Source organism: Dendropsophus ebraccatus, chromosome 9, assembly GCF_027789765.1.
Source record: "Dendropsophus ebraccatus isolate aDenEbr1 chromosome 9, aDenEbr1.pat, whole genome shotgun sequence".
Taxonomy (NCBI): domain Eukaryota; kingdom Metazoa; phylum Chordata; class Amphibia; order Anura; family Hylidae; genus Dendropsophus; species Dendropsophus ebraccatus.
The window spans coordinates 69,340,401-69,484,579 of NC_091462.1; the positions used below are offsets into that span (position 1 = coordinate 69,340,401).

The 144,179-nt window shown below is 45.4% G+C and overlaps 2 protein-coding genes across 3 annotated transcripts; both read left to right on the forward strand.

Moving 5' to 3' along the window:
- The first annotated feature begins 414 nt into the window (after window positions 1–414).
- CALCRL (calcitonin receptor like receptor) lies at window positions 415–74,936 on the forward strand. Of its 2 annotated transcripts, XM_069983582.1 has the most exons (14): window positions 415–571; window positions 24,048–24,138; window positions 27,817–27,916; window positions 31,106–31,253; window positions 33,517–33,627; window positions 37,418–37,530; window positions 42,653–42,744; window positions 45,326–45,452; window positions 60,987–61,140; window positions 64,744–64,804; window positions 64,933–64,999; window positions 66,836–67,054; window positions 69,099–69,140; window positions 71,759–74,936. In XM_069983582.1, the coding sequence occupies exons 3-14, from the start codon at window positions 27,866–27,868 to the stop codon at window positions 71,978–71,980; spliced, it is 1,407 nt and encodes a 468-aa protein (XP_069839683.1). In that variant the 5' UTR covers window positions 415–571; window positions 24,048–24,138; window positions 27,817–27,865; the 3' UTR covers window positions 71,981–74,936. The 2 variants fall into 2 exon arrangements, with proteins under 2 accessions (XP_069839683.1, XP_069839682.1); XM_069983581.1 differs by lacking the exon at window positions 27,817–27,916 and having other exon boundaries at window positions 419–571.
- A 25,002-nt stretch (window positions 74,937–99,938) lies between these two features.
- On the forward strand, window positions 99,939–134,556 carry DNAJB11 (DnaJ heat shock protein family (Hsp40) member B11). Its single transcript, XM_069985342.1, has 10 exons — window positions 99,939–100,138; window positions 102,424–102,580; window positions 104,182–104,279; window positions 104,971–105,103; window positions 120,411–120,553; window positions 122,299–122,381; window positions 124,456–124,513; window positions 127,118–127,229; window positions 129,597–129,756; window positions 134,395–134,556. Exons 1-10 carry the CDS (start codon window positions 100,065–100,067, stop codon window positions 134,457–134,459), a joined length of 1,083 nt encoding a protein of 360 aa, XP_069841443.1. The 5' UTR covers window positions 99,939–100,064; the 3' UTR covers window positions 134,460–134,556.
- The last annotated feature ends 9,623 nt before the right edge of the window (window positions 134,557–144,179 follow it).

Genomic DNA, 144,179 nt, shown 5'->3' on the forward strand with positions numbered 1-144,179 from the left:
TGTTGAATTTTAGTGGATGGCTGGCATTTAATGGCAAATTCTCATCCCAAACCCTATCCTGTATTTTCATAAATCTGCTTAGGGGTCACTAGTGACATGACATCCTCCACATGTAAACAAAACTCCTTGGAAATGGCATTGCAGACAGAGCCACAGGAGGCATCTGTCACTACTACTAGAATGGTGGAGTTCTCATGGCTTCTGCTCTGGGCAGACTGATGTAAGACACAATGTTATCTGGGGGTGTTCAGCGGGAGCCAGGTTTCCTGATCTCAGCAGCCATATCCTGCCTTCTGGGCATAGGAAGTGACCAGGTCCAGCCTGTCCCCGCAGTGCGGAGGGGCTGTATCCCGGGCAGGTCACCGCTCAGGGCAGACACGACTTTCTTTAGTAAGAGAACCTAATGCAGGCGGAGTCCGATGATGTCACAGGAAGCTCTTATGTTTCCTGTTGATGATCAGAGACATTCACTTAGGGCAATAGCGCTTTATACATTGGGGCTTCTTCCTAGGACGGCTGCTTTCCCCTGTGCCTGGCTCCTTGTTCCTGGTGATCGTGCGGCACTGCGGCTGTGAGTACCTACCTGCCTGTGTGTCTCCTGTGTGGGTGGCTGCAGTCACCTCCTGACACCTGATGATCACCCACTCATCACTGTTTCTCTTGCTTGATGGACCGTTATGTCGCGACTTCCTAGGCGACTCTTCAGTGTGTGGCGGAGTGACAGTGATGATACAGAACTTACTGTATGACGATTCTCACCATTCTTATAATGCTGGTGCTTCCACGATGTGGGAACTGTCATGTGTGCTGTAAGATATGACATGTCCCCTAACTACATACAGTATATGTGTAAACCTTTGTTTCATCGGGACAACAAGTACAAGTGTCATCCTCCATCATCATCATCACATCTGTGACTGTACCTACAGTAACCCCAGGGATGTGGGGTATGGCTGTTACAGGACACATACTGTATACTCTTCTTCCTTGCTGCCAGATTTTTGTACTTTAACCTGTTCCCAGCCTTGTGAATTTAGAGGTTTTGCTTCTGAGGGATTTTTTTTGTGGGCCAAGTTGAACTTTTTATTTGCCTCCTTCATTTTACCATATAATGTATTACAAAACCAGAGAATAATTTGTGGGGCGGAATTGAGCTGTATGGTAAAACTGGCATGTTATATATATATATATATAATTTTTTTTACTATACATACACACTTTTTGTTTTACTACTGTTAAATAAAAAACCTGTGCATCGTCATGTTCTCACCACTATATCTGATTTATTTTTCTTTGGAGCTATGTGGTCTATAGTTTTACAATATCATTTTGCTGTAGATATGACTTTTTGTATGTGTTTTATTCTACGTTTTTCCTGTTAACCCTGCAGAGTCAATGATGTTATATTTTATTAGTCCATAAAATTCTGCATTCGGGTATACCAAACATGTAAACTTTTTAGCAGCTTTTTTCTCCTTTTTTTAAAAGAGGATTCTCACTCACTTACTCACTCACTCTCTCTCTCTCTCTCTCTCTCTATACATATATATATATATATATATATATATATATATATATATATATATATATATATATATACACACACACACACACACACTGCCCTGGAAAGTATTTGACCCCCTTAAACATTTCAACCTTTTGTCACATTTCAGGCTTCAAAACATAAAGATATAAAAGTAAATTTTTTTTGTGAAGAATCAACAAGTGGGACACAATTGTGAAATGGAATGAAATTTATTGGATCCTTTAAACTTTTTAAAAAAATAAAAAACTGAAAAATTGAGCGTGCAAAATTATTTGACCCCCTTATATTGATACTTTGTAGCGCCACCTTTCGCTGCGATTTCAGCTGCAAGTCACTTGGGGTATTTCTCTATCAGTTTTGCACTTCGAAAGACTGAAATTCTTGCCCATTCTTCCTGGCATTACAGCTGGAGCTCAGTGGGGGTGGTTGGAGAGTGTTTCTGAACAGCAGTTTTCAGCTCTTTCCACAGATTCTCAATTGGATTCAGGTCTGGACTTGGCCGTTCTAACACCTGGATACGTTTATTTGTGAACCATTCCATTGTAGATTTTGCTTTATGGTTTGGATCATTGTCTTGTTGGAAGATAAATCTCCGGCCCAGTCTCAGGTCTTTTGCAGACTTTCCAGAATGGTCCTGTATTTGGCTCCGTCCATCTTCCCATAAATTTTAACCATCTTCCCTGTCCCTGCTGAAGAAAAGCAGGCCCCAACCATGATGCTGCCACCACCATGTCTGAGAGTGGGGATGGTGTGTTCAGGGCGATGAGCTGTGTTGCTTTTACGCCAAACATCATTTTGCATTGTGGCCAAAAAGTTTGATTTTGGTTTCATCTGAGCAGAGCACCTTCTTTCACATGTTTGGTGTCTCCCAGGTGGCTTGTGGCAAACTTTAAAGTGACTGTACTACCAGGCTCAGGCTGAAGCACTGGAGGTGGGCCGACCCACCCTTAGTGGGAAGAAACTCCAGCCCCTCCATGACGTGACTCCATTAGAATCAATGGAACCCTATCATAGAGGGGCTAGGGTTTCCTCCCACTAAGGGAGGGTTGGCCCAGCTCCAGTGCTTCAGCCTGGGCCTGGTGGTACAGTCACTTTAAACAAGACTTTTTATGCGTATCTTTGAGAAATGGCTTTCTGGCTTTCCATAAAGGCCAGATTTGTGCAGTGTATGACTGATTGATTGTTGTTCTATGGACAGACTCTGCCACCTCAGCTGCAGATCTCTGCCGACATCCAGAGTGATCATGGGCCTCTTGGCAGGGCCGTCTTAACAGCATTATGGGCCCCTGGGCAGAGGTGCGAATTGGGCCCCCCACGGCCGCCGCCATCAAAACCCCCCCATCTTTGCAACCCCTCCCCTAGCCAGTACAATTACTTCTGACCCCCCCTACACACACACTACCCCCATCTGCCCCCCCCTACACACACACTACCCCCATCTGCCCCCCTCTACACACACCCTACCCCCATCTGACCCCCCCTACACACACACACTAACCCATATGACCCCCCCTACACACACACTACCCCCATCTGCCCCCCCTAAAAACACACTACCCCCATCTTCCCCCCTCCTCCCCCTAAACACACACTACCCCATCCTCCTCCCATACCCCCATCCTCCTCCTACACACACTACCCCCATTCTCCTCCCCCTACACACACACACAACCCCCACCTGACCCATACACACACACACTACCCCCATCCTACTCCTCCTTCACACACTACCCCCATCCTCCTCCTCCTCCACACACTACCCCGATCCTCCTACACACACACTACCCCCATCCTCCTACACACACTACCCCATCCTCCCACACACACTACCCCATCCTCCTCCTCCTCCACACACTACCCCAATCATCCTCCTCCTCCTCCACACACTACCCCAATCATCCTCCTCCTCCACACACTACCCCAATCATCCTCCTCCTACACACACTACCCCCATCCTCCTCCTACACACACTACCCCCATCCTCCTCCTCCTCCACACACTACCCCAATCATCCTCCTCCTACACACACTACCCCAATCATCCTCCTCCTACACACACTCCCCCAATCATCCTCCTCCTACACACACTCCCCCATCCTCCTCCTACACACACTACCCCCATCCTCCTCCTACACACACTACCCCCATCCTCCTCCTACACACACTACCCCCATCCTCCTCCTACACACACACTACCCCATCCTCCTCCTACACACATACTACCCCCATCCTCCTCCTCCTACACACACTACCCCCATCCTCCTCCTCCTCCTACACACACTACCCCCATCCTCCTCCTACACACACTACCCCCATCATCCTCCTGCTCACACTACCCCCATCCTCCTCCTCCTCATACACACACTACCCCCATCCTCCTCCTCCTCATACACACACTACCCCCATCCTCCTCCTCCTCATACACACACTACCCCCATCCTCCTCCTCCTCATACACACACTACCCCCATCCTCCTCCTCCTCATACACACACTACCCCCATCCTCCTCATACACACACTACCCCCATCCTCCTCATACACACACTACCCCCATCCTCCTCATACACACACTACCCCCATCCTCCTCATACACACACTACCCCCATCCTCCTCCTCCTCCACACACTACCCCCATCCTCCTCATCCTCCACACACTACCCCCATCCTCCTCATACACACACTACCCCCATCCTCCTCATACACACACTACCCCCATCCTCCTCCTCCTCATACACACACTACCCCCATCCTCCTCCTCCTCATACACACACTACCCCCATCCTCCTCCTCCTCATACACACACTACCCCCCTCCTCCTCCTCCTCATACACACACTACCCCCATCCTCCTCCTCCTCATACACACACTACCCCCATCCTCCTCCTCCTCATACACACACTACCCCCATCCTCCTCCTCCTCATACACACACTACCCCCATCCTCCTCCTCCTCATACACACACTACCCCCATCCTCCTCCTCCTCATACACACACTACCCCCATCCTCCTCCTCCTCATACACACACTACCCCCATCCTCCTCCTCCTCATACACACACTACCCCCATCCTCCTCCTCCTCATACACACACTACCCCCATCCTCCTCCTCCTCCTACACACACTACCCCCATCCTCCTCCTCCTCCTACACACACTACCCCCATCCTCCTCCTCCTCATACACACCCTACCCCCATCCTCCTCCTCCTCCTCATACACACACTACCCCATCCTCCTCCTCCTACACACACTACCCCCATCCTCCTCCTCCTACACACACTACCCCTATCCTCCTCCTCCTACACACTACTACCCCCATCCTCCTCCTCCTACACACACTACTACCCCCATCCTCCTCCACACACACTACTACCCCCATCCTCCTCCTCCTACACACACACACACACTGCCACCCCCCGTCCGCCAACACTATTCCCCACACACTATCCCTGAAGACCGCCATCCCCCCGCCCCAAACACACACAGTAATCCTCCGGGGGTTACAATACTCACCCCCGTAGCCGTGCAGCAGTCTGAGGTAAAGGAGCGCGGCAGGGGGAGAAGCCTCACGCCGCTACAGCTACTTGTGGACAGGAGAGAGGCGGCCGGACGTACGACGGCACTAAGTGATGCCGGCTGATCCCGCTCCCGTGGCCCGCTAGCGCCGAAGTAACAGCAGCATGGGGCCTCTGATAGTGATCTCTCACAGGCCCCGGCTGCTGTTATTTCGGCGCTGGCGGGATCAAAAAGACTTTCGGGGCCCCCTCAGACGCAAGGGCCCCCGGGCAGCCGCCTACCTTGCCCAATGGGTAAGACGGCCCTGCCTCTTGGGTGAATCTCTGATTAGTCTTCTCCTTGTTTGAGATGAAATAGTTTAGAGGGACAGCCGGGTCCTGGTAGATTAGCAGTGGTCTGATACTCTTTCCATTTCAGTATGATTGCTTGCACAGTGCTCCTTGAGATGTTTAACCCTTAGAGGACAGAGCCAATTAAAACTTTTGCGTTTTCATTTTTTTCCTTCTTGTGCTTAAAAGGCCATAGCACTTGCATTTTTTCACCTAGAAACCCCCATGAGCCCTTATTTTTTGCGCCACTAATTGTACTTTGCAATGACAGGCTGAATTTTTTCATAAAGTACACTGCGAAATCAGAAAAAAAATAAATGTGTGGTGAAATTGAAAAAAAAAAACGCATTTCTTTTTTTTGGAGGGTATTTTTTTTTACGCTATTCGCCCTGGGGTAAACCTGATATGTTTTATATGTTCCTCAAGTCGTTACGATTACAACGATATGTATCATGTATAACTTATATATTGTGATGGCTTGTAAAAAATTCAAACCATTGTTAATAAATATATGTTCCTTAAAATCGCTCCATTCCCAGGCTTATAGCACTTTTATCCTTTGGTCTATGGGGCTGTGTGAGGTGTCATTTTTTGTGCCATGATGTGTTCTTTCTATCGGTACCTTCATTGCGCATATGCAACTTTTTGATCCCTTTTTATTATAATTTTTCTGGATTTTATGCGACCAAAAAATGCACAATTTTGCACTTTGAGATTTTTTTGTGCTTACGCCGTTTACTATACGAGATCAGGAATGTGATTAATTAATAGATCGGGCAATTACGCATGCGGCGATCCAAACATGTTGATTTATTTTTTACTAATAATAACACTTTTTTTTTTACTTTCACACTTATACTAGAAGCCCCCCTGGGCATGAGTACACTGATCTCTCATTGAGATCTATGCTGCATAGATATGCAGCATAGATCAATGAGATAGGCACTCGATTGCTTCAGGCTGCTGCAGCCAGAAGCAACCGAATGCCGAGCCGGGATCAGTGCCATTACAGCCGGGACAAGACACGGGGATCGTGGGGGCGATCTCCGCCACTAGAGACCAGGGAACGGCTACATCAGGTAATCGGATGCAGCTGTCATCTTTGACAGCTGCATCCGATTATCTAATTAGCGGGCACGGCGATCGGACCGTGCCCGCTAATAGCCGCAGTCCCAGGCTACATGCGGCACCCGGGACTTCGGCGGTTCAGAGCACGGCCCCGCTCTAAACACCTGTGGGCGGCTCTGGACGTACAGGTAAGTCCAGGGTCGCCTAAGGGTTAAAGCTTGGGAAATCTTTTTCACAACAGTATGTCGGACCTGCCTGGTGTGTTTAACACTAGTTAAATGAGGTGGGCCCCACCTCATCTTTGAACTTGTCTAACGTTCTCTACCAACAATTGGTTGGCTTACTTTGCAACAATATTTTATGTATAAAATGTGTTGAATTTTTGACTAGACTAACAAACATGAAAATAAAAGCAAATGTTGCATCCTTATCTTGTGAGCAACACTGCCCAATGCACCACAGAAACAAATGGTCTGCCTTTTTATTTTCACAATATTTGTGTGCTTCTATGCAGCCATCAATGTTAAGGCTATGTACCCAGACAGTATCCAGGGCAGGCATGAGAGGTGGGGCATTTTACCTTTATGGAGCTATGCTACCACTAGTATTTTCCATTTCATTTTGATGCCTCATTCAACTACAATTAATTGACCTGTAGTTTAATTGCAATTATACAAGGCATAAATAATAATAATAATAATAATTTTTATTTATATAGCGCCAACAGATTCCACTGCATTTTACAATTCTGGGGGTACATACATAAATCAGACATTACAGAGATATACATATAGAGATATGCATGAGGAGTGAGGGCTCTGCTCGCATGCATGAGCTTACAGACTATTAGGAGGGGGTTTGAGACAAAATGGCAGAGGGGCAAAGTCCTTCCTTTTTAGCATGGTCCGGCCATCTTTATAAATAAGGCATTTATAAATAAGGCAGTGCAGTTAAAGGTGGGTAAACCAATCACCAACCAATGCCTGTCTGCTACAGGTCTAAGTGCTTAAATACCTGGCATATGTATTGGGGGGGATCAATTTAGGGAACCTGGTAAGCCTGCTTGAACAGATGTGTTTTAAGGGCACGTTTGAAGCTTTGGGTATTGGAGGTGAGTCTGACAGTCTTGAGTAATGTATTCCATAGGATTGGTGCAGCCCTGGTGAAGTCATGGAGGCGGGAGTAAGAGGTGCGAATCAAGGTGGATGTTAGTCGTAAGTCTTAGAAGAGCATAAGGCACGGGTAGGGCGGTAGACAGAGATGAGGGAGGAGATATGGGAGGTACAGCACTGTGGAGCGCTTTATGGGTGAACAGGAGGAGTTTATATTATGTCCTGTGTTTAATAGGGAGCCAATGTAGTGACTGGCATGGGGGGGGGGGGGGAGGCATCTGTATAACGGCTGGACAGGGAAATGAGCCTGGTCGCTGCATTGAAAACGGACTGGAGAGGGGAGAGTTTAGAGGAAGGAAGGACGATTAATAGGGAATTTCAGTAGTCTAGACAAGAATGAATCAGAGCAACAATGAGAGTTTTAGCAGATTCGACAGTAAGGAAGGGACGGCTTTTAGAGATGTTTTCAAGATGCAGGTGACAGGAACGTGAAAGGGATTCAGTGTTAGCAAGATTGAGTTTTTGGAATTGGGAGGACATGACGTTAGAGATGACAGACAGTTACTGGTGTTCTGTAGTAGATATCACGGGAGGAGGTATAGAGCTGGGTATCATCGGCATAGAGATGGTACCGAAAACCAAACTTGCTGGTGATTTGTCCGATGGGTAAAGTGTAAAGTGAGAAAAGGAGAGGGCACAGGACTGATCCCTGAGGAACTGTGACGTGGAGCCTGAAAATCTCTCGGTCAGAGAGATAGGAGGAAAACCAAGAGAGAGCAGAGTCCTTGAGGTCGATAGAGAGGAGGAGCTGGTGGTCTACAGTGTCAAAAGCTGCAGATAAATCTAGAAGAATGAACAGAGAATGGTAACCTTTAGATTTGGCGGTAAGGAAATCATTAGAGACTTTAGTAAGGGCAGTTTCTGTAGAGTGGTAAGGACAAAAACCAGACTGAGGGGGGTCAAGAAGAGAGTTATCTTAGAGGTAGTAGGTTAGGCGGGAATAGACCAGGCGTTCTAAGGGTCCTATTACACAAAGCGATTTTTAACGACTAACGATAAACGATCGCAAATGATATTGTTTATTGTTAACCTGAAATTGTTCACCATATTGCACAGAGCAATAGTCGTTAGTTACCATCGTTACTATGATCGTTTCTAAGATCGTTTATTGCTTCTGATCCCAGCAAAACAATGGACAAAGTGCTATTACACTGAACGATTTGTGAAAAAATGCAAAACTTGAGCGAACGAATGTGGAATCACAGCAAACGATAAGCAAATGATTAGCGATAATTTTAGGTTCAAATCTAAATCAACAACATATGAACAATTTTTCGATTGTTGTCTGCAATTACACAGAACGATTATCGTTTAAATTCAAATGATATAACGATTTTTTGCACGATAATTGTCCCGTGTAATAGGGCCCTAAGAGTTTACATTTAAAAGTCAGATTGGAGACAGGTCGACAGTTGGCTGTACAGAATGGGTCTAGGGAGGATTTTTTCAGTAATGAAGTGATGACGTGTTTGAAGGTCGAGGGGAAGATGCCAGAGGAAAGGGAGAGGTTGAAGATTTTAGCTAGGTAGTGAGAGCAGGAGAGAGAGACTGGACAAGGTGTAAGGGAATAGGGTCACTAGGGCAGGTGGTGGGACAAGAGGAGTATAATAAGGAAAGTGATTTTTAGGTGATAGGTTCTCTTTAAGTATTAGGGAACCAATAGTGATAGCAAATTTGAACATTTTGGATGTTTATGGAGATCAGATAAGGAGTATATGGAATGCAGTTCCCTTCTGCAGGGGCATAGCTAGGATTCACGGGGCCCCCTTCCCCTACGCACAACACAAAGCACTGCATAGATACTGTATATATATATATATATATATATATATATATATATATATATATATATATATATATTTTGTCTGGAACTTACCTGATGCCTCCCGACATCCTCCCGAGTGACGTCACGGATACTTGACAGCGTCCCTAGTAACCAGGAACGCCGTGGGCTCCGCTCACTCAGCCGCTCAGAGTGAGTGGCAGACACCGCTGCCACTCGCTCTGCAGTGCTACAGCTGCATGTAATGGAGACTCAGGAGTCCGGACCAATCACATTCTGGTCTGGGCTCCTGGTCTAGTATTTAAAGAGCCAGCGGTCATTTACTGATCGCTGTCTATTAGGTTAACTCCCTGGTCCCAGCTTCCCTGTCTACTCCTGCGATCCACGTTCCTAATCCTTCTGTTTTGCTCGACTTGCTATCTGACCTACTGCTTGACAATTTGACTATCCGATTGCTGATTTTGTACCGAGTTGGTTCTTACTTGGCTTGTTCACTATCCTTTATTGTGTTTGTTTGTCTGTCCTGTCGAGTGTTCCACTTATACAGCATTGGGAATGCCTTTGTGGTTGTCCACGGCCGCCTAGGGCCGACTGAGGCAAGTAGGTAGGGACAGTGGGTGGGTTCAGACTCAAGGCCCACTGTCTTGTTGGGTCCGTACCTTCCTGTCCTGATGCTCTAATGTGGCCAGAGGCAGAATCGTGGCTGCAGCCACAAGTGACTGACAGTGACTGGCAGAGCAGAGAGCCAATGTCTGCTTGCTATGACAGTCCACTGCTTTTACCTATAGGGGCCCATTAGGAGCCCTTATGGTTAAATACATAGGTGCAGGAGCAGACTACCTTTAGCTTGAGGCCATGTTCCCACTACATAAGTTCCGTGGTACCTTCTAAGGCAGTGGTGGCTAACCTTGACACTCCAGCTGTTGCAAAACTACAACTCCCATCAAAGCCATATCAACTCCCATCAAAGCCATATCTTTGGTTGTTCAGGCATGATGGGAATTGTAGTTTTGCAACAGCTGGAGTGTCAAGGTTAGCCATCACTGTTCTAAGGGATCCCTGAAGGAATGTACACACATAGTATACACTCCGGCCGGGATCCCTATTCAGTGAAAACCTTGTCAGTTCACACGCACGCTCCATTGTGTGCAGCGGCGAATTCGGATGTGGGCACGCACGGATGCGCCCAAGTCCGAATTCAGCAGCTGTAAGATCATGCGGCCAGTACTGCAGTACCGACTGGGATAATCTTTTCTTACACCGGGCGTTCCGCGGTCGCAGCATTTAAGGGGTTTATAGCAGAAGGCCGCGCGATTGCGGTGGCCCGTCATTAACGGTGGGGGCCCAGCTATTAATTCCCTGCCGATCCCCACCTGCTACAAAGCGAGCTCAGCTCCAGAGCTCGCTTCATAGCGCCCCCCCCCCCCCCGGTCCTTAACGGGTTAAGCAAATACCTAATTTGCATACATTGCCAAAAATACACCTTTAGAAACTAGTAGTTATGGAGTAATGGAGTATATTAAACTCCTTTTAAATATGCTATGGGGACTGGGATATTGGAGTTGCATAGGTTTTCAGGTTTCGAGTCCTGCTTTAATTGCTGTTGGTGTAGTAAAAATTTCAGTGATAAGCTTCTTAGCAGTGGAAGCCAAAGAATTTCATCATTTGTATTATGTATTGAGAAGAGCTCATTTACAATATTATGTACAGTTCAAGTACATAATCTTCCTTTTTTATACAGTATCAACTTTTCTTTTTTGTTATGTTTAAATCTATCTCCTATTCCAAGAAATTGTTTCTACTTAGGGTCTATTAACAAAGACAGATTATCTGCTAAAAATTTGAAGCCAAAGCCAGAAACAGACTATAAACAGAGAACAGGTCATAAAGGAAAGCCTGAGATTTTCCCTCTTTTCAAATCCATTCCTAGCTTTGGCTTCAAATCTTTGGCAGATAATCTGTCAGATAATCTTTCTGTGTAAATGGACCCTTACTTTACAGGGTTGTGCAGCCCTATTCCACGGGCCAACTGGAGGAGCAAATAAGCTCTGTCAGCTCCTCGTTCCCCACTCACTGCCGCTGCTATTCCACGCGTCGGCAGTGAGCGGGGGGCTGCCCGGGTGATCGCTAGATCGTCCGGGAAGCCCATAGCATATAGCAGCGTCTGCTGCCGACGCTCCTATTCCACGTAGCGACAGCAGCAAATCGCTGCTATATGGGTCGTTTGCTTTTCAACAGGTTGAAAATCAAATGACTGCAACGATCAGCCGAGATCTTGAACAATGTCGGCTGATCGTTGCCTTCTATTCCACGGGACGATTATCGGCCGTAGCGGCCGAGGATCGTTCCGTGGAATAGGGCCTTAAAAGTTCCTGGGTTCTGCTGGTCTTTGTACATCCTAATCCCTAATAAAGGGGTACTCCAGCTAATTTTTTTTATTTATTTTTTTTTCTAATCAACTGATGTCAGAAAGTTATATCAGTTTGTAATTTACTTCTGTTTAAAAATCACACATGTTCAAGTTCGTATCAGCTTCAATATTTCCTGCAAGTTATGTATTGTCTTCTAACATGTATTCTGACACAGTGTTCTCTGCCTCTGCTGTGAGAGGAACTGTCCAGAGCAAAAAAAATAAAATCTTGGTGTCAAGCACTGGCCGCTGCGGCAAAAGTTATGTGCTCGCTAGTCATTCTCATTAGAGATGAGTGAATTGCTCATTGAAGCAAAGCACTTCGTTTGATCATCGGTTCCCTGGGTTCTGGGGAAAGGCTGGATCCAATCCTGGGAATTTTTTCCCAGTTTCCCAGGATTGGATCCAGCTTTTCAATGGCACCTGGGGTGGAGCGGCAGGGAGTGGAGGAGTGATGAAAGGCCAGTGGCGCTAATCTGTAATTCTCATGTCTGTATTTGACTAGTGTGAACAGGGTTTGTCTTTGCTTTGGTGTAACTGTACATCCTGGGTCAGGGGCGTAACTAGAAATGGCTGGGCCCCATAGCAAACTTTTGATTGGGGCCCCCCCCCCCCGCCCACCCCCTCTCGATCGACCACTACGCCATCAACACACTCAGCTCTACACAGGTCCTGTACACCATATAAATTACAGTACAGTTATAACAGGTGACTTACAGGGGACGTCTTCTCTGATCGGAGTTCTTCCCTTTTCATTTTCTTCTCCATCTCCTTCTCCGAGCCACAAATCCACAGAATCTGCCAGAAAAACATATTAGTCTCCTCACACTGGCACCATCCTCATCTCTCTATACTGCACATCTGCATTGGCCCCTTTACACCCTCATTTAGTGGGAAGGCTGACTCTATGTGATCCCATTTTATTATATGGCCCTCCTCTCTGTCGCCCCTCCTTATAAATAGCCCCCTTATGTTGCCCCCCTTATAGAAGCCCCCCATGCTGTCCCCCTTATAGATGCCCCCCATGTTGTCCCCTAATAGATGGTCCCCTATGTTGCCCCCCCTATAGATGGCCCCTCCTATGTTGTCCTCTTATAGATGGCCCCCTCTCCCCCTATATTGTCCCTTTATAGATGTTCCCCTCTCCCCCAATGTTGTCCCTTTATAATATCCCTCTCCCCTATGTTGTGCTCCTCTCCCCTATGTTGTCCCCTTATAGATGGCCCCCTCTCCCCCTATGTTGCCCCCCCTATAGATGTCCCTCTCCCCCCCCCTTCCTTATAGATGTCCCCCTCTCCCCCCCCCTTCCTTATAGATGGCCCTCTCTCCCCCCTCCCTTATAGATGCCCTCCTCTCCCCCCTTCCTTATAGATGCCCTCCTCTCCCCCCCTTCCTTATAGATGTCCCCCTCTCCCCCCTTCCTTATAGATGTCCCCCTCTCCCCCCTTCCTTATAGATGTCCCCCTCTCCCCCCCCCCTTCCTTATAGATGTCTCCCTCTCCCCCCCTTCCTTATAGATGTCCCCCTCTCCCCCCCTTCCTTATAGATGCCCTCCTCTCCCCCCCCTTCCTTATAGATGTCCCCCTCTCCCCCCCCTTCCTTATAGATGCCCTCCTATCCCCCCCTTCCTTATAGATGCCCTCCTCTCCCCCCCCTTCCTTATAGATGTCCCCCTCTCCCCCCTTCCTTATAGATGCCCTCCTATCCCCCCTTCCTTATAGATGCCCTCCTCTCCCCCCCTTCCTTATAGATGTCCCCCTCTCCCCCCTTCCTTATAGATGTCCCCCTCTCCCCCCTTCCTTATAGATGTCCCCCTCTCCCCCCTTCCTTATAGATGTCTCCCTCTCCCCCCTTCCTTATAGATGCCCTCCTATCCCCCCTTCCTTATAGATGCCCTCCTCTCCCCCCCTTCCTTATAGATGTCTCCCTCTCCCCAGGGGCGTAGCTAGGATTCATGGGGCCCCATAGCAAAAGACATTATGGGGCCCCCCTACACACTAAAATATATATATATATATATATATATATATATATATATATATATATGTATATATATTCGGTGATGTGGCAAAAAAAAAAAAAAAAAAAAATCTCTTGTGGCCAGCTCCTGCGAGCAGCCACAACAGTGACTGTCAGAGGATAAAGCCAATGTCTGCTTGTCTGCTTGTTCTGTCCATCCACTGTATGTCCAAACAGCCTATTAGGAGCCTCATGGTTATATACATAGGTGCAGGAGCAGACTACCTTTTGCTTAACCCTTTATTTACTGCAGTGTGTAAGTGACCCAGTGTTCTCTTACATGCTGCAACACAAACAAAGGGTTAATACAGAAGACAATTAACTCTCTCTCCTTCACTACTCCTGCACTGATAACCCCTGACCTCTGCAGGAGCTCAGAGAACAAAGGTCAGAGGTTATCAGAGTAGTCAGGCAGAGAGCTAATTGTTAACCCTTTTTTGTGTTGCAGCATGTAAGAGAACACTGGGTCACTTACACACTGCAGTACATAAGGGGTTAAGCAAAAGGACACAGGAGGCTCTTATCTTCCCTGGGCCCCCTCCCTCCACGGGCCCCATAGCAACCGCCTTCCCTGCCTCTATGGTAGCTACGCCACTGTCCTAGGTGTTTGTGCTACTATGAAGCGCACTCCAGAGCGGAGCATGCTTCATAGGAGGTGGAGGCCAGCTGCAGTGAGCAACCGGGCCCTCACAGTTAATGACAGGCTGCAGCGATCACTCTGCAGTTTGCCATTAACTCCTTAAATGCTTAAGTGTAAGTGACAGGGGCAGCCCCTCTCACTTACCGCTCTGGACCCCCGCAGTGTGACTTTGGGGGTCCTGATTGTTTTAAGGGACCGCCGGAGATCTCCTACTTTCCTCCGTGCGGTCCAATTGGCGCTCTGTTGCTTGAGTCTGGCACAGGCAGGCTTAATCAGCAGAGCGCCTATAACACTGATCAATGCTATGCCTATGGCATAGCAATGATCAGCGCACGCAATCTATTGATTGCATGTAAAAGTCCCCCAGGGGGACTTAACCCCTTAACGACCGCAGGCGTATATTTACGCCCTGCGGTCGGTAAGGACGTCCAGAGCGGGGCCGCGCTCTAAACCGCGGCGGTCCCGGGTGCCGCTTGTAGCCCAGGACCGCAGGTATTAGCGGGCACGGTCCAATCGCCGTGCCCGCTAATACAGTAATCGAATGCAGCTGTCAAAGTTGACAGCTGCATCAGATTACCGTTTGCAGCGTCATCCCTGGTGTCTAGTGGGGAGATCGCTCCTCCGGGATGCTATCCCGGAGGAGCGATCTCCGTTTCTGAAGCCGGCCGGGGACCGCTGCAAGATGGCGCCGTCTCCGACTCGGCACTCGTTTACTTCCGGCTGCAGCAGCTAAAAGTAAACGAGTGCCTATCTCATGGATCTCTGCAGCATATCTATGCTGCAGAGATCTCTATGAGAGATCAGTGCACTTATACTAGAAGTCCCCCAGGGGGGCTTCTAGTATAAGTGTAAAAATAAAAAAAAAGTGTTGTTAATAGTAAAAAGCCCCCTCCCCTAATAAAAGTCAGAATCACCCCCCTTTTCCCAGGTTATTAATAAAAGTAAATAAATAAATAAATAAACAAACATGTTTGGTATCGCCGCGTGCGTAATCGCCCGAACTATAAATTAATCACATTACTGATCTCGTACGGTAAACTGCGTAAGCGCAAAAAAATCCCAAATTGCAAAATTGCGCATTTTTGGTTGCATCAAATCCAGAAAAATGTTAATAAAAAGCGATCAAAAAGTGGTAAATGCGCAATCAAGGTACCGATAGAAACAGCATGTCATGGCGCATAAAAATGACACCTGACACAGCCCCATAGACCAAAGGATAAAAGTGCTATAAGCCTGGGAATGGAGCGATTTTAAGGAACGTATATTTGTAAACAATGGTTTTAATTTTTTACAGGCCATCAGATACTAGAAAAGTTATACATGTTATATATCTTTTCAACGGCTTGTGGAACATATATAACAAGTCAGTTTTACCCCAGGGCGAACGGCGTAAAAACACATATCCACTAAAAACACATTGAATTTTTTTCTGGTTTCGCAGTGTACTTTATGCAAAAATTCAGCCTGTCATTGCAAAGTACAATTAGTGGCGCAAAAAATAAGGGCTCATGTGGGTTTTTAGGTGAAAAACTGCAAGTGCTATGGCCTTTTATGCACAAGGAGGAAAAAACGAAAACGCAAAAATCAAAATTGCCCCGGTCATTAAGGGGTTAAAATGTGTTAAAAAAAAGTAAATTTAAAAAAAAAAAATACCCCAAAGCCCCTCCCCCAATAAAAGTTAAAATCACCCCCTTTTCCCATTATATAAATAAAACATATAAAAATATATAAACATATTATATATCGTAGCGTGCATAATTGTCCAGTCTATTAAAGTATAACAATCGTCATCGCGACCAGTGAACGGAGTAAACGAAAAGAGGGGGAAAAAGCGCCAGGATTGCCGAGCTACACAAATATGGTATTAATTAATAGTAGAGATCATGGTGGAAAAAATGACACCCCATACAGCCTCATAGGGGAAAAACTAAAACCGTTATAAGAGTCACAATAGGGCCACTTTATTAATAATTAATTGCAAAAAAAAAAAAGTTGTTCGAGCTGACCTATAGAATAATGGTTTCATGTCGCTTTTACCGTATAGTGCATTACGTAGACACAGGAACCCCCCAAGTAACCATATTGCAGTTTTTTTTTTTTACGATTTCACCAGTTTATATTTTCATAAATGATATTTTGGGGGTTCCTTCATATATGTTATGGTAGAATGAAAGACGCCATTACAAAGTACACCTGTTCCTGAAAAAACAAGCCCTTACATGGCTTGTAGATAGAAAAATGAAAGTGCTAGAGCTCTTAGAAGGGGAGGAGGAAAAAACAAAAACGCAAAAATGAAAATTGATGTGGTCTACTGGGTCATTTTGGGCTTGGTCCTCAAAGGGTTAAAGGAGAAGTCCAGCGAAAATTTTTATTAAAGTATTGTATTGCCGTCCAAAAGTTATACCAACCACCAATATACACTTATTACGGGAAATGCACATAAAGTGCTTTTTTCCCTGCACTTACTACTGCATCAAGGCTTTACTTCCTGGATAAAATGGTGATGTCACGACCTGACTCCCTGAGCTGTGCGGGCTGTGGCTGCTGGAGAGGATGATGGCAGGGGGACACTTAGGGACAAAGGGCACTGGACGGACACTGAGCATCCCTCTGCATCATTCTCTCCAGCAGCCACAGCCCGCACAGCTCTGGGAGTCGGGTCTTGACATCACCATTTTATCCGGGAAGTGAAGCCTTGATGCAGTAGTAAGTGCAGGGAAAAAAAGCACTTTATGTGCATTTCCGGTAATAAGTGTATATTGGTGATTCGTATAACTTTTCTTTTTTTTTGAGAGGGGGGGGGGGGGGGCAATACAATACTTCAATGAAAATGTTCGCTGGACTTCTCCTTTTAAGACCAGTGCTTCTCAATTTCAGTCCTCTGGCCTCACCAACAGGTCATGTTTTGAGGATTTCCTTAGTATTTCACTTGTGATATAATTATACTCAGTGCATCAGGTATTATCACAGGTGTTCTTTGTATGGGAAATCCTCAAAACATGACCTGTTGGTGAGACCTGAGGACTGGAATTGAGAAGCACTGGTTTAGACAGAGATTTTTGAAGCCAAAGCTAGGAACAGACTATAAATAGGAAACAGGTCATAAAGGGAAGACTGAGATATCTCCTCTTCGCAAATCCATTCCTGGCTTTGGCTTTAAAAATCTGTCAGATAAATCTCTCAACAGTCTTCTTCCAGCAAGTATATAGTTAACACCCTGCTTTGCATAGTTATTAATAGAATGAGACACAGCGCTCCATAACGTAATCCAGACAAAAAGGAATAAGGTGAAGGTACAGTTTATATGGAACTCTCACCTTAGTGAGTTGTGCAAGTATAAGGCACAACTCTCACAAAAAGCACATAAAATAACCACAGCCACTCCCTTTTAATCCTCTCAGGGAATAACAAAAAAACTCCTCCACTCCAACAACAGGATGCTGGGCGCAGGTCCTGGTAGCCAGGAATCAATAGCGGATATTAAAATAATTTAATAAAACATATAATACAAGACAACACATTTCGAGACTGGTCCCGTCTATTTCTCAAGTGTCAATAGAACACTTAAGGAAAAACCAGAGCAGTCTTGAAACGCGTTGTGTCTTGTATTATGTTTTATTAAGTTGTTTAATATTTGCTATCAATTCCTTGCATAGCTATTGACAGCCTGTTCCTCATCTCTGGGTTCTTGTTTCTCGGCTCCAATCACCTATGTGACTGGGACCTTATATCCTTAAAACTGCTATTTCCTATGCCTGAAATATGCTATATATCCTATGCTATAGGATTTCACTTGCTGTGCCTATATCTCGCTCCTTATTCCTGCTAGACCTGTACTCCTGTCTTACTTTACCTTAGCTTTTTTCTGACTACTTTTTGACTATGTGATCCACCATTGTGTTTTTCATCTTTGTCCTGTCTTTTGTTTTGTCCTCCGTCCTACCTTATTTTTAGCGCAGGGAACGTCTCCAAGTTTAACGCCATTATTCAGGGCAGTCTTGAGACAAGTAGGCAGGGACACTGGGTGTTGGACAATGTCAGGGCTTCACCTGTCTGTGTGCATGCCCTTTGTGTGCCCTGACCTGTCCTGACACTGTCATTTAACGATCAGGACCCCTGCAGTGTGTTTGCGGGGGTGTTGATCCTTTTCCCTGATAGCCAGATGAGTTCTGCTTATCTCCCTGTGGGGTCCAATTGGTGCCCAAACAGTTGGTCTCCCTGCTGTCCGATTGGAGCCCAAAAAGTCGGCATGTAACGGGCAAGTCCTTTAACCCCTTCCCGCCCCATCATGTACCGTGGACTACAAAGTAAAGTTACATTTTTTTTCATTAATATATAATGTAAGTTTAAATCCCCCCTCTTTTCCCATTTTATAACTAAAAAGATAAACATGTTTGCCATTACAGTGTGTGGAATCGCCTAAACTATTAAATTATTGCATTCCTAATCTCGCATGGTAAGTGGCATAAACACCTGCCAAAGTGCCAAATTGCAAACTTTTGATCATATCACTTCTAGACAAGTCAAAAAGTTGTATATAAGCAAGCAAGCTACCGATAAAAAGCACAGATATTACCAGAGCACTTTAAGATGTGAAAGCTGAGCTGTGATTGTTTGCTGTGAGCAAAACCAGACAGTTTTGGTTTCAAGCTGATTGATAACTCTGGGCCCATGTGTTTCTGGATATGCTTCATTTGATACATCTTTTGGTCCTCTCATGTCTCTTCATCTCTTACCACTTTCTAACTACAGTATGTTGCACTCCTTCCCTAACTAAAAATAAAAATTTGGCTGACCTTTTCCTATTTCTGTATCTGTTTGTCCAATAACAAGAAACATTCAGCTGTGTTTTGGCAATACAGAAGCAGAGCAAACGTATCATTTATATCTAGTTCTAATGCTAAACCTATTATGCACCAGAGAAACAAATAATTTACAAATACAGGGCTTAAATAATAGGAATTTTACCTTTGTCATTAACCTCTCCAGAACCCCAAAAATTTTTTTAGTTTTTGTTCCTTCTCAAATTCTAGGAGTCATAAATCGTTTTTTATGTAAAGAACCATATTAAGGCTTTTCTTTATTTGAAAAAAAAAAAAATAGTTTATAAAAAGAATTATTTGTGGAGGAATCCCAGTGATTTCTCAAATGTGTGTGTGTGTGTGTGGGGGGGAGATACACTGTACAATGAGCGATAAGACTGATATGCTATAAGTATTCCTCAGGTCAGGAAGATTACAGTGATACCCAATTTGTGTACCTTTTTATGTTTTACTATCTTTAGTTTACAGAGCCTGCTGGAGATGTGGAGTGTCCAGAGGTACTATATGTCCCATGTCTAGTGGGGGTGTGATTGCTTACAGGGATGTTGGAAAGAGGTGATCTGTATAATACAGGAAATCATGGGGGCGACACTAACTAATGACCCAGACTCCCTTTTGTTGTTAATGCAACCAGGCCCATCACCAAGGTTGGAAAAGGGCTTATTAAGTTCCTACTCCTGGCAGATTAAACAGTGATAGGAAGTGGAAATCGGAGTCTCTACCTTCCATAATGGATCGTTCGTAAAGGTCTTTAAGTGGATAGAGGAGTTTAGGGCTGAGTTTTTCAATAGACCTGCGCCCACGTCAAAGATGTGCCCTCTTTAGGTTGCTTTCTTGAACACACTTACATATAGGTCCTACACCACTCCACAAACATCTTAAAGAGATAGGAGGTGCGCTCACATTTAGTGCTGTTCTTTTTCTCTTCTGGGCCATGCTGGCAATCCCCCTTTCTTTGATGTATGTAATTCTGGTTGTATATATGCTTTACCATTTCATAATATTTTCATACTCAAATTTTGTATGCTTGTTATTCAATGAAAATGTTTGGCATATTGCCTATCCCTTTTTCTGTATGTCCTCTTCCATTGTTTTTTTTTTTCTATAAAAGCTTTGAATAAGAAAAAAAAAAAACAGAGTGCAGGGAATGGTGGGAACCTAACAATCAAGGTATCCTTGCTCACCAAAACATAGTCTTTCACACTTTTGTGTCTCATTTCCATGTCCGTCTTATGGCCACAAATCCCAGTCCAGCTGCAGGTCTTATGACCTAAACGGCCTGCATCATAGGGAACTATCATAGGAATCTATGATGTTGTCGGTCCTGCAGTCTAGATGGGACCTTGGGTCGAAATATACATTGAGAAATGCACTCATGTGAAACTGGCCAAACTTGAAAAGGGAGATGTAATTTAGTAAATATGTTAAATAATGATTTTTGAACTATGACTGTATCATATGGTGAACTTTGATTAATTTAAAGGAGAAGTATTGTATTGCCCTCCAAAAGTTATACAAATCACCAATATACACTTATTACAGGAAATGCTTATAAAGTGTTTTTTTTCCCTTCACTTACTACTGCATCAAGGCTTCACTTCCTGGATAAGATGGTGATGTCACGACCCGACTCCCAGAGCTGTGCGGGCTGTGGCTGCTGAAGAGGATGATGGCAGAGGGATGCTTAGTGTCCCTTCAGTGCCCTGAGTCCCTCAGTGTCCCCCTGCCATCATCCTCTCCAGCAGCCACAGCCCGCACAGCTCTGGGAGTCGGGTGGTGACATAACCATTTTATCCAGGAAGTGAAGCCTTGATGCAGTAGTAAGTGCATGGAGGAAAGCACTTTATGTGCATTTCCCGTAATAAGTGTATATTGGTGATTTGTGTAACTTTTGATTGGCCATACAATGCTTTAATAAAATTTTCGCCGGACTTCTCCTTTAAGAACTTTTTATTGATTTTGCAAGAGATTGAGTTATTGTCTATATCCCTAGGGCTACATCTACTCACATTTTATAGGGCCAGTGATGTGTTTGTATTTCCCAATCCATTGTGCACATTTGATCTTTTTCAATTCTGCCATTATGATCTGATGTACTGTGAAGATGTTCTTAACTACTAAGAAGCTAGTAACAGAGATGTGTTTTAAATCACCTAAAACGTGATATCATTTTTAAGTATTATTCAATGGTCTCCAACACCTGATGATGCTGGAGGAGGGGATATTTCCAACACTAATAGGGGCACACTTCAACGATACAATAGATGGAAGGCTAATTAATAAACTTACTGCGTTAGCGATAGTTCTCTCTTTTCTCTCTCCGCTGGAAGGGTAGGGGGTGGGGGGTTAGCGGGGTGGTTGGGTTGGGTCGGATATAGTGGACATGGTAAAATATAGTGGAGTATTTGGATGGCACTATTTTGGTGTCATTGGATCATTATGTTTGCTCCTTGGACTGTATATTGTACATTCTTTTTTTAGGCTGGGTTCACACTACGTATATTTTAGTCAGTATTGTGGTCCTCATATTGCAACCAAAACCAGGAGTGGATTAAAAACACAGACAGCTTCTCTACCTTAGTGCATTGAAGCTCGCATGGCAGAGTCTCTAAAATAGATTGTCACTTATACGTGTTCTTTGCTTCCATTCCAAGAGGAAGAGGGAACCTCATATGTTCTCCTTCGCAGGTTTCTGACTACTCACCATAACCAAGCACAGTACTTCTCCTTTCCCTTTGTTCCCCTCCCCCCTATGTTTCTGTCTTTGTCCCTTGTTGTTGCGTGTGTATGTTTGATGTCCAATTGCTAGAGCCTATATTGGTTCCCAAGATTTCCCCATCTGCCGTACAGATGTGCCTTATATAGCGGGCTATCCCCGCAGTTTCCACATTGTTCACAATTACTGGAATATACCCTGTCATACTTTCATCTTAGGATGGGCTGTTTGTATTTGTTTATTGTTTGAAGCATATGCCTTTGTATACGATGCACATTTGACCACTGTGTACTTGTCTTTTGTAATAATTTGAAAAATATAATAAACTCAGAGTAAACATAAATTGTGATGCAGGGAGTCCGGTAGAGTTCAGTCACTGATATACACTGAGCTTATGAACCTTATATCACAGAAGTGTGAATCTGGACTTAGGCTATGTTCACACAGCTGGGTCACAACGGCCGGTCTCTGAAAAGATCATCCCGGTCGATACTGCAGTATCGGCTGGATGATCTTTAGCGCCGCTAAGTTCTGATGCAGGTGCATCAGTGCGCGCCCGCATCAAAACTCCCTACTGCACACAATGGCGGACGCAGAAAACCCTGTCAGTGCACACAGTGGAGCGAGCAGCTCCGGCCGTTCACTTCACTGTGTGCACTGACAGGGTTTTCTGCGTCCGCTATTCAATCAATAGTGGCCCTAGAAAACTGACATGTCAGTTTTCTACGGAGTCGCTAGGGATCCCGGCCGGAGTGTATACTACAGAACTCAGCACTACATAAGTTCCGTGGGATTCCCACAGTACTTACGGTGTGTGAACATAGCCTTAGGTTGTGTTTCACGTTGCAGCACTGTGTAACTTATGTAAAAAAGCTTCAGAAACATAACAGTACTGAAATTAAAAGCAACACAGCATAAATGTAGAGAAGAGAAGAACATGTTATCCAGATGCTGATAGGTAATTATAGAGCGGCAGGCTCTATACATGTCACTGTCACCATCTGACCACAGCATGAAGAAGGGTAATCTACTAAGATCATTCTGACACATGAGCTCCCGTGATCTCTGCGCTGGGACCCGCACCCATCTTATTATAGGCTTATCATAAAAAGATGTCATAAGTACCCTTAACGACCGCCATGAAAAGGCATATTCCAACAGCTCCTGGGGTCTGCCTTTTACCGCTTCCTGTGACACATCGATCCCACAAAAACTCCCTCGGTTCTAAAAGCCCTAACACTTTATTCTTCAATAAACAGAGCCATACGAGGACTACACTTTGGATTGGCACCTTTCTTTCTGGCATTTGATATTTTTTCTAGCCTGCTCCATTATGCCTTTCCCATACCTGTCATGTTAATTACTGTAGGGTATTTGGGAGAGGGTTAAGGTTTTTTTTGTTTAATGTATAATTTGTACCCCACAAACTAATCCTTTAATTTTTTCTGAGCATATCAATGTCAGTTATGTGCAATATAGTGTCTGTAAAGTGCAGAAAAACAAAACCCTGTTTTTAGCTTTAGATATATCTTCCTTAACCACAAGTGCAACCTCTGTATGTAAATAACTATCAGGGCCTCTCACTGCACTCAGGGTGTCAATCAGGCTGGTCTGGAAGGAAGGAAGGCACTTTAAGCGTGACTTGAAGCCACGATGTCTACTCCTTTGTGACTTGATAATACCAATTAGCATACTAAACAAGCCCTGATCAAAGTTGCATTTAATAATGTTTTTTTTTTTTCTTTTTACATCAGCTGTAGCATATAAGAACTGTGTCAGAATGCAGTTCTCCACATTTTCAGTCACTGGGGCCAATGTGTGGGGCCCTAGGGATCTCACAGGTTCTTTTTAACAGGCTCCTGACCATACCATCAGCTCATTAATTCACCATCAATGCAAGGTGGAATTATCATTTATTTTAATCATTTTATGAAAAAGAAATATGTAATTTTAAACAAGATCAATGTTTCTTTTTAGGTCATACATAATACACTATTTAATTTAAGCCTTTATCTTTGATGTTCCAGATAATTTAAGAAGAGGCAACGTCTATGACATATGTCAGCAATGGGCAGATATTTTCTTGTAATCCATATGTTATTTGCTGTTATAACAAGCGTAAGTATTGTTTTATAATATATTAAAGCAGTGTATGAAATCATTTTATGTTAAATCATATCATGTTATTATTTATTATTATTATTATTATTATTATTTATAAAGCACACTTAATTCCAGAGCGCTATACAAGCGATAGGCATAACAAACAGGAACATTTTCAAAACACATTACATGAAGGCAAATGACAGACTGGTACATGGGGGAAAAGGGACCCTGCCCGCGAGGGCTTACAATCTATAAGGTACGGGGAGAGAAACAGGAGGTAAAGTGCAGCCAGTCAAGTGTGATGCAGAATTATTATAGGTTGTAGCCTAGTTTGAAGAGATGGGTTTTCAGGTTACTTTTGAAGGACTTGATGGTGGATGAGAGCCAAATGTGTCGGGGTAGTGAGTTCAAGAGTATGGGGGAGGCTCGGGCAAAGTCTTGGAGGCGGTTGTGCGAGGTACGAATAAGGGGGAAGCGCAGAAGGAGGTCACTGGAGGATCGAAGGTTGCGTGAGGGACGGTAGCGGGATATCAGGTCAGAGATATACGGAGGGGACAGGTTGTGGATGGCCTTGTACGTCATGGTCAGCAATTTAAAGTAAATACGTTAGGCAATGGGTAGCAAGTGAAGGGATTGGCAGAGGGGAGAGGCAGAGGCAAAGCAAGGGGAAAGGTGGATTAGTTCGGCAGCAGAGTTAAGGATAAACTGGAGGGGAGCAAGGGAGTTAGATTAAAGGCCATAGAGGAGGATGTTACAGTAGTCCAAGCGAGAAATAATGAGAGCATGTACCAGCAGTTTTGTGGAGTCATGTTAGAAAAGAGCGAATTCTGGAAATGTTTTTGAGGTGAAGGCGCAGGAGGTGATCAGGGCCTGAATATGTGGTTTAAAAGACAGGGCCAGGGGCGGAACTACCGCCGTAGCAGCCGTAGCGGCTGCTACGGGGCCCCTAGCATCGGGGGGCCCCCGGAGCTTACTGCCTACAACACCCGGTGGCCGAGCGGGCCTCCCAGGTGTTCAGTGTTCTGATTGACAGCGCGAGAAGCCATAGGCTTCCCGCCCTGTCAATCACTCTTGTGACCGCAAGCAGCATTTTGCTTGCGATCACAAGAGTGTTGCCCCCGACAGATCAGCAGCTTCCAGGCGAAGTCCCGGGCAGCGACATCACTAAGGTCAGTGTGCGTTGCGTCGGCTGGGACTTCCGTTACAGGAAGTGACGTGCACCCTGTACCGGAAGTCCCAGCCGCCGCGGCGCATACTGAGCTCAGTGATGTCGCTGCCCGGGACTTCGCCTGGAAGCTGCTGTTCTGTCGGGTGCAGATGAAGAGAGAAGAAGAGACCTGCAACCGTCAGGGGATCGTGTGGTTAGGTGAGTTGTGAGTTTTTTTTATTTTTATCAAAGGGGAACACTGGGGGCTGTATATATATGGGGGATGCACAGCACTAGGGGCTGTATTATATATATATATATATATATATATATATATATATACACATATCTATATATGGGGGATGCAAAGCACTAGGGGCTGTATATATGTGGGGGATGCACAGCACTAGGGGCTGTGTGTATATATATATATATATACCAGAGAAAAAAGTCCAGCACCAGGTCGGCATATACCATTAAAATTCCATACTTTATTAGACAATCTTCACATAGGACAGTAATAAAAGTTTACGCGTTTCAGCGCTTCTCGCGCCTTGTTCACAACTGAAGCATCCTTCAGTTGTGAACAAGGCGCGAGAAGCGCTGAAACGCGTAAACTTTTATTACTGTCCTATGTGAAGATTGTCTAATAAAGTATGGAATTTTAATGGTATATGCCGACCTGGTGCTGGACTTCTTTCTCTGGTATGCTGTGACCCTGGCTCCGGGTCTTACCGTGCACCGACGGCTATACCACAGCAGGTGAGCTGACCAACAAACAGACTTTTGCATATATATATATATATATATATATATATATATATATATATATATGGGGGATGCACAGCACTAGGGGCTGTATATATGTATGTATATATATATATATATATATATATATATATATGGGGGATGCACAATACTGGGGGCTGTATATATATATATATGGGGGAGGCACAGCACTGGGGACTGTATATATGGGGGAGGGACAGCACTGGGGGCTATATATATGGGGGAGGCACAGCACTGGGGGCTGTATATATGGGGGAGGGACAGCACTGGGGGCTGTATATATATGGGGGAGGCACAGCACTGGGGGCTGTATATATATGGGGGAGGCACAGCACTGGAGGCTGTATATATGGGGGAGGGACAGCACTGGGAGCTATATATATGGGGTAGGCACAGCACTGCGGGCTATATATATATGGGGGATGCACAATACTGGGGGCTGTATATATATGGGGAGGCACAGCACTGGGGGTTATATATATGGGGGAGGCACAGCACTGGGGGCTATATATATGGGGGAGGCACAGCACTGGGGGCTTTATATATGGGGCAGGCACAGCACTGGGTGCAATATATATGGGGGAGGCACCGCACTGGGGATTATATATATGGGGGAGGGACAACACTGGGGGCTATATGGGGGAGGCTCAACACTGGGGGCTACATATATGGGGGAGGCACAACACTGGGGGCTATATATAGGGGAGGCACAACACTGGGGGCTATATATATATGGGGAGGCACAACACTTGGGGCTATATATATATGGGGGAGGGACAACACTTGGGGCTATATATATGGGGGAGGGAAAACACTGGGGGCTATATATATGGGGAGGGACAACACTGGGAGCTATATATATGGGGGAGGGACAAAACTGGGGGCTGCCTATGGGGCAGGGAAAACACTGGGGGCTGCCCATGGGGGAGGGACAACACTGGAGACTGCCTATGGGGGAGGGAAAACACTGGGCGCTGCCTATGGGGGAGGGACAACACTGGGCGCTGCCTATGGGGGAGGGACAACACTGGGCGCTGCCTATGGGGGAGGGACAACACTGGGCGCTGCCTATGGGGGAGGGACAACACTGGGTGCTGCCTATGGGGGAGGCAAAACACTGGGTGCTGCCTATGGGGGAGGCACAACACTGGGGGTTGCCTTTGGGGGAGGGACAATATTGGGGGCCATTTGTAAGGGGAACAACACTGGGCGCTGCCTATGGAGGAGGGACAACACTGGGGGCCATTTGTAAGAGGAACAACACAGGGGGAAATCTTTAAGGAGGACGTCACAGAGGAGGCATCTATAAGGGTAACTACACTGCGGGATGTATATAATAGGGCATGCGCAGAGGGGGTGTGTCTATTTTAGTGGACTACACAGAGGGGGCCATATACTACAGGGCAAGGATAGGGAACCTTGGCTCTCCAGCTGTTTAAAAACTACAGCTTTAGCTTTGACTGTCTACACATGATGGAAGTTGTAGTTTTGCAATAGCTGGAGAGCTGAGGTTCCCTACCTCTGGTATAGGGGATGCACAGAGGTTGTCATCTACTATAAACACAGAGGGGCTCTCTACTATATTAGATGCACACAGGGCCATCTATGTGGAAGACTGAACAAGGGACTATCTACTGTATAAGGAGCCAGGGCTACCCACTGAAAGACGGCTTAAAGGGGCCAATACAGATGTGCAGTGTGTATAGAGATGAGCATGGTGCCAGAGTGAGGAGCCTAATATATCTGTCTGGCAGATTCTGTGGATTCGTGGCTCGGAGAAGTTCTCATAATGGCACAGGACAGATGGAGAAGAAGATGAAAAGGGAAGAACTCCGATCAGAGGAGAAGTCCCCTGTGAGTCACTAAATATATTTGCACTGTAATTTATATGTAGTACAGACCCTGTGTAGAGCTGGGTGTGTTGATGGTGTAGTGGTCGGTTGAGGGGGGGGCCCCAATTAAAAGTTTGCTATGGGGCCCAGCCATTTCTAGTTACGCCCCTAGACAGGGCAGAATCAAAGGTGACCTCAAGGCAGCGGACTTGAGGAACAGGGGACAGAGTGCAGCCGTTCATAGTGATTGCCAGATTAGACGGCAGGGTGGAGCGAGGTGGGGGAAAGATGATTAGTTCTGTTTTGTCCATGTTGAGCTTTAGAAAGCAAGAGGAGAAAAAGGAAGATATGGCTGATAGACACTCTGGAATCCTAGATAGCAAAGAGTCATCATGTTCATAACATGCAGCTGCAGGAAAAAAAGAGCAAGCTGTCAGACTTTGTCATCCAGACTTTCTAAAGAGAAGGCAGCGATGGTCTATTAATGTCTTCGCCTTTCTCACTGCAGTAAACACAAAGCAACAGACTGACATAGTGTTCCTGTTTTATGTGTTTACGGGTGCACAGCAGTTGCAGGTGCTGCTGGTTGCAGAACCAGATCAGCTCTGCCGTAGCTGTTAGGAGGCTATATTCTCTTTGTAACAGGCAGCCCCAGTACTCAACTTATTAATAAAGTTATAAAAAAATACTGTTAAAACGCCCACAAAAGATATTTAAAGAACTTATTGAGGGCAGAGCATGTAAAATAAAATAAAAAAGTAAAAACAAAATAAAGTAGAAAAGTAAACAAAATAAAAACCAAACAAATAAAACAAGATAAAAAGCAGACATTTATTTCCTTTCCTTTTTTCACATTGTCATGTGATATTACAAAAACTACTAAATGTATCTGAAAAAAAAAAGATTTACAATTTGCCCTGGGAAACGACACTATATGTGCATCCCCACACACGGGTACATGAAGCTTTTATCTTCCTTGAACCTTCCTATCCTTTCAACAATTGCGTTCACAACCTAATATTGATAAAATGATAATTGACCTCAGGGAGACCAGCTAAACAAAACACTAGACTGCTAGTGCTCAACACAGTGAAAACCTATGTGCATTGCCCCCTGAAATACAAATATGTAAAAAGAGTCTGTGGGGCCTTAGGGTATATGCACACTATGGAATCCCGTCAGATCACCCGCCGCTTGCAGGCGCGCACATCTCCGCTGGTCCGATAGGCTTTATTCTATGGTTTGCCAGATTCCACCGTCTGCTGGAAGACTGAGCAAGTTCATTCTTCGGGTGTATGGCTGAATCTGGCAAACAATAGAATGAAACCTATGGGACCAGCGGAGATGCATGCGTCCGCCAGCAGGGGTGAGCTACGGTGGGTGATCTGCCGGGATTCCGTATTGTGGACATACCCTTATTTTAGAGTCACAAAAATCGGGACCAGCCAGTTATCACTCCAGGGGTAGACACCAAAACCACTATAATAAACGTCCTGTTAGACGGGCCGATGGTGTCCACATCAATAATGTAAATGAGCACCAATATGCTAGATCTGCACTCGTTTACTGAACCTATTACACAACTTGATCGTTTAGCAAGGGCTGTACTGACTGTTCATACATTACCTGTCCACGCTACCGGTCTTTTACTGCCCTCTGTTTTTTTCCTGTCACTGCACACTGCAGCTTCTCTGAGCCAACAAGCCCCTCAGTCAATCACTGGCCGCGGTCGGCAGCCTGTCAGCTCAAAGAAGCTGCAACGTGCATTATCGGGAAGTTAACAGATGGCAGGAGAAGGCCGTGCGCCTGGATAGGTAATGTATAAACAGTTTATTCAATCATTAACTGTCGGCCATGCATCGCTATTACATGTAGTGATGCGTGCCCAATGATCTTCGGTCTGAACCTAAAGAAACATTCAGCCGATGATTGTTTCATAGGCTGATCATTGTCTCTATTACACGGAGTGAGAATCAGCCTGATTTGGCCGATTATTAAATGTGTAAAAGGGCCTTAGAATATGGTAAGGGAAATACCAAAGCCAGATATCAATCCACAGACAGCTGTTTCAAGGTATTGCTAGGCGGGAGCAATGCCTCGTAGACCACCACCATAAAACAATCACTGATACAATAATAAAGAAAAGTATAAACCTGACCAACCACAGATCTAAATCAGCCCAGAAACACTGCTATAACTTCTGATCAGCATTACTATATTCAGTATTTAAAGGGGTTGTCCAGGCAGGAAATTTTTTGATACAATATATAGTAGGTGATATGTAAGGTAAGTCTAGTTCATGATTTTTAATCGCCCCCTTTCCAGGCATATATCAAAGAAGTCCCCTGTCTAGACAACCCCTTTAATTGTTGACTTACTACCTTCATCTAGCCTTTACTTTTAGGGACATAATGTCTTTAATCATAAATATGACACTGCCTAGTTGCCGTCTCCAGAAAGAAATATTGGACCTATTATTTTGTTTAAGGGTAGCATGTCACGTTTTTAACATCAGTTTATAGACCAGGAAGATTCAGTATAATTTGTATTCAGTTTAATTTCTATTAATTTGAACCAGACCTATGGTCAGTCCAAAACAAGTGATTTTTTTTTACCCTTAGAGCCCTGATTCCAACAGTGTTTTTTTTCTGTACCCACCTGTTCCTGAGATATTTGGATTATTTGCAAAAAGGGGGTGAATGCTAAGGGTTTTTGATTAAAATGCTAAAGTATATCCATCCCATTTTGTAATAATGTTCCCACCCAGCTGACTACAGTATTCACTAAACAGATGGCAAAATAGTAAAACCTTATATTGTAGGAACCAGGGAGCATAGCAAGCGAGTTAAAACACTGTTAGGGGCAGATGTAGGATACCATTTTTGTGGACTAACCACGTTTTTCAACTTCTTAGTTGATTTAAAAAACAAAACAAAACGTGTAATAATGATAATAAAATGCCACCAGAGGATGACTATACAGTCTCCTTCAATGAGCCTTCAGTAATTTTTTTGCACACAGTTGCTTAGTTGTGGATTGAACCCTTTAACTTTAGACACACCAAAAATTTTGCCAGATTCTGGCGCATGTTTAACTAACCTAACTAAACTAATATGTTTAACTAATCTACCTAAACTAGTGTGCCTTTACTTTATATCAATATTCATGAATTATTATGTTTTTGTTTACTCAATTTTTCTATTTACTCTAGACCAATACCATACTTGACCCGAAGGAGGAGACTATAGAACTAGTGGCGGAAGATTTTCCATCAGTTGGTGTTACAAGGAACAAGATTATGACAGCACAGTTTGAGTGCTATCAGAAAATAATGCAAGAGCCAACACACACAAAGGAAGGTAACTTTTGCATATAGCTTGAGTTTTTTTTTGTTTTGATAAAAACAATTGTATAATATTCAGTTTACTCATAGGCTGTATCCTCACATGTGCTTAGATTTTTGACAGCTCCAATTTATATAAAGATGTTTTATATATGTATACAATGGTGTTCAAATGCGACAGTCTGCTGCAGACTGTCGCTGACATAATCGTGATCTCTCAGCATGTTAAAAGACCATGCACAATGTCAGCTGATCGTTGCCTTTCAACATGCGCTATTACACTAAACGATTATCGTCCTGAGCGGTCAGTAAGGGCCTTAAGGCCCTGCAATGATTTTACAAGGACTACTCATTGTAAATTTTGCATAGTGTACTGTTGAAAAAAAATTCAAATTTGTACTCTGTTTTTATTGCAATTGAAGTAAATTGGAGTATAGTATGGGTCATAGAGTCAGTACTTTGAGCATCAGTCTCAAAGTCTGTCTTATAATTAGGAGAAAAGATCATTTATAGTAATGCAGAATTATTGATGTAAAAAAAAACCCTGTGTTTATGTCAGAACCATTTAGGGAATAAAAAGTAAAAGTTGAATCAGTAGCAAAAATTAGTTATTGTCCAAAATCAATCTAGCTCACCTAAGGCTGGTGTCACACAGCAATATTCCCACGCGTGAGGCCTTCTTGCTTGTCAATCACCCCACAGATGGCGCTGACAGGACAGAGGGCTGTCACTAGCCACAGCCCAAATGACTAGTTCATGGCTCTCCCCCTGCCTCACAGGATTAAAATTATTTTACCGGACATGAAGACTGGGGGCCCAGAACCCCCGACACCATTAGAGACCCAGCTGCGTGGTGCGTGCAGCCTTTCTTAGAGCCCAATCAGTGTGAATGTGCTGATAGGTTCCCTTTAAGTGCTACATCACCGAACACTACTTTGCTTTCCCTCCTAGTGCTGCAGGGCTCAGAACTGGAAGCCAAACTTTGCATGGCAGTTATTTAGGGAGGACAAGGGGAGTCAGTACTGAAAAAGAGTTTTTTCTACAATAAACTGACAGATTTAGTTTGAGGGTAGAAACACATACCATATCTGCAGCGGATTTCATGCTGCAAGTTTGCAGTGAAATCCGCTGCAGATACCTTCCCTATCAGTTTCAATGTGCCAGCCCCCTTAATCCTCTGCCGCCTGGAGCATACCTTACCGCATCATCCCAGATGACAATCCCGCACAAGTATGTAATCACGTTGAAACTGACAGGGAAGGTATCCGCAGCGGATTTCGCTGCAAACCCGCAGCGTGAAATCTGCTGCGATCTACCCTCAGGGCATGTTCACATGTAGCGGGTTTGCAGTTGATTTCACATTGTTAACTTTTATTTGTATGTAAACATACAAAGGCAGCAAGTAGTGATCCAGAGAGTTAAAGGGAACCTGTCACCCGGCATTCCGGCGCAGTGTGGTGGGCTCGTTGCCGGAATCCCGGGTGACAGGTCCTTTTTTGGTGCTGTGGCATGGTGGGGCTGTAAGAGGCAGTTCTATGCCTCTGGAGTGGGAATTGGAGTTCAGGTGAAGCTCCTGGTCCAGATACTCCACTCCAGCCTTAGAGCTGATGAGGCTCTGAAACCACCTGGTGGATCTATTAGAGACTCCAGAGCTTCCAAGGTGAGGGCTCCCAGGTGAAGACTCCCAGGGTGGGAGAACACAGGCAGCTCTAGGCCTGTGGGAGCTGCAGACAAGAAGTCTGGGTGAGACCAGTGGAGCTGGTGATATTGAGCATTAGGCTCATAAGTGACAGCTAGGGAAGCTGTGGTGTTGGTCAGTGGCTAGACGGCCTAGGTTTTATTTTATTGGCAGTGTTGCCTATGTCTTGTGTTTTTTGAACGGATAAATAAAGCTGACTGAGGTCAGTATAAAGCATACAGCACTGACTGGACTGCAATTTGTGATGTGCCACCTGTCTCAGGCCCAGGAGATGGCGATCCCAGCGAGTGAGTAACCCCCAGATTGTCACAGTGCTTACACTTCTAATGGCTCAATCTAATGATCTGAGGAGGTCTGAACACCTATAGCTCAACCAATGAAAACTTTTGACAAGACTCTAGGACCTTTAAAGGTATATCACTACCATAAAAAGAAGTCTATTTTTGATTGTTTAAATATAATTTGGGAACAGATTTCTAATCCTTAACCACCTTTCTGTATAAATTAGTAATGTATTTGTTATTAGTACTGTGCAACATTCTAACCTTATTTATGATTTTCCTTTTTTGCTTCTACTTAGATCGGTTTTGTAATAGGACATGGGATGGATGGTTATGTTGGGGTGATGCAGCAGCAGGAGACATTTCTGAGCAACACTGCCCAGATTATTTTCAGGACTTTGATCCCTCAGGTAAGTTTTGAGAAATGTCATTTCATTTTTCTTCATGATATGCATATATGAGATGAACTGGCATTGTGTTAGTATGTACATATTTTGTAAATAAAAGTTGAGAGGCGCTTTCTGGTGTAGTACATAAAGTCAAATAGCACTTCAAGGGTAAGGTGAGAAGTAGTGTCCACTCACCTAGTCGAGTTGTGCTAGGATTAGGCACAACTAGAATATGCACTTTGGGTCAGTGTTCACACTGCAGCTCGCTGGAGGGCCACTAAGGATGAACACGAGTGTAGTATTTTAGAAGCCTAGGAGAGCTGGATCCGACCAAGCCAGCAAGCAAAGTTTTCCCCAAAGATCCACAAGTGCAGGTGTTTAGGAGGAGGCATTCAGATGTCCCATTTGTTCTCATAGGAGCGAACCATCAAACCAGCAGGAACTCACAAATATCCAAAAACATATTTGTTAAAAAACAGCTGCATGTTTCAGCTCAGTATTACATGTGAGCCTATCTCAGTGCATAGTACAAAGCACACATTATCACTTTTAAATAGTACATGACTTGGGACCAACCCCTTCCGGGTCATAGTTAACTGGGCGGGGTTGAAAGATAGGCAGGTGAATAATTAGATAGGCAGATCAATAAATAAATATATTTCCATATAAATAAACATACTGTAGACATGTCACAGGTGAAGTGCTCGAGGGGGTGTACATCTCGCCTAGGTTGCTACACACGGTGAGATGGTAAGTCCAGGATGGATCTGTTGCTCAGCAGTGTTATGCTGCTGAGTTGTTATTTATTTTTACCGGGCCTGGATTTACATGGAATGGCAGGTAGGTTTTGGTAGTGGGACTTGCCATTCCCTCCCCCCGATCCACTTTGGGTGTTGTGATCAGGTGTGCTCTGATGAGCCTGGAAAAGGTAAAAGCTCTGCAGAGCTGCAGGTGGTTGCTCTCAGCCAGTGTGTTTGGTGGAAGCTGTGAATACAGACACTGCTGGAGCTTATACATACCCTGCGGTATCCAGGTGAAAGACGCCGTGTTATCTAGTGTCAGATAGGTGAGAAGACCTGTTAGTAAGCGCCCAGACAGGCAAGACCTTTTTGTTTGTTTTATTCTTAAAGCACGGTGCTGCTGTATTTCTGTTTGCTGGACGGTTTATGCTGCAAATAAACGCCAAGCTGATATTTTACAAGTCCAAGTCTGCTGTGAACTGTGTCCAAACACACCATCCCCCGGGAAGATCCCTACAATACGTATAGATGCAAAATGATTATACCCCCATTGTGCTTTTAGAAAGTAGGGAGAATGTACACAATACATACTCCTATGCAACCTAAACAACGGTTACACCCATCTCGTAGACGCTCTATATTGCTGTCATAGCAACCATTCAACCCGAGCACCGCAGAGATATGAACTTCGTTTTTCATCAGCCGTGGTTACACCCACCTTTATAGGCGCTCGATGTTGCTGTCATAGCAACTAGTCAACATGAGCGCCATGAAGGTGTGAGCAGAATTTTCCATCGGCAGTAGTTATACCTACCCCTATAGACACTCAATGTTGCTGTCATAGCAACCATTCACCATTAGCGCTACGGGGATACGAGCAGAGCTTTTCACATCACAGCTATCTCTTGCCTTCCCTCTGTGTAACCCCACCCTGTGAACTAAGACCCGGAAGGGGTTGGTTCCGAGGAGTCATGTACTATATTTAAAGGGGTTGGCACTTGATACTAATACTGTACACTGAACTATTTTACTAAGTGTACTCACTGTATACACTGACAGCAGCTCCCTGTGTACCTCATAGAGCTAAAATCAGACTCCCCTCCTCCAGGCTGTGCTGTCCTGTTCTCCGGTGTTTTGGTCCATAAGATTGCTTACATGGAGGATCATGTGACCATGCCCTGCCCCCCCAGTGTCCACCACTGAGCCTGTATATGTCTATGGAGGACACAGTGGACAGGGCATGGTCACATGCTCCTCCATGTCAGACATTTTATGGACAGAAACAAAACAGAGAGGGGCAGCACAGCCTGGTGAAGGGGAGTCTGATTGTAGCTCTATGAGGTACACAGGAAGCTGCTGTCAGTATATACAGTGAGTACACTTACTAATACTGTATACTGACATATTTTACTATAAAGTGGCCAACCCCTTTAAGGGTGCCTTCACACACACCGGATCCGCAGCAAATTTCACGATGCGGATTCGCAGCAAAATCCGCTGCAGATCCAGTGTCAGTGCATCCCTATGAGAATGCATACTCGCAGCGTGATTGACATCCCGCTACTTGGATGTAAGTTAACCCCCCAGCGTCTGGAGCATACATCACTTACTCTCCGCTTCGGCTTGCTTCGGGGGTTCTCGGCAGCATGTCCCGCTCAGCCAATCAGTGGCTGCAGCAGGGCAGGGCACTGATTGGCTAAGCGGGACGAGCAGATGTCGGCAACCCCCGAACCAAACTGGAGCGGGAAGCAGGTGATGTATGCTTCGGCCTCTGGGGGGGGTTAACTTACATACACGCAGTGGGATGTCAATCCCACTGTGAGTATGTATTCACATAGGGATGCACTGACACTGGATCCGCAGCAGATTTCACAGCGTGAAATCCGCTGCGGATCCGGTGTGTGCGAAGGCACCCTAAAGGAGATTATGTTTGATTAGTAACATGCTTGTGAAAGGCTGAAAAGCCGAAACCCACCGTTGTTCACAGTCTGTTCTCACAATGTATGTTTGTGCTCATGACTGTATATTGTATTGAGGTAAGTGGATAAGTGAATTGCAGTATGAGTCACAGGAACATTTAAAAATGCGCGCTGTGTGTGAACATAGCCTAAATGTATTATGGATGGTTATGGATGGTTTCACCTAATCATAATTTGAATGCAAATCCTGGCTCATTTTACGCTAGTGTAAAATTTGCTTAAAGGTGTCCATACCCCTAATACTACATTTTAAAGGTATAGCACATCGGAGACTAGTTTGTGGAATGCCGACTTCCACATTACACAGTGAATGGAGTTTGTTCACTTGAAAGGAAGCTGAGCTGCAGCTACAGGTCACTACAGCTACACAATGAACAGAGACAAACTGCTTCCTTCCCTGTTCACTGTGTAGTGTGGGCACCAAACAGGTGATTGGCAGGGTGCGGCACCTAGCCAATCATTTACTGATGAGCCATACTGTGGATATCTCATTCGGTCATTTTGCCTGGAAAACCTCTTTATGGGTATGGTGTGCTCCTAACTCTCCACTGACAAATGATGATGTACTCTGAGGAATAAGTCAGTGCCAGAGCAGTCTGGTGGCGGTGGCTTACCTCTCCCCATAGGGAACACGTGAAAATTCAGCTGTGCCGAAGATCTACTTGTGTTGGGAAGTTTGGAGGGATAACAGTCAGCCAAACAAATGTTTGTCTAACAGTTATTGGAAGTGTATAGCCAGCTTAGGGGCCTAATTGCATTCCATTTTGCCCATTATCGTTGACAATGTGTAAAAAAAGGTATGCTGACATATGCTACAGTGTACTTCCAGCACGACTATTGATGATTTTAATACAACAAATGCAGTCTGTTAATTAATATTTATGTCCATTTTATAAATGTACATTTTTTGTGCAGGGATCAAAAGCATGGTCTGCTACACTCTTCTTTCCTCCACAGAAACTGTACATGGAAATAGAGCTATACAAAGGATCAAATTACTAATGTTGTAAGTTAGGAATATGTCATTTTATTCTTTTAAACAAATTTATATTTTTATAATTAACTATCTGAATTTTTTTTCCTGTTTTAAAGAGAAAGTTACAAAGGAGTGTGGTGCAAATGGATACTGGTTCAAGCATCCAGACAGTAATAGAACATGGACAAATTACACACAGTGTAATGCCTTCACTATTGAAAGAGTAAAGGTGGGAATTTTTGAATTTACCTTATCATATAATTTTTTGTTGAAGGAAGTATACACACAGAAAACCAGAGGTTTTAATATAGAAAGTTCATATAAAAACGTACTTGTTCACTTACTTGTAAGAGAGAACATACATGTACAAAACATGTGCCATATAGATCACTATTTGAATAAGCAAGTATGCTCGCTCTGTTAAGGTTAAGTAAGCACCACTCAGCTGTCATTGCCTAAAGACACATCAGGAGGAAATCCTGACATATGTACAAAACACGTGCCATATAGATCACTATTTGAATAAGCAAGTATGCTTGCTCTGAAGAGGTTAAAGTGACACTGTCACCCCCTTTGTTCATTTTGACATCTCTACACAGGTGTAAAGGGTAAATTTAGTGTTTTTCATACCTTATTTCTTATCATACGTCATGGTGCTTGTTCAAGTAAAAAGTGTCCTTTTATCATCTGCAGATTGTATTAAGTGGGCGTGGCCTCGCGGCACTAGCGCCACATAACCCCGCCCACAACGGCACAATTGGCCCCGCCCCCTCGCCGGCCATTGGAACAGGCTGGCCGAAAGGTCTAGACTCCACCCCCTTTACGTTGGTCAACCAATGGGCGGCGAGGGGGCGGGGCCAACCGTGCCGTTGTGGGCGGGGTTATGTGGCGCTAGTGCCGCGAGGCCACGCCCACTTAATACAATCTGCAGTTGATAAAAGGACACTTTTTACTTGAACAAGCACCATGACGTATGATATGAAATAAGATATGAAAAACACTAAATTTACCCTTTACACCTGTGTAGAGATGTCAGAATGCACAAAGGGGGTGACAGTGTCACTTTAAGTGTGAGGAATATGGACAACCTTGTCTTTATTCATCAATATGTAAATGGTATATTCTTACAGTGGATACTTCATATATTCTCTATATATTAATTGTAATCGTATTTGTGTTCAGTCCCAGAGCTAATCCAAGTTGATGATATGGAATTATTGACTAGCATGGAGTCAGACCATCTGTTTACTTTGTGGAAAAGACCAAATGCTCTCTGCAAGGAGCAATAAGAATGAAGTTGCAAAGGAGATTGTGGATGGTGCGTTTACACAGAGAGATTTATCTGACAGATTTTGGAAGACAAAGCCAGGGATGGATTTAAAAAGAGGAGAAATCTTAAACTTTCTTTTATGTTCCCTGGTTATGGTCTGTTCCTGGCTTTGGCTTCAGTGATCTGTCAGATAAATCACATAAGGGTATGTTCACACTGAGTAATATAGGCGGAATTCTGCGGCGGAGCTCTCTACCGCAGAATCGCGCCTGTGTCTGTGTCACACAGTGTGTCTATGGGAGGACATGTCAATTCTTTGAGTGGAGAGCAGCGGAATCAAAGGCGCGCAAGTCCTTCCGTAAAGACACTGTGTGACAGTGAAGCAAGCGAGATTCCACAGCGGAGAGCGCCGCCTATATTACTCAGTGTGAACATAACCTTAGGCAGGCTTACTTCAGAAAAGAAGCAAGAATATAGAATGTTTCATAATTTGCTCCAAATAAAGCGTATAGCCATAGAACCAATTTCATAGTGTTGGGTATGATGGGGACATCGCAGGGAGTCCAAACATGGTCTGTCCACCCGTCCTTGTCATCACATAATTGAGATCTCACATTCTGAATGTCTGGGGCATATGAGGTTAAATATTCTAGGAATTAGAACAGTGAGATATGAATAATAAAGTAGGTCTAGGGCAGGGGTCTCAAACTCAATTTACCCGGGGGCCGCTAGAGGTAGAGTCTGGGTGAGGCTGGGCCGCATCAGGTTTTCCACAAGAAGGGGACTGGGGGGTGACACAGGGGACTGGGGGGAGGAGAGGGTGACACAGGGGACTGGGGGGAGGAGAGGGTGACACAGGGGAGCTGGGGGGTGACACATGGTACTGGGGGGAGCTGGGGGGTGACACAGGGGACTGGGGGGAGGAGAGGGTGACACAGGGGACTGGGGGGGAGCAGGGGGGTGACACAGGGGACTGGGGGGAGGAGAGGGTGACACAGGGGACTGGGGGGAGCAGGGGGTGACAGAGGGGAGCTGGGGGGTGACACAGGGGACTGGGGGGGAGCAGGCGGGTGACACAGGGGACTGGGGGGAGGAGAGGGTGACACAGGGGACTGGGGGGGAGCAGGGGGTGACAGAGGGGAGCTGGGGGGTGACACAGGGGACTAAGGGAGCAGGGAGTAAAAGAGGGGAGCTGGGGGGTGACACAGGGGACTGGAGGGAGCAGGGAGGTTACACAGGGGACTGGGGGTCTCTGAGAGGGGACTGGGGGGAGCATGGGGTGACACAGGGGACTGGGGGGAGCAGGGGGTGACACAGGGGACTGGGGGTCTCTGAGAGGGGACTGGGGGTGACACAGGGGACTGGGGGTGACACAGGGGACTGGGAGTCTCTGAGAAGGGACTGGGGGGTGACACAGGGGACAGGGGGGAGCTGGGGGTCACTGAGAGGGGACTGGGGGGAGCTGGGCACACACACCTCCTCCTCCTCTCACCCCCGGCACCGGCACTCTCCTCTCAGCCGCACATGCAGCTCCTCGATCTCTGGAAGAGGAGGCCGCGGGGACTGCAGGGTGGGGTGATCGCATCGCTGCAAGTCCTGGGGCTGTAAAGCAGGATCGGGGGTCTGCGCTGCATCCCCCGATCCTGCTGAACAGCCCCAGGACTTGCAGCGATGCGATCACCTTGCAGTCCCCGCGGCCTCCTCCTCCAGAGACCGGGGAGCTGCATGTGCGGCAGGGACGCTAGGGGGCGGTGGCTCTGCTAGGCGGTTGTAGGCCCCTGCACCGCTCACCTGCCCCGCACCGCCGCCGCACACCTCCCCTCCCACCACCAGCACCACCGCCGCACACCTCCCCTCCCACCACCAGCACCACCGCCGCCGCCCACCTCTCCGTCGTCTTCCGGAGGCCGGCCGAACAGCTGCAGCTGTCCCTGATGCCGGCCCCCCTCTGCCGCGTCATCAACTGCTCAGCCGCGATTGGCTGAGCTTAACTTTATGCTCAGCCAATCGCGGCTGAGCAGCTGATGACGCGGCAGAGGGGGGCCGGCATCAGGGACGGCTGCAGCAGTTCGGCCGGCCTCCCGAAGACGAGCACAGTGTCAGGGCCGCACTTACAGGAAAGCTACCATTGAGGTGGGGGCCGCAAACTAGTGTCCCGAGGGTGCAGTTGGCCCGCGGGCCGCGAGTTTGAGACCCCTGGTCTAGGGCTTGTACCTTTGCCAGGGCACCTGAGAGTATCTTTTTTTGATATTTTCAGGTGTGTTCCTTTGATGGCTGAGGGGGATGGATGATATTCTGCCCAGAAGACCTGAGTCATAGATGTTGGGTGATGCCTCCAGGACAGCCCTTTCAGGCCTTAAATAAAAATGAGAATGTTTGAGTGCCTTAAAGTTGGGGATTCAATCGAATTGATTTGTACACAATTTTCTAAGCCCAATCCTCTGTAGAGCGAGAACCTGTACATCTCTATGCAGAAATTTATCCTTTTGTTTTTTTTTTGTTTGAAGTGTCTGTATCTTTTGTTAACCATCTTTTTGTAACTAAGCCGAATACTGTACATTTTTAGGCTATGTTCACACTGCGTATGAATCCGTCCGTAGTGCGAACCGCGAATATACGCACATAGTTTTCTGGTTGATGCGTTCCCTTGAAAGTATACGATATACGCCCGCACAGTGCACACTACGTATGAGCTTACGGCCGGATCGTATACGGCGCTGTGAAAATGAACAAGACCATTGTTTGAGGACGGAAATGTTGAAACTCACGGCCATAGATTTCCATGCGGTCCCGTACAAAGTACTTATTTCAGCCAAATTAAACTTGATTTTTCGATCCAAAAGGTTCTGTGTGGTTTACGGGGCTGGGCGAAGATTTCCAAGTAAATGACCTGCCTCAGATCGCTTCGAAACAAGCTAGGGAAGCATAACTGTACTGCGGGCGTATGTTCGCGGTTCGTACGCATCCGGCCGCATGTCGATTTTTCCCTCGCCCGTAGTTTCAGCCGCACATGTACGGCAGCGTAAGACCTGCGTACGGATTCGTACGCAGTGTGAACATAGCCCTAAGTATTAAAACTAAAAGCTGTGCGACCATATCTTGTATGACTAGATGGCTTACTCTACCATGTGCATCCTTCGTGTGTGTGTCTGGCAGCGGTCAGTGGGTCGCGTGTATGACAGTGGCTGGGGGGTCCAGACTAGCGAAATTTCGTGTTTGTGTTTTCTGTTTGTGGGTCTGGCAAGCAGAGCAAGGTTTTGTGTATGCACTTTGGTCTGTGTGTGTGTGGCGACGGCCGGTGGGTCACATGTATGACAGCGGCTGGTGTGTCCAGACACAGGGAACGTTTGTGTTTGTGTAGGCCAGCGAACAGGGAGTATTTGTGGCAAAGGGGGTGTCTGGGTGTGCGAAAAGCTGGCAGATGGCGATTTACGTTCTAATTGAGCCTGGGAGCAGGGCATAAAACTTGATTCGTAAAGTGAATCAACCTGTAGAGCTAGTGCAAACCAGGGGAACCCCAACTCCCTGATTTCTTCTGATCCATCTTTGGTTTGGTTGTCCCCCTAAGGCTCCCCCCTCGTCATGACGGCGAGGCTTGGCATGTGACATGACATTAAGTAAGCACCACTCAGCTATCATTGCTGCATCTAAGCATGCCATTTATAAGAACCACTTGATTAGCTCTCACAGTGGTGCCTATGTCGGGCATGGGTTTACACATCTAAAATGACCCATACTCTTGTGCTTTATATTTTTGGAGACATAAAGGGGGCCCGTGTGTTCAAAAAAAGTTCACTTTTTGCCTTATCAGTCCATAGAACATTATCTCAGTGGTGTTCTTGGAAAATGGGGTTGTCTGGGGTTTTACAAAAAAAGATATATGACACTAAAGCCTTTGTAAAATAGAAAAAAAAAAACTTTACTTTTGTGCTGACTTAAAAAAATAGAAGAAATAAAGTTTTTACTACATGCCAAAAGAACTGATGTATTTTCCTGTACAGTATTGACTGACGTCATTAACTATATTTATGATTACTGTATTCTAAATCTCATATTTTTTTTTTTTTTTTTTTTTTTTTAGACAGCCCTTAATTTGTTTTACTTGACCATTATTGGACATGGATTGTCAGTTGCATCACTTTTGATATCTTTAGGAATTTTCTTCTACTTTAAGTAAGTAATTATTTCCAATAATTTTTCATAACTGTAACAAATATATCTCCTATGGGAACTAGATGACTTGCCACAAATTAATAATTATTTCAGTGTAAGGTTTTCTGGCATTTTACAGCAAATGACAGTCCATAATTGTGCCAAATAACCATACTTTGGATTTTGAAATGACAGACTGATTAAAAAAATATGGTAATGAACATTGTGCTGTTAGAAAATTAGGCACAATTAAATAAAATTACATTGGAAAACAAATCTAGCATAAATGGCACCCGTATGTAAAAGCTGTCTGACAGTCAAGACTATCCACAGGATATGTAATAAGTGTTTGATTGCTGGGAGTTCCATCCTGTGGATAGGTGATGTGTTAATATAAGGAAAACCCCATTTAAAGCGACTATGTACCCACAATCTGACCCCCCCTCCCCCAAACCACTTGTACCTTTGGATAGCTGCTGTTAATCCAAGATCTGTCCTGTGGTCTGTTCGGCAGGTGATGCAGTTATTGTCCTAAAAAAATACTTTTAAACTTGAAGCTCGTGCCAAATGGGAGTATCTGTGCCCCTTTGCACCACCCCTCCGACCCTCCTCTTCACCCTCTTCATCATTAGTTATGGCACTAAAACATTTTCTCCATGCTGAACATTGCACAGGTCCTTAACGATCCAGCCCATGTGCTGGACTGCCACAGGTGGGGAATAGGAGGCAATCTGCCTGGAGCATTCCTAATGATGAAGAGGGTGGGGAGGAGGGACGGAGTGGTGGTGCAAAGTTAGGGCACAGATACTCCCGTAGGGCACAGGGTTTCAGGTTTAAAAGCATTTTTTTAGGACAATAACTGCACCACCTGCCGAACAGATCGCAGGACAGATCTTGGATTAAAAGCAGCTATCCGAAGGTACAAGTGGTTTTGGGGGGGGGGACAGATTGTGGGTACAGAGTCGCTTTAAAAGCTGAGCAACACAATCATATACAATGAACAATACATTTTGTATTTTAAGTGTTCCTCCAAAATGTTAGTAGAATTACATATCCTTCATCTTCAATTAACATGGGTGAAACGTATAAGCAGTCAATAGGTTTGTAGATGTTTGTAAAACACAGTGTAGCTAGTTGAAAATACTATTTAAAGGGCAATGCCATTAAAATATTTTCTCTTTCAAATTAACTGGTGTCAGAAAGTGCCAGAGATGTGTCATTTACTTTTATTAAAAAAATCTTAAGTCTTCCAGTACTTATTAACTGCTGTATGCCATAGACATAGATAAATAGGACATACAGCAGCTGATAAGTACTAGCAGACTTGTGACTTTTTAAATAGAAATAAATTACAAATCTCTGGTACTTTCTTACACCAGTTGATTTAAAAGATACATTTTTTTTCACTGGAGTACCCCTTTAAGCCCAAACCTGAATAAAATAACAAGAGATTATTTTGGGATTATCCTGTGGGGCGGTATAATTTACAGTAGCTGGACCCCTCTGTGTATCATTTCAGGTACACTTAAAGCTTAGCTTTTTATTATTGTGGTTAGTGAAACTATTTTTTCAACACTACAATGCCAGAACAGATGTTGCTCATGCTACTGTGAGCAGCTTGCTTTTCCTAAACATGCTACCATGGACCATCTCTTGCCCATTGGTAGGCAGTTGAAAGGGAAGCAGCCAGCAGTAGATCTTGATGATTCTGTGCCCAAGTGCATTAAATGAGGTTGAACATTCCTCAGATAACCATTAGAGATGAGCGGACCGGGTTCGGGTTCGAGTCGATCCGAACCCAAACGTTCGGCATTTGATTAGTGGTGGCTGCTGAACTTGGATAAAGCTCTAAGGTTGTCTGGAAAACATGGATACAGCCAATGACTATATCCATGTTTTCCACATAGCCTTAGGGCTTTATCCAAGTTCAGCAGCCACCGCTAATCAAATGCCGAAAGTTCGGGTTCGCATCGACTCGAACATGCTTGAGGTTCGCTCATCTCTAATAACCATTAATAACCTCACTGATATTATGCAAAGGCATGTAGGTGTGTGTTTTACTGGGCCTGGTGCTCATAATTGCTGAATAAATTGAGATTTTTCAAATATTCTTAAAACTAGCATTCAGTAGTGGTATGAACACCCAAACCCCAACCGATTAAAACATATCATTGACAGTAATGCTTTAATCGTTACAGAAATCAGCTCAATCTTATTATTCTCAGCAGGGTAGGTGTCAGCAAGTGTTAAATACATAAATATATATAAGTTATCAGTCTGTGATTAGTGGGGTACTGCTTAGGAGCACCAACAATCATAGTTACTAAGGTGATTGATTTGCAACTACCTTTAAATGGTGTCCAGAGTAGCGGGTAAGCCCACAAATAGGTTGTAGAAGCTTTGCTTTGCTTCTCTTGTCTCTTTGGACATGTGCGGCAATCAGTCTTTGTGATGTCACAATGGATCTTTATGACGTCACACTGTGGTGATTTTTGTATTTCTGTACTGCTGATATTTATGAACGTTTTGTACCAGTATTCTGTCAACATGTGTATTATGCTATGCAATATAATTCAACTATATTTCAATCTTTCTGTTTTAGAAATTTGAGCTGCCAGAGAATTACACTCCACAAGAATCTTTTTTTGTCCTTTGTCTGCAATTCAGTTGTCACAATAATCTCATTAACAGCCGTGGCAAACAATCAACCCTTGGTTGCTACCAACCCAGTAAGTCAGAATGAAATGTGTGATTAAATAATTATTCGGTCTTGTCTGTTGCAGTACCAGCTTATCAGCTTGCAAAGACACACATCTCTAACAGTAACTATGCACATTTAAAGTGATATTGTCACCTCTTTTCCATATACAGCTGTGCTCAAAAGTTTACATATGCTGGAAGAATTTTTGCTTTCCTGTCCTTTTTTTCAGAGAATATAAATGATGACATAAAATCATCTAAATGACCCAGATCAAAAGTTTACATACCCCAGTTTTTAATACCCTGTATTGCCCCCTGTAATATTAATGACAGCTTGAAGTCTTTTGTGGTAGTTGTGGATGAGGCTCTTTATTTTCTTAGATGGTAAAGCTGCCCTCTCTTCTTTTCAAAAAGCCTCCAGTATCTGTAAATTCCTGGGCTGTCTTGAGTGAACTGCGCGCTTGCGATCTCCCCAGAGTGTCTCAATGATATTGAGTTCAGGAGACTGAGATGGCCACTCCAGAACCTTAACTTTGTTCTGCTGTACCCAATGACTGGTCGATCATGACAACCAGAAATACTCAAATGACCCTGATCAAAAGATCACATGGTTTTTTTTGCCTGATAACATGCACAGAAGTTGACGCAAATTGACAAAAATTGCAGCCATAACTGCCAGTAAAATTGTTCAGGATGCAAAGAAAAACCCACAAATATCATCAGCTGTAATACAGGACTTTCTGAAAACTAGCAGTTTGGCTTTTTCAGGATGCACAATAAGGAGGACTTGAAGAAAAATGGGCTGCATGGTCGGGTCGTCAGAAGAAAGCCATTACTGCGCAAATGCCACAAAGTATCTTGCCTACAATACACTAAACATTGCAGAGACAAGCCTCAAAACTTCTGGAACAAGGTCATTTGGAGTGATGAGACCAAAATCGAACTGTGTGGCCACAACCATAAAAGTTACAATTGGAGAGTTGTCAACAAGGCCTATGATGAAAGGAACAGCATTCCTGCTGTAAAGCACATAGGTGGATTGCTGAAGTTTTGGGGATGTGTGAGCTACAAAGGCACAGGAAACTTGGTCAAAGTTGAAGGAAAGATGATTGCAGCACTTTATCTGCAAATTTGCACTAATTAGCTCGAAAGCTGCACATGGTACGTACTTGGACGCTCCAACATGACAATGAACCAAAACACAAAGCTAGGTCAACCTGTCATTGGCTACAGCAGAACAAAGTGATGTCTCTCCTGACCTCAATATCATTGAGACACTGGGGAGATCTCAAGCACGCAGTTCGGGCAAGACATGCTAGGAATTTACAGGAACTTGAGGCTTTTTGCTAAAAAGAATGGGCAGCTTTACCATCTGAGAGAATAAAGAGCCTCATCCATAACTACCACAACAGATTTCAAGCTGTCATTGATGTTAGAGGGGACAATGCACGGTATTAAGAACTGGGGTGTATAAACTTTTGACCAGGGTCATTTGGATCTTTTTGGTTGTCATTGCCATTTAATTGGCTTCACCTAACCACTAACCATGAGTGAAAAAAAGTTTTTATGTTATCGTTTCTATTCTCTGAAAAAAGCAAAAGAAAGCAAAAATTCTGCCGGGGTATGTAAACTTATGAGCACAACTGTATATGCAGTTCTCAGCAACATTCAGAAGCATACATGCTGTACATTTCATATCTACCTGTATAAACCCTGTCTTTGTTGTCTTTCTGCTCAAAAATAGTTTTTTATCTTTGGGGGACAGTGTCATCTGGCCGCGGCTTCCCTGCTGTTGTGCCTTCACCTTCCCACCTATTTCAGCGTCGTAGTCTCTGGCCCCTCTGTAATGCCATTAGAATGTTCCACACCAACTGAAGCCAAGCGCCTGGGATCATCTCGCGGGGAATTGGTGGCACAGGCAGAGTCGGGCAATGACATTGCTGTATTTTAAGCTGCCCTTACCGAGCCTGCGCCCACACTTGAGGGCAACAGCCTTCAGTCTTCAGTGATTATGTCACCGCTTAGCAAGAGTACCAAAACATGATATAGCGGGGCAGAAGGAAGATTTCTAGTAAGTTCCCTGCATGTCAGCAAACAACATCATGCCGTCAGCTGAGTATACGGCAACGTCACTATGTCTGAGCCACTGATTTCTCAGCGCTTCACTGCAGTAGGAGTGGCTCATTCTAATGATGTCACGGAGGAGGTCAGAGACCATGACAGAGACATAGGCGGGAAGATGGGAGCACAACGCCTGTGATGCCCTGCCCAGATGACACTGTCCACCTTTGATAAAACAATTTTTGAGTCGAAAGACAACAAAGACCTTGAATAGCATATATTGAAAGGGGGGGGGGGTTGTTACAATTTCAGCTTAAACAACAAGTTATTTCTAGATAGCTAAATAAAATTGATAGGAGGATTTAGATTTTACCTTAACATGAAAATTAGATTTTCCTATATTCATCTTAAGCCCCTATTCCACAGGTCGTTTAGAGGAGCAAACGAGCGCTCTCAGCGCTCGTTTGCTCCTCGTTCCCCGCTCGCTGCGGCAGCAGCGAGCTGGTGAGTGCGGGAGGGGGCGTCGGGGAGCTGCGGGGGGGCTGCCCCGGGGATCGCTGATTGTCCAGGCAGCCCATAGGATATAGCAGCGTCTGCTGCCGATGCTCCTATTCAAGGGAGCGACGGCAGCAGATCGCTGCTATATCAGTCGCTTGTTTTTCAACATGTTGAAAAACAAGCGACTGCAACGATCAGCCGACATGAACGATGTCGGCTGATCGTTGCACTCTATTCCACCGGACGATTATCGTCCGTAGCGGCCGATATCGGCCGAATACGAACGATAATCGTTCCGTGGAATAGGGCCTTTAGGCTAGGTTCACACTGTGTTTTGAAGTCCCTTTAATTGATACATTTTTGGTTACTTTAACATACAGAAAAACGTGGCCAAATTTTTTTTTTTTTAAATGGGTGCCTTTCGATCCATTTTTTTTTCTATAATGTAAATCAATGGAAAAATGAATCAAAATAGATAGCACACGTTTGCATTCGATTTTTTCCATAAACGGATATGTTAAACAGACTGCAAAAACGTGGTGTAAACCTAGCCTTAAAGTAACACTGTCACCCCCTTTGTGCATTCTGACATCTCTACACAGGTGTAAAAGGTAAATTTAGCGGTTTTCATACCTTATTTTATATCATAGGTCATGGTGCTTGTTCAAGTAAAAAGTGATCTTTTATCAACTGCAGATTGTGTTAAGTGGGCGGGGCCTCACCGCATTAGCGCCACTTGGCCCCACCCCTCGTAGGCTGGCCTAAAGGTCTAGGCCCCACCCCCTCTAGGTCGGCCCACCAATGGGTGTCAAGGGGGCGAGACCAACTGTGACACGATGGGCGGGGCTAAGTGGCGCTAATACCGCGAGGCCCCGCCCACTTAACACAATCTGCAGTTGATAAAAGATTACTTTTTACTTGAACGTAAGATATAAAATAAGGTATGAAAACCGCTAAATTTACCCATTACACCTGTGTACAGACGTCAGAATGCAAAAAGGGGGTTACAGTGTCACTTTAAAATGTCACTATCGCCCCCACATGTCTCTGAAGTGAAAGGGCATATCTAGAAAATGTTAAATCTGGGTAAATATGGGACCCCAAGCTATTAAATGGTGGTAACTTCAAATTTTTTGAGGGTAAGCGTCTTCAGATCTATGAGAACTGGTCAGGAGTTACAGAGGCACTGTCATGAAGAAAGGCTTTTGACATGTCAGAGAGATATGTCAAAAGTGTTGATTGGTTGGAGTGTTTAGACTGTGATCAATTGGGAGAACAAGCCAGGAGAAGTCTGCACTCAGCACGGTCAAACACTCAAACCCTGACTGATAAAAACTTTTGACATGTCCCCCTAACATGTCAAAAGCTTTTTTTTCAAGACAGGTTTATTTTAACTTACAGATTAGAAACCAGTTTTACCTGCAGGTCAAGGTTATAATAACTGAATTCTGTGTCACAAGTCACCAGGCTTCATCATCAGCAAAAAAAACAGCATGGCTCTGTATGTGATTCATTTCAGTCCCTGAGGCCAGGGGCTGGGCTGGGCTGGGCCCCATAGAAACTTTTGATTGGGGTCCTTCTTCCTTCCTGACTGACCACTAAGCCATCAAGTCTAGTCATAACTGCTAGTGCTCATCAGGAGTGCTTACAGTTAAAAGGACATTTTCAAAACCTGGGAGGCCCACTTGGCCACATGGTGCTGCAAATGATCACTCAGGGGGCCCAGTGTATTGCAGGAGTGGGCCATGGGGCCCCCTGATGCGGTGGGCCCCATAGCAGCCGCTATGGCTGCTACAGTGGCAGTTACGCCCCTTCCTGAGGCCAAACATTCAGTGGGTGTATGACAGAGCTTAGATTTAGTAAAAATAACAGGTTTGTAAATTTAGGAATTACTGTAAAAACAATAGAATCATAGAAAACAATAATATTTATTAGTTTGTTTTAAACAAAACTGGTGTAATTTGCCCATAACAAAGCTTTCATATGTTAACAAGCACTGGTAAAATTAGTAAAATTAGCTATACAAAAGTTGGTTAGGGTCATTGTCTGGATTTTGTAACAATGGGCCTTAGGAGCTGTGTAAGCGGTACCTTCATGTGACTAATTTATTAAATAGCTGTATGTGGTTAGTAAAAGTAGCATTCTTTGAGTTAAAAGCTTGTGACAGGTTTAATAATGCTTACAATTTCTCGGATTCGCAGATAAACAGGGCAGACAAGCAGGCAAGCTTATTGGTGGAGTTGTTGCAAATACTTTATTATATAATGGAAATAAATAAAACAAAATTGTTGGTAACTTAAAGTATACCTATCACTTTGGGACTGCAGCAAGATATGCTGTAAAAATCGTGCAGGTGCGCGGTCCTCCTCTCTTGCAAGCGAAGCACGGAATTCGGGGAAGTGACGTAAACTGCATTGTAAGTGTATTACACAGCCACTTGCTGAACCAGATAGAAGCATTAATCCAGAGCCACTATAAAGAGCAGAGATGACAAGTGATTCCCCCTGGTTTTATTTTGTTGCTATTCCTTACAATTTAAAAAATAGGGAAAAGATGTCTTCTTGAATTGGTTAAAGCGACTCTGTACCCACAATCTGACCCTCCCAAACCACTTGTACCTTCAGATAGCTGCTTTTAATCAAACATCTGTCCTGAGGTCCGTTCAGCAGGTGATGCAGTTATTGTCCTAAAAAACATATTTTAAACTTGCAGCCCAATGCCAAACGGCCGTGGCCTAGATTGTCTATGCATTAGGCTGGCACAACCTCTCCATTCCTTCTCCCCGCCCTCCTTATCATTAGGAATGCTCCAGGCAGATTGTCTCTTATTCATCAGCTGTGAGAACATGGCACATGGGCTGGATCGTTAAGGCACCTGTGCCGTGTTCACTGCAGAGGAATAAGAAAAATTCTGCCAGTCACATTCCTAATGATGAAGAGGGTGGGGAGGAGAGACGGAGGGGTGGTGCAAAGTTAGGGCACAGATACTCTAGGCCATGGCCGTTTGGCACAGGGCTGCAAGTTTAAAAGTTGTTTTTTAGGACAATAACTGCATCCCCTGCCGAACGGACCCCAGGACAGATCTTGGATAAAAAGCAGCTATCCGTAGGTACAAGTGGTTTGAGGGGGACTGATTGTGGGTACAGAGTCACTTTAAAGACCTGCTTATTAAAATACCTTTCAGAGAATAACTGGTCTAGCCTCTCAGCTAGTTGAGGAAGTTTAGTCTCTATGGTGTGTGCCGTACACAGAATGGGAGATCCTGCCTTTGTATGCCTCCATACACACCCTATGAAACAGCAGCCTGGAGAGCATTATAAAGTACTAGTGAAGTCTAAGCTGTAAATTAATGTGTCACTGTGGTTACAAAAAAAACTTTTGACATGTCATAGAGGCATGTAAATTTTTTTATCGGTTTCAGGTTTGAGTGTTCAGACCTGTACCTATGGGGAGAACAAGTGAGGAAAAGATGCACTGCAGCACGTCCACTCTCTACTCTGCGTTACAAATAAGAGTTAGAACAGGGCCGCTTCTTCCATGAGGCGCAATGAGTAATCGCCTCAGGTGGCAGATTCTGGGGACCCTGAGGGGGCAGCAACTTCGGCCATGTCATTTTAGTTTGTCAGTTTGACAAATCTAAAATGACAAAGCCGTCGGACTGAAACAAATACATGCTTGATGCCTCCTTACGGCTGACTATGAACTGTAACAATACGTGCTGGATGCCTCTTTATGTGCCCTCCAGAGCCTGGCTGACTGTCAAGTGCCCGCTGCGGGGTAGACTTCTTCCTACGTGCCCTCCTCTATCCCTGTCACCGTGGATCCCTGCTGCCTGTTTCCCGCTGCTGTGCCCAATCAGGTTAAGGACTTTATGTGCGTTGACACGCACATTTGTCCTGAACCTGATTAAACAGTACAGCGAGAGATAGGTGGCAGGGACCCACGGTGACAGGGATAGAGGAGGGCACGTAGGGAGGTATCCACCCCGCAGCAGGCACTTGACAGTCAGCCGGGGTCTTGAGAGCAAGTAAGGAGGCATCCAGCTTGTATTGTTTCGGTTCATAGTCAGCCGGGCTCTGGAGGGCAATCCACCCTGCTGCCGGTCGCGCCGTTACAGAGTTGGTGGCTATCCTTGTGACTTCTTGGGTCTGTTTTCTTGGCTCCCCTCCAGCCCTCAGCATATTTGTGCTCTCGTAGGCCGGTCCATGCTCCAGGCCCCAAGACTGCGATGCTGTGGAGAGGTGATTTTTTTTTTTTTTTTTGATAAGGGAGAGCAGCTCTTTATTTACAGGGAGCTCTCATTTATCTCTTGGGTGCAGCCCTGGCTACAAGAGGGAAACTGCTTGGGGAGGAATATACCTACTGGGACCAGCTACATCTGTTAAAGGCAGCTATATTAGGAGCAACTATACCTACTGGGGGCAGCTATACATGCTAGTTACTGGAGGGTGACTATAGGTACTGGAGACTGCCCTAGCTACTAGTCGGCAACTATACCTACTGGCCAATAGCTCTGCCTACTCTACACTTACTGGAATATAACTCTTTACATACTAAGGGGGACTTAACTACTTACTGGGGACACCTACCTACCCTACCTTTTAGGGTCCATTTACACAGAAAGATTATCTGACAGATTATCTGCCAAAGATCTGAAGCCAAAGCCAGGAATGGATTTGAAAAGAGAAAAAATCTCAGGCTTTCCTTTATGTCCTGATCTCTGTTCATAGTCTGTTTCTGGCTTTAGCTTCAAATCTTCGGCAGATAATCTGTCAGATAATCTTTCTGTGTAAATGGACCCTAATGGTGCGTTTACACAGACAGATTTATCTGACAGATCTTTGAAGCTAAAGTCAGGAACAGACTATAAACAGGGAAGAGGTCATAAAGGAAGGACTACGATTTCTCTGTGTAAACGCACCATTAGGCTGCGTTCACACTACGTATATTTCAGTCAGTATATGTATATTTCAGTCAATATATTTCAGTCAGTATTGCAACCAAAACCAGGAGGGGATTAAAAACACAGAAAGGATCTGTTCACACAATGTTGAAATTGAGTGGAAGGCTGCCATTTAATGGCAAATATTTGCTGTTATTTTAAAACAACGGCTGTTATATTGAAATAATGCTGCTCCAGGACACACACTCAGCGTGCACACTTGCACGGAGTGTACTACGGCTCTTTGCTTGCCACTGCAGCAGCCGTTAAGCCCCAGTTACAATTACTTCCAGTATTACACCTTGCCTCCTTGAGAAATCCGGCTATCTGGAGGAAACGCGTCGGAGGGTAAGGGACCAGCGTTACTGCTTTGAGGGCATAACAGGGTGTTGATTCACCAAGGGGTAGACCAGGGTAGGGGTCGCCCTTTTTAGGGCGAGTGCCCCGCTCCCCCCTGTGCGAGAAGGGGTAGTATATACATATCACTCGGTTAGGGCGTAATAGGGTTAGATGGTCCCTATCCCGAGTGTATCCTTCTACCCTGGTGTGAATAGTAACCTATGACCGTAGCTGAAAAAGCACATTGAGAAATTAGGCTATGGCTCTGGTTGCATATTTCTGAGAACAGTGTCTGTATAATCATTAATTTTTGTTGTATGTTGTGTATTGGTCTATTTATGTGGGGTATATTTTTAACATATTAAATAAACGTTAGGTTTTATATAATTTGTGCACCCCTTTCTGTGAATTCTTTTATATTGAAATAATGGCAGTTATTTACTGTTATGGCGGCCATCCACTCAATTTCAACATTGTGTGAACAGATCCTTTCTGTGTTTTTAATCCACTCCTGGTTTTGGTTGCAATACTGACTGAAATATACTCACTGAAATATACGTAGTGTGAACGCAGCCCCAGGGTGCATTTACACAGACAGATTTCACTGACAGATTTTTGAAGCCAAAACCAGGAACAGACTATAAACAGGTAAGAAGTCATAAAGGAAAGATTGAGATTTCTCCTCTTTTAAAATCCATTTCTGGCTTTGGCTTCACAAATCTGTCAGATAAATCTGTCTGTGTAAACGCAGCATTATACAGGCCAATTAACTCTAGATAACATTTACAGAGCTTTTAGATGGGTTGACTATTAAGCGCCAGGTTGCACAAATGATCATTTGACTGTTCGTGCAACCATTTAAATTCATCATTATTTACACATCCCTTTTATGCTGGGTTTACACAGAGCGATTATCGGGCGAATTTTCGCGATAACGATCGAATTCGAACGACAATCATACGTGTAAACGTGGCGAACGATCGAAAAATCGTTCATTTTGATCTTTTAACATGTTCATAAATCGTCGTTCGCCGATGGCAAAAAATTTGCCGATCGTTGCGTGTAAACAGTCGTCGCGCGATAGCCCGGCCCCCCCCCCTCATCCGCATCCCCCTGTGCCGGCTCGATCGCCACCCCCGCTGCTCTGATCGACACCGCCGGCGCTCCGATCGCCCCCACCGCCGCGGCCAAGAACATAAGTTACCTGCTCCGCGCAGCAGGTCTTCGGACATCCCCGGCTCCCATCTTCACCGCACTGATTGGCTGAAGAGATGAGCCGGGAATTTCAAACGGCTCCCCTTCAGCCAATCAAAGCTGCCTTGCATTGATTGGCTGAAGAGATGAGCCGGGAATTTCAAACGGCTCCCCTTCAGCCAATCAGTGCTGAAGAGGAGCACTGATTGGCTGAAATCAGTGCTCCTCTTCAGCACTGATTGGCTGAAGGGGAGCAGTTTGAAATTCCCGGCTCATCTCTTCAGCCAATCAATGCAAGGCAGCTTTTATTGGCTGAAGGGGAGCCGTTTGAAATTCCCGCCTCACCTCTTCAGCCAATCAATGCACGGCAGCACTGATTGGCTGAAGAGGGGAGCCGGGAATTTCAAACGGCTCCCCTTCAGCCAATCAGTGCTTCCGTGCATTGGGGGGGGGGGCGATCGGAGCGGCGGCGGGCGGGGGGGGGGGGGGGGGGGGGGTCGATCGGGTCGGGCTACGGGCGTACGATGGCAAAACGATTTTTCCATACGATATATCGTACCGTCTAAACGCTGATCGTTATAAAAAAAAGACATTACTTCGAAATCGTTAATCGTACGATCGGGCCAATAATCGCCTCGTGTAAACTTAGCATTACACAGGGCAATGCGTAGCCAGTACAGATTATATTCCCCGCATAAAATATGTTTTGAGCTGGTAAAACCATTTTCTTGTTCATTGGCTGGGTAGGCACAACTGTACACAGCCATTTGGGGCCCAGGTGGGGGGGAGGGGGGTTGCTAGAAAATTAAGGTCTGATACTGATTATATTCGCTTGTACTATTGGCTGACTCAAAGAACATGCTCCTAATAAGATGCCCCCTCCATGTTGATTGCTACAAGTATCCCTGTATACAGTCTCACAAAGTTAGGCCATGTTCACACAATGTAAAACACCAGTTGGCTCACAGAACGGCCTGTGTTAGTGAAGATCATCCCGGCTGGTACTGCAGTACTGGCCGGGTGATAGTCATTTGTGCTGAATTGGGATCAGGTGTACCTGTGTGCGCCCGCATCCCAATTCACATTGAGCCGCACTCTCCATTGTGTGACCTGTCAGGCTTGTGCGTCCGCTATTCAATGAATAGTGGCCACACAAAACTGACATGTCAGTTTTTTGTACGGCCACTCGCGATCCTGATGCTTTGTGTATACACTCTGGACGGAATTTCCTCTAACTGCACTGCACATAAGTTGTGTCTTAATCACAGCTGTTGTTGCACATCGGCAACAAAGGCCGTGCTTAATACAAAACTTACGTTGTGTGAACATGGCCTTGCAGCGGATAGCCTAATATAGAAAAGTTGCCATTCCAGGCTACATCTAGATGTCAGGCTTTTCACTGATATCCAGCATGTCTTTTTACTCTTTTGTCTGAACAGCTTGTATGCAGACCAATGTGTCTTCATGATTACAGACTAATAACTGCAGTGGACAGTACTATTTTTTTCTTGTTCAAAGTGCATTTAAATAAATGTTTACAATGCACATAAACAGATGCAGCATAAATCTGCTGCTGGCAGGTGGCATACGTCACTAAAGTGGACGTATATATTATACCGTATATTAAATAATCTTCAAGTTAGACCACGGGTGAAATACTGTGTTGTGAGGGGCAATATTTTAGAAAGACATAGCAGAGCTGAAGATGGCAACCATAGCGGTGAAAGGCAATTGTTATATGGCTAAATAAAAAATATAGGGAAATTAGAATGGGCTTCATTAAAGAGAAACTAGAAGACTCTAACCTGCTATAATGTTTTCATTGTGCAGGGATGCAGAGAATGAAGGTAATTTTCTTACCTCTATCCTCAGCTTTTTTTTAGTTAAATCTTAAGTTTAATGAATATGTAAATTAGGCAATTTTCTGCTCTGGGGGTGGGACTACAGTGCAGTCCACCTCGTCTCCCTGCCCATCCTCTTAATTATTCATCTGGCTCTCTGTAGTGATGATGGCTGGAATGGAAAGACTGCAGGTTGCTGCTTCAGAGGCACCCTGTGGGCTGGACAGATTGGTGCAACAAACCTTCTAATTTACATATTAATTAAACAACTTAACAAAAACAGCGCTGAGGATGAAGGTAAGAAAATGACCTTTATTCTAAGCACAACAGCAGGTTAAAACCTTCTAATGTGTAGTTAGTTTCCCTTTAAAAAAGACCCTATGGGTAACTATGCATAATAAATAAATATATACAAAGAATATACAAAAATCTATCTAATAATCTTTTTATACTGCGGCCATTGAGGATTACAAGGTCCCTACTAAACAGCAACAGACCACATGATGACTTACTGCTGCCGCCTCAGGGTAAGTACTCTGATGGAAGAGCCTCTGGGGCTATATGCTGCTATATAGCATACAGGCTCTATATTATACATAAGCTGTGCAACATCATATAGAAACAGTTTTGATTATTTTCAAAAATCCTGTCTCTTCTTTCTGTTTTTTTTTTTAATGTTCTATTTGACTTTGTAATCGTAATAGAAATATGGTACAAACACATCACAGGCAGTACTATAATATGCTGCACATGTCAGAAGATTGTATCAGTGTAGGAATGTCTCAACAGCTTTCTTGTCAAGTAAGGATGAAACTGCATGAGGCTCTGAAGCCCTATGTTACATCCATCAGTCAAAGCTTTAGCTCCCATAAACACACAAATACTAGCTTCTTAGGGATGGTCCGAACCTGCCGAGGTTCGGGTTCGCATGAACCTGAACTCTCGGCATCAGATTCCCGCTGTCTGCCCGCTCTGTGCAGAGGGTGGATACAGCGAGAGGACTGCCTGGAAAACTGGGACACAGCCTATGGCTATGGCTGTATCCCAGTTTTCCAGGTGGTCCTCCCGCTGTATCCACCCTCTCCACGGAGAGGGCAGACAGCGGGAATCATTGCCGAGAGTTCGGGTTCGTACGAACCCGAACCTCGGCAGGTTCGGACCATCCCAAAGCTGTGTGCAGTTTGAGAGATGCAAATTTACTTATATTCACATGTACATAATGATCATACATACTTCAAAGGGTCAGCAGCAAATCTGTTATAGTGGAGGATTTGCAACTTTGAAGTAAATGAATAGCAAAATCCACCGTGGATCTTCCACAGTATACATGCAGTTTTGCCACACACATGCAGATCTGCTGCAAATCAGTTGCAAATAATGTGCAGCGATTCTGCACCAAAACTAATTAATGTATTTTAAAGGGGTACTCCAGTATCCGAAAATTGTATTAATATTAAACTATCACCCCAAGATATATAACTTGTTAATATAAGGGTATTACCAGTAGTACTTACTTCAGTAGCTTTTCCATGCTCCAACACTTGCAGGAAATGGAACATGGAAGGACTACTAATTTTGTATTGACCCCGGCTTCTCCCACTCTCCTGTGAAAACGCATCATCCTCTGATGTTACAGGAGGTAGGGCTGAATCTTGTCTCCTACCCCCCTGAGGTATTCATTCTGACCAGCCTCTCTAGCCTACACCTCAGCAGACAAGGAGTGAAAGAAGCAGGTGCTGCAACTTCACTGATTGAGCAATAGTCTCCAGTGAAATTAGGGCTATGTTCACACACATTGTAGTTTCACTGCAGTACTGCAGCGTCTTCACAAAAATGATGCAGTACTGCAATGAATTGATGAAGAAACAATGAAATATTGCCAAATGGCACAGAGGATCACAGCTGTCACTGTCAATCTCACTTCGCCAAAAAAAGAGGCATAAACAGTATATCCAGTGTAAGATAATATCGGATCGGGGCTGCTCAACTTCAAAGACAAAATATGCTTGAGTGCATGAAGATAAGTGCATGAAGATGAGAAAAAAAAGTTGCACTGACCAAATAAAATTTTAAAAATTCTTTACTTTCTTCCAATATTAGAGTTAGGCTGGCTTCACACTAGTGGCGGATTAAATGTACCCTGGGCCCTGGGCTGTCCACCCAACCTGGCCCCCCCCCCCCCGGGTCAATCCTCCCAAACCGCCCACATTATGATCCGCTACTGCCCCGCCCCCCCTCTCCACGCTGTCCCCAATAAACACTGCCTGCCTCCCCTCCCTGCTGGCCCCAATAAACATAATGTTTAGTCCCTTGCTGCTACCCACAGTAAGCACAGAGGAGAGTGTCTGGAGAGGAGGGTGCTGATCTTATATGGTAGGTCACAGCAGCACAGAGGATGTCAGGAAAGAAGGGTGCTAATCCTATAGGAGAGGTCCCAGCAGCACAGAGGATGTCAGGAGAGGAGGGTGCTGATCTTATAGAGGAAGTTGCAGGGTCCCAGCAGCACAGAGGATGTCAGGAGAGGAGGGTGATGATCTTACAGGGGAGAACGCAGGGTCCCAGCAGCACAGAGGGTGTCAGGAGAGGAGGGTGCTGATCTATAGGGGAGGTCACAGCAGCACAGAGGATGTCAGCTGTCCCCCTCTTCCCTATTCCCCCCTCATAGATTGTCCCCCTCTGCCTCCCCTCATACATGCTCCCCCTCTGCCCCCCCTCATAGATGGTCCCCCGTCGAGCCTCTCTCCTTCTGCAGCCTCCAGCTAATGTGCTGCTGCCGGGGGAGTTCCGTCCTATCCCCGGCAGCGCGTGCATCAGAGAGCTCCCCGTGCATCGGAAGTCATAGCCACAGGCGCGCACTGCGGGGGATAGGACAGGACACCCCCGGCAGCCGCACATCAGCCGTGGCTGATTATAATGTGGGCAGCGTGGCATTGGCCCCCCAGGAGCCTCGGGCCCCAGGCAACCGCCCACATTATAATCCGCCACTGCTTCACACACAGCTTTTGTGTGACGTTTTTCTGACCTCCAGAAGATTTTCTCTGGGGTTTTTGACTTTAGATGTGACTGGCTTTTTTTTAGCCATTGGCAATTTTGAGCTGAACGGTAGGATTCCATTGAAGAGAGAAACGCCACAGTTTGCAGGAAAAAAGCCAAACCCTCAGCATGCTGCATTTTGGAGAAACTGCCACAGAGCCTAAAAAACACCTGAAAGTAGACAAAACGCAACAGAAAAACAACAGCAAGTATGTAAGGAGTTTCATACAATTCCATTGACTTCCAATTAACATTCGGTTGCTAATGCAGTGTGAAACCAGACCAACCGGTAGAGAATACAGCGTGCTGTGTGGGAGTGGGACCACAATGACATGATGCAAATGATAAAGTACTACAATTGAATAATTTATTGACACAATGAAACGGCAAAGTGTAAACACAGCCTAGATGTTTTGCAACAGCTTTGGGAGTAGGCAGGATTGAAGACTACAACTTTTAATAGTAAGCAACTGCTCAACCAGGAAGTACAACCACAGAATACTGAACCCAATACTGAAGACCCCCAAAACAAATAGATTTTTGGTAGTTTCAGAACTGGGTCAAACAGGCAAGCAAGCTTCTGCAGAAAGTTTTTTTTTTTTCTCATGCTGGAGTACCCCTTTAAGGGGATTGTCTGATCTTCTGTTTCTTGGTGTTAACTTCCTGTCTTTCTATGGGTCCATTTACACAGAAAGATTATTTGACAGATTATCTGCCAAAGATTTGAAGCCAAAGCCAGAAGCAGACTATGAACAGAGATCAGGTCATAAAGGAAAGACTGAGATTTTTCCTCTTTTCAATTCCATACCTGGCTTTGGCTTCAAATCTTTGGCAGATAATCTGTCAGATAATCTTTCTGTGTAAATGGACCCTAATACTGCGTTTACACAGACAGATTTATCTGACAGATCTTTGAAGCCATAGCCAGGAACCGACTATAAACAGAGAATGGGTCATAAAGGAAAGCCTGAGATTTCTCCTCTTTTCAAATCCATTCCTGGCTTTGACTTCCAAAATCTGTCAGATAAATCTCTTTGTGTAAACCCAGCATAAGTCTTAGAAGTACACCTTTTGAGACATGACGAGACAGGTGTAAGTTCTGATCATCTCGTGCGGACACAACATCGTGCAGCTAGTGAATATTGGATATTTCCACCTGGGATGGAATGTCCCTGATGATTATTGTTAATGAGTGTTCCAAGGAGCACACATTCACTATGTGCATTTAATGACCCCACAAATGATACAGCAACTGTTTGTGAGGCCCGGCCACTCAAATGAATGCGTTATGTAAAGGCACTGCAAGCAAGAGCTGAGCAATGAGGCTGATTAGCAAGCGCAACTTGGCAAGCGCAAGACTGATCGGGGCTTGTTTGCGCTTATACACGGCTGCATATCACACCATGTGAAAGAGCCCTTAGCATCAAGGAGCATAAGGCTAGAACTATCCTCTGCTCCCCATACAACCACTTTAAAGTCAGTTGCAGATCTGCTGCAGATCATTTGCAGGAATTTTGCTGCAAATCTGCATATGGGTACGGTATATATTAAAAGGGATATACTTAGAAGTTTGTACTGTAGTAATGCAGCTTTATTGCATGGCTATAAATACATTTTCTAAACATTAACATTTTTGTTTGCATTTTTGACCCATAGGTCAGCTGTAAAATATCTCAGTTCATCCACTTCTATCTCATGGGATGCAATTATTTTTGGATGTTGTGCGAAGGAATATATTTACATACACTGATAGTAGTTGCCGTATTTGCAGAAAAGCAGCACTTGATATGGTACTACTTACTTGGATGGGGTATGTAACGGAATTTAATTATCTGACATTTGTACTTACAGGCACTGTCAATTTCCAGTACATTATTATATTCATAAATATATAGATAGTGAAGCTTTTTACCATATTTAAAGGGGTACTTTTAATTATGACTTTTTTGGCAAATAAATTGCTTTAATAAAGTTCTATTACTTTGTACTATAACTTCATTATAATAAGTGTATTGCTTTTTCTTTACATAGCCACTTGCATTGAGTGGCAGCAGAAAGGGGTGACGCGGACCCCTCTGCTGCCATCAGTGTTTGTGTCAGAAATTGCTGGACTATCTAATCCCAGGCCAGGGCCAGGACAAAGGGTAGGCCAGGGTAGGTGATGGCCTAGGGCGCCATTTAGTGGTAAGTTACAGGGGGCGCAATTTCAATTTCTTAAAAACAAAAAAAAATCATTGACCTGCCAGGACCTACAGAGACTCCGCCCCCTCCTCACCATGTGACCTCTTCCCTGTCTGACTGTTGGAGGCTGTACCGACTGCTGGGCTGCTGTCTGGTGAGTTCACTGACTGACTCTCATCATTCTTTAGGTGTAGGAAGGCTGGGAGAGCTGGGAATGCTGGGAGAGGGAGGTCACCTAGGTCACAGGGCTGCCCCATATAACACTGCCCCATATCTCTGCACTGCTCCTCTATACACAGCACTTCCCATATTGTTCCCTAACCTGTGGGTCACCAGCTGCTCCAAAACTACACAGTCACAGCATGATAGGAGTTGTAGTCCTGCCACAGCTCAGGAGCCACAGGTTGGTGAACACTTATATTCTGTTTATTGTGTACAGGCTAATCCCCCTGACACCAGTGATTTACAGTCAGGGGGTACAGTATACATGGTCCTGTTACAGTCAGGGGGTACAGTATACATGGTCCTGCTACAGTCAGGGGGTACAGTGTACATGTCCTGTTACATTCAGGGGGTACAGTATACATGGCCCCGTTACAGTCAGGGGGTACAGTATACATGGTCCTGATACATTCAGGGGGTACAGTATACATGGCCCTGTTACAGTCAGGGGGTACTGTATACATGGTCCTGTTACAGTCAGGGGGTACAGTATACATGGCCCTGTTATATTTAGTGGGTACAATATACATACTGGACTCTCCCATATAGTCTGCAGTGTGGTAATAATCTGCAGAGCCTGTGATTACCAAGTAGCAGCCCCCACATACAGTATATCCTCCTGGCTGCCCCCACATAGTGTACAGTCTACAAAGGGGGGGCATTTGCCTTCTCTGCCTAGGGCACCAAAACTCCTTGTCCCGGCCCTGGCCCAGGCTCCCATTCCCCCTGTGAACTGTATATGCTATACAGTACCTGGGGGGAAGACTGCCCAACATGATTGCTGAGTGTGGCAGCCTATATACAGCAAGTGGTGATCACTGCTCGCTGTGTAGAGGCTGCCACATACAGTGATTGCGTTGGAAGTAACTATGTAAAGAAAAAAGTAATACATTTAATAATTTTTACTTACTTTTACTTTTTAAAATGTGTTGGCAAAAAAAAAAAAAAAAAAAAAAATTAAGCTAAATTGTGTACCATATATCTATTGCATACGTTTATCTTAATTGCTCATAATATAAATTACAATGGATTGATGTGAGCAGAACTGTTTTTGTTAACTTCCTGTTGATGGTCTAGTGAATACTACATTTTTGGGATCCTAGAGATTGGTCCCCCTCTAATTATAAAGTGATGGAACATCCTAGTGATAGGTCTCTACCTTATTAAAAAGTCATAATTTACTGTTAAAAGGGAAATATAACAATCCGGTATTGTTAAAGATAATTAGGGCTGGGCAATATGGCCAAAAAAATAAAATCTCAATTTTATTATTATTATTTTTTTTTAACATTATGTACCATTCTCAATTTAGATCTCGTTTTTAATTTTTTTTCCTAAATAAACAAAACATTTTTTTTTTTTGCAGGCAGCCTCAGATACAGAGTTTGAGGCAGCAACTGTATTGCTTTGCACAGTAAGGCTATGTTTACACAACGTAAGTTCAGTATTAATCACGGCCGTTGTTGCCCAACTGTTATGATTAATACTGAACTTACATTATGCTGCAGCTGAGGGAATCCCGGCCGGAGTGTATACACATAGTGTACACTATGGCTGGGATCGCTAGCGGCTCCGCAAAAAACTGACACTTCAGTTTTCTGTGGCCGCTCTTCATTGAATAGCGGACGCAGAGAACCTGTCAGTGCACACAATGGAGTATGCGGCTCCGGCAGCACGCTCCATTGTGTGCAGCGGGGAATTGGGTGTGCCCGCATCCGAATTCATTAGTAGTGAAGATCAGTCTGCCAGTACTACAGTACAGTACTGTGAACATGGCCCAACTGTGCCTCTTATAGTAGACAATCCCCCATATAGTTGTTGGGCCCTCTCTGTGCATCTATGTTGGTAGAGGTAGAGTAGATGAGGGGTGTAGTAATAGTAGTACAGGTAGAGTAGATGTAGGATGTAATAGTAGTAGCAGCAGTATTGTAGATGAGGGGAGTTGAAGTAGAAGTATAGTAAATGAGGGCTGTAGTAGCAGTAGATGAGGTGTATAGAAGTAGCCGAGTAGAGTAGTAGTAGCAGCAGCAGCAGCAGTAATGTAGATTAGGGTTGTGGTAGTAGCTGAGGAGAGTAGTAGCAGCAGCAGCAGTAATGTAGATGAGGGGTGTAGTAGTAGAAGTAGCAGTATTGTAGATGAGGGGGGTAGTAGTAGATTATGGGTGTTGTAGTAGCAACAGCAGTATTGTTGATTAGGGGTGTAGTAGTAGTAGTAGCAGCAGCAGTATTGTAGATGAGAGGTGTAGTAGTAGCAGTATAGTAAATGAGGGGAGTAGTAGTACCGGGTCCTCATGCACTCTCCGATGACTCTGGAGTTGCTCCATAAAATTCAAATTGTGAGCTCCCTAAGGGCAAATTAAGCTTAATAATTTTATTAATTGCCCAGCCCTAAGGTGCACTTAAAGGGAACCTGTCATCACTTATATTAATGTACACAATGTGGGGAACGTAGATGCCCCACTGCTATAATAAGGCATCATGTCTCGTTTGAAACTAAAACTGAGGACAACTTCCCTCTACCCATACAGAGACAAATTCCTAGTTAAAGGGAAAAGAGTTTTTTTTGACAGAAATTAGGAAATAGGTTGTACTACTTTGAGGCTGCGTTCACACTACGTATATTTCAGTCAGTATATTTCAGTCAGTATTGCAACCAAAGCCAGGAGTAGATTAAAAACACAGAAAGGATCTGTTCACACAATGTTGAAATTGAGTGGATGGCCGCCATATAACAGTAAATAAGTGCCATTATTTCAATATAACAGCCGTTGTTCTAAAATAACAGCAATATTTGCCATTAAATGGTGGCCATCCACTCAATTTCAACATTGTGTGAACAGATCCTTTCTGTGTTTTTAATCCACTCCTGGTTTTGGTTGCAATACTGACTGAAATATACGTAGTGTGTCGCAGTCTAAGACATCATGGTGCTCTTACCTTAAGACTTAAGATTTCACTGCAGATTGCAACTTTTTGACAGATAATATGAATAATTTAAAATGTTTTTCAGGATTTCCACTGATCCCAGCCTGTATACATGCTGTTGCAAGAAGCTTGTATTATAATGACAAGTAAGCATCTGTTACATCATTGTTAGATTCCTAAATTATTAGGCTGTTTTTACACCAAATCCTCTGCCAGACACCCCAAAAATGTGTTATAATCAGGTATAATTTGTATCATATCAATTTCCTTGCAGCTGCTGGATTAGTTCTGACACCCATTTACTCTACATCATTCATGGACCTATTTGTGCTGCACTGTTGGTATGTACAATTTTTTTCTCTATAGTGGTAGAAGTGTTGGTCGTCTGTTACACAGGATATGAACCACCGACACTACAAGTCCTTGCGCAGAAATAAACACACATAGTGACGTCCACAGTTTTTCAAATTTATCTCAGGTAGTACACGGCTCCAAAAATAGTACATGTGAATCATTCAAAAGAAGAAATTTCTAGCGGCACTCACCATAAAAAGATGACACTTTACTTGGTGCACACTAACAAAGCAGGATCTCTGTGTCCTGCTATGTTACTGTAAACTAAAAAAAAATACCACATTGAGGGCGGCTGGAAATGTCTTTTTTTAGAATGACCACCAACTTTTATCATCTTGACAGCATAATCCAGTAGTAAGCACGTAAAGTCATTTTGGAAAATTGTAAGACAAATATTTTAAAGGGTAACAATAAAGTTTAGTAGGCGGCAGAATATGTTATCAAAAAAATCTTCTGCTGAAATCCAGCCGAGCTACCAATGTGGGCATGCCCCAGATATGCATTCCTTCCAGCAGTTTGGTTGACTACAAGCGCAGCGTCAGGTTTTTTCAATAGCATATCGTGCCGCCTGCTAAACTTTATAGTTACCCTTCAAACTGTACACCTGTTTGGCTAAATATGCCAAAGCCTCCAGTGCAGTCTAAAACTAATGCTGGTTTCACACATGGCAGTTTTTGTGCTAAAGCCAGAAGTGGATCCAACAGGAAAGAGAAGTACACATCTTCCTTATTATTACTTATATTTTATAACCCATTTGAATCCACTTCTGGCTTTGGCACAAAAACTGCATAAGGCCATGTTCTCACAACAATAGCCGTGATTTATGCAGAAGATATGTTGTATGTGCATGAATGTACACATATTATATGCTCCCTCCGGGATTCCAACCAGCCGCACGAAAAACTGACAACTGACAAGCCGCACAGACATTTCAGTTCACACAGTGGAGCATGCGGCTCTGGGCGCACACTCCATTGTGTGCAGTGGTGAATTTGGATGCGGACACTGATGCACCCGCATCCCAATTCAACAGAAATGAAAATCATCCGGACGATACTGGGGTTACAAAACAGCCAGTCTCATACGCCATATGAACATGGCCTAAAGGTGTCTATATGCCTTCAGTAACTGCGGTCAGAAGGTTATCTTTGGTGTCCTACACACACGAGGTGGCAGGTTCAGCCAACTATAGTATAGAGCAGTACTTCTCAAACTGTGAGGTGGGCCTCACCAGTGAGGCGCCCACTAGCCCCCTAGTTGTTGGTGAGGCCAAGCTGAGAAGCCCGTTTTCAAAAAGCAACTATAATCTGCACAGTCCTTTTGCTGTTAGCAAAAATCTAAATTTTAGCAACATTATTAATTTATTTTGTACTTGCTTTATTAGCATATAGAGCTTGGGAGACGGGTAAAAGGTATCCCTAGCATTATTTTCATCTTTTAAATGGACTTTCACCACAGATAGTGAGGCCCAGGCACCCTCTTGGTCAGTCTGGTGAGGCCCAGGCACTGTCTTGGTTGGTTGGGTGAGGCTCCACTAGAAAAAGTTTGAGAATCACTGGTATAGAGTGCATGGGCACCTTTGCTCAGGAAATAATAAAATAAAAATGTGAATTGTATTGCATTCTTTTTGAAGTTATATTCTGCCTCTGTTATTGTTTTCACAAGTGTGAATTATTCTAGTAGTTTTTTAGCAGTTTATTTTTCTTAGTTTCTAAAGCATGTTCAGTAAATGCTGTTAAATACTGTACCTTATATTTGCAGTCATGTTGGGACTCATTTTTGAAAACATATAATTTAGTTATGTATTGTCTTTTTCTTTTAAGGTAAACCTCTTCTTCCTGCTCAATATTGTACGTGTTCTGATAACAAAATTGAAGGTTACCCATCAAGCTGAATCTAACCTCTATATGAAAGCTGTAAGGGCAACTCTAATCCTTGTACCCCTTCTTGGAATTCAGTTTGTATTGCTGCCATGGAGACCAAGTGGACGGATAGCAGAAGAAGTGTTTGATTATATTATGCATATTCTCATGAATTATCAGGTAATAGCAAAATGGTGGTCCCTAAAGTTACAGTACTAATTGGTTTTAGGGCGATCATTGTATGTTGAAAATATTGTATTTTGAGACCAAAACTCTATGGAAAACTGGTAATTGGTTCTGAAGCCTCCAAAATGTCATCCCAAAATGAGAAAAAATTTAAATATAGAAAAATAGGCAAATAGCTAATATGGATAAAATAAGTCTTTGCATAAAGTAGTCAGAAAGAGCTACAGGAAACTATAAATTACTTTTTAAGTAGAAGACCAGAGCGTTTTCAGAGTCCTGTACAGATAACATAAGGTCCCAGAAAAATAAAATGAAGCTCATCCTGGCACAGGTAAAGACTAGTGCTACATGTAATATCACACTGGTGGTTTTGGTGGTTTCCCTACAGGAGCTACCCCTCGGCTGGGTCCTTCCCAGAGGGATATCTGGCTAGTTCGGTGTTTCATAACTCCTAAATGAGGCTCCAAGGGCTCTTCTTTTGCATAATTATGTTTCCCAGGGAGCAATGTACCTAGGATTTCACTGCATTCAGCGCTTTAATCGGCAGCCGGCAGTGTTATCGTTTTGACTGGTCTCCCTGAGATCAGCGATCTGTTTCTCTTATGGCTCTACTAGGCATTGCTCCCTCCTAGCCAGAATCCTGCTCCACACTGATGAGGGGCAACACTCTGAAACAGCTGTCTGTGGATGGATACCTGGCCTAGGCTTTTCCCTTGTCATTACTTATAGGGCCACTTAATATGGTGGTTTCCCTACAGGAGCCACCCCTTGGCTGTTTCGAGACTCTTGAATCAGGCTCCAAGGGCTCTTCTTTTGCATATTATCGTTTTGACTGGTCTCCCTGAGATCAGCGTTCTGTTTCTCATGTAGTATCACACTGTAATGTAGAGAGGTGCTAGACAGCCAATCACTGCATGCACTTCAGTAATACTAGAGTTTTACCAGTAAAATGGACACTTTAATTGGTCGATCATCTTCTTATTCACATGTGCAGCAGATCTGGATTGTCTGTATGTAACGCCTGGAGTAGTGGATCCACTGGACCGTCACCAGCGATGGCACTAACCTCACCAGGGAGCGGAGTCTAAGGGGCCGCTGGTTTTCACCAGAGCCCGCCGCAAGGCTGGATGGACTTGCTGCGGCAGGCGACCCCCAGGTCGCTACCCCTGGCTTGGTTGCTAGCGACGGCAGGCGAGGCGTGGCAGGAGCAGTAGGCAGGAGATGGTGCTGGCAGAGGTCTGTAGACGTAACCGCAGGTGACAGGCTGAACACAGGAGCAATGGAGTGACAGGGGAGCAGGAACCAGGAACAAGGACTAGGTAGCGGATAGGTATCAGGAACAAGGACTTGGGACCAGGTAGCGGATAGGTATCAGGAACAAGGACTTGGGACCAGGTAGCGGATAGGAATCAGGAACAACAGGGGGCTGGGCCAAACGCTATGGGAAGCATGTAGAGGCTCCAACACCTGTAGTGGGGCAGGGCTGGAACTTATAGGGGAGTGATTGACATGTGGACCAATTAGGAGCGCACTGCCCCTTTAAATCTGAGACAGCCGGCGCGCGCGCGCCCTAGGAGGCGGGGACGCGCGCGCCGGCCGGCACAGTGAGAGACAGGAGCGGAGGAGAGGTGAGGCGCCCCCAGGGGCCGAACTAGCAGCAGCGCCGGGTCCCTGCACAAGGACCCCGGCGGCTGCATGGGGCAGGAGGAGGTCGCGGCCCGGAACACGGGCCGCCGCCGCGGCCGTGACACTGTAGCATTGTATGTGTAGTCTGGTCTCCAGTTGAAGTGGTCCAGATAGGACCATTGTAGGTTTAAAATATTGTAACCTAAGGCCATTTTAAGTAGAGGGACAACTGTATTTTGCCAAGCATTGTACCATTACCCGCTTGGTTTTAGTGATGTTTGATGATAAAATGTTCAAAATTCAGGAATCACTTGCTGATTGAATTGCAATGTCATGCCAATGTGCCCATTTATATCTTCCATATTTGTTGTAAACTATTTTATCATTTATATTGTCTTCTTGTCTTTTGCAGGGATTGCTGGTTGCAACAATATTCTGTTTCTTTAATGGAGAGGTATGTTTGATTTACTGAATTGTTGCTGTTCCCTAGATCAAACATTAATGGTGATAATGTGATTTGACTAATGTGACAAAGAAGTTAAACAATTATATTCTTTGCCATTGAGAAGGAATCTTTTTTCTCCTTTCTATAAAAAAGAAAGGTAATCAAAATAACCCCTTAGTGACCGCACCAATTTGGACCTTTGGCCATTTTCTCATCGTCACATTCCAAGAGCACCTTTCTGCCATTGACGAAACCATATGAGGACTTGTTTTTGTGACACCATTTTGGGAGGAGATAATGAAAAAAGTGTAATTTTATTTTAATTCAAAATTATTTAATTTTAATATTGTAGTAAACTTTTTTTTTTTTTTTTTTTTTTACTTTTTAACTAGCCCCATAAGATGCCTTTAACTTGCAATTCTCTGATCACTACTGTATTAGGCTATGTTCGCACTACACACTAAACTACGGCTGTGATTACTACAGTACTTACGTAGTGCTGCAGATAAAGGGGAATCCCGGCTGGAGTGTATACACATAGGGGGATATTTATTAAGTCCGACGTTTTTTACGCTGGACTTATAAATGTCCCCGCATCTCCGGCGCTACGGAGATTTATGTAGAGGCGGACTGCCTCTACATTAATCCCGTGCGCGTCGGTGCGCACAGCCGAAAACCTACGCCACCTGAAAGGTGGAGTAAGTTTTTTTAGCGTATCTTTCAGTTTAAAAAATGATGAATCACGCGGACTATGAGTCCGCGCCCCCCGTCCCGCCCCCTCCACACCCCGTCGCCTCCTCCCCAGCTTACGCAGTGGAATAAAATCATGCGCAAATCGGCACTTTCCGCCGGGAAAAAAACGTACGCCCATTGATACATGTCCCCCATAGTGTACACTCCAGCCGGGATCCCTAGCGGCGCCACAAGAAACTGACGTCAGAAAACCCTGTCAGTTCACACAATGGAGCGTGCTCTGGCCGCATGCTTCATTGTGAGCAGCGGGGAATTTGGATGTGGCTGTGTGCACTGATGCGCCCGCATCTGAATTCAGCGTCAGTAAAGATCATCCGGCCGGTACTGCAACACTGGCCGGGATGATCTTTTCTGACACTGGCCATTCCGATCCGGTCTCTTACAGTGTGGGAACATGGCCGTATTCTGCCAACAGGCAGTCTATACAGTTGTGCCTATACAACTATACCTTGTGATTTGACTGCAGCATGTAACAGGTTAAACTGCCAGAATCTGGTATTCTCTGGGGGGGGGGTCTGGCTGTCATACTGGCAGCTGAGTTCCTGCAATACTGGCTCAAGAGATCCACACTGGGCTGCAGCCATAAAAAGTCGATGGCCTAGCATAAAGCCCCTTAGTGAAATATGTGTGGTGATTAAGTGGTACAAGATATAAAAGATATTGCTTAAATCTGATAGTGAAATGATCCTTTCCCTAAAGGCATCCAAAGATATTGGTGAAAAGTCAGTTTAACCCACTGTTTTTGGTAGGACTGGCTAACTGTCTAATGTTTTTGGAGGCCTCAATCTATTACAGGTACTTAAAATCAGCGCATTTGTCCTCCTTCACATATATGTATGTGATACAACTTTACCAACTTTGCCTAATGGAAAAGCCCCTTCAGGAACAGTTGGAAAGGGGCAAAATGACACTTTAGGACACTGTATACAATCACACACCATATGCTTTGTGATGTAACTTGGAAATTGAACTGAACACAGATTTATGATGTTCAAAGGATGTTGAATAAATCCATATGCACAGAAGGTGCAGGCTAGAAAATGGCTTCAGACTCTTAAAAAATATATATTCTGAAAATAATAAGTCCTACTTAAAGGGGTTGGCCACTTTATAGTAAAATATGTCAGTGTACAGTATTAGTAAGTGTACTCTCTGTATATACTGACAGCAGTTCCCTGTGTGCCTCATAGAGCTAAAATCAGACTCCCCTCCTCCAGACTGTGGTGCCCTGCTCTGTTTTGTTTCTGTCCATAAAATGGCCGACATGGAGGAGCATGTGACCATGCCCCGCCCCCCAGTGTCCACCATAGGCATATACAGGCTCAGTGGTGGACACTGGGGGGCGGGGCATGGTCACATGCTCCTCCATGTCAACCATCTCATGGAAAGAAACACCACAGAGCAGGGCAGCCCAGCATGAAGCAGGGGAGCCTGATAAGCCCTTTCATTTTTTACAAATTCACAAAGTTTGCCACAAGATATCTCTAACACCTTCCCTGATATTTTACATACTGTATAAACATGAGTTTTTTGTGGAGTGAGATATGGAATAGGTTCAGGAGCTGAGACTGCTCCATAAATGAAGGGCGTTGGCTGTTTACTACAAGTGGCAGCAGCTAGTATGGAACAGAATTTAGATCCCTGCTGTTTAGCCACTAAGATAGCCATCACAGTCAGTGGCATATCCTGGAAGGTGGGGATGTTACTAAACTAAACCAGCACAAAGAAAATTCACTGCATTAGGAAAAGGTTATTTAACATGTGCATTACTGTCTGTGCTTTAGTAATGGTAATTAAAAATTACAGAATGTATCTAATCAATTTCCCATAATAGGTCAGTAATAATTTTCTGTATCTGTGATAATTATTTCTAGGTGCAAGCTGTTCTAAAAAGACACTGGAATCAGTACCGGATTCAGTTTGGAAATAGCTTTGCGCATTCTGAAGGTCTCAGATCAGCTTCCTACACAATTTCTTCTATCAGTGAAGCCCAGGGTACCACCTTTACGCACGACTATAGTAGTGAGCATTCAAATGGAAAAAATTACCATGACATGGAAAATATTACTTATAAACCAGAAAAACCTTATATGTGAAATGTGTATTACTGTTTTTGACTGCTGCATTTATTACTGTATATGATTGCTGTCTGAATGCAATGTCTACTTTAAACATATTAAGCGTGTCTCAATATATATATTTATATATATATATATATATATATATATACTTTTTTTGCAAAGTATATTTGCTGTAAACATTTAAATTTGTTTGCACTTGTGTTACACTTATGTAAGAGGTTTGTGAATAATGACTTCTTATGTTTGTTTTTTTAATAAAATATTGTTTTTGTGCCAGCAGAGTAGGTTATGTTTTCCCTTTTGTTTTGTTTTTTGTACACAGAAATATTTATCATAATTATGTATTCTGATGCATAAACATTTAAACTAAAAGCTGTGGCTTATTTTTCAATATTATGTTTGCAAGTTCTCTATGCTGTGTAAGCTCTTAAAAAAGGGAAAAGTAGATAGTATGCTGTTTGTTAAGTTAAAAACACAGTTGAAACTAAACCCACTATATTAAAGCCTTATGTTAAAAGTGTACACATGTGCCTCAATGGTCATTTTTCCTGCAGTCTTTATGGTTAAATAGGCACTGTCCATTAAAAAAAAAAAAAAACCTTTCCTCCCATAGGCAACAAAGGAGGTGCTCAGGCATGACGAACGTTCCTGTGTTTGGGCAGGACGGGCGGCTGGCAGGAGATATAACCGGTCATCAGTTAATGAAGCTGTATGGCTGTTTTTATTCCCTGTCCTCCCCTTAAGGGCTTGTTCGCTTTTCCTTTGGCTATCCTATTAAAACATCTGTTTGAGTATTTATGCATTCAAAAGGATGCATTCAGAGTTTTTTTTCGAGTTTTCAGTGGGGCTTTCGTCATGGTTAAAGGAGTCTGCTTGGGGGGGCGTGGTTTGCTGTTGGAGAAGACTGTCGCATGCCGCTGAGCTCCTGCACATACAGCGGTAATATAGCTACTTCTACAGAGACTTTGCATTTTAAATATCTCCTGGGGGGCTCTCGATTCTCCCAGACCACTTCTCGACATGAGGATGACTTCAAAGAAGGCTTCCGCGGCAGCACAACGGAAGACTCAGAACTCTTTGCCCGCGGATGGAGCGCGACAAGATGGCGCCGGCTCTCTTCCTCACTGGCAGAGGGCCCGGTTCTTCCCCAACGAGGCATCTCCGTGGTGGACTCCCCCGCCTGCAGAGACATACAGCGGGCCTCAGCAAAGCACTCAGGGTAAGCAGATACCCCCTCAGCAACCCAAAAAGAAAAAGAGAAAGAGACGGGGCGCCGCGGCTACAGCAAGACGGCAGACTTCAGATGAATTAACACAGTGACAGCAGTTCACACAGCCGCAGGGACAGTGCTCTTTATCCCTATCTGCTGCCCCGTTCAAGATGCCTCCTTTCTCGCCGATCGCGGCTCCTGACATACAGCGCTCACTTTCTGACCTCTGCCTGCCGGCGCTGTTCTCCGAGGAACGGGATTTATTACCCAGCTCTGTTGTGGTCTCTCTGCCAACTGGCTGCCCTCGGGGACCCCTTCACCCTGCTGCAACACAATTACCACCTATGGCCAAATGTTCATATTTGCCTGCCGACAGTGACCCGCTGTATGTACTTTTATCTGCCACTGACTAACACAGCACCATTAAGAGAGTTACTGCTGGCGCTGCGTAATTCTATCAGAGTGGATCTTGATCGGGCGCTATCAGCCATCAATGACTCAGTTCAATTAGCAATGGGCAGAATACAATGTCTGGAAGACACATTATCAGCTGTTATAACTGAACACAATGCATTACTTGCTTCTCACCACCAATTGGAATCTGAGCTGCGGATTGTAAAAAGGACTGTGGCGACAGTGGATAACCGCACACGGGACCATAACCTCAAGCTAAGGGGTGTCCCAGAAAACATTCAAGTGCCTGAGCTTCCTAAATTTGTTCGGCGGTATATGGCGGCAGTGTTACCGGATCTGCAGAAAGAGGACCTATCTTTGGATTGGACACGTCATGTCCCTAAACCAAGCCATATCCCTCTCGATGCCCCACGAGATGTCATAGTAAGAGTACGACATATTCATGTGAAAAAACTGTTCTTGGCAGCTACAAGGCAACAAACTGCGATTCCACAGCGTTATGCGCATGTCTCAGTATTCCCGGACCTCTCAGCCCATACACTATCTATACGGCGGCAATTCTCCTAGGTCACTTCTACTCTGAGACGCCATGGGATTTTGTACTAGTGGAGCAGGACAGATGGTCTTATAATCAAACGAGACTCCGATTCTACCTTGATCCCAGATTTCAATGCGGGCCTTCAATTCCTAAAAGACTACAATATTGGATAACGTCATACTGTTTGCATACCAGTTTTCCGAAGTGATATTACACTATCCTCAGCTATCTATGGAATTGTGACTCTGTGTACTTTGGATATGTTGTGCAGGACTCATTCTGATGATCTACAGCTATACGTCAGCATCATATTTCTTCTCCAACCTGAACCGGACTATTTCCCCTCCTGTGGTTTGGCTGTGATGTTTAGGTCACTGTTTTTCCGCAGCCCTACTGTTTATGCAAAGTGGTCTATAGCAAATTCTAAATGCTTAAGTTTTGCATAGTTATATTAGCCTACTTTAGCAACAAATTACACTTATTGCAGCATACTCTGGAGCCGGACTAATAAAACAGCACATAGCCTTCTATAAAGCTAGTTCGGATCTCATGAACAACCCACCTGCGGATACACAATTCATGTAGCAATTTTATCAGTAGACCACTTAGGCTTCATACTTTGGTTAGTGTATGCTATAACACTAGTTTTTGTACATTAACCTTTGATGCTAGCTACTTCTCAACGTTTCTTTATGCATGTTTACCAATTCTTTGTATGCTACTTTACATGCCTTGCTACCTTTTATTGTCATTATTTGTATGCAATGAAAATTTTTTAAAACTTTAATAAAAACTATTGAAACATTAAAGGAGTCTGCTTGTGTCTCTTTTTTTGTGTTGTGTTAAGTTAAAGAGAACCAATCACCTCCCTGAGAGACAGTGAGTTGTCCCCAATACCTTACAGCTGCCAGGCACAGCTCTCCAAAGACATGCCTGGCAGTCTCCGGCAGGGTGGTAAAGTCACAATCTTCATCTTTTATCCTCGGTCCTGTTGCCTGGTACTCGGTCCCAAGCTTTGCATTAAAGGGGTACTCCAGCGGGGGGGGGGGCACTTTTTCGCTGGGACCGGGGAGGAGGTGGTTGAGGGAAAAGACGTCCACTCACCTCCTCCCCGGTCCCAGCGAAAAAGTGCCCCCCCCCCCCGCTGGAGTACCCCTTTAAGTTCCCAGCGCTGAGGCGGTCAGTCAAGTGTGTGTGGCTGGGAAGAGGGAGGAGTAAGCATGACTACATGCTACTGCAGCTACGCCCTTATGCCTACTTACTGGGCACCAGGATCGCTCATTAAAGATGGAGGTTTTGAATTTGCCACCCTGACAGACTGCTGGGCACAGCGCCAGGGCCAACTCACTCTGCCTCTGGGAGGGGATTAATTCCCTTTATAAAAACAGGAATATGATTGTGAAGTTGTAACATAGTGCAGCAGGTTAAAGGGGTACTCCGGCGGGGGGCTTTTTTCCGATCTGGCCGGGGAGGAGGTGGCTGAGGGCAACGACGTCCACTCACCACTCCGATTCCAGCGGTGGATCCAGTATCGCTGCGCTCCGATCCCTGCTTCCAGAGACCAGGAAGTAGGGGACCGGAGCACCGCGATACGGGACCCGCCGCTGGAGCCGGGGAGTTGAGTGGTCGTCGCTGCCCTCAGCCACCTCCTCCCCGGCCAGATCGGAAAAAAGCCCCCCCCCCGCCCGAGTACCCCTTTAAGCATCCAGTTGAATCACAATGTTTAACACACACATATATATGTATATCTTAAAAAAATATGCAATTTGATCACCTCTTAACCACTTCGCGTCCCATTATGTACCTGGTACGTCATGCCAGGCGCCATAAAAGTCCAAATCACTCCCCTTTTCCCATTTTATATATATAAAAAAAATGAACAAAAATATTTTGTATCGCCGCATGCGTAATCACACAAACTATTAAATTACCACAGAAAAAAGAATCCAATGAAGGATCAAAAAATGCAGGACAATCACAAGTGAATATTATCATAATCTTTATTTAAATCATATTTGGTAAAATTCATTAAAATGAAGAGTGAAGCAGAACCAAACAAATGGAAAAACAAACAATGAGGGGACATGTAAATACACTTGGGGGCTCGGTTCACACGTTGTAAGAGTGCGGCTGTATTTGCGGCTGTAATTGTGCGGCGGTATTTTTGGTGGTTCGTGTGTATGCTTGGAAGTATAGGATATGCGGCTGCACAGTGCACACTATGTATGAATCTACGGCCCTATCGTAAACGGACCCGTAAAAAATGAACAAGACCATTGTTTGCGGCTGAATATGCGGCCGTGGATTGACAGGCGGTCCGTACGGAGTACTTCAAAAATAGCCGGCAATGATGCCGAATGCCGATGCCTCTAATAGTTAATATATTAAATTAATCAAACACATTTTCTTTGTAATCAAGACACTTTCGTTGATCAATAATTTATTTCTAACGAATCCATCATTTTGCAATTAAATATACTGTTAAAAAAAATAGATATATAAATAAATGTATATTTATCTATATATTTATTTTTTGACAGTATATTGAATTGCACAATGATGGATTCGTTAGAAATAAATTATTGACCAACGAAACTGAATTTATTTCAACGAAAATGTGTTTTTTTAATTAAATATTAATTAGTACAGGAAGCTCTATAAGCCGTTAATTCATATGCCGGCAATAGAGCATTCTGTACTAATCATCACTTTACTTTAATGAAAACATCAAATGTTTCTTCTAATTATGTTATGACAATAGCATTATTAGAAGAAACATTTAGAATTATATGTGCGCTCAGCTGATTGGCTGTTCGGCTGAGCGCACATATAATGAGCCGGTCCGCAGTACAGTGACTTCATTGTGCTGCGGACCAGCGAAGAGGACACATCGGGGTGAGTATAGAGCTCTCCCCACCCCCTCCCCGGCACTGCACCCCTCCCAGCAAGGAAGGGGGGTCACTTAACCCCTTCCTTGCTGGGATGGGTGCAGTCTGACATCAGTCTGGCCCCCAGGGGGTTAAGGGGGATGCAATACATCCTCCCTTAACCCCTTGGGGGCCAGACTGTAAGCAGCGATCTGTAAAGATGCTGCATACTGTAAGGAGCACAACACCGCTCACAATGATGGGTGTTGTGCTCCTGTTTGTGTGTTTTTGTGTGTTTCTCCCTTTTTGTTTTTCAGATATCGGTATCCTGGGGATTACGTCGGATTCCATGGACTACGTCGATGACCAGCGTTTTTTTAATGTTTTTTTTAATAAAATGGTCAATGAGGGGTGTGGGGGTGTTTTTATTTGAATAAAAAAATTTGTAAACTTGTGTCTTGTCTTTATTTCTTTACTTTATAGACTTAGTAGTGGAAGCCGTCTAATAGACGGAATCCATTACTAAGTCGGGGCCTAGTGTTAGCCGGTATAAAATGGCTAACACTAACCCCCTATTATTACCCCAGTACCCAATGCCACCAGGGGTACTGGGAAGAGCCGGGTGCCAGTGGTCCCGGAGCGTCAAAATTGGCGCTCCTGGACCGGGCGGCAGCAGGCTGGTAAGATTTAGGCTGGGGAGGGCCTAAACCAATGGCTCTTCCCACCCTGGTGTTACCAGGCTGCTGTCGCTTGGTTTTTAACCCGGCTGGTTATAAAAATAGGGGGGACCCTATGCGTTTTTTTTTTTTTAAATAAATAAATAAATAAATAATTAAAAAAAAATGCATAGGGTCCCCCCTATTTTTATAACCAGCCGGGTTAAAAACCAAACGACAGCAGCCTGGTAACACCAGGGTGGGAAGAGCCATTGGTTTAGGCCCTCCCCAGCCTAAATCTTACCAGCCTGCTGCCGCCCAGTCCAGGAGCGCCAATTTTGACGCTCCGGGACCACTGGCACCCGGCTCTTCCCAGTACCCCTGGTGGCATTGGGTACTGGGGTAATAATAGGGGGTTAGTGTTAGCCATTTTATACCGGCTAACACTAGGCCCCGACTTAGTAATGGATTCCGTCTATTAGACGGCTTCCACTACTAAGTCTATAAAGTAAAGAAATAAAGACAAGACACAAGTTTACAAATTTTTTTATTCAAATAAAAACACCCCCACACCCCTCATTGACCATTTTATTAAAAAAAACATTAAAAAAACGCTGGTCATCGACGTAGTCCATGGAATCCGACGTAATCCCCAGGATACCGACATCTGAAAAACAAAAAGGGAGAAACACACAAAAAACACACAAACAGGAGCACAACACCCATCATTGTGAGCGGTGTTGTGCTCCTTACAGTATGCAGCATCTTTACAGATCGCTGCTTACAGTCTGACCCCCAAGGGGTTAAGGGAGGATGTATTGCATCCCCCTTAACCCCCTGGGGGCCAGACTGATGTCAGACTGCACCCATCCCAGCAAGGAAGGGGTTAAGTGACCCCCCCTTCCTTGCTGGGAGGGGTGCAGTGCCGGGGAGGGGGTGGGGAGAGCTCTATACTCACCCCGATGTGTCCTCTTCGCTGGTCCGCAGCACAATGAAGTCACTGTACTGCGGACCGGCTCATTATATGTGCGCTCAGCCGAACAGCCAATCAGCTGAGCGCACATATAATTCTAAATGTTTCTTCTAATAATGCTATTGTGATAACATAATTAGAAGAAACATTTGATGTTTTCATTAAAGTTAAGTGATGATTAGTACAGAATGCTCTATTGCCGGCATATGAATTACCGGCTTATGGAGTTTCCTGTACTAATTAATATTTAATTAAAAAAACACATTTTCGTTTAAATAAATTCAGTTTCGTTGGTCAATAATTTAATTCTAACGAATCCATCATTGTGCAATTAAATATACTGTCAAAAAATAAATATATATATAAATATACATTTATTTATATATATATTTATTTTAACAGTATATTTAATGGCAAAATGATGGAATCGTTTACATTTAATTATTGAACAATAAAAGGGACTTTATTAGACAGAAAATGTGTTTTATTAATTCAATATATTAACCATGAGACACATCGGCTATACTGCAGAGGATCGCAAACCCCGGTAATAGCGATTCATGTAAACTGTGTTCCCTGCTTTCCCAGATGCATTCAGAGGTGTTTGCATCACTTTCTTAACATTTTATTTGTTATTTTTAGTTGAACCAGATTTCCAAGTAAATGACCGTATGTTTTGAGCCGCATGTCTATTTTTTCCCACGGCCGGAGTTTCACCCGCACATTTACAGCCGCATAAAAAATACAGCCGCACAGTTACAGCGTGTGAACCCAGCCTATAGGTTTATATATTGCACGTGCATATAAAGTGCTAATAAGAATATGTAGAATTGTTGAAATACAGGCAGCCTCCACTAGGTGCAAACTAAAATAAATGTAAATAACAATGAATGAAAAATATAACCAGGCAAAGCCCTGGGATATACCGAGGATACTGAGTAAGTACCACACGCAAGGTGAAATGTGGTACTTACTCAGTATCCTCACACACACACAGAATGCAGACAGACACTCACACTGCGGGGGTCCCAATCAGTAAGTGACAGGATCTGCGATCGTAGTGTTTTAGGGGTTAATGCTATGGAGCGCGCTTCATAGCACATTAGACACCCAGGGCGTACAGGTACGTCCTGGGTCATCTGTTGACAAGCAGCCAGGGCATACCTGTTATGCCCTAGGTCGTCTAGTGGTTAAAGGGACATGCCCACTTTTCAAGTTTTTAGACCAAAAAATGAGTAAGTGACGGTAAAACAGCAGGGAATATTGGGGGCGGAGCCTAGCTAAGCATGGAGTAGGACACATAAACCTGTGCTCCTAAGCCAGCTCGGATTATACCACCATGGGCAAGATTAGCACAGATCCATGCCAGTACCCCTCAGAGACCATGCAGTCATAGTTGCCAAAGCTCTTATATGGCCCACATCAACACTGCTCTTCTCTCTATAGAAGACCAAGAAAACCGCAGCAGTCAAAAGAACATGCAGATTAGAGGATTGCATGAGTCCTATGCCACTGAAGCTCTGGAACAACATGCCCGAGACATCTTCACCAGTCTGCTGGGCCCAGATAGAGCGGCTACAATTAAAATTGAGTGCATTCACAGGGCCCTGTGAGCTAAACCATCAGCTAAGGGCCCGCCATGTGATATTATCTTCGGGCTACTACAATATCCAGACGCTGCAGATATTTTGCAGGCTTCCCTCTGCATGTCACCCTTGCTCTTTGAATGACATACCAGATGCTCCAAGATATTGCCCCAAGCACACTGGCAAAAAGGTGCTTTTGAAACCACTGCTAGAGGCTTTACATTCTGAGAAACTCCCTTTTAGGTGGCTTTACCCTTTCAGGATTGCTATTGTGAAAAGCATGGAGGGCTCCACTTTAATGGTTTTTACTGTTTACTTAATGTTATGGCTACTTTAACAGCTGGCCCCATGGGCTCCCAGGCCGCAAAACTCCATATTTTTTCCTTGAATGTGAAAGGGATGAATACGCCTTAAGGGTGCCTTCACACCTAGCGGATCTCACTTCTGTGGATTCGAAGCGAGAACCGCTGCGGATCTGGTACCATTCACCCCTATGATAGCACATATTCGCAGCGGGATTAACATCCCGCTGTGAATATGTGCTTTAACCCCTCACTGTCCGCAGCCCAGCCGCCGCATTAGCCCATCCTTGGCCGCATCCCCCATCTCCGGCCGCATCCCCCCATCCCCTGCCGCATCCCACATCCCCTATCCCCGGCCGCATCCTGCAGCCCACCGCCGAGAGCATAAAGTACCTGCTCGGCGGCGCGGCTGCAGTGAGGCTCCCGGCTCCGGTCCCGCTCATTATGCGGCCGGGGATGCGGGCTGCTGGATGAGGCGGGGGATGCGGCCGGAGATGGGGATGCGGCCGAGGATGGGCTAATGCGGCGGCTGGGCTGCGGACAGCGGGGGGTTAAAGCACATATTCACAGCGGGATGTTAATGGTGAATGGTACCGGATCCGCAGCGGTTCTCGCTTTCGAATCCGCAGAAGTGAGACCCGCTGTGGATGCGGTAGGTGTGAAGGCACCCTAAAAGAGGTCTCAAGTACTTTCTGAGTTTAGATCAGTCAAGTCAAACTCTGGCCCGCGGGCCAAATCTGGCAATTATTTTTGGCCTACCATGCTTTTCCATTGCTGTGTTAAATTTGGCCCACCTGACTTTGCAGCAGATTATAATATGGGTGGTCCGTAGATCTGCTTGGACCACCCATATTATAATCTCGTAGGCCGCAGGCAGTTTTTAGCCCGTAGCCTAGAAGTATCTCAGTAGTTCCCCAACGCTGGCAATGTGGTGAAGTCATTGCGCGCATTCTCCGACGGGCGCCTCCTGGGGTGGGCTGGCTACTATATAACAGACTATTTTAGGGACTGACTTCTATATAAAAGGACGCTGGTTGACCTCAGGGAGATCAACTAAAACACCGCAGAGACACCATCACGTGTCTCAACGTCCGTGTATTCTAGAACATTGCCCCCTGGGAAATTGAATATGCAAAAGAACACTGCAGAGACACCATCACATGTCTCGACGTCAGTGAACTAGCCAGACCTTCCCTCCGGGAAGGAACAACCAAGCCAAAGCGTTCTCCAGTCAAGGAAACCACCTCAGCAAGGTATCCATCCACAGACAGCTGTTTCAGGGTTTTAGCTCCTCATCAGTGTGGAGCAGGTTTCTGGCTAGTAGAAGCAATGACTAGTAAGTGCATGCAAAAGGACGCTGGTTGACCTCAGGGAGATCAACCAAAACACCGCAGAGACACCATCACGTGTCTCAACGTCAGTGTATTCTAGAACATTGCCCCCTGGGCATTGACTGGAGAACGCTTTGGCTTGGTTGTTCCTTCCTGGAGGGAAGGTCTGGCTAGTTCACTGACGTCGAGACATGTGATGGTGTCTCTGCAGTGTTCTTTTGCATATTTGACTTCTATATAAGACACAATTTGGCAGGGCTGGCTACTATATAAGAGACTATAGGGGAGGACAGGCTACTATATAAGACACTATTGGGAGGACTGGCTACTATATAAGATATTATTGGAAGGGCTGACTACTATATAAGACACTATTGGGAGGGCTGGCTACTATATAAGACACTTTTGGGAGGGCTGACTACAATATAAGACAATATTGGGGGCTGGTTACTATATGGGACACTATCAGGAGGGCTGGCTACTATGTCGGTCTCTAATAGTAGGCCTGGCTAGTATGTGGGGCACTATTTGGGGTGGCTACTACATGGGGCACAATTATGGTATTACCTACTGTTTGAGGGATATAATGGGTAACTTTCATGTCGGGAAAATTACTTTAGTATAGGCAGTGCCAGGAACGCCTTAAATATCATGGTTGGCCCGCGACTTTGTCCAATTTTTTTATTTTGGCCCACTGTGTATTTGAGTTTGACACCCCTGGTTTAGATGGTTAAAAGCAGATATTGTATTTTGTCAGGAAACGCATTTTAAACCCTCTTACTTGCCTGCTCTATTGAAGGGTAAATTCACTTCCTGGCACCTTAGCACACGTCCTAGCAAGGCCACACGTGAGGTCCGCATTGGCATTGCTAAGAATGTAGTGTTCAGTATGCTAGCTGCGCTAGCAGACTCCGATGGCAGATATTTGTTCCTGAAGATATGTGTTGCCGGTGAGATCTTCTCCCTAGCCAACGTCTATGCTCCTAACATGCCCCAGATTGACTGGCTATGCCAGACTCTGGATGCTTTTTACTCCTTTACCGAAGGTATTTGGATTTGGGGGAGAGATCTCAAAGTTGCACTTGAACCTGCTATAGACTCTTCTAATGATACTGAAGCTCACATACTGGTTACTTAGTAAGCTTAAAGAGCAGGCCCGTATCTGCCATGAGGCGAGGTGAAGTGTTCGCCTCAGGCGGCAGATGACACAGCCCTTGAGGGGGGCGGCATCAGCATCCTGTGTCCTTATCATTACAACTAGTTACGGCTCAGTGCCCGGCTGTGTTTCCTGTCAGTTGCCTCATGAGAAGCGCTGCGGAGGCACTGGAAGCCTCGTATTCACATCACATAAGACATAGATATAGTGTCTCCTGCTGTTAACCCTTTCAATAATGCAGAGTTATTATACTCTACATCACTTACACACTGTAGAAAAAAAAAAGTTAACAGCAGCGGGGACGCTATATTATGTCTTCTCTGCACTGCCAACTCTGAGCTGACCTCAGCATAGTGCAAGAGCAGGAGAAGAAGTCATGTTCTGCTCTGCTGTTAACTCTTTCTGTATTGCAGAATGTAAGTGATGCACAGTAATACTCTACATTCTGCAGTACTGAAAGAGTTAACAGAGCAGCCCGGTTTATGGCTCTTCTCTGGCTCCTGATGTCAGAGGTCAGAGGTTATCTATAGTGCTGTCCCATTCACACTGCAATGCTGCACTGTGCCTGTCCTGGATCTTCTCTCCCTGACTATTGCTCTGAGGTCCCTGCAGTTTAGACTGCTGTAAGGTCACAGGATAGGATACTCAGCTGAGGCTTTAATCATGTTGAATGGGGGGACCTGGGAGTGCTGGAGTTCTTGTATGGGGAATGTGAGGGGCACTATGGGCATGGTGATATTACAGGGAATGTTGTGAGGAGGGCAGGGGGCATGGTAATATTACAGGGAATGTGAGGGGCATTATGGGCATGGTGATATTACAGGGAATGTGAGGAGGGCAGGGGGCAAGATAATCTTGTAGGGGGAATGTGGGGGAACAGGGATATAATGCTAAAATGCTATTTTTCCGCTCATTCAAGTACAGCTGCTAGTACTGCTTCATCTGTGTCTTGGTGTATTTTTTCTGCTTATTTAACATAAAAATAGAAAATCGAGATTTAAAAATTGTCTAAAAATTAAGATTTTATTTTTTGGCCATATCGCCGGGGGGGGGGGGGGGGGGGGGGTGTTAGGGGCTCTTTGTCAGTTCTCACCTCAGGCAGCAGAAAAGCTAGAATCGGCCCTGTTAAAGAGGATGTACCATCAGGTACATCCTCTTTAATGTGACCCAGGGATAGATCGGGTGCCGCGGTTTGTTTTTTGAACTGCGGCCCGTTTCCCGTGTACGGCACCGTTCTATTCACGGGTACCAGGCTGGGGCTGAAGCACAGGAGGCGGGCCGGGCCATCCCCAGTGGGAGTGAATTCCCTCCCCTCTATGGCACGGCTTCATTAGAATCAATGGAGCCAGGGGCGCCGCAATCATGAGGCGACCTGAATCGTCTGCCTCAGGCGGCGCCACTAGCTGTCACCATGGGGGCGGCATTCAGTGGCAGATTATAATATGAGCGGTTCGGCGGCCGCCCACATTATAATCCGCCACTGACTGTACCATGTACTGGAGCCCCCCCGCCCCCGGGCAGTATCTGTAATGAGATGCTGTGAGCGGGGGGGACTGTATTCATAAGCGCCGCGCTGTACTAAATCAGCCGCGCCGTGCTGATACTACAGTGCGGCGCTTATGAATACAGTCCCCCCCGCTCCCAGCATCTCATTACAGATACTGCCCGGGGGCGGGGGGCTCCAGTACATGCATTCCACGTCCGTGATCCGTCAGGATCATGGAACGTGGGAATGCAGCCTTTAGTCCCCCGGGTGATGCGCGGCTGCCGGAGGTGTCCCATCCTGTCCCCGGCAGCGCGCGCATCAGAGAGCTCCCCGTGCGCCGGAAGTCACAGCCGCAGGCGCACGGGGAGATCTGTGATGCGCGCGCTGCCGGGGACAGGACGGGACACCTCCGGCAGCCGCACATCAGCCGGGACAAGACCAGAGAGGCTCGACGGGGGAACGGAGGGCAGGTGAGTTGTGTGCTGTTTTTTGTTTTATCTGCTGTGCAGGGGGGGGGGGGGGAGAGGGGGACCATCTATAAGGGGGGGGGGGAAGGGGACCATCTATAAGGGAGGGGGGAAAGAGGGGGACGATCTATAAGGGAGGGGGGAAAGAGGGGGACCATCTATAAGGGGAAACCATCTATAAGGGAGGGGGAGAGGGAAGAGGGGGACTATCTATAGGGGGGAGAAGGGGACCATCTATAAGGGAGGGGGGAAAGAGGGGGACGATCTATAAGGGAGGGGGGAATAAGGGGGACCATCTATAAGGGGAAACCATCTATAAGGGAGGGGGAGAGGGAAGAGGGGGACTATCTATAGGGGGGGAGAAGGGGACCATCTATAAGGGAGGGGGGAAAGAGGGGGACCATCTATAAGGGAGGGGGACCATCTATAAGGGAGGGGGGAAAGAGGGGGACCATCTATAAGGGAGGGGGACGATCTATAAGGGGGGGGACCATCTATAAGGGAGAGGGAAGAGGGGGACCATCTATAGGGGGGGGAAGGGGACCATCTATAAGGGAGGGGGGAAAGAGGGGGACCATCTATAAGGGGGGGCCATCTATAAGGGAGGGGGGAAAGAGGGGGACCATCTATAAGGGGGGGCCATCTATAAGGGGGGGGCCATCTATAAGGGAGGGGGAGAGGGAAGAGGGGGACTATCTATAGGGGGGGGAAGGGGACCATCTATAAGGGAGGGGGGAAAGAGGGGGACCATCTATAAGGGAGGGGGACGATCTATAAGGGGGGGGGGGACCATCTATAAGGGAGGGGGAGAGGGAAGAGGGGGACCATCTATAAGGGGGGGGGGGGAAGGGGACCATCTATAAGGGAGGGGGGAAAGAGGGGGACCATCTATAAGGGAGGGGGGAAAGAGGGGGACCATCTATAAGGGGGGGCCATCTATAAGGGAGGGGGGAAAGAGGGGGACCATCTATAAGGGGGGGACCATCTATAAGGGAGGGGGACCGTCTATAAGGGGGGGGAAGAGGGGGACCATGTATAAGGGGGGGAGGGTGACCATCTATAAGGGAGGGGGAGAGGGAAGAGGGGGACCATGTATAAGGGGGGGAGGGGGACCATCTATAAGGGGGGGAAGAGGGGGACCATCTATAAGGGGGGAAGAGGGGGACCATCTCCTAAAAGATCAGCACCCTCCTCTCCTGACATCCTCTGTGCTGCTGGGACTTCTCCTATAGGATTAGCACCCTCCTCTCCTGACATCCTCTGTGCTGCTGGGACCTCTCCTATAGGATTAGCACCCTCATCTCCTGACATCCTCTGTGCTGCTGGGACCTCTCCTATAGGATTAGCCCCCTCCTCTCCTGACATCCTCTGTGCTGCTGGGACCTCTCCTATAAAGTCAGCCCCCTCCTCTCCTGACATCCTCTGTGCAGCAAGGGACCAAACATTATGTTTATTGGGGACAGCAGTGGGGGGGGCAGTAGTGGATTATAATGTGGGCGGATTGACGGGGGGGGGGGGGGGCGTCATTCTATAGTTCGCCTCGGGCAGCAGAGAGGCTAGAATCACCCCTGAATGGAGCCGTGTCAAAAAGGGGCGGGGGATTGCGCCCACCGGGGGCGGGCCGCCCCTCCTCCTGTGCTTCAGCCCTGGACCAGTACCTGTGGATAGAACGGCGCCGTAAACAGAAATTGGGCTAAAAGAAACTAGCTAGTAAGGTTGATGCTTTGTATTTCTGAATCTCGGCCCTGGAGACCCTTCACAGTTCAGGCATTGAAGGATCTTTCTGACTGACGTTCTCAGCTGGCCAACTTATTGAATGAGGGGTCTATACTCCAGGTTCAAGCATTATTTACATGGAGGCTCCAAGGTGATGTCCACTTTAGTCAAGGCTCAGCAAGCTAAGTCCTTTATCCCTACGATAACATCCCCTTCCAGACAGGCTCTCTTCTACTGAGGAGACAGCTAAAGAATTTAGCTTATTTTATCCTAACATATAACTTATGTGCTAACCCTGCCTCTTCAACTCCAGGGCCACAGCATTCACAAGTAATTAATGATTTACTTGACTCTTTGCAGCTTCCCTCCCTTACAGAGGAGCAGACGCAAGACCTTGTCTCTCCAATAACGGAAATGGAAGCCTCTCTTCTATACCAACAGGTAAGGCCCCCGGGCCAGATGGCTTTCCCAGCAGGCCAGCAGGATTAGCAAATACCTGCCAATGTTGATTGGCCCAGAGCAGGTTGAATTCATGCCAGGAAGAGAGGGGAAGCACAATATGGCTAGAGTACTTAAAGCAACTCTGTACCCACAATCTGCCCCCCCCCCCAAACCACTTGTACCTTCAGATAGCTGCTTTTAATCCAAGATCTGTCCTGGGGTCCGTTCGGCAGGGGATTCAGTTATTGTCATAAAAACAACTTTTAATCCTACAGCTCTGTGTCTAACGGCTGGGGCTTACATTTGTATATGCATTAGGCTGGCACTACCTCTCCATCCTTCCTTCCTCCCCACCCTCCTCATCATTAGGAATGATCCAGGAACATTTACTGCTGTTTGAGCTTTGCACAGGTGTATTAACGATCCAGCCCATGTTCATTATACACACAGGTGGGGAATAGGAAGAAATCTGACTGGATCATTGCTAATAAGGAGGAGGGTGGGGAGGAAGGACAGAGAGGTGGTGCCAGCCTAATGCATATACAAATGTAAGCCCCGGCCATTAGACACAGCGCTGCCGGATTAAAAGTTGTTTTTATGACAATAACTGCATCCCCTGCTGAACGGACCCCAGGACAGATCTTTGATTAAAAGCAGCTATCTGAAGGTACAAGTGGATTGGGGGGTCAGATTGTGGGTACAGAGTCGCTTTAATGCGATTAGCTTCGCCAGATTATCTTAAACACCACTTGTCCTTCTCAGTACAGATGCCGAGAAGGGTTTTGATAGAGTTAATTGGGCATATATGACTGCTACCCTGCAGAAATTTAATTTCCTCCCTCTCTTTATTTCAGTTATCCTCTCTTTATTTTCCGCACGTTAGTATCAGGGTCAGTGGTATTCTTTCCCGCACTGTCCAGACATCTAATGGGACCCAGCCAAACAAAAAATATATAGTGGGCACCACGAAACCTGAGTGATAGACCAATGCAAATAAAAAACACAATGGAGGAGATTTATCAAGGGGTGTAAAATTTAGAATGGTGCAAACCGGCCACAGCAACCAATCACAGCTCCTTTTTATTTTACCAGAGCTGAAAGCTGAGCTGTGATTGGCTGCTGTGGGCAGTTTACACCAGTCTAAATTTTACACCCTTTGATAAATCTCCCCCAACACCCCAATAGAAAAAGCATATGCACAAAAGAGGTAGCACATCAAGACAATTCTTTATTATAAAAAGTACAGGAGCAATAAGACTATGGAGGCAAGCCCTAAGTACCACTCTACATTAAAAACACTAAAATGTCAACATTGGCAGCCACCAGCTCCTCAGCACAGACGGCCCACTGTTGTTCCCTGAAAGGGCCTACCTAACTCTCTTTGCCTACAGCGTCAACCTCTCCTTACACTAACCATCAGCAAAATTGTGGCAAGACGCATGACCAGTGTTATTATACACAATGGTCACGTGTCCTGTCTGACTAATCTCAGCCATGCTCCTATGGGCATGGTTGGGTTGCCCGGACAACAGTGACACGTACAACCTTCCTGATTGGCCTTTCAATAAACTTTATTGCACATCAACAAAGAGATACACCATTACACGTTAAATACCATCAGAAGGACCTCTCCTACATGATACATTATAAGTATATTATAGATTAAAAAGATTCTTCTGAACACTGGGAAATAGTCATTTCTTTTTTTTAAATTCTTTATTTACGGAGAATACGGGAAAGGCGCAGCAACACGCCCGCCAGACCCAGCAGGCCAATCAAGAAGAAAAAGAACAAGGTGCACAGAGGTAACAGGTGATATAAATAACAGTTGCATAACAAACCAAAACCCAAAGAGCGCGGGCAATAAACCACGGCCTGCAGGCCCGGCAGGGAGGCCCAGCCCACCCCGTCCCCCAAACATTTTATGCATATAGGAAAAAGAGACCCGCCCCCAAAGGGACTAGCTGGGAGCAGGTAAAGAGGGGAGAGGATGGGAGAAAGGGGGAAGGAGGGAGAGGAAAAAGGAGAGAGGCAGGGGGGGGGGGGGGGGACAAGAGCGAGGGAAGAAGGGGGGGAACAATGGGGTGGAGGGGGGGGAGACAAACATGAGCATACACGAAAAACATACTAAACATCTAAACAGGGGAAGGGAGAGGAAGGGGAAAGGAGGACACAAACCCCCCCCACCCCCAGCGCGGGAGTCCACGGGAAGCCCCTGGTCAAGCCAGAGGCAAGGCCCAGTGGCCGAAACCATCCCATGGGCCCCCAAGGCAAATTGATCAATCTGAAGGAGGGTTGCCCACCAAAACGGCATAGTCTGGAGTGTCCTTAAAGGACATCCAGGAAAACCAGGTGTTGCGGAACTTCTTGTGAGTATCATGCAAGGAGGAAGTAAGGTCCTCCATGTACATAAGATCGTTGACCTTGGAGACCCATAGCGATATCGGCGGGGGGATGCTTCGCTTCCAGTAAAGAGGGATACAGGCCCTCGCGGCCATGACCAAAAAGCGCAGAAGAGATTTCCTATATTTAGAGGCAGGAATTGCACAGTGATGCAAGAGGAAGAGGGACGGGGTCAGTTCCATCTGGCTACCCGTCACCTGAAGTGTGACTCTCTTCACCAAATCCCAAAAGGGCTTCAGAACAGGACAGGACCAAAAAACATGTAGGTGGGTGCCCTCAGAAGTACCGCACCGCCAGCACATTGGATCCACGTGAGGCCAGATCGAATGCAACTTAACTGGTACTCTATACCAACGAGTCAAGATTTTGTAGCCCGTTTCCTGTAAGGCAGAACTCAAGGACGACTTGTGTACCAGAATCAGGATGCGTTCCCGCTGTTGTGGGGTGAGGGTTAAGTTCAAGTCAGTCTCCCATTTTAGCAAATAGTCAGGAGGGGGCTGGTCCAGAGGGGACAAGAGAGCAGAGTAGGTGAGAGAGAGAGAGTGTCTCAATGGGCCAGAGTCTAGGCAAAGGGTTTCAAAGTGGGTCCTAGAGGTGTCAAAAGAGGAAGGATCAGGTAGGGTGCGCAGAAAGTGACGCAGTTGAGCCACACGCCAGGAGCCCAAAGGTACCGGATCTGTCTGTGTCTGCAACGTCGCGGGGGCCGTCCATTCGGAACCCCTCAGGAACGTGTCCGCTCTGTACTGTCCCGCCGTCACCCAGGCCCGAAAAACCGGGTCCTCCAACCCAGGGGTAAACATTGGGTTCCCCAAGACAGGGAATTGAGCAGAGTGTAGCGGAAGAAGGTGGGAGCGACAAGAGGAACTAGCACATGCTAGTAGGGTGGGGCCAATAGTGGGGTGCGACCGCAACCTAGGCAGGTACGATAAGTGTATCCAAGGGGTGCAGTTGAGAGGAGTGCTGGTGAAAGACTGTTCCAGACCCACCCAGGGCTTAATATCCGCGTGTCGGCACCAGTCAATGACACGGGTCAACAAGGCCGCTGTGTGATAGGCTCGAAAGTCGGGTAGGCCAAGGCCTCCGGCATTTTTAGGGTGGTGCAGGACTGCACGCCGAAGTCGGGGATGCTGGTTGTTCCAAATAAACTTAATCTGTAGGGAGGTTAGCGTTTTGAAAAAGGAGGAGGGGATGCGAGTCGAGATGCACTGGAAGAAATAGAGGAGCCTGGGGAGGATGGTCATTTTAAAGATCGAACATCTGCCAAACCAGGAGAAAAAACCCCGGGTCCACACAGCGCACTGTTCCTGTATCCTGGCGAGAAGGGATGGGAAATTTAAGGCATATAATTTAGTAAGGTCCGCCGGGAGAGAAATTCCCAGATAGCGGATAGCTGAAGAGGCCCACCGGAACCGGAAGGAAGACCTGAGCGACAACACCACCCTATCAGGCATGCCAATATTCAGGGCCTCAGACTTGGAGAAGTTAATCTTATAGTTGGACAACTGGGAGAACGCCTCCAATTCAGTCATCAGGTTGGGCAGAGAAATGACCGGGTTAGAAATGAAAAATAGCAAGTCGTCGGCATATGCAGCCACTTTGTGGGTGGTGTCGCGCACAGGCACCCCCCCAATGTCCGGGTTAGACCTAATTTTGCAAAGCAGGGGCTCCAAGGTCAGAATGAAAATGAGGGGGGACAGTGGACAACCCTGCCTTGTACCGTTTCTTATTGCAAAGTCCTCTGAAAGGAGGCCGTTCACTCTCACCCTGGCAGAGGGATTGTTATAAAGAGCAGCGATCCACATCATAAAGTTGGGACCCAGGCCAAGATAACGCAACACTTCCATCATAAAGGGGTAATTGACCGTATCATATGCCTTCTCGGCGTCTGTAGACAGAAGCATGAGAAGCAGATCCATGGTCTTAGCTTTATGGATAAGGTCAATGGCCCTAATGGTGTTGTCTCTGGCCTCTCTGCCCGGCATGAAGCCCACCTGATCAGAGTGAAAGACCCCCCCCCCAGCAACGTGGACAGGCGTGTCGCCAGGATCTTAGAAAAGAGTTTTAGGTCCACATTCAACAGCGAAATGGGACGGTAGTTGCCGCATAGTGAAGAATCTTTGCCCTCCTTGGGAATTACAGCTATGTGCGCACGTGTGGAATCCGGGGGCAACACCCCCAATCCAGATATCGAATTAAAGGCCAACAGGAAATGTGGAGCTAGGAGATTTTGGAAAGATTTGTAATAGGCCAAGGATAGGCCGTCGGGACCCGGGGTTTTACCGGTAGGAGATTCCTTAATAGCCAGGGAGAGCTCCGCTTGGGAGATAGGCCCCTCCAGACCCTCCAGTGCATCCGACTCCAGGCGGCAAAATCCAGACTCCGCAAGGTAATGCTGAATGCGCTCCCTGAAACCCTCACTCGCTACATTCGGGTTAGAACCATCAATAGAGTACAAGTCTGCGTAGTAATCCCGGAACGCGGCCGCAATCTCATCTGGGAGATGTGCCGTTGAGCCCCGACCAGTCTGTATCTTAGGGATGTAAGACCGTGCCTGTTGCGCTCGCAACGCTCTAGCCAACGCTCTGCCGGGTTTGTTACCGTGCTCATAATAAAAGCGTCTGCACTTGGACAAGGTGGCTTTAGCATTGTGAAGCAAGGGAGCACGCAATTCATCACGCTTCTGGATCAGAGCGGTGGTAGAGTCCTGGGTCTGGGCCCTCTTATGAGCTGTTTCGAGCTCTCTAAGGTGGTCCAGAAGTTTTATTGTTTTCGAGGTCCTGTCTTTCTTAAGGCGAGCCCCATGTTTCACCAGCACTCCCCTCACCACACATTTGTGTGCTTCCCACACCAACGTCGGGGATGTATCCGCTGCTAAGTTGTCTTGGAAGTAATGTGTCAACGTGGTCTCCACATCTTTCCTAACCACCACGTCCTGGAGGAGAGAAGAGTTAAGTCTCCATTGCCACTGAGGCCGCTGAAGAGCAGGTAGTGATAAACCAACTACCACCAGGGCATGATCTGAAAATGTGATACTGTCAATCAATGCCCGGTTCAATAAGCCAAGGTCGCGGTGGTGAAGAAAGAAGTAGTCGAGCCTAGAATAGACATTGTGGGCTGGGGAAAAGAACGTGTAGTCCCGATCCACAGGATGGCAGAGACGCCAAGCGTCCACCAGCCTGTGGTCGTGCAGTGTATTACAGATGCGCCCCATAGACGCCTGACTAAGGTGTGTACGGCCCGTGGAAGTATCCAACTGAGGGTCCAACACCAGGTTAAAGTCTCCCCCCAGGACCAGTGTCCCCTCTGCAAAGTCGTCCAAGAGTTCCAACATCATGGAAAGGGCACGGGTCTGGCCCGCCGTTGGTAAGTAAAAAGAGGCAAAGGTGAAAAGATGTGCAGCGATACGGCCCTTCAAGAGCACCACCCTACCTTCCTCATCCGTACGTGTCTCCACATGCTCCCAGGGAAGACTCCTGGAAACCAAGATGCACGAGCCACAGGATTTGGGATTTGGCGAGAAGCTATGGTAGGCAGAAGGAAAAGTGGAGTTAGAGAGGGTAATACGGTTAGATTCACGCAGATGCGTTTCCTGGAGAAATGCCACATGGAGCGCTTGTTTCCTCAGGAAGCTCATCAGTATCGAGCGCTTGCCGGGGTCATGAAGGCCCTTAACATTGAGGGACCCAACCCGGAGCTCTGCGGGAAGGGGCGCCATAGGCATCAGTATGACGCGGGGCGATGGGAGGGGGGGGACTAACAAAAACAAACACCAACAAACAAGACAACAAACAAATAACCCGGGGAGATACAGAAGGAAAGAGGGGAAGGAGGGAGGGAAGAAGGAAAAAAGAAGGGGGGAGGGAGGCGGGTGTGGGACCCAAGGAAACCGAGAGCCTAAAGGGAGCTCCCGGGAACAGCAGAAGGGTTTAGGAGAAGGGGGAAAGGGGGAAGAGAGAAAAAGAGAAGAAAGGAAAAAGAAAGAGAAAAAAGAAAAAAAAAGGGGGGGGGGGAAGGGAACTGAAAGGAAGAAGTCCAGAAGAAACCCACCGAGGAGGCAACTAAGCCAAGCCTCAGGGGAGAGTAGAGGGGAGGTAGAAAGCCACGGAGGGGAGCCGCAGCCAGGCAACCGCATCAGGCCGTAAAGAAACAAAGAATAAAAGGAAAAACACTGGAGGGGGCCCAGCGCAAACGAGCAATGGGACCCCCCCAGGGCACATCAGCTTAAACAGAAACATATGTTCATACTCATAGTTATGCTTATCACAGGAATGTAACATAAAACACTCTCATAGGACCCAGGCAGTGGATCCAGAAAAAGAGGGACATATAGTTCAGGAAGATTAAGTCTCTGACACTCTGGAAGACCAGTCGTGGGTACACCAAGCGAGCCGACCAGGCAAATAGAGCAAACCATACAACCCAACTGGACGGGTACATCCGGGTCCAACCAGTCTAGTAGCAACATAGGCTCTTAAGCTTCCTGCGGGAGGCCAGCGGAGAGGTCTGGACCTGTGGGGTAGTCCAGGAAAGGCAGCTGTGGGGAAGAGCCGCGTCTGACCGAGGTAGAGCGGCGGCGTGATCGGGTCTGCGGCTGTGACACCCGGTCCACCGACAGCCAGTTCGGAATCGAGATGGGTGGAGTGTCCAGGAAAGAGAAAAGCCCCGGGAGGTCATCAGGGTTGCGGAGGATGTAGGAGCGCTCTCCACGCTTCACTATAAGGTGAAAGGGGTGGCCCCACCGGTATATGGCACCACATTCACGGACCAGGACCAGCAACGGATTTAGCAGCCTTCTCATATAGAGTGTCCTGGCGGAGACATCAGGGAAGAGCCTTATTTCCGCCTCCTCAAACATGATGGGCCCATAGTCCCTGGCCGCCCTCAGGATGAGTTCCTTATCGGTGTAATAATGTAGGCGGCAGAGGACGTCTCGAGGCGTGGCTCCATCTTGTGCCTGTGGGCGGGCCACCCTGTGTACACGATCCACCAGGAAAGTCGCCTCCTCAGGCCTGTGGGTAACCATGTTGAAAAGGGTAGAGACACGGTGTAAAAGGTCATCCCGAGCCCCCCGGTCCGGCAGGCCTTTCAGGCGGACGTTATTCCGTCGCCCCCGATTCTCCTGGTCATCTAGCATTAGGGCAAAGGACTGGAGCTGCCTATGAGACCGGGACGTCTCAGATTCCAGGACTGCAACTCTAGCAGTAAGGGCCCCAATAGCCTCCTCAGCTGTGGTGGTGCGGGTAGTAAGAGCCGAGACATCCTCCCTGACCGCCTTTATAGCCTGCTGCTGCGCAGCCTCTATCCTCTGGACCACAGCGTCCAGGTCCTGCTTAGACGGGAGAGCCTGGATGAGCCCCCGCAGCAGCTGCAATTCGGAGTGCACTATGGCCGCCGGGGAGCCAGGCGGTGATGCGGCAGCAGGGTCGCGCTCAACCCGGGGCAAGGTCCCATGATCAGGCCAGGTGGGGTGCGCGGGGGCCAGGGAGGTATCGGGCGGGAGATGCTGAGCACCCGAGTCGCTTACCCCTTGTAGCTGTGAGGATGGCAGCAAATCACTCTGCGACGGGGCGGGCGCGGGCGCCATGTTGCCCAGCAGGCCCGACTGTGAGGCTGGAGGAGAAGGCCGAAAGAAACGGTCTATGCCCGGGGTTGCCGCAACCGAGCGGGTGACCGGACGGCCCAAAGTGTCAGGCTGAGTCCCCTGAGAGCGTGACATGTCAGCAGAGCCACGGATGCCTGCGATATACGGCCGGATAGCGGTGCCTGGCGCGGAGCTCCACAGATGAGCGTCCTCACGGCTCCATAGCTAAGCCACGCCCCCCAAATAGTCATTTCTATATAAGCCAGCTAAATGCCATCACTCAAAAGGACTTCTCCTACATGACACATTCACATAGGAAAAGATCTTTCTGGATAATGGGAAATAGTCATTTCTATATGAGCTAGCAAAATCTGATCACTCAAATAGACCTCTTCTGCAAAGTGAATACTCACAAATCCGAGCTCCTGAATGTGTCTATGTCAGGTGATGACTTCCAGTGGATTGCCACTCAGTTTCCTTTTAAAGTCCAGAATCATAGCCTTCGGTACTTGGGAGTTGAGGTCATCCCGGACCTCAACAACCTTTTTGAGGCCAACTTCCCCCGTTACTCCGCACTATAGAAAAAGATCTAAAAGCCTGGACAGGCATTTCGCTCTCGTGGTTCGGTAAAATGGCAGCACTTAAGATGGACATATTACCAAGACTCTTGTATCTGATGCAGGCCCTACCTATGGCACTCCCTAGAGCCTTTCTGGATAAGCTCAGATCTCTCATGATCAGTTTTGTATGGGACCCGGGGGGACCCCGCATCAGAGACCAGAGTCTGGCAAGGGCTAAGGACAGGGGAGGCACGGGTCTTCCACACATCCTGTTTTATTATTACTCGACTGTTGCCACAAGGATACTGGTCCTTTGCCATCACCGGGCCACGAAGCGTTGGGTCTCGTTTGAATCAGCCCTGTCCCCCATGTGCCCTTCTGCACTACCCTGGCTGCCCCCGACCAATAGACCCTCTTCCATACTGATTCCATATGTGACCAGGGTGCTGCTACCCATATGGGACCGCATATTTCACAAACAGGGGCTGTCATCTAGGCCCGGACCGTTGACTCCCTTATATAGTAATCCCCAACTCACTTGGGACCAGGACACTCGCTCTATATTGGGGATCCCCCTACATGACAAGCCCCGTCTCCATCAGGTCCTGGTAGGCACCCGGTTACGCCTTCTCGCTACTGACCCGACACCCTCCCCTGGGGCTTGGCTTTTCCATAACAGGCTACAACATTATTACAACACCCGCATCCCAGATTCACAGAGACCTTACGCCCTTCGAACACCTTTGCATCCAGTCGACCCCACCCACTCACACAATTTCTTTGATCTATGGAGCGCTCAGGGGCAATCTAGAGACAGACCTGAAACCTTCCTTTATCCTGCAATGGGAAATTGATTTAAACAAGACATTTTCGGAAGACGATCTCTCTAGGATTTTCCTCCTTATTCATAAGACGTCTATCTCCAGCAGGATACAAGAACGTAATTTTAAAATTCTCAGTCGGTGGTACCGATGTCCGGATTGGCTTCATGCTGTATTTCCCTATGCCTCCCCCATGTGTTGGAGGTGCGGTGGAGCCCTAGGAACTTATATCCACATCTGGTGGACCTGCCCAATTATCCAGTCTTTCTGGACATTGGTCTTCCAACTATATAATAAGGTTTGTTTCACATCCATGCCAGCTACGCCTGAGATCGCCCTATTGTCCCTTATCCCGGGCTCCCTGCCCCTGGTTAAGAAAGGCCTACTGAGGCATTTTCTAGGGGCTGCCAGAACGGTCATTCCGAGATATTGGAAGCAGTCCTGCCCCCCCTCTAAAGTAGAGCTGGTGGAAACTCTCAATAAGATCAGGTGTTTGGACGAACTGCTGGCAGACGACTCGGATAAACCAGCCCTATTTGACAGAACCTTGTTTGCCTGGGATGCGTTCAGGGCTACCCCGGATCTCCAAGCCTGGTTGGTGTAAGTCCCGGATGATGTTGCCCTCCATACCTTTTCCTATTCCCTCCCCCCTCCCCCCCTCCATGATCCATTCACCTCCCCCTTTTCCTCTTCTGCTTCTGTTCTTCTTATCTCCCCCCTCTCTTCTATTTACCCGGAGGGCACTATGTCCGTCTTTACTTTCTTTTATTCTTTTCTGCTTACATTGGTTTATTTGATGTAAAGTGATGCTTTATTTGATGTATAGTGATGTGGTGTTCCGACATGTAGATAGACCCTTACTCACTCCTCTCAATGGTTTGTCAATTAGTTACTACACCCCTTGGTGTCATAGTACCAGAACTCAGGTGGAAGACTTTCCTCTTCTCTAGACAACAGAAACTAGCCTTCCCTGTTGGATTTTATTTCCGGGACTGTTTTCATGTGAAATTGGAACTACGCTTATGGAGCACCCAGCTATGTTTATTTTCATGCTGTGGAACAGAGGCTCACTTTATCTCATGTACATGCTCATGTTTTGGACGCTACTTAGTCCTGTTGTATTTCTTAAAACTTTATTTCTGCTTTAATAAAAACGATTTACCATAAATAGACCTCTTCTACATGACACCTTCTAGGTATATAATAGATGGAAAAGGTCCTTCTGGATTCCAGGAAATAGTCATTGCCATATGAGCTGGCTAAACCCCATCATTCAGAAGCACCTCTCCTACACGACACCTTCTTGGTATATATTAGATAGAAAAGGTCCTTCTAGAGCAGTGTTTCTCAATTCCAGTCCTCAGGCCTCACCAACAGGTCATGTTTTGAGGATTTCCTTAGTATTTCACAGGTGGTATAATTATACTCAGTCCGGGAAATATTCATTTCTATACGAGTCGGCTAAATCCCATCACTGAGAAGGACCTCTCCTACATGACACCTTCTCAGTATAAAATAGATGAAAAAGGTCCTTCTGGAGTCCAGGGAAATAGGCATGCCATATGAGCCGGCTAAAACCCCATTACTCAAAGCACCTCTCCTACACAACACCTTTTCAGTATATATTAGATGGAAAAGGTCCTTCTAGAGTCCGGGAAATATTCATTTCTATGTGAGCCAGCTTAGTCCAATCACTGAGAAGGACCTCTCCTACATGAAACCTCCTCAGGATATAATACATGGAAAAGGTCTTTCTTGAGTCCAGGGAAATAGTCATGCTACATGAGCCGACTAAAACCAATCACTCAGAGGGACCTTGCTACTTATTGTTGCAAAGTGACCTTAGGTTGTACAATAGTCATGGTAAGTTCAGACATGTTGTGATCACAAATGACGAGGGACAAATCACAAAATATGTTTCCATACTGCTAAAGTTGCGCTGTAGAGGAAGTAACATGTAATCTGATGCCAGGAGGTTTCCCGTACCCTCACACACAACGGTTACATCACATCATGAGATGTATTCACATTGTTGCTGTTTGCCACTGAACTAAAAAAAAAAATGCTAAAAATAAAAACACTATCAAGACTTTATTACCCACCATTCACTGGTATCACTTTATTCATTGCTACAAACTGAACTAAATACAAATAAAACTGTCACTGCAGCTTTAAGAAACCGGTCCTTATGGAGCAAATACTTTGATCAATCAGGTCCAAACTAATAGGGCAGGTGTCCTCAACTGGCGGACCGCGGAGGTCAACTCTCCAGACCCCTGCTGCAGCTCAGTATACTGAGCTGCGCTGCTCCCCTCTGCACAGTAACTATGAGTGCTCGTAACGAACGCTCAAAGTTACCATGCAGGAGCAGCACTGCCAGAGAGGGAGCCATTGGCTCCCTCCCTGTCAGTCATACTTGTGGCCGCAGCGGTCACAAGAGGCCGCTCTGTCCCGTCTCGGGTTTTGACGCTCGAGTGACGTCACTGGAGCGCCGACACCAGAACAGGGGAGAGCGGCCTCTTGTGACCGCTGCAGTGTGGCCACAAGAGCGAAGAGAAAAGGAGACGTCCGGACCCAGGTGAGTATGTGTTTTTTTTATGGTATATGCTATATGGGAGGGGAAGCACAGGGGGGAGCACAAAGCAAGGGTCTATATACTACTGGGGGAGCGCAGTGGATCTATATACTACTAGGGAGCACAAAGCAGGGGTCTGTATACTACTGGGGGTGCGCACAGGGGGGGCTATATACTACTGGGGGAGCACACAGGGGTCTATATACTACTCGGAGCGCATAGGGGGGCTATATACTACTGGGGGGAGCACACAGGAGGCTATATACTACAAGGGGACCGCACATGGGGGCTATATACTACAGGGGAAGCGCACAGGGGGACAATATACTACTGGAGGAGCACACAGGGGTCTATATACTACTGGGGGAGCACACAAGGGTCTATATACTACTGGGGGAGCAACAGGGGGGCTATATACTACTGGGGCAGCAAAAGGGGGGCTATATACTACTGGGGGAGCGCAACACGTTTACTAATGATGTTCAGCTCGGACCCCGGTAAGTGGACTTTCACTAAAAGTTGTTGAGTACCCCTGTAATAGGGGAACAAATGATCCCTGCAGATAGTGGTAAATAGACAGCTGCTATAGAGCCCGCTAAACCCCATGGACTGGGGAGGACAAGGTCCTTGTAAATTAGGAAATTTAGTCACAATCCTATGGGGAGGTGGAAACTCGCCAGAAGGCGGAAGTTCAAACACAGCGCGACCAATGAGGAACTGAAGCCCGTCCGCGTCCGGCAGGCAGGGCATTGGTCAGGCAAGTGAGCACAGCAATGTGCCATGTCTTCTCCTACCATTGGACGAGCGAACCCGGAAGTGACAGCAGGAAAACGCTGATTGGCTGATGTCGCGGCGCTGGAGCCGACGTTGTACTTTGTGATTGGCTGTAGCTGCCTCAATGCATGGTGTATAGGAAGTAGCGAGGTCTGTATGCAGCTGAGAGCCGGACGGCTGGAGCTAGGCGTTTATGTGGTGATAGCAGAGGTGACAGCCGGAGTGATATTCCTATAGGAGCCATGAAGATCGGCCCTTTACCGCTGAGCAGCCTGTGTGTCCTGCTTGTCTATGTGCTGGGAATGGTGGTCGCTGGGTAAGGACTATCCCTCTCTATGTGTTATAGGGTCCCAGCAGGTTAGGCTAGGTTCACACTGTGTCACAGGCTCTCTCCGGAGTTGATATTTGGCACTGACGATCTGAACATGCCAATACATTGATTTCCAACAAGGAGGAGGTGTGATCCCAGGCTTACTTGGCCTCAGTGCACCAGACTTGGGATCAGAACAGGTAGACGTTCAGGAAATGACCCAGATGTTGTCACTAGCAATTTAAATGTAAGCCATTGAGGTGAATGGGGCCTGTGTCTATCTGTGTGTGTATATGTCGGCAGCCAATTGTGACATTTTGCTGATGTATAGGTGCAGCATGTGCAGCCAGCCTAGTAATATGCAGTATCCTCTCTCCTGTTCTGTGTCTGACTGTTTTGCACAGTTAGGCTGGGATCCCATATACCGGAATCGCAATGGATTTCATGCTGCATATGGGTGCATGTACTCGCAACAGATTTTTCATTCTGCTGAGAGTAAGGGTACTATTACACCAACAGATCTGACGAAAGATTATCTGCCAAAGATTTGAAGCCAAACCCAGGAACAGACTATAATCAGAGAACAGGTCATAAAGGAAAGACTGGATTTCTCCTCTTTTCAAATCCACTCCTGGGTTTGGCTTCAAATCTTTGGCAGATAATCTTTCATCAGATCTGTTGGTGTAATAGTACCCTAAGTAAACCCTGTCTCCCTTACCCGCTGCGGCCTGGTGAATACTTTACCCATCCGTGCTCCGTCCTGCTTCTGTAGCTCCCTGCTCCCTGGTGTCCCGCTCATCAGTGCAATGTCCCCCTGGGGTGGGTTAAGGGGAATGAGACTTTACGTACTCACAGCAGAATGAAGATCCTACTGCAAGTGTGTGAACCTATACAAACTGGGAATACTGGGAATCACAGCGGATTTTGCTGCGTGAAATCGGCTGTGATCTGGTACGTGTGAACCCACCCTTAGTGTAGTTCATGTTTGTTTAAAGGAAAGCAGTCAGCACGATTGTGCTGATATGGTTCTCTGCAGCACAGTATAGATCTACTGTTCAGCTCGCATAGCATACCAGCCGCAGCAGTAGCTTTATAAAGGTGAAAAAAGTTTTATTATGCCGTGCAAGGCAGGTAGAGGGGCGGCAACTAGTCGTATGGGTGAGGAGCCGCCCATGACTAGTCACAGCTATCTGTAAAGGTAGATATAGAGCTGATATGTAAGGGCCCTATTCCACCGGACGATTATCGTTTGCGTAATCGTTAACGATTAACGATCTCAAACGACCGCTATTGCGAAAGACCTGAAAACAATCACTCATTTCCATGGAATGATAATCGTTACTTATGATCGTAATTACGATCGTTTCTTCTTGGCTATTTATTCGCTATTGCGTTCGTATCTATTGCAAATGACCGAACGATGTCTTATTCAATGCGAACGATTTGCGAACGTTTTGCGAACGAGCAACGATAAAAATAGGTCCAGGTCTTATAAAGCGATCAACGATTTCTCGTTCGGTCGTTAATCGTTAACTTCGTTAATCTGAACGATAATCGTCCGGTGGAATAGGGCCCTAAAGGCCCTATTCCACGGAACGATCATCGTTTGTATTCGGCCGATATCGGCCGCTACGGACGATAATCGTCCGGTGGAATAGAGTGCAACGATCAGCCGACATCGTTCATGTCAGCTGATCGTTGCAGTCGCTTGTTTTTCAACATGTTAAAAAACAAGCGACTGATATAGCAGCGATCTGCTGCCGTCGCTCCGTTGAATAGGAGCATCGGCAGCAGACGCTGCTGTATCCTATGGGCTGCCCGGACGATCAGCGATCCCCCGGGCAGCTCCCCGCCGCCCCCTCCCGCAGTCACCCACTTGCTGCAGCCGCGTTGAATAGCGGCATCAGCGAGCGGGGAACGAGGAGCAAACGAGCGATGAGAGCGCTCGTTTGCTCCTCTAAACGACCTGTGGAATAGGGGCATAAGGGGAACTAAGTGCAGTCAAACAAGTCGGTGACAATGGGGTGGGGGGAGTGGGCACAGTTTTGCTGGGAAGGACCACAAAACTGCCACTTCAGCACCTCCAACAGCATTGGGTCGCACAGAAGTACTCTGCTGCTCCATTAATTCTCTCTCTGAGCCACAGAAAACTAAAAAGTCTAAAAAAAAAATTCAGCCTGCTGGTGTCCTATTACCACCCGCTATTGGAGTTATGAATATAAATGTATGCAATGACTGGAATATGTTGCCATTATTGGTTGTAACATTGGTGTTCTTTTTTTTTTTTTCAGACGTGATTTCTATAAAATCCTTGGGGTTTCACGCAGTGCTACTGTAAAGGAAATAAAAAAGGCCTATAGAAAATTAGCATTGCAGTTGCACCCAGACCGAAATCCAGATGATCCACAAGCACAAGAAAAATTTCAGGATTTAGGTGCTGCTTATGAGGTCAGTGAAAAAATGGAAAGGATCTAAGCTGTAGTCTTTTCGTTAGGCATAGTATGCTTCCCTGTGCATTGCTACCAAGTGATGACAGATGATTACACATTGCATATGATGTAATTCTAATATTCTAATACAGTACATTTTATTTTTTAGAAAACTGGACATACCGTAAAAGGGGTTTCTGGGCCTAACAGTGTAGGCCTATACACGTTTGGCCATCAATGTCTGATTGCATATGTCTGTGTGCTGACATCCTGCGTCCACACTGATCAACTGTTAAGCAGAACTATGGCTCTGGCGCATCCACAATGAATGGCTGGAAGCAGTTAGCTCTGTTTATTGTGTAGTGGTGGCACTGGATTACTGGAGTGCCACCACTACACAATGAACAGACCTGCCTGCAACAACTGAATGGCAGGGATACCAGGTGTTAATAGCTTATCAACCATATATCGGTTACCTATGCTGTGGATAGGCCACCAGCGTTACATGTCAGAAAACCACTTTCTGCAGTGTCAGTTTAAAAACAATTGAGTTCCTCACCCCCCATTTCCAAGATATAGGGATTTTAATATTTGGTTGTCTGTATGTTTCTCTGAATACTCAGGTGGCCATGAACTTTATTTCAAAATGGGGTATAAATATAATTTTCACATACTGTTTTGCTAAGAATGGCAGGACAGTATAATACTCACCCTTCCACTTGCTTCTAGTCCCGTGCCATTATAGCAACATTGTTAATAAGGTTGAAAAAAGACAAGAGTCCATCAATTTCAACCTACAAAAACCCTACTGTGTTGATCCAGAGGAAGGCACATGTGGGTACAGGTCCGAGGCAGATGCCAATTGCCCCATCAGAGGGAGAAAAATTCCTTCCCGATTCCAAAATGGCAATCAGAATAAGTCCCTGGATTAACATTCTATGACATGTAATCTAGTGGCCATAACTTGCAATATTTATGTTTTTCAAGAAAAGCTTTCAGACCTCCCTTGAACTTATTTAAAAGGGTTATCCAGTGTTACAAAAACATGGCCACTTTTGCACCACTCTTGTCTCCAGATTGGGTGGGGTTTGAAGGCAAAGGGGATGCTCCCTTGTTATGGTTAAAGGCCTAGGTGTTCTATGCTAGGCCGTTCTATACTAGTTTATGGAACACCTCTGTGTTGCCACCGTTCACTGTGCACAGGATGATGTAGCTGTTTATTGGCCTTAGTGTTCACAAGCAAGAAGTGTACATCATCACTTAGGCTTATAATTGGCTGAGATGGCTTGTACACATTGTACAGTGCATCATAGGCTAATTCAGAGCAGTGGTGAGGAGGCAGCGGTGAGTATGTGCACTGTAGTTATATGTATGATAAGACTTTCAGTACGTGTTAACCTGGCCAGTCTTTATGAGAGCGGTTATTTGGCTTCCGCTTGTTGTATCTTCTGTTGCTAAGCATTGCCTGCAGCATATACAGGCTGTGGTTAGCAAGCCTGCCAACTTAAAAAATGGTTCTAATAGAAAGTCTGAAGGCCTCTCTAACCATGCCTGTTCAATCATTCCAATGTATATAAAATAAAATGCAATAGTAATTTTAAGCATAGCTTCTGCATTTAGGTGCTATCTGATGAAGACAAAAGAAAACAATATGATGCATATGGTGAAGAAGGTCTTAAAGATGGCCACCATAGTTCTCATGGTGACATATTCTCTCAGTGAGTATTTATAGACAAATAGACTCTTCTTCTTTACACTTTCTATTTTGTATGCTTGGTGGTAGCCCATTAATCACTGCTGACATGCAAGGGGAGCACTGACTCGGGAATACAGCAGACCCCTATATACTTGGATAGCTGCTTTTAGCCCAATGGCACACTTTTTTTTGTATCATTTGCGCTGTTGGTGCACTGGACCTGTTTTTGTACTATGCTGCCCGTTTTGTGATGACACATAATGTAGTGTGCAACAGTATTACTTTTATATTAGTGCTTTTATATCACATTGACTATATTGGAATCACAACTTCATTTTATGGAATATATATTCTTAAAGCATTTAAAAGTGCTGGTGGAGTTTTTATCTCCCTATACAAACCGTAACTCCTAAAGAATAATTTTACATCCCCAAAGCTAATGTAATGCAATAGGATTCCTTTCAGGGGGTAAATCATATGGTTGCTTTGTTATGATTCAGTACCAGAGTTCAAAAGCCATAACTCCGGCTCTAAGTGTGTGTCAATCAAGTAATAAAACCCATATTTTAAGAAGAGAATCTTTGAATGAAAAATGTCTTTTCCATCTCACCCTCTCTGTTTTACACTAGTGATGATTGTTATTTCTGTAATTCAGATTTCATTTACATAACTGCAATTTGCAGATGTTAAGTCTTTATTTTACATTTTCTTAGTTTCTTTGGAGATTTTGGATTCATGTTTGGAGGTAATCCACGTCAACAAGACAGAAATGTCCCTCGCGGTAGTGACATAATAATTGATCTGGAAGTGACTTTGGAAGAAGTTTATTCTGGAAATTTTGTAGAGGTATTTTTTCCTTCTGCTTACTTTAAACGTTCATGAGAAAAATGAAAACCGATGGGTAGTTAAAGGTGAACTCGGGCCAAAATATGTTATTTAATATGTTATTACATAAGTAAAGTTAGACAAATTCCTAATTTACGCTAATTATGGGAAATGTACATATAGTGCTATTTCCCTCAATTTAGTAGTTCAGGCAGGCTTAAAAAAATAAATTCAGCTACTGGGCTGCCTGATCTGTGTAGCAGGGTAAATGGCCCTCTGTTGCTGTCCCCGCTGCACCTCTCCCGCCAAACATGATCAATTACTGCAGTGGGGACACGCTGCTCAGAGGACGTGCTGGTACTTATGATGCGGTTGGGGGTCTTTGTGTGTGTGTGTGTGTGTGTGTGTGTGTGTGTGGGGGGGGGGGGGGGGGGCAGGGAACAATTATTTTTGCACTATAGGGTTCCTGTCAGGTTGGGAGGGAGCTACAGTAGCTGAATTTTGTGATTAAAGCACAGGAATGGCCTCTGCTATTTTTACTATATAATGTCTGCATATACTGCGCCCCCTGCTGGACACTTCATGTAATTACACCTGAGTTGTGACATCACTTTTTTTTTTTTTTTTTTTTTTTTTTATTATAGAAATTGAAGCCTGCCTGAACTACTAAATTGAGGGAAATAGCATTATATGTGCATTTCCCATAATTAGTGTAAATTAGGAATTTGGCTAACTTTGCTTATGTACTAACATATTAAAAAATAGATTTTGGCCGGAGTTCTCCTTTTTTTTTTTTTTTTAAATCAGAATAATTTTTTATTGAAAAAAAAACTTTTTCACAATACAGAATTTATCCCATACAATCACAAAAAACCCTGGAGGGTATACCCTCCAATCACCCCCTCCCTCCCCCCCCCCCAACCCCCACACTTCCCTCCCACCCCCCAAAACCGTCCAATTCCACACATTATGTAAACATAAACCAAGTGCAACTTTCCGAGAACCTTATGTGCCCATGCACACCGTGAATGTTCTTGAGCTGTAGTTCAAAAAGAAAACAGGTATAAAAGTCTCTGAACACAAATGTACAGAACGCCCACTGACCGGTGGTGAATACATGACAGCGATATATACCACTTCTCCCATCTACGCGCGATTCAATGTAACCTACGTGCGGGACCCAGGGGACGCCAGCTCAGGTACAGCCATCCACCTACCCCAAATCTTATCAAACTTTTTACTAGCTTTTCGCTTCTCATATGCGTATTTTTCTATGCCAATTAACCAGTTAACTTTTTTCACAAATTCCGATACCGAGGGAGGGGCCCCATCAAGCCAGTGTTGGGCAATAAGCTTACGTGCCATAAACAGGATGCGAGCTACTGCAGTCTGTTCCCCCACATTCAATGCCAAATCCTCCACATAGCCCAATATATACACCAGCGGAGATTGTTGTAAGTCTACTGAATAGGCTTTATGTATGGCCGAAGCCACCCCTCCCCAATATCGGAATAGCTTGGGGCATCGCCAAAACATATGTAAAAGACCCCCTTCATGGACATGGCACCTGGGACACATGGGCGTATCCCTGACATTAATACGGAAGAGGAATTGTGGCGTGCGATACACTCTGTGCAAGAGGTATAGGTGCGAGAGTCGGTGATGCTCCCCCAGGGACAGCTTAGGCGTCATTTCCAGTATTTCTTTCCATTGACCTTCCTCTATAGGGCCAACATCCGCCTCCCATTTTTCCCTCAATGTAAGTGGGTACCTATCTAAATACTTGGAGATAATGTGGCGGTATAAACAGGAAATAAGTCCTTTAGTGGAATCCGATTCCTCAACAATATTCGGAGTTCTCCTTTAACTGGACAACTCAATACCGTGGTGCCTTGGATTACGAGCATAATTTGTTCCATTACTCATTAAAATGCAGACAATTGGTTCCACACCCCAAAAATAATGATTTTTTAAAAATTCTGAATAACATTTAGAACAGATGAAACAAACAATGAGAAGCAGCTGAATGTCATATTATAAGTTGTACAGTATAGCCATCAGCATGTGAAGTATAGTAAGTGCATAAACCTGAAAAAACTGCAGCGGATTGTAGATAAAGGATGGAACTGCAGATCCCCATAATGCAGTAACATAGTACAACAGGTTATAATAGAGATGCAGGGCTGCTGTCAGAGGTCTGTGTGGTCACATGACAGCAATGGGAACGGGGCGTGTTAAGCATGGACCAATCAGGAAGTGAGAATCACAAAGCTGTGCAGGAGAACAGTGGCAGAAACTTTCCTATACACCAGTGTTACTGTAAGTGCAGGCAGATTATAGCAGCAGTGTGTGTAGCTGAGTGGGAGTGCAGGCACGTTATAGCAGGAATGGAGAGGATTGGAAGCACAAGAACTGACAGAGACTGTGGGGAGGAATAAGCAGGGTAGATATGGGCACAGTATAGCAGCACTCTCTTGGGAGAGAGGGGTTACAGCTATAACTAGAGATGAGCGAATAGTATTTGATCGAATAGCTATTTGATAGAATACTGCACTATTTGAAAGATTCGAGGTCGATTGAATATTCGAATCTAAATTAACTTTACTAAAACAGCTAAACAATTGTTTAGCTGTTTTAATAAAGTTTATGCTCCCTGGGAAAGCAGTATTACAGGGAACGGTATTACCGTCAATAGTAATTGCCGGCATTAATGCCGCTCCCTTTAATAGTTAATATTTAATAAAGCAAATTTTCGGGATAAGAAAGCTATTTTCGTTGTACAATAGCTTAATTAAAACAAATCAATGCTTTTGCAATTAAATATACTGTTAATAAAAAAAATAAATATATAAATAAATGTATGTGTATATATTTATTTACAGTATATTTAATTGAAAAAGCATGTATTCATTTTAATTATGCTATTGTACACCGAAAATAGCTTTATTAGAACAAAAATGTGCCTTATTAATTAACCTCTTAAGGACCCATGACGTACCGGCACGTCATGGATCACTGTCACTTAAGGACCCATGACGTACCGGTACGTCAGCCCTTTAAACGGGCGCCGCGCGAAATCGCGCGGCGCTCCGGTAAAGATGGCTGCTGATTCTATCAGCAGCCATCTTCATGTGACACATAGGGGGCAATTTCCCTGCCCCCCGTGACGACGATCGCTGTGATTGGCAGATGACTTGTCATCTGCCAATCACAGCGATTTGCTGTATTTCCGGGACCGGACCCCGGCACAGAGCTGTGATTGGTGCTGTCCGAGACAGCACCAACCACAGCAGTGCCTGGGCATCACCTGCCCTTAGATCCGGCCCCCCGATCGCCCGTGATTGGCCGGCTGCCGCCAGCCGGCCAATTACGGGCGATCCACACTACTACCCCCATCATCACCTTCTCTGCTTGCTAAGAATGTGCAGCAGAGAAGGTGATGATGGGGGTGGTGAGTCCTGTGCCCGGCGCCCGATGCGGTCCTGGAGTGTGCCGGGCGCCTCCTCCCCCCGTGCTGCCTCCTCCTCCGGTAACAGGGAGATGATCATCTATCTCCCTGTTACCGGAGGAGGAAGCAGCTTGGGGGGAGGAGGCACCCGGCACACTCCAGGACCGCATCGGGTGCTTCCTCCTTCCCCTGTGCTGCATGCCTCCCCCAATCCCCCTCCGCAACCCCCCCCCCCCCCGGATACCTCCTCCTCCGGTGTCCTCTGCCAGCTCCCCCCTGTCCAGCTCCAGACTCCCCCCCCTCCCCCTGTCCAGCTCCAGACTCCCCCCCCTCCCCCTGTCCAGCTCCAGACTCCCCCCCTCCCCCTGTCCAGCTCCAGACTCCCCCCCCTCCCCTGTCCTGCCAGCCCCCCCCCTCCCCTGTCCTGCCAGCCCCCCCCCTGTCCTGCCAGCCCCCCCTGTCCTGCCAGCCCCCCTGTCCTGCCAGCCCCCCCTGTGCTGCCAGCCCCCCCTGTGCTGCCAGCCCCCCCTGTCCTGCCAGCACCCCCCCTGTCCTGCCAGCACCCCCCCTGTCCTGCCAGCACCCCCCCTGTCCTGCAAGCCCCCCCTGTCCTGCCAGCACCCCCCTGTCCTGCAAGCCCCCCCTGTCCTGCCAGCACCCCCCTGTCTTGCAAGCCCCCCCTGTCCTGCAAGCCCCCCCTGTCCTGCCAGCACCCCCTCCTCTGTCCTGCCAGCCCCCCTTAGTCCTGCCACCCCCGCCGTACTGCCAGCCCCCCCTCCGTCCTGACACCCCCCTCCGTCCTGACACCACCCTCAGTCCTGCCAGCCCCCCCTCAGTCCTGCCAGCCCCCTCCATCCTTCCAGCCCCCTCCATCCTTCCAGCCCCCTCCATCCTTCCAGCCCCCTCCATCCTTCCAGCCCCCCTCAGTCCTGCCACCCCCTTCCATACTGTCAGCCCCCCCTCCATCCTGCCACCCCCCCTCCATCCTGCCAGCCCCCCCCTCCATCCTGCCAGCCCCCCCTCCATCCTGCCAGCCCCCCTCAGTCCTGCCAGCCCCCCTCAGTCCTGCCAGCCCCATCCGTACTGTTAGCCCCCCTTCCGTCCTGCCACCCCCTTCCGTCCTGCCACCCCCCTCCGTCCTGCCAGCCCCCCCTCTGTCCTGCCAGCCCACCCCCCCTCCGTTCTGCCACCCCCACTCTCCTCCCACCCTCTCCTCTTACCCTCTCCCCTCCGTCCTGCCACCCTCCCCTCTTACCCTCTCTCCCCTGCCACCCTTTCCTCTTACCCTCTCTCCTCCGTCCTGCTGCCCCTTTTACCCTCTCCGCTGCCACCCTCCTGTCTTACCCTCTCTCCCCTGCCACCCTCTCCTCCTACCCTCTCTGCTCTCCCCTCCGTCCTGCCGCCCCTCTCCCCTCCCCTGCCACCCTGTCCTCTTACCCTCTCTGCTGCCACCCTCCCCTCTTACCCTCTCTCCCCTGCTGCCCCTCTCCTCTTACCCTCTCCCCTCTGTCCTGCCGCCCCTCTACTCTTACCCTCTCCCCTCTGTCCTGCCGCCCCTCTACTCTTACCCTCTCCCCTCTGTCCTGCCGCCCCTCCCCTGCCACCCTCTCCTCCTACCCTCTCCCCTCCCCTGCCACTCTCTCCTCTTACCCTCTCCGCTGCCACCCTCCCCTCTTACCCTCTCTCCCCTGCCACCCTCTCCTCCTACCCTCTCTGCTTTCCCCTCCGTCCTGCCGCCCCTCTCCCCTCCCCTGCCACCCTCTCCTCTTACCCTTTTCGCTGCCACCCTCCCCTCTTAAAAATCACATGAATAAAATGTAAAAACAGTACATAAAACACTAACACTTACACGTGTAAAAGCATAACACTTACACACCCCTCTAAGGATGCCTTCACACACACTGGATCCGCAGGGGATTTCACGCTGCAGATTCGCAGCAAAATCCGCTGCGGATCCAGCGCCAGTGCATCACTGAGAATACATACACGCAGCAGGAATGACATCCCGCTGCGTGTATGTAAGTTAACCCCCCCGATGGCCGGAGCATACAGCACCTCCTCCCCGCTCTGGTTTGCTTCGGGGGTTCTCAGCAGGACATCCCGCTCAGCCAATCAGTGGCTGCGGCGGAGCTCACTGATTGGCTGCGCGGGATGAGCAGACGCCGGGAGCCCCGAAGCAAGCCGGAGCGGGGAGGAGGCAAAGTATGCTCCGGCCAGCGGGCGTTAACTTACATATAGGCAGAGGGATGTCAATCATAGGGATGCACTGACGCTGGATCTGCAGTGTGCGTATCCGGTGTGTGTGAAGGCATCCTAAAGAAAAAAAACAAAATGGCCACAGGTTGTTCTCGGCAGAGGAGGCATTTGCCTGGATTGCCTCCGATACTGAGACAACCAGTGAGGGAGAAGAGGAAGATCCCTCGTTCCCTCTTCCTTCCTCTTCTTCCTCATCGTCATCACCATTTAGTGATGACAAGCCCCCAAGGCGCTGCCCCAGGAAGCCCCACAAGCCCCCCCAAGTGACCCTACCCCGTACGAACCACAGATTCCTGAGTTCGTTGGGGTCACTTGTGGGGGGTTTCCTCTGTTTTGGCAGCACGGGGGCTCTGAGAGCCCTTCGTCCTCCATTCTGGCCAAATCCAGCTTCCAAAATCCAAATTGCGCTCCTTCCCTTTGGAGGCTTTCCGTGCGGTTACTTTGCACTTTGTGTCCCCATGTGGGGTACTCTTGTAATCAGGGGAAATTGCGCTATGTGATTAGGCGTTTATTTTTTTCTTTTAACCCCTTGTGAACATGAAAAATTCAAAGTTACACCAACGTTTTAGTGTAAAAAATTTAATTTTTCATTTTAAAAGCACATTGTTCCACATTTGTGCCTGTCACCAGTGGGGTCCATATGCTCACTATACCCCTTGTTACATTCCTTGAGGGGTGTAGTTTCCATAATGGGGTCACTTGTGGGGGGTTTCCAATGTTTTGGCAGCACGGGCACTCTGCGAACCCGACATGGCCTTCGTCCTCCATTCCAGCCTCTAAATGCCGCTCTGTCCCTTTGGTGGTTTGCCCTGTGCCCACATGGCACATTATATCCACATGTGGGGTATTTTCGTACTCAGGGGAAATTACCCTACACGTTTTGTGTTAATTTTCTCTTTTAACCCCTTGTGGAAATGAAAAAATCAAGGCTAGACCAACATTTAGTGTAAAAAAAAATTAAATTTTTACACTAAATCATTGATCTAGTCTTTATTTTTTCATTTTCACAAGGGGATAAAAGATAAAAAAACATGAAATGTGTAGAACAATTTTCCCTGAGTACGGAAATATCCCACATGTGGACATAAAGCGCCATGTGGGTGTAGGGTAAGCCTCCGAAGGAAAGGAGCGCCATTTGGCTAGAATGGATGGTGAATGCCATGTCGCATTTACAAAGGCCCTGTGTTGCCAAGACATTGAAAACCCCCCAGAAGTGACCCCATTATGGAAACTACACCCCTCAAGGAATCTAATAAGGGGTGCAGTGAGAATATGGACCCCTCAATGACTGGCACATTTGTGCTGTGAAAATGAAAAAACGAAATTTTTCACTTTCACGTCACATTGTTCCACATTTGTGCCCGTCACCAGTGGGGTCCATATGCTCTTTGCACCCCTTATTATATTCCTTGAGGGGTGTAGTTTCAAGAATGGGGTCACTTGTGGGGGTTTACCACTGTCTTGGCAGCATAGGGTCTTTGTAAATGCGACATTGCCCTTGAAATCTATTCCAGCCAAATCCAGCCTCCAAAATCAAAATAGCGTTCCTTCCCTTCGGAGGCCCGTCTTGCGGCCGCATCGCGCTTTATGTGCAAATGTGGGGTATTTCCGTACTCGGGACAAACTGCTCTACACGTTTTGTGTTTTTTTCTCTTTTAAACCCTTGTGAAAATGAAAAATTCACGGCTAGGCCAATGTTTAAGTGTAAAAAATAAAATTTTTACACAACATCATTGATCTAGTTTTCAGGTTTCTCATTTGCACAAGGGGTTAAAAGAGAAGAAACAAAACAAAACACGTAGAGAAATTTCCCCCGAGTATGGAAATAGCCCACATGTGGACTTAAGGCGCTATGTAGCCGCAAGACGAGCCTCCGAAGGGAAGGAGCGCCATTTAGCTTTTTGGGGCTGGATTTGGGTAGAATGAATTTCGAGGGCCATGTTGCATTTAAAAACTCCCTGTGCTGCCAAGGCAGTAAAACCCCCCACAAGTGACCCCATTCTGGAAACTACACCCCTCAAGGAATGTAACAAGGGGTGTAGTGAGCATATGGACCCCACTGGTGACGGGCACAAATGTGGAACAATGTGGCGTGAAAATGAAATATTACTTTTTTTTACACTATAATGTTGGTCTAGCCTTGAATTTTTCATTTTTACAAGGGGTTAAAAGAGAAAAAAACACACAAAATGTGTAGAGCAATTTCCCCCGAGTCCGTAAATACCCCACATGTGGACATAAAGCGCCATGTGGGCGCAGGGCAAGCCTCCGAAGGGAAGGAGCGCCATTTGGATTTTGGAGGTTGGATTTGGCCAGAATGGATGATGAACACCATGTTGCATTTACAGAGCCATCGTGCTGCCAAAACAGTGGAAACCCCCCACAAGTGACCCCATTCTGGAAACTACACCCCTCAAGGAATCTAACAAGGGGTGCAGTGAGGATATGGACCCCTTTATGACGGCCACATTTGTGCCTTGAAAGTGAAAAAATGAAATTTTTCACTTTCACGTCACATTATTCCACATTTGTGCCCATCACCAGTGGGGTCCATATGCTCACTGCACCCCTTATTAGATTCCTTGAGGGGTGTAGTTTCCAGAATGGGGTCACTTGTGGGGGGTTTCCAGTGTTTTGGCAGCACGAGGGCTCTGTAAATGCGACATGACCCTTGAAATCCATTCCAGTGAAATTCAGCTTCCAAAGGCCAAATGGCGCTCCTTCCCTTGGGAGGCTCGTCCTGCGCCCCCTTGGCACTTTATGTCAATATGTGGGGTATTTCTGTACTCGGGAGAAACTGCGCTACATGTTTTATGCTTTTTTTTCCCTTTTATCCCTTTGTGGAAATGAAAAATTGAAGGCTAGAACAACATTTCAGTATAAAGAAATAATTTTTATTTTTTTACGCCATATTGTTCAGAAAATCTGTGAAGCACCTGTGGGGTGCAGATGCTCACCGCACCCCTTGTTACATTCCTTGAGGGGTGTAGTTTTCTAAATGGTGTCCCTTTAGGGGTGTTTTTTAGGTTTTGGCACCCCAGAGCCTCTGCCAACCTGAAGTGGTACGGTCATAAATGACCAAATATAACTGAGGTGTTCAAATTCACTAGGCGCACCCTTATATCTGAGGCTTGTGGTTGCGTCAAATAGCGCAATAGGGCCACATATGGGGTATTTCTATAAACTGCAGAAACGGGGCAATCAATATTGGGGTGCATTTCTCTGGTAATAGGTTTACAATTATGAAAGATATTGGATCACAAGAAAATCTCTGCACAGAAAATTAAAATTTTCAAATTTCTTACACACTTAGCTTTTATTTCTGTGACTCCCCTAAAGGGTTAAAAAACTTTCTGGATGTGCTTTTGCAGAGTTTGGGGGGTGCAGTTTCTGAAATGGGGTGCTTTGTGGGGCTTTCTAACATACAGGCCCCTCAAATACACTTTAAACCTGAACAGGTCCCTAAAAATATCTGATTTTGAAATTTTACTGAAAATTTGGAAATTTGCTGCTTATGTTTTACGCTTTCTATTGTCTAAAAAAAAAGAAATATAGTTTAATAAATGCCGCCAACATAAAGTAGACATGTTGCTTATGCTATTTAATATATAATTTATGTGGTATAACCATTTTCTGTATAAGCAGAAAAGTTTTAAAGTTGGAAAAAAGCATTTTTTCAAAATTTTTCACGTTATTTTGGTTTTTTTCATAAAGATTCGTTAAAAGTATCGACTTCAATGTACAAGAAATGTGAAGTACAATATGTCACGAGAAAACAATCTCAGAATCAGCCAGATAGGTAAAAGCATCCCGAAGTTATTAATGAATAAAGTGACACTGGTCATATTCATAAAATTTGCTCCGGTCCTTAAGGCCATTTCAGGCCCGGTCCTTAAGGGGTTAAATATTAACTAGTACAGGTGGCGGTATTATTGCCGGCAATTACTATTGCCGGTAATACCGTTACCTGTAATACTGCTTCCCTGCTTTCCCAGATGAATTCCAGAGGTGTTTGCATCACTTTCTAAAGTTGTCTTGGATTTGGTGACCTCCGATTCATCGAATCTTGATTTTCAGGTCCCAAGGATTTTTCTTCCATAGACTATAATGGGATTCGATATTCGTTTAAATAGTCGAATATCGGGAGCTAATCGAATATTACACTATTCGCTCATCTCTAGAATTACCTACACAGTCCTGTCCCCTGATGCAAGCCTCAGCCTAAAGTGGATCTGCTATGATTTGAAAGGTGAGTGAGACTACCTGGGTCAGAGTACAGGGCTGTAGACCACGCTATGCAGACCATGCCCCTACCCCAGTCGCCCTCCCACCCAGTACACAGAGCTCTTAAACAAAGCAATGCTCCTAAACCAAGTTACTGTGAGGCTCTTCTTGCAAAACGCTCTTAATCCAAGTAACTCTTAAACCAAGGTACCACTGTATTTGATTTTTATTCAAACAGTATATGGTGAAAACTAAACTGCAATTAAACTTAAAAAAGTGAAAAAAAAAGCTTGTATGTTGGGATCAGAGCCTGGCAGTCACAATGTTCTGTTTTATGCAGCTGTTGTTAAAGTAAAGAAGTTGACATAACATGACATAGCAGTCCGACCAAAAGCTATTTTAAAGTATGTTGTTGCCCAACAAAAGTTATACAAATCACCAATTTACACTTATTACGGGAAATGCACATATAACGCTTTTTTTCCCTGCACTTACCACTGCATGAAGTCTTCAATTTCTTGCAAAAATGGTGACGTCACGACCCCCTGCATAAGAACCTGAGGTGCAGACTGGGCTGTGCAGTGGCTGCTGCTTCGGCTGTGGATGGCAGAACTGTGCCCAAGAGCTGCTGCTTTTTCCCCCTTGCACAGTTGTTGTGCCTGTCTTCCGGGATAATATCATCGCTGGTGTTTGGGCAGCCCTGAGCACCCGCCCAGTAGAAACAGCTCCCCCAGCTTGCCCCTGCTCGGGGAAGCCTCCTCCTGTCTGCAGCAGCTCCCCGGGACCTTCTGCTGGCCACCGTGATGTCACCATTTTTGCAAGAAATTGAAGACTTCTTGCAGTAGTGAGTGCAGGGAAAAAGCACTATATGTGCATTTCCTGGAGTAAGTCCCTTTTGGTAATTTGTATAACTTTTGTTTGGCAATAACATACTTTAAAAAAAAGCTTTTGGCCGGACTTCTCCTTTAAGGCTTTGTTCACACCTCGTTTTCTGTCCCATGCCAGCCTATATTCCAGAAACCTAGGAAAAAAATATTCTAAAGCTTAGCCCTGACCTGTTGCTAATGGCCTTGTTGATTTGAATTAGCAAGATGTAGTCATTTTGTGACACTGTACCGGTCTATTTCCTGAACGTATAGTGTGTTTGGGCAGGATTCAAAAACATGGCAGACCACTTGTTTGAGTCCTGTGCAAAAAAATATATGTCCAGGAAATGGACAGAACATAGTCACAAACTAACTACATCCTGACTACATGATGTGGTTGTTTTTGACTGCAACAACTGTTGCACATATATTAAAGGGGTAGTGCGGCGCTCAGAAATTATTCACAGAATAACACACATTACAAAGTTATACAACTTTGTAATGTATGTTATGTCTGTGAATAGCCCCCTTCCCCGTGTCCCACCACCCCCACCCGTGTACCCGAAGTATTGGTCGAGGGCCATCCGCCATCTTGTGCCAAACGTCATCTTCGGATGGACGGCCGAGTCGCTGCTGCCCGCCCCCCCCTCCGCCGCGTCACAACTGTGCTCAGCCGCGATTGGCTGAGCACAGTTATGCTCTGCCAATCGCGGTTGAGCATCGGATGACGCTGCAGAGGGCGGCCGGCATTCGGGACAGTCGGAGCTGTTCGCCGGCTGCCCATAGAAGACGTCACTCGCTGAAGATCGGAGACTGGTGTCGGCACGTGACAGGTGAGTATAGCGCACCACACTTCCGGGTACACGCGTGGGGGTGGTGGGACACGGGGAAGGGGGCCATTCACAGACATTACATACATTACAAAGTTGTATAACTTTGTAATGTGTGTTAGTCTGTGAATAATTCTTTACCGCCACACTACCCCTTTTAACCCCTTGCCGCAAAATGACGTTTGGGAAACGTCATGTAAAGCAGGTAGTTCCTGCAACATGACGTTTCCCTGCCTCCCCCTTCTGTCCCTATTGAAGATTGGGCAGCAGGAGGAGGCTGTGTCACACAACATCCTCCTGCTGCCTCTGCTCAAAGCCCCATGCTCTTCGACACCAGAGGTAGCGGAGAGCATGGGGCAGTGATCGATGACCCCCCTGTGGGGTCCCGGAACAGGCGATCGGCGGTATATACTATATACCGCTGATCGCCTGTTCCCAGTGCAGGGAAGCACTTTTTATCCCCTGTCACCATAAATGATTGGTGACAGGGGATAAGAAGTGCCAGTGTACTCACCTGATCCTGGGAGGTCCTTCCTCCTCGACGTCCCGACTGCTTCTGAAGTGCGCATGCACGTCAGAAGCAGTCAGCTCTGAAAATTTAAAGTGACAGAGACCAATTTTGTCTCTCACTAAACTATGATTACTGTGATAGAAAATATCACAGTAATCATAGTAATATAGTGAAAATGAATGAGTAAAAGCACAAGTGAAAAAGTGTAAATGTGAAAAACATACAAATAAAATTAAACACACTTTTTATTATAGTAATAATTGCGGTTTACTCCCAGATTGCCCGTAACCACCGCACGTTGACCGTAACCACCCCATATTTCCAGTGACCCCCTGCAGATTGTCCGTAATCACCCCAGTTTGCCCGTAATCACGTCAGATTACATGTAACCACCGCAGCTTGACCGTAACCAGCGCACCTTGACCGTAACCACTCCAAAATGCCAGTGATCCCCTCCAGATTGTCCGTAACCCCCCAGATTGCACGTAACTACCGCACGCTGCCTCTGACCCCTGCACGCTGCCTCTGACACCCCCAAATTGCCAGTGACCCTATCCACATTGCTGTAACCACCCCAAAGTACATGTACCCATCCCAGATTACCTATAAGCACTTCAGTTTATCCGTAACCTCCGCAGGTTGCCCGTAACCACGTTGCCCGTTACCACCCCAGATTGTCTGTAAGCACTGCAGGTTGCCTGTATCCACCTGCAGATTACCCGGAATCTCATTTTTTATTGTATTTTAGTAACTTGTCTATTCTAATAACTGTTACTAGCTGCGGTTTTGCTCCAGCAAATTGGCACTCCTTCCCTTCTGAGCCCTGCTGTGTGCCCATACAGTGGTTTATGCCCACATATGGGGTACCGTTTTACTTAGAAGAAGCTGCGTTACAGATTTTGGGGTACGTTTTCTCTCCCATTCCTCGTGAAATTGAGAAATTTTAAACTAAATGAACATATTATTGGAAAAATTCAAGTTTATCTATTTTACTGTCCTATTTTGAATACTTTCCTCTAATACCTGTGGGGTCAAACCGCTCACCGCACACCAAGATGAATTCTTTGAGGGGTGCACTTTCCTAAATGGGGTGACTTTTTGGGGGGGGGGGTTCTATTCTGCAGACATTACAGGGGCACTGCAAACGCACCTGGCGCTCAGAACCTTCTTCCGAAAAATCTTCTGAAGAACCTTCCTTCTGAGGCCTGCTGTGTGCCCATACAGTGGTTTATGCCCACATATGGGGTACCATTCTACTCAGGAGAACCTGTGTTACATATTTTGGCATGCAGCTTCTCCCCTGTTCCTAGTAAAATTGAGAAATTTCAAACTAAACGAACATATTATTGGAAAAATTCGAGTTTTTCATTTTTACTGTCTAATTTTGAATACTTTCTTCTAATGCATGTGGGGTCAAAATGCTCATCCTACCCAAAGATGAATTCTTTGAGGGGTGTACTTTCGAAAATGGGGTGACTTTTTTTTTGGGGGGGGGGGGAAGGGGGTTCTATTCTGCTGGCACTGCAAACGCACCTGGTGCTCAGAAACTTCTTCAGCAACATCTGCATTAAAAAAGCTAATTGGCACTCCTTCCCTTCTGAGCCCCGCTGTGTGCCCAAACAGTGGTTTATGCCCACATATGGGGTACCGTTGTACTCAGGAGAACCTGCGTTACAAATTTTGGCATGCTTTTTTTTCCTCATGTTCCTTTTGAAAATGAGAAACTTTGATCTGAACGTATATATTATTGGAAAATTAAAATTTTCGATATTTTTACGACCTAATTGTGAATACTTTCCTCAAGCCCTGTAGGGTCAAAATGCTCATTATACCTTTAGATTAATTTTTAAGGTGTGTCGTTTCCAAAATGGGGTCACTTATGGGGATTTTCAGGATACAAGCCTTCTAAATTCATTTAAAAAAGAACTGGTCCCTAAAAAAAAAAAATCAGTTTTGGAAACTTTCACGAAAATTTGCTGATAAATTTCTAAGCCCCATAACACCCGAAAAAAGTAAAATGTGTTTACCAAATTATGCCAGAATGAAGAGGACATATTGGTAATGTGATTTAGCAACTAATTTATGTTCTATGACTTCCTTTTTTAGAAGCAGAGAATTTCAGAAGTTCATAAAATGCAAAATTTTCAAATTTTGCATGATATTTTGATGGTTTTCCACAAAAAACACACAAAGTAGTGACCAAATTTTGCCACTAATATAAAGTGCCATATGTTACGAAAAAAACAATCTCAGAATCACTAGCCTACGTTAAAGCATCACTGAGCTATAAGCGCATAAAGTGAGACAGGTCAGATTTTGAAAAATTAGCCTGGTCATTAAGGCCAAAACAGGCTTTAGAGGCAAGGGGTTAAAGAATAAAAAAAGTACATTAAAGGAGAAGTCTGGTGGGGGTAAAAAATCACTATGGGTGATGGGGGCAAATTGAAAAAGGCAATATGCCTACTTGTCCCATGACCTAGGATCCACGTCACAGACTGGTGGGATTTAGCCCGCTCAGCCAATCATTGACTGCAGCGGTGATGATAGGTGGTTTTCCAGAATAAACATTAATAACCTATTAACAGGATAGACTATAAATAGTTGATTGTCAGGGTGATGACACCTGGTACTCCTACCAAATAACTGTTTGCTGCCCATGCTGAGAATAGGGCCGGAAGCAGTTGGCTCTATTCCTTATGTAGCAGCAGCGGCGGTGTACTGCAACCTCAGCTCCTACTAAAGTAGATGGCTGCTGTGGCTAGAGTATCCCGACACCACCTCTACAAAGAAAACGGCGCCAATCAACTATAATTAGTCAATCCTGTGGATAGATTATCAATAGTGTGTTTTGTTTTTTCCCTCTTGGATATCCTTCTTTTTCGTGCCTTTATTAGATATAATATCATATCTGTTTCAGAACTTGCATTTCTCCAACTTCTCATTTTATTTTTATTTATTCTTTTTAAATTTTGTTTAGTTAGATTTTTTTGTGGTCAATATTTAACCACTCCTAATTTACCGAAGATCATTTTAGGATGTTCAAAAGTTTACCTAAATACAAAAAAAAGTAACACAAGATGTAAGAAATAGCATCATTTCAAACCATACAGTTTTTCCTGGTAATTTAAAATCTGCAGGTATCAATTTACTGTTACTATTTATGTAATAAATTCAGTATTAATTCTTCCCTCAGGTGGTAAGAAATAAGCCTGTAGCACGTCAGGCACCAGGCAAGAGAAAATGTAACTGTCGACAAGAAATGAGAACAACACAGCTAGGACCAGGACGTTTTCAAATGACACAGGAAGTTGTGTGTGATGAATGCCCTAATGTCAAGTATGTATGTCAGACTCAAGGCTGTGCTTACCTAGGCGCAGATCAAAAGAATACTCCAGCGTAGGGATGCAGGTTACACCGAAATATCGATACTACTATCGATATTCAGGGCAAAAAAACGGTTCGATACCAGGATTTCCTGGTATCGATACTTTAAGTTTCCTAATTGTGCCGCTAAACATAAACCTGCAGATAACCCTGCCGCCCAAATCCAGGTCACCATGCCATGAAAGCAGGAAAAGTGCAACTACAACCCTCATCATCCCAATAACTGAAGTGTCTGTGCTACATGACTACAGCCCCCACCACCCCCCTGGTAGCTGAAGTGTGTGTTACATGACTACAGCCCCCACCACCCCCCTGGTAGCTGAAGTGTGTGTTACATGACTACAGCCCCCACCATCCCCCTGGTAGCTGAAGTGTGCGTTACATGACTACAGCCTCCACCGTCCCCCTGGTAGCTGAAGTGTTACATGACTACAACCCCCATTGTCCCCACATAGCTGGAGTGTTATTGTCCTTACTATAAAATTATCACCTTCCTGATCACGCACAGTAAACAGAGCAAGCGGAAAAAAACACAAAGTTCAGTATCACATAAAAACGTGGTACTAACTAAATAAAACTTAAATTGGTTTGTACTGACCTGACAGTCGGGGGGGGGAGGGACATTTCTATTCTTGTGGGTTTTTTAATATAATTCATTCAGTATCGAATTGGTATCGAGCATTGAAAAAAAAAAGTTTTGGTATCGTGACATCACTACTCCAGCGTGGCATCATTTTTCTTTAAATGTCGGGATGCTTTAAAAATAAAAAACTAAATTTAAAAACTAAACTAAATTCATGTTCCCCAACCCACTGCGGCTGTTCCTGCATCATCCCTGTCCTGGCTACTTACGGCCACAATCCCTGTCATTATAGAACAATTTTTAAAGTGTTAAAATGAAAATTGGCCTGTCATCAAGGGGTTAAAATGTTGCCACCCAATGTTGATGTATACTGAATATTTGAGGTACACACCCGTTCCTGTTCCTATTTCACTTCTCCTACCAATATGTTTCAATTGCATTTTCTATGGCATTCCATATTATATTTAAAGGAGAAGTCCGGTGAAAATTTTTATTAAAGTATCGTATCGTCCCCCAAAAGTTATACAAATCCCCAATATACACTTTTACGGGAAATGCATATAAAGTGCTTTTTTTCCCTGCACTTCCTACTGCATCAAGGCTTCACTTCCTGGATAAAATGGTGATGTCACGACCCGACTCCCAGAGCTGTGCGGGCTGTGGCTGCTGGAGAGGATGATGGCAGAGGGATGCTCAGTGTCCCTCCAGTGCCCTGTGTCCCCCTGCCATCATCCTCTCCAGCAGCCACAGCCCACAAAGCTCTGGGAGTCGGGTCGTGACATCACTATTTTATCCAGGAAGTGAAGCCTTGATTCAGTAGTAAGTGCAGAAAAAAAAGCACTTTATAAGCATTTCCCGTAATAAGTGTATATTGGTGATTTGTATAACTTTTGAGGGGCAATACAATACTTTAATAAAAATTTTTACTGGACTTCTCCTTTAATAAAATTACTTTTTGAATTGGGGGAAAAAATGTTGCCATATCTTTTAATATATGTTCATGAAAATGTGAATTAGTTACAAGGGATTTTAACTCGGTTTTAGAAGCAGTTTTATAAAATTATGTAGCCGGTCTAAAAAATTTTAATAGCGGTATTTTTTTTCCTGTGTTTAGACTTGTAAACGAAGAACGCACCTTAGAAGTTGAAATTGAACCCGGTGTTAGAGATGGTATGGAGTATCCATTCATTGGTGAAGGTGAGCATGCCACATGGGTGGGAGCCTTACTTCAAAAATATATAAATACTTGGCTCAGGGGGTTGTGATTAAAAGAATGAGGGGAATGTCAATCATGTTTACAGCGTGTGATACTGAAGCTCCCATCACACCTAGCATTCTCACCCATTGGACAATTCATTGAAAAGTAATCATAGTTAAAAGTGGTTTCAAGTATTTACAAAACAAAGCTGCGTCACACCTGTCCTTATGATGTAAGCGGTCCCACTTACATCGATGTCCCTTCTCCCTGAGCTAATAAAAGGCAGCCACGGTCATGCATCAGTACTTGTCACTGACTGATCTCAATCACTTTTCCCTGATGGGCGGAGGAGAAATACATCCGTCTTGTCGGATTGGCCCTCAGGCAGGCTCTATGAAAAGATCTGATAGTACTGATCAATGCTATGCAATAGCACAGCATTGATCAGTAAATGAAATCCAATAAACCCCCCCAAAAAAATTTCTAAATGATCACCTTTCCCATTCCAGAAATAAAAATATGTAAAAATAAATAAAAGAAACATATTATATATTGTAGCGTGCTGAATTTTCAGATCTATTAAAATATAATAATGTTCCTGCATGGTTAACGGCAAAAAGGAAAAAAGGAAAAAAAAAACAAAAAACACAGGTTTGCTGATTTTTTTTTTTTTTTTTTTTAACCCCTAATTGACCCTGGGCGTACAGGTACGTCCAGGATCGTCTAAGGGTGCCGCATGTAGCCCGGGACCGCGGCTATTAGCGGGCACGGTCCGATCGCCGTGCCCGCTAATCAAGTAATCAATCAGATGCAGCTGTCAAAGTTGACAGCTGCATCTGATTGCTTGCTGTCAGCCATCCCTGGTGTCTAATGGGGTGGATTGCGCGATTGCTTTCGGCTGCAATCCAGTGCCTATCTCATTGATCTATGCAGTATATCTATACAGCATAGATCTCAATGAGACATCAGTGTGCATATACTAGAAGTCCCCAGGGGGGCTTCTAGTATAAGTGTAAAAAAAAAAAAAAAAAATTGTGTTTATTAATAAAAAAAAAAAGCCCCCTCCCCTTATAAAAGTTTGAATCACCCCCCTTTTCAAATGTTATAAATAAATAAACAAACATGTTTGGTATCGCCGTGTGCGTTATTACCCGAACTATTAATTTATTTCATTCCTGATCTTGCACAGTAAACTGCGCCAGTGCAAAAAAAAATCCCAAAGTGCAAAATTGTCGCTTCAAATCCAGAAAAATTAAAATAAAAATCGATCAAAAAGTCGCATTTGTGCAATCAAAGTACCAATAGAAAGTACAGATCATGGCGCAAAAAATGGCACCTCACACAGCCCCATAGACCAAAGGATAAAAGCGCTATAAGCCTGGGAATAGATCGGTTTTAAGGAACATATATTTGTCAACAATGGTTTGAATTTTTTACAGGCCATCAGATAAAATAAAAGTTATACATGTTACATATCGTTGTAATCGTAACGACTTGAGGAACATATTTAACATGTCAGTTTTCCCCTGGGGCAAACAGCGTAAAAGCAAATACCCCCCAAATAAAAGAAATGCATTGTTTTTTTTTCCCCCCCAATTTCACCACACATTGAATTTTTTCCTGGTTTCGCAGTGTACTTTATGAACAAATTCAGCCTTTCATTGCAAAGTAAAATTAGTGGCGCAAAAAATAAGGGCTTATGTGGGTTTTTAGGTGAAAAAATGCAAGTGCTATGACCTTTTAAGCACAAGGAGGAAAAAACTAAAACGCAAAAATTGAAATTGCACCGTCCTCTAAGGGTTAAAATTACGAATAAGAAAAAAAAAATCAATAAAAAGCTATCAAAATTTTTTTAATTTACACCAGTATGATACTACTAAAAACTATAGATCATGGCACAAACGACCAGCCCTGTAGGTGGAAAAATAAAATTGTTATGGCTCTTTTAGGTGCCATGAGGAGGAGAGGGCTGCTTCATTGTGACCTGGACATTGTTGCGTTAATGACCTTTGATCATAAAGGGGTTAAACCTTTGTGTTCCGCTATTACATTCCCCTTTTTTTTTTTCTCCAGGTGAGCCCCATATTGATGGAGAGCCAGGTGACCTGCGCTTTAAAATCAAAGTTCTGAAGTAAGGTTTATACTTAACTGATTAAACCTTAATTAAAGGGAAACAATCATCCCAGTCGGGCTGATATGGTTCCCTGAACTGCTGTGTACAGCTCCTGCAGCAGCCACGGCACGTACTGGCCACGGCTGCAGCAGGAGCTGTATACCCGAAAAAAGCACCTTAATCCCCCGGGCGTTTGACAGGCAAAGGTGGGGAGGTGGTAATCTGGGTGGCTCCCTTCCCGTGGCTCCTTCACTGCGCTCTGCCTGTCAGTGTGCTCTTAGGGATGATTGACAGGCAGAGAGGCCAGTAACAGACCTCTCTGCCTGTCATTCATCCCCGCTAAGTGCGCAGACAGGCAGAGAGCGGTGACTAGACACTGGCGGGGAGCCGCCCAGACGACTAACTCCACGTCTCTGCCTATCACGCTCCCGGGGGATTAAAGTGCTTTTTTCTGGGTATACAGCTCCTGCTGCAGCCATGGCCAGTACGTGCTGCGGCTGCTGGAACCATATCAGACCGATTGAGGTATTTGTTACTGAAAACCTGTAAAAACATTGTAAGTAAACTGACTGACAGGGCCTGTTCACATTATGGAATCTGCGCGGATAACCCATAGGCTCCATTCTATTCAGGCAGATTTCACCGTCCGCCTAAAAAAGAATAGACATGTTAATTCTTTGGGTGGACTGCGGAATCTGCCTGAGCATAGAAAGAAGCCTATGGGATGGACAGATGTGGAGCGCGCATGGAATCCATTGGAGGTTATCTGCGCGGATTCCATAGTGTGAACGGGCCCTTACAGGTCGGTAATATGATAGGATTTGGAAAAGCATTTTATGTGCAAAGACAGGACTTTGAACAATGTTGGCACTTTGTGCTGGTGCAGAGAATTTTCTGTTTTTATACTTGCTGCCTGTCATTTAAAGTGACTCTGTACCCACAATCTGACCCCCCCCAAACCACTTGGAGCTTCAGATAGCTGCTTTTAATCCAAGATCTGTCCTGGGGTCCGTTCGGCAGGTGATGCAGTTATTGTCATAAAAAATTAATTTTAAAATTGCAGCCCCGTGCCCTACGGGCGTATCTGTGCCCTAGCTATGCACCACCCCTCCGTCCCTCCACCCCACCCCACCCTCTTCATCATTAGGAATGCCACTGGAACATTTACTTCAGTTTGAACATTGCACAGGTGCCTTAATGATCCAGTCCATGTGCTGTGGTAACACAGGTGTGGAATAGGAGGCAATCAGCCTGGAGCATTCCTAATGATGAGGAGGGCGGGGAGGAGAGACAGAAAGGTTGTGCAAAATTAGGGCACGGAGCTGCAATTTTAAAGGTAATGTTTTATGACAATGACTGGATCACCTGCCGAACGGACCCCAGGACAGATCTTGGATTAAAAGCAGCTATCCAAAGGTACAAGCGGTTTGGGGTACAGAGTCGCTTTAACTTTAAGATAGTGTATGAGAAGACATTTTTGCTGAACAGTTTTAATTTATTTTAGATTTGAAAATTCCAGCATCAAGGTGGGGTTATTTTTGCACATAAAATAATGGTTTCAAATATAAAATTAAACTTAAAGAATTTTTTTTTTACATTGGCTGTCATCAGTAAGGGTGCCTTTACACTGAGAGATTATTTTACAGATTTTTGAAGCCAAAACCAGGAACAGACTATAAACAGTAAACGGGTCATAAAGGATAGACTGAGATTTCTCCTCTTTTGGAATTTATTCCTTACTTTGGCTTCAAAAATCTGTTAGATAAATCTCTTTTGTGTAAAGACAGCCTAAGAATTTGTTGACACTATGGAATCAAGGCAGATTCCGTCGCTCCCCCCACCCACATCTCCGCCGGTGCCATAGACTCTATTTCATGGTCAGGCGGATTCCGCCATCCGCCCAGAGAATTGACATGTCAATTCTTTGGGCGGACGGCAGAATCTGCCCGACCATAGAATGGCCCTGGCAGAGGAGCGGAATGCGAGGTGGGTCATCCCCCCGGATTCCGTAGAGTAAATGCACCCTTAGAGGTTACACCTCTGCTGCCACCAATGGTTGTATTCGGAACTGCAGGGTTACATATCGTTAGCATTGCTGTATGCAGTGTTAACGATACTGCGCCCCCCCTAATATGACTTGGGGAAGCTGCCAGGAGCACTGAGGCTACGACAGTGTAGCAGAGCTAGTACGAATTACATGTCATTGACACTCACTGTGCTTTTCTGTGCCACGGCTGCTCACCCAAGTCAGATGTCTGTTGTAATGCTAACATGCTTTAGAACAGACATTAGGTATGTAGTTGTGCCAGGATGCAGTTAAAGGGGTTATCCAGTGCTACAAAAACATGGCCACTTTCTTTTAGAGACAACATGACTCTTGTCTCCAGTTCAAGTGCGGTTTGCAATTAAGCTCCATTCACTTCAATGGAACTAAGCAGCTAAAACCCACCCAAACTGAAGACAAGAGTAGGGCTGTCTCTGGAAGAAAGTGGCCATGTTTTTGTAGCGCTGGATAGCCCCTTTAATGTATAAATGTTGGGGGGGATGTGTATTTGATCGACTGAATGTTGTTTCTTGCTTGGATTGCTATATTGTTAAATTAATTGTTTGTTCTTTTAAAAGACATCCTATATTTGAACGACGAGGAGATGACCTTTATACAAATGTAACCATTTCCTTAGTTGAAGCACTTATCGGTTTTGAAATGGACATTACACATTTGGATGGCCACAAAGTAAGTGAATATGTTAAATGGCAAAGAAACACACCCTTTATCCACTTGATGACCGAAACTATTTTCATTTTTCCTATTTCATTTTCTCCTCCTTCAGTTTAAAAGGCCATAGCGCTTGCATTAAGTCTGCAATGACAGACTTAATTTTTCCATAAAATATGCTGAAAACCAGAAAAAAAATATTTGTCCTGTGAAATTGTGCAAGTTTTTTCATTCTGGGGGGATTTTCATGTTAATGTTGTTTACCCTATGGTAAAACTAACATGTTATCTCTGTTCCTAAGGTCAGTATGATTATCAACAATATGTAACTTGTATAACTTTTATTTTATTTGATCGCTTTAAAAAAATAAAACTAACAGTTCTTCTTCCAATTGCTCTATTCACATCCTTAAAACTGTTTTATTTTTTTTATTTGCTGGTCTATTGGGCTATATGAGGGGTCATTTTTTGAGCCATGATCTGTACTTTCTATCCGTAAATTGCTTGCGTATATGCAACTTTCTGATCATATTTTATTATAATTTTCTATTGATTAATAAAAAAGTACTTTTATTAATAAAAAATCCCCTCCCTTTAAAGGAGAAGTCCGGCTACATGACAAAAAAAACAACAACTTGATAAAGTATCTGGGATTCTACTTCCCACTTTCCATTCGAAGCTATTCCACCAGAACTGGCCTTTTTGTCCACACAGAGAGAAGTTATTTTCACAAGCCTGGTGCTCCTCTTCACTTCCGGTTTAGTCAGAACACAGGCTATGCCCTTCTACTACAATTCCCAGCAGCCCCCTCGGCACTATTGCCTTCCCCCTGTAACGCCCCCTCTGTTTTCCCCTCCCCTCCAGCATGCATACAGTCTACAAGCTGTATATAGAAGAGGAAGACAGCCTAGGGTGCAGAGCGGCTGGCTGAAATTTGTAGTGCAGGGCATACTTTGGCTGATTTCTGATTCCCAACACTACAACGCTCCTGCCAGTTGCTCTGCTCCAGATACAGCCAGTGTTAGCCATCCTCCATCCAGCAAGCTGTGTCAGCCATCCACTGTACAGTCCAGGAGGAAGGGGTCACGGCTGGGCTGTACAGCGCTGCGTTCCTTGCAGCTGCTACAGAGAGAGAGGAGGGAGGGAGTGTCCGAAGATGAAGGAGACGGGGGCTTCAGGCGCATATAATTTTTTACTGGTTTGGCAGCATATTTTATGCAACAATTAAGGGGGTAGTGCAGCATTTTAAATTTATTCACTAACGCACATTACAAAGTTATACAACTTTGTAATGTGTTTTATTTAAGTGAATGGCCCCCTTCCCGTGTCCCCCCCCCCCCCCCATACCCCGGAAGTGTGTTGCATTATACTCACCGACCCGGCCGCCATCTTGGGTCGACGACGCCATTTTCGGGAGGCCAGCCGGACCACTCCAACCATCCCTCTTGCCAGGCCCCCCTCTTCCGCAACATCAGCTGCTCAGCCACGATTTTCTAAGCATAACTGTGTTCAGTTAATCGCGGCCGGCCTCCTGAAGATGACGTTGTCGACCCAAGATGGCGGCTGAGATCGACAGCAATGGAGTAAGTATAATGCACCACACTTCGGGGTGGGGGGAACACTGGGAAGGGGGCCATTCACTTAAATAACACACATTAGAAAGTTTGTATAACTTTGTAATGTGTCTTATTTAGTGAATAAATGTTAAACGCTGCACTACCCCTTTAAGTCTGCTATTGCAAAGTACAATTAATGAGGCAATAATAAGGGCTCTTGTGGGTCTGTAGGTAAAAAAATGCAAGTGCTATGGCCTTTTAAACACGAGGAGGAAAAAGCGAGAACACAAAGATGAAAACTGGCCCATGAGGGAAAGGGTTAAACTTGCTGTATTATGATCCTTTGAAAGGCTTTACTTTTTATCAGTTTTGTGCTTGCATATATGCAACTTTTTATTCCGATTTTTTTAGCATGGGATGTGACCAAAAATCAGCAATTTTGCACACCATAAAAATAGCACTTTTATGAACGCTTTTCTGAGGTGGATTGAGAAAATACAGCATTCTGTGTAATTAAGGGGATAAGGGCATTATCCAGCGCTACAAAAAACATGGCCACTTATCCCCCTCTCTTGCCTCCAGTTTAGCTGTGGTTTGCAATTAAGCTCTATTTACTTCAATGGAACGGAGTTTGAAACCCCACCCAATCTGAAACCAAGAGAAGGGGAAAAGTGACAATGTTTTTGTAGCGCTGGATAACCCCTTTAAAAAGTCAGATGTTCTTCTGGCCAGCGAGTGGGGATCTCTCCCTGCTGACACCCACTGCTTTACTGATGCTTTACTTTGTAACAAAAAAACATTAACAAAACATATTTCATTTTTATTCATAGGTTCATGTAATGCGAGATAAAATAACTAAACCTGGTGCAAAGCTTTGGAAAAAAGGAGAAGGCCTTCCAAATTTTGACAATAATAATATCAAAGGATCCTTGGTCATTACTTTTGATGTGGAATTTCCAAAGGAACAGCTAACAGAGGAACAAAAAAATGGTATGCATCTATCTAATAACTTAGGAAGGCATTATATGCTAAATAAATATGTAGTGCCTAAACCTATGAATGAAGGTGTGTGTATAACGTACCACACTCCATCCCTCAGTTTACACTTTATTTCTTGTTTTCAGCAAAAGTAACTTTAAGGTGTACCTCTACTTCTGTAGGGAGCACTGTACATGGTAGCAAACTTTCTAAATTGCTTGCATTTTTTTTTTCAGCCCGTTTTTCTTGCTTCCCACCGAACACCACAGGAAGTCCTGGAAAACATGGATACAGCCAAAGGGTGTATCCATGTTTTCCTGGCAGCCCTAGGGCAGCATCCATCTTCTGTAGCATATTTTAAACTGACATTTTGCATATTTGGTTCAAAAAAACATTGTAACCAGATGTTGGATGAGAGTCCGTGGGGAAAAACTATATACAGTACCCACATTGTCTTTTTGATTTGTTCTTTTTCTGGTCACAGTTTTGTTAAATAACAGCAAGCTATGCGTTTGGATGTTTTATTACAGAAATATTGGTGTTTTTCACCTATAAATTTCTGTAGTCGGGTAAAACCACCAAACAAATTAGTGTCTATGTGCATATTGTGCATGTCTATGTGCATATGTGCGTCTTCTCCAATTCTTAAATAGAAATTCTGGAGTTACATGATAAAGAATAACATAATAAAAACACCTATACTAATTTACACTAAAATGAGAGCATGTCCAGAAAAAAAAGCAGGAAAAATGGGTAATGGTTTTAGGAGAAACAGATTGCTGAACTCATGGAGACCAGCCAAACGACAACACTGCCGGATGCTAGTGAAAGCGATCAATGCAGTGAAGTCCTAGGTGCATTGCCCCCTAGGAAACATGAATATGCAAAAGAGGAGCCCATGGAGCCTCATTGGAGGGTCTCAAAACACAGGACTAGCCAGATATCCCTCCGGCAAGGACCCAGCCAAGGGGCAGCTCCTGTTAGGAAACCACCAAATCCACCATATTAAGTAACAGTTTTAGGGCATTTTTTCAGCCCCAAAAAACATGATGCAGAGTTTGTGTAAATAGGGATTGTCTGGGACTTTTCCATAAACGAGCATTGCATTAACTTCTGTGGGTGTTGTATGTTCTATATACACCTTAATTTTTTATTTAGAGCGCTTATTGTGTTCTCAGGTTTAGTCACATGAACACTCTGCATGTGTTTTCTTTATTTCCCATGATGTCACAATCCCTTTTTCCTGTTCCTTCCAGTGAAGGAACAGTGAGTCATTAAATGGGTTGGGCATGTATCCACATTCATTTAGCCCCACCCCTCTGTGAGGAGCTAACATCTGAGCCTTTGTTGCTTTGTTTTGCTTTGGATTAAATGCCACCAAGGATAACAGCTGCATGTATGTTCTCCCAATGTTTGGATGGATTTTATCATAACTCCAAAACAGTGTGAGCCCCATTGCAGGCAGGGACTGATGTGAATTATGCCAATCTCTGTAAAGCACTGCAGAAGTTGGAGCTGAATAAATAAAGGAACAATATTATTATTATACTATACTATTATTATATTATATAAGATCTACAGCGTCCGGGCAGTGTAATATGGAGAGTAGAAATGCTACTTCACCTCATGTCAGTTACCATTCTTTCTATTTATTGCTAAATTCACTTGCAACAGGATTCTGGATCATTGAAATCTGTAGTGTATATGTAACTCAGGATTACAACTCCTAAAATGTACGTATGTCTTAGGGTTTGTAGTACTACAACAGCTAAAATAATCAGAACTGTAGGAAAATAGTTTATTTTATAATACAGTGGTACCTCGGTTCTCGAACTTAATTGGTTCCGGAAGGCAGTCTGAACATCACTGCTGACTAGAGATGAGCGAACCTCGAGCATGCTCGAGTCCATCCGAACCCGAACTTTCGGCATTTGATTAGCGGTGGCTGCTGAAGTTGGATAAAGCCCTAAGGCTATGTGGAAAACATGGATATAGTCATTGGCTGCATCCATGTTTTCCAGACAACCTTAGAGCTTTATACAAGTTCAGCAGCCCCCGCTAATCAAATACCGAACGTTCGGATTAGGATGGACTTGAACCCGAACCCGGTTAGCTCATCTCTACTGCTGACCTTTCTGACTGGAAAGTTCTCTATGTAAATAAACAGAAATCCAAGAAGCAGCAACAGAGGATGGCCAGGGACACAGGCTAAAAACAGTTAGAGGAAACAACTAAAGTAAAGGGCTATATCTCCACTACTTACAGATGATTGCAAACAACAGCCGTTGTTGAAAAACCAAAAGTGGAATTCCGGCCATAGTTTTACAACAACTGTCGTGGTTTAGTGTTGACTGTTCACTAAAGAATGTTCTTTGTTAGTATGTAGTGGGAACATGGCCTACAAATGATCCCTTGTTACAAAAATTGGCCGGGACAACCTCTTTAACCTCTTGAGGACCCATGACATACAGGTCATCGATCCCTGTCACTTAAGGACCCATGACGTACCTGTACGCGGGTCCTTTAAGGGCCCGTTGCGGGCCGCCGTGTCGCGATCACAGGAAGATGGCTGCTGTTAATTACAGAAGCCATCTTCCTGTGTCACATAGGGGGCTTCCTCACGCCCCCGTGACGGCGATCGATGGGATTTGCCATTTAAATCTGACCGGCCAATAACAGCAATATTCTAGTATACCGGCGGGTATACCAGAATTGAGCGGTGATTGGTGCTGTCCAAGACAACACCAATCACCGCAGTGCCTGGGGGATATGTGCCCGTAGGCACCGTGTCTCCGATTGGCCAGTGGCCACCAGCCGGACAGTGACAGGCGAATCTCCTCCTCTGCTCGCCGAGAATCGGCAAGCAGAGAAGGATTGTGTGCCACCTGTGCCGCTGCCACCGATGCCATCATCTCCCCCGAGAGTTCCCCGCCTTCTCATCCCTCCGTTACTGAGGGCTCCTCCTCCCCCTTCTGCTCTGCCGGCGCCGCCTCCCCCTTCCGATCCGTGTCCTCCTCAGCCGGTGCTGCCGCCGCCTCCTCTGCCTGTGATGCTACCACCGCCGCCTCCTCCTCCTCAGCTCGTGCTGCCGCCGTCTCCTCACTTTCAGCTGCCACTCTGTCACCCTCCCTCTCACCACCTCCCTTCTGCCACTGTCGCTCTGTCAACCTCTTTCTGCTGTCGCCCTCCCTGCAGACACCCTCCCTCTGTCACCCTCTATGCTGACACCCTACCTCTGTCACCCTCTCCCTGCTGCAACCCTCCCTGCTGCCGCCCTCTCCGCTCCCTCTGCTGCTGCCCTTTCCCCTCCTCTGCCACTCCCTCTGCTTCCACCCTCTCTCTGCCACCCTCTCCCCTGCCTGTGCTGCTGCCGCTGCCTCGTCTTCCTCCGCCTGTGCTGCTGCCATCTCTTCACTCTCTCTGCCACCCTCTCTCTGCTGCCACCCTCCGTCCTGCCACACTCTCCTCTTGCCACCCTCTCCCCTGCCACCTTCTCCTCTTACCCTCTCCCCTCTCCTGCCACCCTCTCCTCTTTCCTGTCACCCTCTCCTCTCTCCTTCCCTCTCTTGCCACCCTCTGTCCTGTAACCCTCCGTCCTGCCACACTTTCCTTTTTCCTGCCACCCTCTCCTCTCTTTTCTTACCCTCTCCCCTCCCCTCCCCTCCCCTGTCACCCTCTCCGGCCACCCTTTTCTTTTTCCTGCCACCCTCTCCATTCCATCCTGCCGCCCCTCTCCTCCGTCCTGACACCCTTTCCTTTTTCCTGCCACCTTCTCCTCTCTTCTCTTACCCTCTCCTGCCACCCTCTTCTCTCTTCTTTTACCCCCTCCTCTCCTCTCCTGCCACCCCCTCCCCTCCCCTGTCACCCTCCTCTGTCCTGCCACCCTCTCCTCTTACCCTATCCCCTCTCCTGCCACCCTTTCCTTTTTTTCCACGTTATTTTGTTGTTGTTTTCAAAAAGATAGGCTGTAAGTATCGACTCAATTTTACTAGAAATATAAAGTATAACATGTCAAGAGAAAACAATCTCAGAATCAGCAGGATAGGTCATATTCCTGAAATTTGGTCTGGTCCTTTAGGCCATTTTGGGCTCCATCCTTAAGAGGTTATGCGGATCACAAAAGAAAAAATGTGGACTATGGATCTGCATTTTTTTTTCAGTTGATATATACCCTAGGCAGGGCTGTATTAACAGCTGTTGCTGCCCTAGGCACTAAACCTGAAGACGCCCCATCTACACGCACCTATTGGCGATACCAGACCTGACCAATACCACCATACCCCCCACCCCCCTGGAAAAGACACCAGATTTACTGGCAAGTCTGAACGAGAGGAGGGAAACTAAAAAAATAAAAATGAAAAAATTTGTTTTTTCTTTCCCCCTGCTCCCTGGTGCTGCCCCCCTGCAAGGTGCTGCCCTAGGCACCGGACCACGGGTGCCTAGTGGTAAATACAGCCCTGACCCTAGAATTTTTTAACTCTATTTCTTTTGAAAATTGAAATGGTAAATCTTGTTATGCCAAGTTATTTAAATCGCTGTGGAATAATCTGGCAGTATTTAAATAATATAATTATTACTTTCACAGAGCAAGAGTAACATAACACAGGTGTGATAACCTTGTTTCTTTTTCTTATCTTTTTTGTCTTTTAGGTGTGAAACAGCTATTGAAACATGGACCAGTGCAGAAGGTTTATAATGGACTTCAGGGCTATTAATAATTCATGACCTTTAGGCAAAAGAGTAACTGGATCTATTTATTCTGGGTTTTTGTGTTTTTTAATATAAATAAATGTTCCATTGAATTGGTCTTAATATAGTTTGCAGCATTTTTATGCTGGGAAAAAAAAACAGATTACCCCTACAATAAGGAAAAAAATTCTACAAATTGAATCAGTCATTCCTGGAATAGTGCCCCTCTGGGCAGTTATTTTGGTACAGTATATATTTTACACACTATGGGGAATAAATAGAAACAGGTTTTTTTTTTATTGTGAATTTTTGCACGGTGCATGGATTTTGCGGAAGAGAAACAAATCGACACATGCTGTATTGAATTTGTATGTGAAATTCATTACATATGCACTTTGTTAACATGAAGCACACATTTTTCTATTTTTGTTTATTGCGCAACAAAAATGGCATGAGACTTTTAAATGTCAGCTTCACTTCCAAAGCAAGATGGCACACCTACTTGTGAAGTACTGTTGAGCAGGGCGGAAAGGACACTAAGACCTTTTAAAAATTAGGTGAAAGTGCTTGTGCAAAACTTGTATCATAAGGCGCACAGTTTACAAGCAACACTTAAAGGGGTTATCCAGCGCTACTAAAACATGGCCACTTTTTTCCAGAGACAGCCTCGCTCTTGTCTCCAGTTTGGGCGGGGTTTTGCTGCTCAGTTCCATTGAAGTGAATGGAGTTTAATTGCAAACCACACCTGAACTGGAGACAGGAGTCGTGTTGTCTCTGAAAGAAAGTGGCCATGTTTTTGTAGCACTCGATAACCCATTTTAAAGTGGTTGTTCAGTGTTAGAAATACATACCTCCTTTCTTCTAGAAAACACTATACATAGGTTGTGGGTGGTATTGCAGTTTAGACCCATTTACATGACTGCAACACCAGATTCAACCTATGAGGTGTGGAACAAGTTGTTATCATGCAAGTTTGGGGTAAAATGTCTTATATGGTTTCTAAACAACAAATCTCTAACCTCACATATAAGGGATCTAAGCTGCCTATTTCTATAGTTGTGTAAGGCAATTTATTACCAATAGTAATAAGCTGAGTATGCTAAAATATAAACTATAGGCAAATGATCAAGTTTAAGTGTTTGGGGTATTTTTTCTACATAAATGACTGAGCTACTGTGTACATCACATTCCTGAGTAATTCTGACTTTGATGATGCCTCAGAGAGAGACTCTCCTGCAAAGAAAAAGGGCAAATACAGTGTTCGGTCCACATATCTCTCAGAGGACCAGAAGAGCCAGGAAAAAAGGCGCACACCGGCTTTAGAATACGTGGTTTCAAAAGATGGATTTTATTAGTCTCATAGAGGCAACGCGTTTCGAGGTACCATGTACCCCTTTATCAAGCAGGAGAGACATAAAAATGACACATACAATGGTCTCTTAAGTAGGAGCTATGAACTTAGGCACCGCCCCCTGACATCAGGGGTTGGTTAAAACATACACATAGAAATAATGAAATACTAACATTAAAAGTGTTTTCTATTACAAAAGGGTAAGGTACAACATTAAATATGTAAAATCATCATAAAAATATTTAAATATCGTAGTGTGATGTTATCCAAAGCCGTGTCACATAATCAGCTTTTTTTGTGTTTTTTAGGGATTTAAAACAAGCTTTATTGAGTCAATGGCTAACAATGTGTAATGAATAGCAAGAATGACATATGAAGAAAGGTTTTGAGATAAATAAAGTTATGGATAGTAAAAAGATAAATACATTCGCCATATGTCATTCTTGCTATTCATTACACATTGTTAGCCATTGACTCAATAAAGCTTGTTTTAAATCCCTAAAAAACACAAAAAAGCTGATCATGTGACACGGCTTGGGATTACATCACACTACGTGACTCAATAAAGCTTGCCTTTAAAAAAAACACGAAAAAAGCTGATCATGTGACACGGCTTTGGATAACATCACACTACGATATTTAAATATTTTTATGATGATTTTACATATTTAATGTTGTACCTTACCCTTTTGTAATAGAAAACACGTTTAATGTTAGTATTTCTTTATTTGTATGTGTCTGTTTTAACCAACCCCTGATGTCAGGGAGCGGTGCCTAAGTTCATAGCTCCTACTTAAGAGACCATTGTATGTGTCATTTTTATGTCTCTCCTGCTTGATAAAGGGGTACATGGTACCTCGAAACGCGTTGCCTCTATGAAACTATTAAAATCCATCTTTTGAAACCACGTATTCTGAAGCCGGTGTGCGCCTTTTTTCCTGGCTCTTCTGGTCCTCTGAGAGATCTGTGGACCAAACACTGTATTTGCCCTTCTCCTTTCCCGGATCCTTGGCTTGGATCACGGTATCGACAACCGGAGCCTGGCTGCCACGGCCACCATCTTATCTACACTGACAGCGCTCAGAGGTGTTGTGGTCTTAGCACAACACCACCAGGTGAGCAGTTTTATTTAAAACTGTTTTTATCTGCTTTTTCATTTACTATATTACCCTATGGCGCCTTGTTTCTTATCTTCTTTATAGCCTTTTCTCCTGCAAAGAAAGGATGCCTTAATGCAAGAAGCCAAGGGTAGGGCAAAACTCTGCATTGCACTCTTGCAAGAAATAAAGTCACTTTGATCAACTTTAACCAAACACTCACCTTCATCTTCCAAAACCTCTCATTCCAGAAGGTCTGCATTACATGACAAGCCTATAGAAAGAGTTAGATGTGCCTTTGCTAAAAAGCATACAGAGGCAGAAGCTCAACTAAAAGTTCTCTGAATGGAAAAGGAAGAAGCAGCTGTTTTAGCTAAACTGAAGATCCTTGAACTAACATTAGGCCAAGATGTTGACACAGACTGCTTTATTCTAGGAGAAATGGAAGACCCAGCTGACTGCCAACTTTGTGCTAGGGCAATCACCATTTGTACCTCCTACTAAATTGCATGTGCCAGCATCACTGGTGATAAAGGGTCCTATTACACCAACAGCTTTATCTGACAGATTTCTGCAGCCAAAGACAGGAATGGATTTGAAAAGAGGAGATATCTCAACCTTTTCTCTATGACATGTTGCCTGTTTATAGTCTGTTCCTGGTTTTGGCTGCAAAAATGTGTCAGATAAATCTGTTGGTGTAATAGGGCCCTTACCAAATGGATGTACCTATGAAGCAACAGATGTTTCCACCTACCAATGACTAAGTAATTTCTAACACTGGGCCACCATATTCTCCAGAGACTAAGTCGCAGCTTAATCCTTATGCTACATCATTTTTGTTGATCCATCTCAGCCTTATACGCCAGAGAGTTTACATTCCCCAGGGATACCACAATGTAATCCAGCAACAAGGAATGTGAGATCAGACATTTTGAACTTCGACCTTTGAAGCAGTAATCAACAATCGTAACCTTACTGCAAAGGAACAACTTCTTTTGCTTGTTAAAGGAGAACTCCAGGTAGAGGTAAAAAAAATTAACCTTCTGCAGAAGCATATAGCATTATTTACCTATCAAATCCAGTTTTTAAACTACCAAAAATCCATTTGCTTTGCGGTTTTTGTTCTGTATTGTGTCTCTTTACTTCCTGATTGAGCAGTTGTACACAGTACTAGAGGTTCCAGAATGCAATACTTTCCCTCAGCTGTTCATCACAGTCCCCCACCATGCCCATTCCCTGCCCAAAGCTGTTGCAGAACATCTAGGCTGTGTTCACACATTGCAGTTCATTGTGTTATTGAATTATTTGCAGTATTTTATCATTTCATTGTGTTCCCACCCACACAGCACACTATTATTACCTGTAACACCAATATTGCAATTAAAGGGGTTATCCAGCGCTACAAAAACATGGCCACTTTCCCCCTACTTTTGTCTCCAGATTGGGTGGGGCTTTGAAACTTAGTTCCATTGAAGTAAATGGAGCTTAATTGGAAACCGCACCTAAACTGAAGACAACAGTAGGGGGAAAAGTGGCCATCTTTTTGTAGCGCTGGATAACCCCTTTAAGTAAAGAACTTTTTGAATTTAATTTTAATTTTTCTTTTCATCTCCACACACATATTATGATTGAGCATCTTTTATCTTTGAAGTTGAGCCCCGCAATAAGGAGTTCATCTGATATTATCTTACATTGGATATACTGTTTATGCCTTGTTTTTTCTCCAGGTGGGATTGGCAGGGCTGGCTCTGATCCTCTGTGCCATTTAGCATCATTTAATTGTGTGACTGCATCATTTTTATGAATACGCTGCAGTACTGCAAAGAAACTCAGAACATAGTGCTAATTTCATTGCAGAGTGTTGTGCAATCTGTGAAGTTGGCTGGTCAGAGATGGTGAAATTGGGGGATCTGGCTAAGCCTTATGCCCTGCCCCCTGTCTGCATTATCAGACTGTGGCTATCAAACACACACAATGTGAGAAAGGCATGGAATCTCTGTCTCCTAAGGGGAGAGTGGGATCAGGAGACAATGTGGATTGGCACAGAGACCATTTTTTCTTCACTTCCTTGCTTTCAATCAGCTACCAGCGTGGCAAAACTGCACAGATATGGTAATACATTATATAGACACATCTATATAACTTTTAATGTACTTTAAATAGAAAACACGTTTTCCTTATGTGGACTCCCCTATTAAAGGGGTTATCCAGCTCTACAAAAACATGGCCCTTTTCCCATCGGTCTTGTCTCCAGACTAAGTGGGGTTTTAAATTTAGTTTCCATTGAAGTAAATGGAGCTTATTTGCAAACCACACCTGAACTGGAGACAATAGCAGGGCAAAAGTAGCCATGTTTTTGTAGCACTGGATAACCCCTTTAAAAGTGATACTGAACCTTGTACTTACTCCTGGGGCTTCTCTATTACTGCTCCCTAAGGTGTTGGTGGAGACGCCCTTGAAGGTGCAGAGTAAACAGACAACAGGTTGTTGAGGTCTTGAAGTGCAACAGTGATTTTTACTTAACATTTACAATCTTTTTCTGTGTGCTACCTTTCAATATGGCCATGAGCCAAAGATGGGTCGCATGCCATGGTATAGAGATTTTTTTGTGTAAAATGAAGTCGCCTTTTGTAAGATTGTAAGACAGTAGTGAACCACAGACCAGTGGAATGGAAGTCTTTTTAGGGTTATCTGGGTTCAGGGGCGTAGCTAGGATTCATGGGGCCCCATAGCAAAAAACTTAGAGCCCTTTTGTTTATATACATAGGTGCAGAAGCAGACTACCTTCTACTTAATCCCTTATGTACTGCAGTGTGTAAGGGACCCAATGTTCACTTACATGCTGTCACACACAAAAAGCAAAAGACTTAGAGATCTCTGCTTCACTGCTTATGCACTGATAATCCCTGACCTCTGCATTGAGCTGCAGAGAACAGAGGTCAGGGGTTATCAGAATAGTGACGCAGAGATCTCCTTGTCTTGTGCTTGTTAACTCTTTTTTTTGTGTTGCAGCATGTAAGAGAACACTGGGTCACTTACTGCAGTAGATAAGGGGTTAAGCAGAAGGACACAGGATGGCTCTTATCTTCCCTGTGCATCCCTGGGCCCCCTCCCCCATGGGCCCCATAGCAACTGCCTACCCTGCCTCTATGGTAGCTACGCCACCTTCTGGGTCGGTCCATAAGCCACAATGTTTTGGATCCCAGAAGGTAGTAAGGGTATGTCGATTGAGTTGCCCCTCAATCTAAAATACCTTGATGAGTAAAGATGATCAGTCTTTCTCTCTTGGCAGCAACAATAATAGATAGATTCGCATTTCCAGGGAAATATAGTGCTTGAAAAGAGCGCCCCTTTAACAGTGACTTCCCTTTAAGACAAACTTTAACCATTGATACCCTCCTTTTAAGAGCGACTTTGGTACAGTCCCTTTAAGAGCGGCTTTGATACAGTCCCTTAAAGAGCGACTTTGGTACAGTCCCTTTAAGATTAGCTTAAGTACTGCCACTTTAAGACCAGCTTAAGTACTGTCCCTTCAAAAGCGACTTAGGTACCACCCTTTGAAGAGCAAATTTAGTGCTGTCCCTTTAAGAGTGACTTTGGCCCCGGCCCTTTAAGAACAACTTTAATACTGGTCCTTTAAAAGTGAATTTAGTACTGTCCCTTTAAGAGGGACTTTGGCACTGTCCTTTTAAGAGCTTCTGTGGTACCGTGCTTTTAAGAGAGACTCATGTAATGTCCCTTTAAGAGCAACTTTGGTACCTTTACCTCTGCTACATCACTGACTCACCTCTGCCACTTCACTGACTCCCCTATGCTACTTTACTGGTTCAGCTCTGGTACTTCCATGAGCTCTGCTGTATCATGCGGATATCGGCTGTCCTGTATCACTGGCTCAGCTCTGCTGTGTCATGTGGGTTTTAGCTCTGCTGTGTCATGTGTATATCAGCTGTGCTACATCACTAGCTTAGCTCTGCTGTATCATTACGGTATCGGCTCTGCTACATCACTGGCTCAGCGCTGCTGTGTTGTACTGGTATTGGTTCTGCTTCATCACTGGCTCAGCTCTGCTGTGTCATGCTGGTATCGGTTCTGCTACATCACTGGCTCAGCTCTGCTGTGCCATGCTGGTATCGGTTCTGCTACATCACTGGCTCAGCTCTGCTGTGCCATGCTGGTATCAGTTCTGCTACATCACTGGCTCAGCTCTGCTGTGTCATGCGGGTATCGGCTCTGCTCTGCTGTGCCATATGGATATAGGCTCTGCTACATCGCTGGCTCAGCACTGCTGTGTCATGCGGGTATTGGCCCTGATACACCACTGGCTAAGCTCTGCTGTGTTGTGCGGGTATCGACCCTGCTACATCACTTGCTCACCTTTGCTGTGTCGTGTAGGTATCTGCTCTGCTACATTACTGGCTTAGCTCTGCTGTGTCATGCGGGTATCGGCTCTGCTACAACACTGGCTCAGCTCTGCTGTGTCACGCGGGTATCGGCTCTGCTACAACATTTACTGTCCTCTGCTACGACATGCGGGTATTGGCTCTACCGCATCACTGACTGACCTCTGCTACTTATAATGGTAAAGATCATTGCTCGGTTACCATGACAATCTTACTCATGTCAGTGAGTAAAAATTGTTAAGGAGATTCCATCTTCTACATCTTCTATTGGCCAATAGTGGACATGTGACAGCATAGATGTTGTGAGGCATTAACTGACCAGACCTTAGAATTTCTATTGGCTGCTAAATTTAAGCTATTTGCATATGTGCTGTTATTGGCTGTTAATGTTTTTAACCCATAGCTGCACCAGGACGTTATTGAACGTCCTCGTGCCGCTATGGGAGTTCAGAGGGGGGTCGCGTGGCGACCCCCCTCTGAACTGCCGCGATCCCGGGTGCCGCATGTAGCCCGGGATCGCGGCTATTAGCGGGCACGGTCCGATCGCCATGCCCGCTTATTAAGTACTTAGAAGCAGCTGTCAAAGTTGACAGCTGCTTCTAAATACTTCCTGATATGCATCCCTGGTGGTCTAGTGGGGGGATCGCCCCTCTGCGGCGCGATTGCGGGGGGGCGATCCCCGCATCCATCCCGGGCCGGGGTCTGCTCCGTAATGGCGCTGATCCCGGCTCGGCATTCTATTGCTTTTGGCTGCAGCAGCCAAAAGTAATAGAACACCGATCTCATGGATTCATGCAGTATAACTATACTGCATGGATCTCTATGAGAGATCAGAGTGCATATACTAGAAGTCCCCCAGGGGGGCTTCTAGTATATGTGTAAAGTAAAAGAAAAAAGTATTTTTAATAACACAAAATCCCCTCCCCTAATAAAAGTCTGAATCACCCCCCTTTCCCCATTTTATAAATAAAAATAAATAAATAAATTAATAAACAAACAAACATGTTTGCTATCGCCGTGTGCGTAATTGCCCGAACTATTAAGTAATCACATTCCTGATCTCACACGGTAAACGGCGGCAGCGCAAAAATTAGAATAATTGTAATAAAAAGCGATCAAAAAGTCGTATATGTGCAATCAAGGTACCGATAGAAAGATCACATCATGGCGCAAAAAATGACACCTGACACAGCCCCATAGACCAAAGGATAAAAGCGCTATAAGCCTGGGAATGGAGCGATTTTAAGGAACGTATATTTTCTTTAAAAGGTTTTAATTTTTTACAAGCCATCAAATCAAATAAAAGTTATACATGTTACATATCGTTGTAATCGTAACAACTTAAGGAACATATATAACGAGTCAGTTTTACCCCAGGGCGAACATAGTAAAAACAACCCCCCCCCCCCCCCAAATAAAAAAAAAAAACCACAACAATTTCACCACACATATAATTTTTTTCTGGTTTCCCGGCACATTTTAGGCAAAAATTACATCTGCCATAGCAAAGTACAATTAGTGGCGCAAAAAATAAGGGCTCATTTGGGTCTCTCGTTGAAAAAATGCAGGCGTTATGGCCTTATATACACGAGGAGGGAAAAACGAAAACGCAAAAATTAAAACTGGCTGTGTCCCCTAAGGGTTAATTACAAAAATGTATTCTTTTTCAAAATGACACATCACTCTATAAAGAGTATACAAAAATAATCGGGCGATAAGACCCAACTTCATTCTCAGCTTTGCCCTTCTTTAATATGAGAACAATTGTGGCTTCGGTCATGGAAGCTGGGAGAATCCCCTCATAAAAGGATTCATTATAGACTGTCAGTAGGAGCGGGAGCAGAGTTTTCCTATGCCTCCTATACATCTCATAAGAATTACCTGAAATAGAGTTTAGGGTTTCTTCAAATTCCCCTAACGATATTTGTCTATCCATATCTTACCTTTGTTCTGGGGTGAACCTAGGGAGTTCCAAACTATCCAAGAATGCCTAAACCTCCACACCTTGAGAAGACCCATACATATCTCTAAAGAAATCCAAAAAATTCCCCATGTATATTATGAGGGTCCGTTGTTATTCCACCATTAGAGGTATGTGTTTCATCTTCTGGTTACCCCCTTGGTTCTTTATAATTTGGGATAAAACGCTGTTACATTTCCCCCCTTCCATGTAGGATTGCCCACCCGCTAAAAAGATCCTATGCTGGGCTTTCTCCCTAATTATTTTCTCCAGCTCTTTTTGCGCTTTATTTAGCTAATTTTTTTAGGCGAGTCACTTGCTCTTGAGCATTTTTAAATTTTTCCCTTATCGCCCTATGTTGGCACCCCTGGAGAGCGTCCTTCCCCTTCCCAAGAGATAGGAAACAACAGCCAAGAATGAATGCTTTAAAAGGGGCAGGGCCAACCCCATACTCCAGTTCTGTTTCCTGTCTTCTGAGAAGAGGTGGGAGGGTGCAGCCTCCGGGTTGCACCCTCCCAGGATTGCTGAACTGGGGCGCCCAGTCCATTGACATCTTTGGACAGACAGGTTACTTGGCTAGCATAAGTCTTTTACCTTAAAGTCACCTAGGCAGTCTGGAAACATCCCGGGCCATCATCTGGCTGCTCTCCCTCTCCTCCTAGTTTGGGCCCGGTGGTGGGTGAGGCTGGGGCTGGGTGCGTTGGTTGCACGGGGGGACCCGGTTGCCGGGGGCATCTTGCTTTCTGGTGGTGGGACCTCTTTGGGCTGTGGCTGGCGGTGTTGGTCCTTCCAGCGCAGCGGTCGGCACACTTCCGATTGGGCGTGATGACGCGCTTCCACTGCAGCGCCTGACGCAGTTCTGGTGGGGCCTGGCGCGGCTTGTGGCAGTTTTTGCGGAAGGGCGCGGTGTGCTGGAAGGGGTGCGCGGGAAGGGGTGG

Excerpts from the sequence above, each read along its gene's own strand:
- CALCRL (XM_069983581.1), top strand. The coding sequence starts at position 24,079 with ATGTCAGCAATGGGCAGATATTTTCTTGTAATCCATATGTTATTTGCT. Across the intron at positions 42,745-45,325 it reads GGAATTTTCTTCTACTTTAA|AAATTTGAGCTGCCAGAGAA; the intron begins GTAAGTAATTAT and ends TTTCTGTTTTAG. Across the intron at positions 65,000-66,835 it reads CTATTTGTGCTGCACTGTTG|GTAAACCTCTTCTTCCTGCT; the intron begins GTATGTACAATT and ends TTTTCTTTTAAG.
- DNAJB11 (XM_069985342.1), top strand. The coding sequence starts at position 100,065 with ATGAAGATCGGCCCTTTACCGCTGAGCAGCCTGTGTGTCCTGCTTGTC. Across the intron at positions 104,280-104,970 it reads CATGGTGACATATTCTCTCA|TTTCTTTGGAGATTTTGGAT; the intron begins GTGAGTATTTAT and ends ACATTTTCTTAG. Across the intron at positions 127,230-129,596 it reads CACATTTGGATGGCCACAAA|GTTCATGTAATGCGAGATAA; the intron begins GTAAGTGAATAT and ends TTTTATTCATAG.